The 144179-nt window shown below is 33.0% G+C and overlaps 6 protein-coding genes across 9 annotated transcripts in view; 5 read left to right on the plus strand and 1 right to left on the minus strand.

Moving 5' to 3' along the window:
• The first annotated feature begins 3143 nt into the window (after nt 1–3143).
• On the plus strand, nt 3144–72142 carry LOC139524597 (fibrocystin-L-like). Of its 4 annotated transcripts, none has more exons than XM_071319516.1 (62): nt 3144–3246; nt 9963–10037; nt 10442–10583; nt 11743–11845; nt 19327–19384; nt 19983–20076; nt 20751–20804; nt 22058–22174; nt 22540–22610; nt 23080–23190; nt 23420–23506; nt 23920–24191; nt 24629–24720; nt 25176–25335; nt 25813–25942; nt 26381–26527; nt 26990–27150; nt 27732–27965; nt 28420–28535; nt 28934–29088; nt 29616–29776; nt 30802–30892; nt 32380–32540; nt 33265–33496; nt 33859–34128; nt 34526–34650; nt 35026–35158; nt 35869–36076; nt 36302–36537; nt 36881–37060; nt 37559–37735; nt 38182–38483; nt 38920–40096; nt 40458–40607; nt 41366–41531; nt 42057–42216; nt 42807–42963; nt 44407–44486; nt 44851–44980; nt 45696–45852; nt 46170–46375; nt 47113–48343; nt 49159–49453; nt 50461–50632; nt 51988–52266; nt 53877–54140; nt 54703–54951; nt 55785–55958; nt 56462–56695; nt 57282–57660; nt 58346–58701; nt 59600–59753; nt 60073–60305; nt 61338–61598; nt 61950–62584; nt 62982–63209; nt 63776–64150; nt 64848–65238; nt 66179–66360; nt 67182–67308; nt 67601–67675; nt 70752–72142. In XM_071319516.1, exons 1-62 carry the CDS (start codon nt 3174–3176, stop codon nt 70955–70957), a joined length of 13611 nt encoding a protein of 4536 aa, XP_071175617.1. In that variant the 5' UTR covers nt 3144–3173; the 3' UTR covers nt 70958–72142. The 4 variants fall into 4 exon arrangements, with proteins under 4 accessions (XP_071175617.1, XP_071175618.1, XP_071175619.1 ...); XM_071319517.1 differs by lacking the exon at nt 67601–67675 and adding an exon at nt 68461–68484; XM_071319518.1 differs by lacking the exon at nt 67601–67675.
• Nucleotides 72143–75371: 3229 nt separating this feature from the next.
• LOC139522543 (complement C1q tumor necrosis factor-related protein 4-like) lies at nt 75372–83327 on the plus strand. The gene is made up of 5 exons (XM_071316015.1): nt 75372–75484; nt 76742–77158; nt 80060–80250; nt 80568–80811; nt 82766–83327. The coding sequence occupies exons 1-5, from the start codon at nt 75442–75444 to the stop codon at nt 83197–83199; spliced, it is 1329 nt and encodes a 442-aa protein (XP_071172116.1). The 5' UTR covers nt 75372–75441; the 3' UTR covers nt 83200–83327.
• A 4639-nt stretch (nt 83328–87966) lies between these two features.
• LOC139524599 (complement C1q tumor necrosis factor-related protein 4-like) lies at nt 87967–93133 on the minus strand. The gene is made up of 5 exons (XM_071319520.1): nt 93033–93133; nt 92193–92609; nt 91282–91472; nt 88842–89085; nt 87967–88476 (listed from the first exon to the last, which is right to left on the minus strand). The coding sequence occupies exons 1-5, from the start codon at nt 93070–93072 to the stop codon at nt 88043–88045; spliced, it is 1326 nt and encodes a 441-aa protein (XP_071175621.1). The 5' UTR covers nt 93073–93133; the 3' UTR covers nt 87967–88042.
• A 3764-nt stretch (nt 93134–96897) lies between these two features.
• On the plus strand, nt 96898–102926 carry LOC139524600 (complement C1q tumor necrosis factor-related protein 4-like). The gene is made up of 5 exons (XM_071319521.1): nt 96898–97042; nt 100115–100534; nt 100896–101086; nt 101890–102121; nt 102462–102926. Exons 1-5 carry the CDS (start codon nt 97003–97005, stop codon nt 102902–102904), a joined length of 1326 nt encoding a protein of 441 aa, XP_071175622.1. The 5' UTR covers nt 96898–97002; the 3' UTR covers nt 102905–102926.
• A 2825-nt stretch (nt 102927–105751) lies between these two features.
• On the plus strand, nt 105752–109507 carry LOC139524601 (complement C1q tumor necrosis factor-related protein 4-like). Its single transcript, XM_071319522.1, has 5 exons — nt 105752–105859; nt 107025–107438; nt 107693–107883; nt 108375–108606; nt 108928–109507. Exons 1-5 carry the CDS (start codon nt 105820–105822, stop codon nt 109362–109364), a joined length of 1314 nt encoding a protein of 437 aa, XP_071175623.1. The 5' UTR covers nt 105752–105819; the 3' UTR covers nt 109365–109507.
• A 33115-nt stretch (nt 109508–142622) lies between these two features.
• The window catches only part of LOC139524602 (complement C1q tumor necrosis factor-related protein 4-like), a 7465-nt gene continuing 5908 nt past the window's right edge, over nt 142623–144179 (plus strand). The window contains exons 1-2 of the mRNA XM_071319523.1: nt 142623–142754; nt 143385–143804. Of these exons, the coding sequence (XP_071175624.1) occupies nt 142706–142754; nt 143385–143804 (469 nt within the window). The 5' untranslated portion in view covers nt 142623–142705. The remainder of the gene's footprint in view (nt 142755–143384; nt 143805–144179) is intronic.

Consider the following 144179-nt stretch of genomic DNA (forward strand, 5'->3'; position numbering starts at 1 on the left):
GCCCATACAAATCTAAGTTAAATCTCTACTGTATGGTTTGTTTTAATATGTAGGTAAGATCTCCTGTGTATCGTATGCCCATACAAATCTACGTTAGATCTCTACTATATGGTTTGTCTTAATATATAGGTAAGATCTCCTGTGTATCGTATGCCCATACAAATCTACGTTAGATCTCTACTGTATGGTTTGTTTTAATATGTAGGTAAGATCTCCTGTGTATCGTATGCCCATACAAATCTACGTTAGATCTCTACTATATGGTTTGTCTTAATATATAGGTAAGATCTCCTGTGTATCGTATGCCCATACAAATCTACGTTAGATCTCTACAGTATGGTTTGTTTTAATATATAGGTAAGATCTCCTGTGTATCGTATGCCCATACGAATCTAAGTTAAATCTCTACTATATGGTTTGTTTTAATATATAGGTAAGATCTCCTGTGTATCGTATGCCCATACAAATCTAAGTTAAATCTCTACTGTATGGTTTGTCTTAATATATAGGTAAGATCTCCTGTGTATCGTATGCCCATACAAATCTAAGTTAAATCTCTACTGTATGGTTTGTCTTAATATATAGGTAAGATCTCCTGTGTATCGTATGCCCATACAAATCTACGTTAGATCTCTACAGTATGGTTTGTCTTAATATATAGGTAAGATCTCCTGTGTATCGTATGCCCATACAAATCTAAGTTAAATCTCTACTGTATGGTTTGTCTTAATATATAGGTAAGATCTCCTGTGTATCGTATGCCCATACAAATCTACGTTAGATCTCTACAGTATGGTTTGTCTTAATATATAGGTAAGATCTCCTGTGTATCGTATGCCCATACAAATCTAAGTTAAATCTCTACTGTATGGTTTGTCTTAATATATAGGTAAGATCTCCTGTGTATCGTATGCCCATACAAATCTACGTTAGATCTCTACTGTATGGTTTGTCTTAATATATAGGTAAGATCTCCTGTGTATCGTATGCCCATACAAATCTACGTTAAATCTCTACTGTATGGTTTGTCTTAATATATAGGTAAGATCTCCTGTGTATCGTATGCCCATACAAATCTACGTTAGATCTCTACTGTATGGTTTGTCTTAATATATAGGTAAGATCTCCTGTGTATCGTATGCCTTCAATCTACGTTAAATCTCTACTGTATGGTTTGTCTTAATATGTAGGTAAGATCTCCTGTGTATCGTATGCCTTAAATCTAAGTTAGATCTCTACTGTATGGATTGTCTTAATATGTAGGTAAGATCTCCAATGTATCGTATGCCCATACAAATCTACGTTAAATCTCTACTGTATGGTTTGTCTTAATATGTAGGTAAGATCTCCTGTGTATCGTATGCCTTCAATCTACGTTAGATCTCTACTGTATGGTTTGTCTTAATATGTAGGTAAGATCTCCTGTGTATCGTATGCCCATACAAATCTACGTTAGATAACCTCTATATCGGATGTCCTACAAATCTAGCTGGTATCTTCATCTGTTAGACTGTATCGTAAAACCCTTAAGATCAACGTGTGATCTCCTCTGTATCGTGTGCCCTAAAAATCTACGTGATATGTGTTCTGTATCGTATACCTTATAGATTTTAGTGAGATCCCCATTGTATGGTATGTTCAAAATCTACTTGAGATATTCGCTTTAGCGTATATGCCCTACAAATCTTCTTGAGATCTCATCTGTAATGTATGCTTTAAAAATCTACGTGAGATCTTCTCTATCTCGTCACGTATGTCCTACACATCTACGTAAGCTTCCATCTGTATCGTATGCCTAAAAGTCTTAGTCAGATCTCCACTGTATTGTAAATCCTATAAATCTACGTGAGTTCTCCTCTGTATGGTATGCCTAAAAATCTACGCGATATACCGGTATCCTTTATACGGCTTGCCCTACAAATATACTCGCATCTGTATCGTGTACCCCTAAGAATCTCCTTTGCACCGTATAGCCTTAAAAGTACGTGATATCTCATCTGCATCGTATACCCTAAACAATCGACATGAGATCATCTGTGTCGTATGCCTTTAAAATCTACGTGATATCTTTTCTGTCTTATGCCCTTCAAATCTACACGAGATCTCATCTGCATGTATCGCAACCCCTTCAAATCTACATGAGATCTCTTCGATATCGTATACACTTAACTGAACCATTTGTGCAAATTAATCAGACTAATTAACAAACGGCTGGACTCATAGAGGTATCATTGTTCAATAACGTTTATATCATATTATATAGATATATAATGTGTTTACATATATAAGCTATAATTTCTCTTTTGTTCTACTTGTAGATCATACATTTAATTCTGACTATGTCGTTATATTACTTATGTTTATTATATCTCTTTACTATGGATTTTGGTTTATGAGAATAAAGATATATAGTACATAAGGGTACCAGATGGCTTGTTCTTATTTACCATTATCAAATATTTATACTTTTTACAACTTGCATGCAATATGTTGCAAAGCAATAGCATAACAAATAATCATTGTTATAATGAATGATGTCGTTTTCTTTATAATACGTAATTCTACAATTTTGACATTAACTTCGAATTTAAATTCTGAGACTCCGATATTTCATTGAAATCTTGAAACAGGATTGTCTTTATTGTATCTCAAAAGAAACTAGTAATTGGATGTCTGACGTTCTAAATGGCGGCATGTATCAAGTTCTAAATGGCGACATTTAGCTCTAATGAGTTTCAATATTTTTTATGAAGATAAATGATAATTTTGATAAATGGACAAATGGGAAATCGAAACTTTGATTTTTTTCTGATAAATTTTATAATTGCATTTCAAAGAATTTAATATTATTTTACAATGATAACCTAATGAATATTTTCGGTCCAATGGGACTTATTAATAAATCTTAAGTAGTTTAGTCAGTACTTAGTCGATACACTAGCACTTACGTCGGTTATACTTTAATGAAAATGGTCATTTTAAACCAATTATTAAAATGTATACAAAAAAATAATATCGTATTAAATATATAAGTATACAGTACATGTACCCTTTGGTCAAGCAATGGTCCAAAAATCAATGTATAAGCCTTTTGAATAGAACTTACGTCAGTGGGTATAGACTATATAAGGGTGATTTAAATTAAAATTCGTCACATTTTACAAAATATCGTTATGAAGAAAAGTCTTGTAAAATTATTCGGTATTGTTTTATGGGCATGTAACTTGGTGGATTTTTCTAATGGAGGTAAGGCTATATATTTTATTTGATTGTATATAAAAACTTTAGTAAGCATAACATGCATGCATTAAAAATACAGTTTGCAAAATTAATGGTTTCACCGATACCACTCAATATGCGTCGTTTTCAAATTATTGTTTTTGAATAATTCAAAACTTGCGGAGAATGAAAGATTTTATGCATCTTAAATCAGGAATCGTATTTTTCAGTTTTCAAATATTATTAACTTTTTATTTTACGAATTTTGAAAACTATAAATAAAAGAAAGAAAAAAGTGATAACTCTGTTTATTATAAATCTAAAATAGTATACAAAGATGAAGTATATGATAAGAATTACCAAACAATAAACAGTCAAGTAATTTATAGCTCAAAAAAAGGTTTGCTAGAATACAGAAATTTCATTCGAGCTTTTTAAATTATTCTGTAGTTTATATTTCGATATCCGTATGTTAATAATTGTTAGGACGTCTTTAAACCGTAACATCATGTTAGATGAACAAGAACATATTGATGGAGAGTTTGTTAACTGTGCGTTTAGACCACTGAAGCTTCTGAATAAAAATAAACATGGCCTTGAAAATTTGTCTGTGTTTCAATTTCATTATAGAAACTATAATATAGCATTAAAAATCATACTTTGTCACTTTAAAATAAAAAAAAAAACCATTTGTTTTTGAAATAATAAGCGGATCTGTATTTCATTTTTTTAATTTCTTTTTTTCCTCCATAATTGGCTTTTTTTCAGAATTCGTCTTTCATATGCAGTCTTTCTTTATTCATAAATATACATTTGAATATAGGTGCTTGCTAATTCATCATAGAAAGTCTCTTTTTAAAGAAACTTTTTAAGGGCTGTCATGTTGGCCAGATTTTTTTGACGTTGCCTAATACGAAACGATGTTCGCGGTCTGGATAGTGTTTCAAATGGTGTTTGCTGTTATATTTTTTGGTTTGTACACGACACATGCATTCCTACATCAGAGATCGTTATTGAGTGTAGGACATAGCAAGGAAATGTGTCGGAGTTATTGAGTGTATGATATAGCACGGAGTTATTGAGTGTATGATATAGCAAGAAAATGTGTCGGAGTTATTGAGTGTATGATATAGCACGGAGTTATTGAGTGTATGATATAGCACGGAAATGTGTCGGAGTTATCGAGTGTATGATATAGCACGGAGTTATTGAGTGTATGATATAGCACGCAAATGTTTCGAAGAGACAACACCTGACCAAAGAGCAGAAAACAATCTAAGGCCACCAATGGGTCTTCAACGCACCGAGAAAATCCCGCTACCGGTGGCGCGCATCAGCTGATCCGCAAAAAATAATATCTACTAGTTCAGCACAATGTACGCCACATAATTTACACGACGATACATACAAAAGAATCAAAACGAGCAGAACACGCATAGAGGTTTTCTGGGACAGGCGGGCTTAAACATGTTTTATGAGATCTCAACGCTAATCTTTACTAATGAAATTAAGAATGAAAATAACACTAAAATTATAATTATTTTTGATGCAGCCTAAGCCTTTCTCTGGGTTGATCTCAAGGTTTTACCTTCTGAAATAAGACTCAAACCCACAATTTTAAAAGCTAAGCATATACATATATATGAATAATTTGATACGTGATGAGCTTATTACCAAACGGAACCTAAAGTAAATAGTCAAATCCATCTAGGTTAACTTTTCTGTTGGAAGCCGGCGCTTCAACAACTGCGAAATTAAAGCATTGAAAACTGAGGATATGCATTATAATAAGCTTGGATAAATTATTACATAAAACATGCTTTTGAGGTATCTTTGTATCTTATTTTTCATTTCTCTCTCACATTCTGTTAGAATTAAAAAAATATTTCGTAAAAGAATGAAAATATTCGTTAAAGACGTTGAGCGAAATACATGCTGACTGTTTATTCTAAACCAACGCATTAAATCTCAAAGAAATAATATCATTCGAGGTTCGTTTTATTCGCTTAAAAAGAAATACAGATTTAATCCGATTTGGTTAGTTGCAGAAGTCATTTTTAGAAGTCTTTGTAAAAGATGGGTAAACGCTCCAGAGCTAAGCCGTCTTTTAAAAAAAACCTTATGCCGACGGTGGAGTTAACCTTTAAATGACCTTGCAATATTAGTGATTATATAGTCTGTGATAACTATAATTTATAACTATTGTTTAAAATTAAATCTTTATGACAATATTATGTATATCTTGATACAAAGATGACTTAGAGTAGGTCTATACTGTCAATAGACCTGTAATATTTTGTCTTGCGATAACGGTACTCCATAGACATATCTAGATCAGCCAAGTTGATATGCACCTGACCCAGAACATGTTTAAATATGCATTCAATTGTTTTAGAATAAGTGTGATATTCTAAAACTCTCATTATATTTAGTTAATTGATTAGTATATGTCTATTGAACTAATTATTTAATGAACCTGTAAACAGGCCTGATACGAGTCTTTATATACCGACATACAAGTAGCGACTGTATATTATACTCTTAATGCACGAATACCTTTATACATGTTTGATCTTAAAGCCTGAAAAATATTTATGACATAAGATTTTGAAATGGTTTATGCTAAACTAAATTACATCCACAAATGACCAAATGTTTTCATTATTTACATTTCTGCTTGTCTCTTTGGTAGTATAACGTCTATCCGTCTGCTGTATTACAAACTCTTAAAAAGTACTTCTTTAACAGCTTATTAATAATTCACTATTAAAACTTTTATTAAAAGCAGTTAAATTGATTTTTTCAGTCTCACTCTGATTAAATCATTGTCGTGAAAATAAAACAACCAAATAGGTTTAGTACCGTATGGTGACATTGTTTGTTGTGTTCAACTTTGTGAAATGTTATTCTATATATTGTCTTTCCAGTTAAAATCACTTACATTTGATGTAGAAAGCGAAAAGTAATTTTAAACCACAACATGCCTACATGGCGTTATAAAATAGCATTGAAAGTGTATCAAATTTCTACAAAAATACACAAATGTTCAGTTTACTAATGGTTCTCTGCATTATTTTGAGCCGGTGAGTTCCTAATGTCCGTAATAAGGATAAGTACCGATTATCAGGTTATCTGCATGTTGATATCGTAAAATATCAGCTGCGAGACATAATATGAAGCTTTTTATCGAGTGAGAGTAGCTTCTATTAAACATAAAGTAAGGATCATGCACCTCAAGCACGGTCAGGAATACGCGAGCGTTTTTCATCATCTAAACATCCAAGGAACAAAACTGGTAATAAAAGTGTAATAACTATGCAGATTAATACATTGGTTAGCGGCTCAGGCCGATATGGGATTCTCGGGTTGATTATCATGCCGATTTAGGCAAAGGTAATCGATAATCGCTGATAAAGGCAGAGGAAATCGATAATCAGTGATAAAGGCTGAGGAATCGATATTCAGTGATATAGGCAGACGAAATCGATCATCGGTGATATAGGCAGAGGAAATCGATAATCAGTGATGTAGGCAAATGAAATCGATTATCACTGACATAGGCAGAGGAAATCTATAATCGGTGATAAAGGCAGAGGAAAACGATAATTCTTAACGGCGATATATGTTTTATGCGCGGGGAAAATGTCGGGATAAGTCAATAAGCTTTACTTCAATGATATTTAACGCGTTGTTCTGTTGGGAAATTTTTTATGTTAATGTTACATTTAATACGAAATGGCATTAATAATAAATATTTTTTCTTGGCTTCTTCGTGCTCGGGCGATCTGTTCGCAAGAGTCCACATCTCATATATACTCAACTTTTAATTTTTCACGCGGTGTTGAGGATAAAGATATAAACGCGATACGGTTTCAGTTGATATTTCAATAATTTATAAGTTTCCAACTTACATTGATTACATGACTTACTTTTCTGAAATAAAGCATTTAGATTAAACTTAAATCAATTGATCACATGAAACTTCAAATTAAAAATTTTATGACGAAACGGTAATAATCCATAAAACCAAAATATTAAAATGCAAGAATCTTTAATATAGCCCTAGTCCTAATATTTTTCATTAGTTTACATTTTACATAGTAAACAATGTTAAAGGTTGATAGAAGTTTAACTCTGTAAAGAACAAAGATGTGTTGTATACTATAAAATTTACAACGTAGGGGATCAATGTCTCTATATACCATGCAATACAAAATTGTTTATCTAGCCTTATCGATTTAACAGATTATAATTGTTAAAACATGGTAAAACACAATAAGACATGGGTATAAGTTAACTTTGTAAAATACCATTGTTTACCCTCGGAAACAAAATACCGACCGTGTCCTATCAAAATGGTTAGGTCAATAAATGTTCCTCTGAACATCAATGGATTGAATAAAAATAATCATGATGTCCTATTTGTTTAACCTAGCTTATTTTAATTGTATCATACTGAGAGCATGCCAATAGTATACCATTTGAAACATATTTCAAAATACAACATTTTTGTAAAGTGGGCCTTAACTAAAACTCTATGCTCCTAAATGCATTAACGTGCATTCAAAACATTTCAAAAAAAGATACTTGTTATATATTTATTTTACGTAATTGTGAGTTTTAAACTTCTGTCTTTTGTCCATTTCTATCTCAGTTTTACTTGTCGATTCACTTTCTCGTCATAAATATACATGTACTATTTGCCACTGGACATTCGGTTAACAAGCATTTCTTTTTCTTTTAAAAATTAAGATACAATCATGTTATTCAACTAAGTTTATTTTTATTACCATCGCCGTTAAATATCTAATGTTATACAATTACTGGTCAATTGGATTTTATTTCAATCTTGTTCTATGTCTGATAATCCAACGTCATATTACAAGAATAAACAATAGGTATTAGTATTAGACCGGAAAAAAAAACATGTTATCAATAAATCTATTTTGTTAAATGTAGGGATTTAAAATAACTATGATACAATCGGTTTTATATCATATTTTAATAATGTTACTTTTAATAACTGTCAGATAACGCAAGTAACATGAGTTAAATTTGAGAATTGAAATGGGGAATATATCAAAGAGACAACAACCCGACCAACTGAAGAGCATACAACAGCCGAATACATGAATAGTTTTGCATTCTGTTGCAATTATGTCTATTGTCAAAACGTTAGAAAGCAAATTGGTGAAACCAGGGAACTAACTTTCACTTAACTGTTGGTCTCTCATACCCGCCTGGGCCAAATAATTCATAACAATTATTTCTTTGTAACATTAATATTTCTCGTTTTGGTCATATTATCAACATTACGGTCCGATACGTATCAAAGTAGCTGATTTCAATTATTTTGTCTAAACATAGCTTATAAGCCATTTTTTTTCGCCTCATTGATGCAAGGTAGTTATCATTGACTGAATTTTTAATGAAAAAATTAATTGTACGTAAAAATAATCTCAGGGAATATAAATACTTGCTAATCTATAATTTAAGATATTCTTAAGTATTCGTGTACTTATCCAGAGTCTTACACTTTTAAAATAAATCATTCATACTATAAACTGTGGTTGATATTAGTAATAATTTTTTTCTGTTCTATAAACAAATTGAGGTATCAAAAACTCCTTTCAGATTCCTTTACCAACAAATTGAATTTTTTAAAATAATAATTTTCAATTATCTGGTGTGAAATTAAAAGTTATAAAGTCACTAAACTTGAACAGTGCAGATGGTATGTCAACAAGCCTTGAAGGGTTCAAATAATTGCATTTTCATCATGATCAATGCATCCTTTAACTCAGCCTATATATTATACCCTGAGCTAAATGATTCGTGAAAGGAGTTAAATGATTCGTGAAAGGAATCATCCTCTGGAACTGTGACAAAACTATTAAAATGACACAGATGTTTTATGAAAAATATTCTGACGATAAAAGAAACAGCGGTCACGAACTCACGTCAGTTTTACGTATTTATGTATCAACTATGTTTATATTGATCATTAGTTAGATATCTTAAATATTAACTCATATAAAGTATATGCGTATCTTTTTATTAGATAAATTATCAATATAAATATCAAATTTGTCCTTGGATATGTTTTTCCAACTAAAATATCTATTCAATATGTTTTGAGGGCCATTCATACATGTACTACCTTTTCCAAGGCTAGTCTCATAAAAGTTCTTTGATTCTAAATCTTTTTTTGTTTTGTTTTGTATTGTGTCTGTATGTAAATTTATTATTTATTGTGTTGTTTATTATCCTTTGTTCTAATTTCCTTATTATTTTCAGAAATAACGGATGCTTTGTCGCTCATTGTAATATCGAATACTTAGTATATATACATGCATCACTTCAGAGTACAAGCAGAAAGCAATGCTTTTAATACCCATGATCAAGAATTTTTGTTTTGTTAAAGAATTTCTCTTTTGTTGTACAAAGGGTGTATTTCCTTACCTTTTCATACTTAATCTTATATATCTGCTAAAGGACTATAATATTATAAAAATGGAAATATCGCAAATATAAGGTTTAGTTAGGAGTTATTCAGCATATGTTATAATGCTATAGCACCAAAACTTTAATGCATGTTGTTTATACGACATGTATCCTACATGTATGTCTTCTGTTTATATGCATTATTTCATACGGGAGTGATCATTTTCGGCAAATGAAAACTCAATATTTTAATCGCCTGCTTATACAGCAGTTATAAATACATCTTTTCTTTTTTCTAGCTACAACTATAACAGGGCTTTCGCCGAAATACGGAAGTAGAAATGGAGGCACCAGAATAACCATCTCAGGGGCAGGTATGTATATTTTTCCTTTAAGTTATATGGCGATAAATCTTTGATCGTCTTTATTAACGTTATTCAGCACTTATCTAACTTTGTGCGTTTACATATTGCATAGAAATGTGTCTATTGTTTTAGACATTTAGAATTTTGTTTGTTTGTCTCATTGATGAATACCCCACGTTTCTTTTGATCCAGTTGTATACCTGTATATATATATAAATTACTTTTAATTTTTATGTACAATGTAGATTAAACATGATTTAAATTATATTACAGTTAAATATGCCGATTGAAGAGAAATTAAATGGAAAAATATAGTATAAAAAAAGTTTCAGACATATAAATCAAATGCAATAGTTTATACTGTTCTGATGAGAAATGTGTTAATTGCATTGTTAATTTTTATTTTACTTCAGGGTTTGCAAATACCCAGTTTAACTTTGGAGCAGGAAATGAAAATTTAGGTAACAAAGTAAAGCTTGTCCAAGGGACACGTGAATATGAATGCGATATACATGTGGATGGTTGCACGCCATCTCAGGCTACATGCTACACAAGGTATTTACATATGTTGTTAGAAATGTTTGAATTAACAGTTCGTCCATAAAGCTAACTAAAATAGCTCCTTGAATGTTTAAGATACATTTCGATTATTTCTCGTAAATCAACGAATTCCGTATACGGAAAAGAGCCGCTTTGTTTCTGGACTGCATATACTCAAAAACGTTTTATCGGTATTTAACCCATAATGTTGTTTGGTTTCCCTTTGAAGTATACTTGTACTGTCTGCCAGATACATGTACCTTTTTTGACTTTTTACATATATTGCATATAGTATTACTTTTATTTTTCTGAAGTGGTCTATTCCATAACTTTTATTCGATTATTGCTAATCCAAGTATTTTAATTATAAAAATCTTTGGTTAATCCAGACAATATAACATATATAGGATTAATTATTTTTTCGTTTCATTCTAACTAATCCTTGTTATCCAAAGAGTTTAACTGTGTACTTTAATGTATCTATCTTATATTATAAATATGATCCGCAATGAGCGCCATAATTGGCTCAATAAATTCTTTTATGTCTTGAAACTTGTTTTCCACTAATAAATCCCTTAATCCACAAACATAAATCTGGTTACATCAAAAGATCATAAAAATGGTCTGAAAATTACCATTTCGGTATCACTCCAAATTACAACAATAACTGAAGTGTCTATAATATATAAGTTGTTGCTCAAAAGGTTTCAATTTTAATGTTATAAAAAAAATTGTGTAGGGTCAACGAAATTATTTGAAGTAAAGATCAAAATCAAGTTTTATTATGTTTTCCATTCACAATCTAATTTTAAAATATATGAGGGGGGATAGGACCTTAATCGGGACTCCGGGATCGGGTGTTTTTAAGCTCGGGATTTCGGGATTGACCCTTTCGGGATCCGGGAATTCTTTCTTCGAATTGCGGGACCTCGGGATTTCGTGTTTTTTAAGCCCGGGATTTCGGGATGTCGTGTTTTTAAGCCCGGGATTTCGGTATCAGGACCCCTCCGTCCCTCCCTCATATATAGAAATCTGTTTTCTTTGTATTCCATGACGAAATCAAAGTTTTATATTTTATCTAGATTGTATATGAAGTATAACGACATCATAGTTCTATATTTTAATTAGATTGTATCCATGCATTGAAATAAAGTATAATTACGTCTGCTTTTAGACCTATGCCAGACGGTGAATATACGGTCAAGGTCAGTGTAGACGGTGTAGATGTCCCTGATGCCAATCACTGTGCTGCAGATGACACAAAATGTATATTCCAGGTAAGTTTAATATTTTTTCTGTTCCGATAAATAAAGAATGACGACCAGAAAGTCAGGGACTCCAATTCCATCAAGAATAGTTGGCCTTAGAGAAGTTGGCTACTCTTATAACAAGGATATACGAAGATTACTATTCACTTATGGGCATACGATACAGTTACAGGGACGGTAATGACGTTGCTAACGTAAAATGTTATTTTCGCGACGTCAAACTCTGACATATCGGGAAAAGATGCATTTTACGACTGATTTTTATCATTCAAACTGATTTAATTTGAAAACGAGTGCATGGACCCCTATTTTTTAAAATAGTAATTTGTTTCATTTTGCAAGGAGATTATGTGACCCAAATTTTATAAAACTGTAAATAGCGCAATTTTTTTAAATTTTAGTAATCATGCAGTGCAACTTCCAAGCAAGGACCGAAGCTCATAAACTCGGCAATCATAAACGCAGGACTTCGGGAATGTCCGGAGAGCCGACAACCTTGCTTCGGAAGTTGCATGCAGTGCTCAAAAAATGACGTTTTTTCCTCTATTCATGAACATTTGATAAATATAGAGTTATTTCGGAATAAAAATTGCATAATTTTTAATGATACTTATAAAATACAGAAATTACCGATTATTTAACAAAAAACAATTTGTGTTTATCTTTTAGGGCAAAAACGTTACGTCGTTCTTTCGAAAAAGAAAATACGGACACAAATCTGAATTTTGAGCAAATATACAAAATTTCGACCTCATTTTACTCAAAAAGTAGCACATGAAAATATATTTTTTATGACATATTTGATTTAATCAGGTAAAAAATAGCCTATATGCAAATTTTTATCAACTTGTAAATACAGGTTCAAAACTGTATCGTATGCCCTTAAAAACCCATACCGTTTAGTCATCTAAAAAAAGGTCCCGGCAATAAAGATGTGAAAAACTTGATTCGAAATATGACAGGACACTTTTAGCACTATTGTGCTTTTTTCGTGGTGGTAAGTTTTATTTGTTTTGGAAGCGGAAGTGTTCTGAGAGGCTAAGGGTCCCGGTAATCAAATGAAAAAGTCCGCGATGAAAAAAAAACTAAAAACGGAATTTGTAACTTGTATTGCATAACTTCCTCCAATAAAGGAGCACCTCAATCAATGAGTATTCCACCACCAGTTCGAAAGTACATATATCTTAATCTTTAAAATATAAAAGTCACACAGGTAGATAACTATCATCATTAAAAGGAATATTTAAAATGTTTTGTATATACACATGTATCGGCATAAAAATATGAGCTAGTTCAACGTCATTAAATTTAAAATTTAAAATACTTCCTCGATATTTACAGTTTATTTACATGTATATATATATATATGATCAGCATAAATCGTTCTTCTGCATGTTTGCTGATTTTATTTAGGATAGTTAACCTTTATCTGTATACAGTGTAGTGTGGCCACGTACCCACGCTTACTGCTTCATAGGACTTTATTGGGCTGAGTTGTAGTATTATAGTTTCATTAAAGTGTGGCGAGATCCACGCTTATTCTCTGATAACGATATATATTTAGCATCTTCAGTAAAGTGTGGCGAGATCAACGCTTTAGAAGGCATTATAGGCTATGGTTGAGTTAACAAGTGTGGCGAAAACCACGCTCATTTTGTATTAATGTCGAGATTCCTTTATCGATGTGTCTGTATACAGTGTAGTGTGGCCACGTACTCACGCTTACTGCTTCATAGGACTTTATTGGGCTGAGTTGTAGTATTATAGTTTCATTAAAGTGTGGCGAGATCCACGCTTATTCTCTGATAACGATATATATTTAGCATCTTCAGTAAAGTGTGGCGAGATCCACGCTTTAGAAGGCATTATAGGCTATGGTTGAGTTAACAAGTGTGGCGAAAACCACGCTCATTTTGTATTAATGTCGAGATTCCTTTATCGATGTGTCCGTAGAGTGTGGCGTAACCCACGCTCACGGTGTCTTTTAAGCTAACTTGATGTTGGATCGATATCATTGAGAATTCTCGACCTGCTTGTGTGTAGTAGAAAGCATAGTCTCCTTGATTGAAATTCTATGTCCATTAGGATTGAATTGTCACAACTGGGTTCCAGTAATCCAATTGTGCTTGAATCAATTATCACTTGGATAAGGTCTACTTCGCTACCGTTGTGTTTGAATTGAATACTGAGCTTTTCATGTAGCAGTTGGATATTGCTTAAGATTGATTTTCTCTGGTTCGACAGTGCAGGACAGAGTAGTAAGAAATGTTCCAAGGTTTCATCTGATGTTTGACACAAAGGACACGTTGCCAATAGTCCTTTGTTTTTTGAATGCCTTGTTCTGTCAGCCATGAGTATATAACTTCCTGTTGCTATTCTTAATTTTACGGGTATTCTCATAGCTTCTTGCATGGAATTACTAGCAGATAGGTTTACTAATACATGTGTCTTTCCTGGTATATATTGACTATTTAAATACTTTAGTGAGGGGTACAGCTTACAATGACCCTCTATAAAATGTTTCCAATACTTTGATACTTCTTTATTTACCATGGTCTTCCATTTTAATTTTTGAATTTGACTGTCTAATAGATATAAGGCGGATGGTAAGTTGTATTTCGCTAGAATCGTTTTAACAATAATAAACCAGCTGTTACTATCATCTGTTTTCATAAGTAGTTGTCTATATGCAATTTGTTTTTCTAAACTATTTTGTGGTTGTCTAGATATATTTCCAAATAATGATAAAATCTTTTTATGTATTTGGCCCTCTATTGGTAGTTGTCCAGAAAGAATATATATGGCGGGCGTAGCTGTACTTGTTGGTAAAGAAAGTAATTGTTTAATGCATTTTTTGTGGAATATGTCAATAATATCCAAGTTTTTTCCTGTAGGAGTTACTAATTCCAGGCCGTACAGAAGTACAGGAATGACATAGATGTTAAATATATGTAGTAAGGATTGTATGTCCAGTCCATTCTTCCCATGCAAACCAGCTGGCATTAAACTGTACATGGCTCGTCTAGCTTTTTTCACGTTTTCATACAACGGATTAGGATCATCTGGTTTTGATGTGCGTAAGACCCCCATATGAGTTGTTTGGCTAACTATTGGCATTATTGAGTTACCTATACTCCATGGAAAGGAAGGTTCTTGTTGTTTTCTACGATTTGGATAGACTGGCAGAATAATTATTTTTCCGTATTTGACTCTTAAATTATACTATAATTTCCGCTTCCTGGATAAGTTGTTAGAAAGAAAAATACAAAAAATACCCCCGTCAATTTCATCTTCATAGATCGTCTTTGGTTATTACACGCATAATCACATTCGTATGCATTGTTATATAGGGCATGACAGTTGAGTTCAAAACCTTTAGGACCATCGCACAACTGAAGTTTTGTTGTACACATGAAGAGGACAACTTCATCGCCGAATTTGTTCTACTGATAGTGACTGAGTCTGAACATGGACCCTCTATACTAAAATAGTATAGACAGTCCCTTGTCTGAACTGTAACAACACTAAACACAATCACCTGTGTAACACAATTTTCAACCACTCTTTACTGTTCTAGCTTGCATCTTTCAAAACAGTTTACCAAAAACAACATATCTATTTTGATAGGACATACCAAGGAATTGTATATTTAAAAGGAATGGAAACGCGGCCGACTTCAAAGAAAATATTATGATGCATCTCTTGCTTTGACCGGGTGTTAATTACACCCCATCGCTCTAACTGGCTCATTACTTATCTGGTAGAAGTTATCGAACGTGGTCATTCTGACACTAGTTATCTAACTTGACAATGATATTTTTTTCTTCTTAGGCATGTTTCTGTAATAAAAAAATAATGACTAAAACATCATTCTAAGGGGCATTCTGTTTCAATTTGCTTGGCGTAAAATAAATCATATTATTGTTATTTTTGAAGATAATTCGAAATACACATTCTATTGTAGAGTAACGGTACTTACATTGTGTAGTACGAACAACGTGGTAAAGTAGCTAAGTCATAAAATAAATTAATCCAAGAAAAAAAATATAACAATACAACCACATGCAAAGTTAGTAATAAAAAACTTATTATTCAATTTTTTTTTTATCGTATTATTTCATGAAGGTATGTCATAATCAGATGATATCGGACATTTTACGAGTGTTAAAAAGTTTTCATGCAAAATAAAGAACATGTAACTAAATGACTGTTAAAGAAAGAAGTTAATAAATTATTATGAAGGAAGGGAAATTTTAACAACTGCAGTATATTATCTAGATAAAAGAACTCAGATTACAGGTGTTATAATAAACAACGGCATGCAGGATGTTCCAATTTGCAGGTATAATATATCATGTATCAATGATAAGCTAATATTGTCTCTGGTCTTACATACTTTTAAGATGTTAAAAATTAATAATGTCGAGCTCACCTGTTAATTAATGCTAAATTATGCAGAGATGCAATAAATTTTCTAATTAGAAACAGTTCAAACTTTCCCACATTCGCATTTTATTTATTTAAACACCAAAGGAATACTTTTGCGGCCTATAGACTACTGCTCTGGGAGAAAAAGGAAGGAACAGTTTTGCTGTTTCGTATGGTAATTTGCGGCAACGCTTTATAATGGCAAACTGCATTTTAAACAACGATTTAGTATCTAAAGCAGCATTTGACAAAAAAACTTGAAATGCATAACATCGTACATGGTATATTAAGGCACAATAAATCCCAATCGTGTGTCTTTTATATATATCTTGTCTGTTATTTCAAACAAAATGGCGTCAATGTGAAATATAAACATGGGATTTTGAAAAATCATAGCTAATTCGTTTTTATCACCATTTTCATAAAACGAACACTATGCGATAGAAAAAAGACTAAGCTTTTAAATTATATGTCAATGTCACATCTATTTCAAGTAGTTATTTAACTTATACCAAAATACAAAGTGTCGATGTATTTGTTGACGCACAACTTCAAATTTTCAACATGTTTCGAAATAAAATCATATATATTGTACCAATTACATTTAGCATTCGTAATTTAGATCAAACTGTAGAAAAATATTCCTTCTTTAAAATGATATCTCATTTTCTCACTTTTTTCTTTCTACTTTCCAATATAATAAAGAAATCGTAGTGCACTCCCAGATTGATAGACATATTTTGACAGAATATTGAAACTCAAAACTGAAATTTCGAAAAATCGTAGAAAATTCTTAAAAGTTACAAGAAACTTCAAAAAGAGCCTAAGCGATAGAATAAGGTTTCAGCTTCATAATGATATCAACTGTTTTGTTTTGCACTTCGCAGTTTTCAAGTTTTTAGAAAAAAATCAAAACACAGTATTTTTTGTTTAGTAATCCGGATGAAACTCCCTTAATTTTCAAGACCGAGGTCTATTCTAATGAGAATTTACTCAATACAATATTACAAACGTATGTTTGATGAGGCATTAAAATGATACCTAAGGCCTTACTTTTTGCTAGGAATAAAAGTTTATTCTTGATTTCGGGTTTCTCTCTCATTTATATCGTCTCAAGCAAGATGACCCCGTGAATTAAAAGACCGATTTATATGACAGGAAATGGAACTCCGTCATGATTTTTTATATTATTCATCATACTTCCGCCTGAGCCAGACATGGTTTATAACTCTGCGGGTGCGCTGTTGGTATCCCGATTGATCTCGAGCCGCGTTTCCATTCCTTTTAAATATACAATTCCTTGGACATACTTATACAATTTCAAATAGCAATGTATTTGTCACCAATATAGTGTGCACATGTATTGTATCTATTACATCTATTACAAGTAAAACAAAAATATCTAACAAATAATTTCAACTCGTGTTCTAGCCCCACACTTTTACCTGTTTATATTCTTTTAGAAATACACAACTACATTTTATATTCCAAGGCATAAAATTCTAGTTCCATGTTCATTGATCTGTGTACTATGACATGGGCCAGACATTTTCTTCCACAAGATTTTGGTAATTTAAAAAAAAAAATAATTGTAACGGGGTATTTTGTAGGCAAATACAACATTAACGATGTTCTAGGGATCTTTTCTTTATTACACAATGTTTAGACCCTACAACATATAATAACAAATAATTAGCTAGATTATTTTAATTTCAAACTGTCAAATTCATACCCACTGCATGAACAAAATCTCTAATCTCAAAAATATGACCCCTATATTTTTGAGTAATTACTAATCATCAAAAGTTTTCAGTATTGTTTACTTCATTTTGTTACCATTCTACAGAATCATTTTTACAAATTAACACCCATTATAAATATTTTTGAAATCTTCTATAAATAATTTAAGATGACATTATTTTCAGACAAAGAATTCCCTGTTTTGTCTGATCAAAATGTTGTAGCTTTCTTGAAGTTTGTCTGTGACAAATCAATTAAATCTGGTCATCCAATTGCACAGGCATTGTTATATACTACATTTTTCCTGGAACAGTTAGATAAAGGATTTATATCATTCTTCTCAAAAATTATGTCTAAAAGGTGACAATGGATTTTAAAAATGTGACCATCTAATCTATCTAAGACAGGTTTATTTGGCGATGCAGTCATCGGAGGATATTTTGGAATTAAAGGACATAGGATTGGTTTATGAATGGTGTTTTGTTAATTACTAGTAATGAATTATTTACACATATCCATGGGATGTTTTGACATAATTAACCTTTGTAAATAGTTTTGTCAAATATTGATGTATGTTTTGAGGTCTCAGTAGAACAATTATAATTACCTGTCCTGGTTTGAAACCAAATCAATAAATATACATGTTGAATCATTTTATGAACTTAATAATGCTGATATAATTTTATGGTTTTTGCAAATTTTGTGAAAACAAAGTACTTGTAAATTAAGGCTAACTTACATATATCTTATATTATAGAATACTATTATTAAATTTAATCTACGTATGAGGTGTAGCTGTAAGACTTGCCATGTGTATAAGTCAACATTCAGAAAAAAAACCTGATTTGGTTTATACAAAATCAGAAAGACAGAAACTGCAAGACATGCTAGCTATAGTGGAGAATGACTTGACTCCTCAGTTCTCTCCTAGTAGCTTGTTCACTTCATAGGATGTTGGCAATTCAAACAGGTGCTGGGTCAAACCAAAGACTTAAAAATTGGTATTTGCTGCTTCTCCCCTGAGCAGTGGCAGTTTGGAGAAGACATTACTAAGTTGTAAAACTTGTGTCTGATCCATTTGTCATTTTGAACAATAAAATATGTTTAAACTAGTAGCGTTAAAGTAAGAACAAAGAATAGTTGGCTTAGAGTCGGAATAATGTGTCCACTGTCCAGGTAGGGCAACATGTCTTCCCGCTGACTATTTCGCATGTCAGTCTATATAGCTAGTGCAACACAAAGAAGAAACATATTTATTTGGCAGAAATAAGTTATTTCAAAGTACACTTAAATGTATTGATTTTATATATGTTCTTTTTCAGGTAAGATGGGGAAACACACCCTACATTTCAAAAATAGAACCTGCCTCAGGGGTACCAGGTGAGTGAAATGTATATAAGTGATAAAGGGTTTCATCTGAAAATACTATTTCGAAATATTTTTTTGGACAATTAAAGTATATTTGTAAAAAAAAAAAACAATTTTTAAAGACAAATTTTTCTTTTCAAACATAGTTAGAATATTGAGTAAATATTGATAAAAGTAAGCCTGTCTAATAAACTGATAAAAACTTAAGAGCAGAGATTTAAACTTAGGAAATTAGTATTTCATGACATCATTGGCATAGTCTTTCTTTGTTTACAATTATGTAAGGTTCTGTCTAAAAAATATTTGTTTGTAGACACCTCCTTGTGTACAAAGGATGTTGACTTTATTCACATTGAGTAACACAATAGTATTTTGCATTCATACACCTTAAATTGGGTTCATTTCTATTTGAATAAATGTAATTTTCAGTTATTTTGTGTTATTCCAGATATTTTCTTACGTTACACAACATATATAATCCTACATAGCATTTCTAGTGGCAATGTTACATGTAAGAATGTAAATATACATACATGAGATGACATAGGACAATTGAAATGCAATTAAAATATACACCTGTTTCTTGATAATATTTTTTTTATTATTTCAGGAACAATGGTCACAGTTACTGGAAATATAATGACCACAAGATATGGTAGTAATACACTGACCAGTACAAATGGCAAAGAAAACAAAATTCTTAGGTAAAAATTTGAATCAAGAGAATACCCTTAGTATCAAACCGTTATCAAGGCATAGATTTTTATCTAGCCTCTTCCATCATTCCGTCAAGGATTCTATGTGCACTGGTATAGAATATCTGAACACACTCCAAATGTGTTTGTGTGTAAATTAAAGTATTTTTTTATTTACAACTAATGACTTCCTTCAGTCACCCTCTCTATGTATGAAAGTTGATAGATGCCAATCAGACTTAGGATGACCAATATATTGATTCATTTACTATTCAGCCTTTTCCATCCAAATCCTAACAATCCCAAATAATTTACTGATTATTTTAAGGAACTTTTTGAAGTTCATTTCAAACCATATTTATACCCTCTTTACTAACATGGTTTTGATGTATCATACTCGCCTATCTGTCTGTCAGTTGCTACTAGTTAGTTATTTGATAAACTTATAGCAGTTGTAGAAAGGTAAACGGAAATCTTACGGTCAAATATGTTAAAGGGGAGATAACTGAATTTCCTTTGTTAAAATATTCTTAAATTAAATTTTATGAGTTCTAGTTTAAATTTATTACAGGTGATAACAATAATGTCAAATGTTAAATATTGCTGTCCATTGACTGTATTCTATTAAATGGAATGACAAGATTATGGTAGTCATAATATTAATCTTATTTATATCTTTTCAGAGTGTACATCAATGGCCAAACTTGTGAACCCAAAGACACAGTTACAGATACATTGTAAGAAGAAAATAGAAAACTATATAATCTTTTGTTAGAAATTTTATGAAAAAAAACTTTTTTCTTAAAACTCTATTGAAAAAAAAGAAGCTGCAAATATGACTTATAAAGACACCTGTTCTTAGTCATGTTATTCTTTATTTATGTATTCTACCATTGCATTGAGTGTATTGCATCCCATATAGAGAACTCATTTTTTGGCAGATCATTGAAGAGAAAAGATAAACTTTGTCTACAAATTACAATTAAATCAAAAAAAGGGATAGACTCACATGCTTTAATATTTTCCCACTCTTTTCAGTTAAATATTAAATGTTTTATAAGCTCAGCAAGTGTTCCTTAAAACAAATGTTACTGTATAGTGGTAAAATTCTGTTTTTATATTGTTGTGACTTTAGCTTTGAACTTTAAATAAGAAAAAAGGATAAAAAAACAATCCAACAGCAGAGTTAACATATAACAAATATATATTTTTGGCTTTGCACTTTCATGAACAATGGTATTATTTAAGTAAATCTCTGTATCATAAAATATGTTGTTGTGTGTTTTACAGCTATGGCCTTGCCCTGGAGCCCTCTGATGGTGTTCATGGTTACATAAAATGTGTTGTTGTGTGTTTTCAGCTATGGCCTTGTCTTGGAGCCCTCTGATGGTGTTCATGGTTACATAAAATATGTTGTTGTGTGTTTTCAGCTATGGCCTTGTCTTGGAGCCCTCTGATGGTGTTCATGGTTACATAAAATGTGTTGTTGTATTTTTACAGCTATGGCCTTGCCCTGAAGCCCTCTGATGGTGTTCATGGTTACATAAAATGTGTTGTTGTGTGTTTTCAGCTATGGCCTTGCCCTGGAGCCCTCTGATGGTGTTCATGGTTACATAAAATGTGTTGTTGTGTGTTTTCAGCTATGGCCTTGTCTTGGAGCCCTCTGATGGTGTTCATGGTTACATAAAATATATTGTTGTGTGTTTTCAGCTATGGCCTTGTCTTGGAGCCCTCTGATGGTGTTCATGGTTACATAAAATGTGTTGTTGTATTTTTACAGCTATGGCCTTGTCTTGGAGCCCTCTGATGGTGTTCATGGTTACATAAAATATGTTGTTGTGTGTTTTCAGCTATGGCCTTGTCTTGGAGCCCTCTGATGGTGTTCATGGTTACATAAAATGTGTTGTTGTATTTTTACAGCTATGGCCTTGTCTTGGAGCCCTCTGATGGTGTTCATGGTTACATAAAATGTGTTGTTGTATTTTTACAGCTATGGCCTTGCCTTGGAGCCCTCTGATGGTGTTCATGGTTACATAAAATGTAAAATGGGTGGTTCTTATGTTGGCAACCAGAACATCACTATCATCATAGACTTTGAATATGGAAGGTAGGTAGATCAGTGGTAATGTGTAGGTAAGCTTCTTATTGTGTATTCTATATAATTCACAGGATACACATTTTCATGGATTTTTCGGGTAAGGTAAAGGTAGACCATGAAGTTTTAAATTGTTCAAGGACATACTTATATTTTTAGGATTGCAGAGTTTGGTAAAGCCAGGAAATCAAATATTCATCAAATTATTATTTTTTCCTCTAAAAAAAAATTGAATCTACAGTTTGTCTTTTTTTATAATAATTAATATAACTGGAAATAAATGAGAAAGTTATACAAATATACAAACTGGAGAAATTACTTGACAGTGAATTTTAATGAATAAAATCTTAAATCTTGAGTTTGATTTTTTAATACAGGTCTTATGCCATGCTACCAACAGTTTTACTACGCAGTGATGGAAAACTTGCAATGTTACAAACCTATGCAGGTATGTAGGATGTAAATAGATAGAGGAATTTTATTATGTAAGGGTTTTAAAATGACGTCACTTCTAGTTCTGTAAATGCATATCTTGATGCTTTTAAAATTTTAGCCAAAGAAAACTTTCATCAGAATTACCCATGAGTCTGAATTTGATCCCATTTCATATTTCATTTGAACGAAAATTCTTTGTATGTTACACATCTTCAAATTAGTTTACAACTTTGACAAATAATGCTCAATAATAACGTCAATGATAGTCTGAAATAAGAATGTTGAATTTTATGTGAAGTCAGTTTTGAATGTAGCTAAACAGAGTTATATTTTTGTTGTTTGTACTTCCAATATTTGTGTGACATCTGATAGAGAAAAAAGAGTAATCTTTAAAAATGTTCAAAACTAAATTTTTATATATGTCAAATTGGAAAAATATTAGGTTCATTGATGTTTTATCCAAGCTTACCTATTTATTTCAGAGGTGAATTCCGTATCTCCAGCAGAAGGAAGTGTCAATGGAGGAACAGTTTTAACAATAACAGGAAACAACTTTGACAATACTGATGCCCCTGTTGATGTTAAAGTTGGAGGTTTGTAGAAAACAAAAAACTTGAATAAAAATCAAAAACAATTTTATTCTTAACTCATATGGAAAATAAGATGTCTTATTGTCAAATGTATGAGGTTATTACTGAATAGAAAATAGTTAGTCTTTTACATGAATGTGTTAAGACAGTGAACTGTGTTTTATTATTTCCAAAAATTAAGTCCATTTAATGGGTAAGGAAATTTTCTACTGTCTAGTATATTTTGTTTTAGGTGAGACCTGTACAGTTACAAGCATGACAGACACAGAGATACAATGTAAAACACCAAATCAACCAGCTGTTCAGGATTCATATGCAGGTATGTTTATATACTGATTAAAATACTGTCAAAACTTTCTATATTATATAAGGAAATGTAGTATGATTGCCAATGAGACAACTATCAAACACAGTACATATGCATATTTATACTGTCCTAACACTTAGCCACAGGACCAGCAGCCCAGGCTTGTAAAATTTGTTTACGGCCTGTAAAAATCATCTCTACAGGCTAACAGAATCTAACTAAAATTTAAAAAAAATAAGCTCCCAGCCTGAAAATTAAAGTAATTATGGTGAAAACTGCATCTATAGTTTATAGGCCTTCAACAATCAGCAATATGCTTCATTAGGATTTATTTAAACACTTATCACAGGTTTTTTTATGACTTCTTTTGAGAAAGTGAAACATGCAGTGAGAAATATCATTATAATGTCTTTGAATTATTTTAGGTGGCCGTGGATTATTTGCAGAACAGTGGACACAAACCTCTGTTGATTTCGCAGACCGAGCAAACATTGCTGGTTTGTCTAGTTCAGCAGCAGATTACGTCTCCTCCGACATGGACAGCAGTTCATTTGTTAATGCTAACAAATCTGGTGCTAATGTATTGAGACTGACCGGTTATTTTGTCCCTAGTATTACAGCACCATACAGATTTCTTATTATGGCTGATGGTTATGCTTCACTGAATTTCAGTCCAACTGGACCACCAGCTGACCAGGTAATATATGTTTTATATATTCGTAATAACTGACCAGGTAATATTTATGTTTTATATATCCATAATTGCTACCATTTTATACCAGATTTGTTACTGTTAAAATGCTTGCATAGTCTGTGGTTTAATTCTGCATAACACGCCAGACAAGGGTGTGGCTTTTAGAGTACAAAAAGCAAGAACTTAAGAAAAAAATCAACCACACATAAATTAAAATTACTGGAGTTTCAATAGATATTTTCTAAAAGTTACAAACAATTTTTTTACCTGATAATTCTGGGGGAGTAGGGGTGCAGACAATTTACCAGTTGAACTATATATACAAGCCTGATTACTGTACACATAATATTGACTTTTTTTATCTGAACCTATCATAGTTTTGTTCACAATAATATTGTAGAAAAGCATGGTTTGTCAATTTTTATTATTTTTAATTTCAGACTGAAGTAGCCCGATGTGAGGCTGCTGCTGATAATTACTGGACACATAATGGACAAACCTCTCCTCAATATGACTTAGTTGCTGGAAACAAGTATGTTTGTTTAAAAAATCAAAGTGCAAACAATCAATTCTTAGGCCTAATTAAGTATCAATAACTTTTAAAAAGTTTGACAGTGCAAAATCTATAGTCTATCTCAGAGAAAGAGAGACCCGACAGAAACAATTCACATACTTGTAAAGATGTGCATCTATTTTATATTTTGATCATATTTATTTATAAAGTCTCTAAGTATATGTGTATTAACATTGAATCTCCCTACAATTACAAAGAACTGGCATATAACATGTGCACATATGCATTTCAAAGTTTCTTCTAGATACTGATAAAATGATTTATTCTTGAAGATTCTGCTTTTTTTAATCATTCAAGTAAAATATTAGTTTACAGTTGAACAGCAGATGTAAAATACGGCATTATTGAGTTCTGTGAAAAATTTTGTATAAAGTTTGAGCAAATGATTGACGTTTTTTATCCTTCTATTATAGATACTTCATGACAGTCCTGGCTGGTAATGCCAATGCTTTAGATAGTGTTAAAGTCTCTGCCAGATCTCCAATATCACCAGTCACTGCTAGTATGAGTGGATCAGCCTACCAAGAAATACAAAATATCATTCTCAACTCTACAAAAACTGATGAAGTACAGGTAAAATATCATTCTCAACCCCACTTAAACTGATGAAGTGCAGGTAATAAGATAAAGATGTGGGATTACTTTACAGATCAGTTAGACACCACTTTCCTTTAGTTAATACTCGTAAATTCTATTAATTATTGTATACATTGAACATTGAAAATTCTCAAAACTGGCTACCTGAAAACCTCCAGACAGTTTGTTAATAAAATTGAAATCACCAAGAGTTACTTCCCTTTAATATATGTATTTGAGTGTATGGGGAAAATGTATTTTACATTAACTGAAATATGTTTTCCTCTGTCAGCCTGTGAATTTTAGTTTTGTATATGTATCATAAAATACAGCTCAACTTCTATTTCATCTTTTTTTTGTTGTTGCAGGAATTCTAAATAAAAATACCATACATTAATGATATAGTTTATCAAAGTGCTATATGAAGGTTGTTTTAGAATTGTAAATAATCAGTATAAAATATTTAATTTGTAGGAGATAACAATTAGTGGCTATGATGCAACAGTATCTTCTACGTCCGAAGTTCAGAAAGTTTCCATAACAGATATCGCTGCGCAGAACTTGGATGCTAAATTTCGTTTAGGATTAAATGGAGTCTTTACAGGTAAAATCAATAATTAAAGAAAGGAAATAATTTGTGGGAGATTGAAATGAGATTTTGTTTTTATAGGTATTAATGTTCTTCATACTAGTTTCATACATTGATATCGTCCTGAACATGCATGAAATATTTGCCACTGGACGTTAAGCAACCAACAATCAATCAGTCATTCATTGATATTCTTAGAACACGCCCTCCTATTACATTCTATTACAACTGTATTCCAGTATGCAAATCAAAATTATGATCGCAATTGCAATACGAATGATTTCGTAATCACAAACAACAGGTTTTGATCTAATTTACCTTACAAGTATTTGCAGTACAGCATGCTTGTAATAAGGTGTGAAGAGGTCTTTTTCAGAATAGATATGAAAATGAGATTGTCAGCTAACTTTGTTTATAATTAAAGGTGTTGTACCATATACTTAATCTTTGTAGCTCCTCTGTCAGCTACATCAGATGCTACGACTGTCACAAAAGCCTTGAATGACTTAGCTTCTTTAGCACCTGATACTGTGACTGTCACTCAGAATTCTCCATCAGATACATCAGAAGAATTCACAATTACATTTGATTCAACAAGAGGTATGTTATAAAGATTGAAAAAAACAGTATTTCAAACTTAAAGTTCACAAAAAGATAATAATAATCTGATAATGAATTAAAAGGGCTCAATTATTATGAAGTATTTCGGAAGACTGTAACATTTTGTTTTACTTTTTCTTGTTTATACCACTAAAATAAACTGTTAATTATCAACACCTAATACTTAACCTTCAAGATTAAAATCCATGCAGATGAAAATCAATTCTTTCAATGAGTTTTCAATTAAACTTCAAATCAAAAGGCGTTGTAATGAACCAATGGCCTATTAAACCTCAGATTTTCAAGGAATAATAATACCAAATGATGTTTTATAAAACAGGTCTTCTCAGTCCATATTGGTTTATGTTTTTTGTAGCAACATCTCTTACTCACTCAGTCACTCTTTCCTCATTCATGATATTCTTCTGTGTCCACACTTTTTAAAGATTTTTTTTTCTATAGGAAATCTTCCTCAGTTGACCTCCATGGTAGAATCTATAGGCAGTGGTCTGAACATTCAAATTTCAACAACAACACAGGGAGTGTCAGGAAAGGGCAAGGCTCATCTAGAAATTGATGGAGTTTTCTCCCCTGCTATAGCTAATGATGCCACTGCAAGTGAGGTAAAATAAATTGCATCAGATTTGAACTTTTCAACTTCTGATTTTGAGTGTTTTTCTCTGCAGAATGATTTTTGAATAAAATGTCCTTATGGAATCAAAATATTTGAATTTATATATTTTATACATCTTCCACTTCACCCTCTTTATTTGAATACATTTTAAAATAATTTCTAACTGTTGAGCATAATATTTACTGCTTAAAGAGTAAACAACATATCAAAAAAAAAAGCACCACCCAAAAATTGTCACTAATTTCTCTTAATGCATGAAGAGTAACACTTTAGTTAGCTTGCTTGCTTTGTTTGTTTATTGTACAATTGTTATTGGGATAGTATCCCAATTTAAATATGATTATATACAGGTTTAACTTTGCCTGTCTTTTTATGTGTGCAGATGTCAATCTGAATTACAAACTACACAAGCTAGCCAACCAAAGTCTTACCCTACAGGCATTAGGAAATTAGCTCTAAAAGCAACAACAAACTATAAAAAGTAAATGTCTGCTACATAATTATTTAATACAGCCACTGTTACAAGTTAAATTTATTTATTTTGTTTCTGACATCTTTTTTTGACCTTAGGTTGAAACAGCTTTAAAAACCATGTTTGGAGTAAGATGTCCATCATCTATTGCTGCATTCCAAGATGGAGTGGCTGCTTACTTTCAAGACTTTGAAGGGAGTGTATCATCATCCATGGGGGAAGTTGTTAATGAAGTTGAACCTCTCTGTGGTAGATTTTCTATCAAAAACCCAAAATTTATCTACCAAACTGCTAGTACGAAACTAGGACCTAAAATTGGAACTTTCAGAGAAGTAAGTAGCTTTTTTAAATGAAAATGAGTGTAACTTATATTTGGTCTCCTACTGATATATAAATGTTGATAACACTTTGGAAAATATTATTCTTACGAATTTCTAAGAAAAGGCATAAACAAATATACCCGGCCAAATTAGACAATGTTGAATGTTTCAATCAAGTTTCAAAAAAAAAAATAAAAAAATAAAACAACCATGACCAAAATTAAGTAAAAAGGGAAAACAATTAAGAATCTAGACTTCGACTGTTTTCTGTTTTTTTGGTCAGGTGGTTGTCTCTTCGAAAAAAAGTTCATGTTTATCAATAGTTTGATTTTGGAAGAGATTTTTCTTTTCTTGTTACTAAAATTCTAAAAATTAAAAATTTTGGAAGAGATTTTTCTTTTCTTGTTACTAAAATTCTAAAAATTAAAATAGAAAAATAAAAAAAATTATTAAATTTTTATTTCAGTTATGTTTTGGTTACAAAGGCAGTATACAGCAGTTGAAATTTGTCCATACTTACAAAGGTGCAGAGAGGAGCCGCAATACTTACATTAATTTCGAAGGAAAAGCTTCAATGGACACGTAAGTCTTGTCAAAGATTCTTTTTATATTTAAATTGACAAATGCAAATCCATCAATTTTATCATAAAAAAACGAGCTACATTATTTGTTGTAACAATTAATTTGTACAAGCTAGTTACATTGTGTCACTCCAGAGGAAAATCCTAATTGATGCTATTCATGGTGGATTCATGGTATTTGAGATGGGTACTGAGGGGTATGGGGGAGGGAAATGATCTAGTTGCTGAGGTGAAAAAAAATGTCTTCTTATCTCATTGAGGAAAGGAAGGCTTAGTTTTGTCTAGACTTCTAAAAAAATGATTAGATAAATAATTAAAACAAATTTATGCATACAAAATTTTTTGCTTCATGTATAAACAGAAATGTGAACCTGCTTTCACTTTTTCCTTCTGTTTTAGATGGAATTATACTTGTATGGACATTGGGACTCCATTGATAGCCCGGGACAAAGATGAATCTCTTCACCGTGTAGATAAAATAGAAGTTATATCTGAGGAGGATGTTTATATTGATACTGTTGCTATCGTGTTAGAAAGCAGCTCTGATGTTGGAAGTAAGCAGAATAATAATGAACAAAATACAATAGCAAACAAAGGCAGAAGATACAAAATGTGTCATTCAAACATCAAAACGGCAAAAAAAAAATCAAATCATTCAAACATCAAAACGGCAAAAATAAAAAATAAATCATTCAAACATCAAAACGGCAAAAATAAAAAATAAATCTAAATTATAGGAAAGCTTGCTATGAAAATTATTTTAATTTTCAACAGATTTATTCAGAAGAAAAACACTATAAATCATGGTTTGCGAAATAATGCATATTTTTTGTAGACATTTTTAGGACATTATAAAAGATTACAAGTTTTTAGAATTTTGACATCATCTGTTACATGACCATAATTTACTTTTTTTCACTGAAAATATTTTAGCATTGAGCTCTGTTGTATAAGCCTAGTCCACACCAATTTTTATATTCAAAGACAATATATGGTTGCTCTGTACTTTTCTCATTACTTTCTACGAAATTAATTATATAAGTGTGATAAAAGTTTTCAAGGTGTTATTTTCTTATTTCAGGTGGTATGAATTACCAGAGATACAGAGCCGCCAAACCAGGAGGCTTTCCAATGAAGACTGTCAGTGTATCAAGTAGTGCAATGAATCAATATCAGGTTACCATGGAACCATTTGAATGTGGAAACAACTTTGATCTCTTTAAAATTGCTGAGACTCAAACTGTAAGTCTTTATGGTACACATAATTCTGAAATTCTAAAAGTTTATACTCATCTTTATTACAAAATTTCACCCATAGGGGGTCAAGCAATAACAATCAAAATACATACAAACAAGAATACAACAAACCTACAATTAATTTAATACACAAATGTGTTGTGAAAAAAGTATTATATAGTACTCCCGATTATTTATTTTACACCAGTGACCAAAAATGGTCAATGTATAATTCTTGAAAGTTTTATGCCCAACCTACGATAGTAGAGGGGCATTATGTTTTCTGGTCTGTGGCTCTGTCTGTCCGTCCGTCTGTGGTTCCGTTCGTCCGTCCAGGTTAAAGTTTTTGGTCAAGGTAGTTTTTGATGAAACTGAAGTCCAATCAACTCGAAACTTAGTACACTTGTTGCTTATGAGATGATCTTTCTAATTTTAAAGCCAAATTATACTTTTGACCCCAATTTCACGGTCCACTGAACATAGAAAATGAAAGTGGGAGTTTCAGGTTAAAGTTTTTGGTCAAGGTAGTTTTTGATGAAGCTGAAGTCCAATCAACTTGAAACTTAGTACACTTGTTGCTTATGATATAATCTTTCTAATTTTAATGCCAAATTAGATAATTACCCAATTTCACGGTCCATGGAACATGGAAAAGGATAGTGCGAGTGGGGCATCCGTGTACTTTGGACACATTCTTGTTAATTGATTATTTGATGACATTTCTTAATATCTACTGGCAATTTTATTTTTTCTGAGACAATGACAATGAGATAGTGACAAGTTCTCAACTCTGATACAATAATTATATGCTCTTAAATTAGAAATAAAAGTTTAATGCATATCAGGATAGAAAATAAAGATAAATTTCATCTAGAGGTAAGATTACTTAATTTTAAAAGACCATGTAAAGACGATTTTAGGAAAAGACATTTTGACCTTCACCTTGGTTTGCCATGTCTGTTTGAAATGAAAGTTAATCAGTATAAGAAAGGCTTTAAATTTATAATTGAAATATATTTTTTACATTTTAGGGAAAGTTATCTGTTGCTGTTACACAAACATCCAAAGCTAATCCACCAATTACTGGTACCTTTACTGTAGCCTACGAAGGATCTACCCTCAGTAGGTTTTTTCTTTACTCCTAAATATTTGTATGTAATTGTGAATTTTATATTCTATGCTGCTTGTTCTAAGGTACTACTCTCAGTAAGTTTTATTCTGAATTTCGAAGTATTAGTAGTTGTGAATTGTATGGCTGCTTATTGGTCTAAAGTTAATAAAAACATTGAATAAGTTTTATGACAAACTTACGTGCCATGTGAGATATTACCCTATTACTTAACATCTATCATTGGCATCATGACAAACTTACGTGCCATGTGAGATATTACCCTATTACTTAACATCTATCATTGGCATCATGACAAACTTACGTGCCATGTGAGATATTACCCTATTACTTAACATCTATCATTGGCATCATGACAAACTTACGTGCCATGTGAGATATTGCCCTATTACTTAACATCTATCATTAGCATCATGACAAACTTACGTGCCATGTGAGATATTACCCTATTACTTAACATCTATCATTAGCATCATGACAAACTTAAGTGCCATGTGAGATATTACCCTATTACTTAACATCTATCATTGGCATCATGACAAACTTACGTGCCATGTGAGATATTACCCTATTACTTAACATCTATCATTGGCATCATGACAAACTTACGTGCCATGTGAGATATTACCCTATTACTTAACATCTATCATTGGCATCATGACAAACTTACATGCCATGTGAGATATTGCCCTATTACTTAACATCTATCATTGGCATCATGACAAACTTACGTGCCATGTGAGATATTACCCTATTACTTAACATCTATCATTGGCATCATGACAAACTTACGTGCCATGTGAGATATTACCCTATTACTTTTAAAAAATCTATCATTGGCATCATGACAAACTTACGTGCCATGTGAGATATTACCCTATTACTTTTAAAAAATCTATCATTGGCATCATGACAAACTTACGTGCCATGTGAGATATTACCCTATTACTTAACATCTATCATTGGCATCATGACAAACTTACGTGCCATGTGAGATATTACCCTATTACTTAACATCTATCATTGGCTTCATGACAAACTTACATGCCATGTGAGATATTACCCTATTACTTAACATCTATCATTGGCTTCATGACAAACTTACGTGCCATGTGAGATATTACCCTATTACTTTTAAAAAATCTATCATTGGCATCATTTGTCTTTGTTATTGACTTATAATCGTCCTTAACATGCATGAAAAATTTGCCACTGGACGTCAATCAATCAATTTTATTAACATTTTGAAAAATTACTGAAAATTCTGAATTTTGAAATCAATAGAATGATTTCAACCAAACTTGAACTGATTGCACCTTAGGAATATAAAGTATGCTTTTTTTTTTTTTTATCCTTCCAAAACAAACATGGCCTCTACGGCTTACAATAGAACGTAAGGGTAAATGGATTGATTGATTATTATATTGGTTACCATAATAGAATCAAGTAAAATATATAATAACACTTTATGATTTTACAGGCATCCCAGTTGACTCTACAGAAGAACAATTGAAAGTCCTATTGGAATCTAAGTTTAAAGATACTATGGGACAGGTGGAAGTTGTGCATCAAGGAGACTGTTCTAACTTTGCTTGGACTATTACCTTTTTAACAAACAGGGGAGACCAGTCTGAGATAACAGTATGTATAACCATTTCAAATCAGTCTTGATAATGTATATTCTTGCTTGTAATCTTTTCATTGACTGTGATATGAATTTATATTCTTGTAATTTTGAAATCGAATTTACACAATAACCATGTTAACCGCTAAGACTGGTCAATTGGATTTTCTTCTAAAAGCATGAAAATTTAATTAAAAGAAGCACATGAAGGTATATTTTTCATAACATATTTGAATCCATCGGATAAAAAAAAAATTAAAAAAATGTTTTTTTGCACTTTGGTTGGGTAGTTGTTTGTCTCTTTGATAAATTCCTCCTCTTCATTCTCAATTTATGCATCATATATGATATATACTGATTTTTTGCCCTTCTATAAATAAATAGACCTTAGCTTATAGTTAAAGATAACAAAAGAATATACTATGATATTCACTGTCTATAATAAATATATAGGTATGTCATTATATAGTATTATGAATAAACTACTGTAAATTCACAAATTATTGCGACGTTTTTATTATTGTGAAAAATGTGACAGGGCAAAAATCGCAATAATTAAAAAAAATTATATGAATAAAACAGGATTTTTTTCAATATCTTAAAGATATAAAAATCATATTTTAGTCAAAAATGACAAAATCACAATAATAAATTCCAGCAATCATTTCTGAATTTAAAGTAGATGGAAGAAAATATAGATTACACTTTTGGACATTTTATATGGTTTAATCTGTTTTACAGATTAGTGACCAGAGCAGCTTGAATGGAGCTAGTCCAAGTGCTAAAACAGAGACAGTAAGAAATGGAGGTCATATGTTAGACACCATTGGAGGAGATTACCTTAGGACACCCCACGCTAAACCTCAGGTAGAGGTTGGAATAAACAATGTTCCCTCAAAATGTGCAGGAACTTGTGACTTTGAGTGGAAGTCTGACAGTACCCCTACATTTTCATGGGCATCCCCTGTTCAAGGTACATTCTTAATAAGTAATGTTGAAACATTGTTGAATGCACTCATTTGATTGGCTGTCATTGTGGAAATAATAATTTGACTTTTTTAGCTGTGAAGACATTTGTTTCATTTAAAACCCAATTTATTTCTTTAAAAAAATATAATAAAGGTATTTTATTTTTGACATTTATTTTATATAATATTTTGGAAAGTATTGTTTAGTAAAGTGTTTTTCTTGTTACTAATTATAAGGTACACAAGCTTTTGGAACAGAATTGACTATTGTCTATAGTAAAGTCTTATTTATTGTTTTTAAGGAACACAAGCTTTGGGAACAGAATTGACAATTGTCTATAGTTAAGTCTTATTAATTGTTTTTAAGGAACACAAGCTTTGGGAACAGAATTGACTATTGATGGTACTGGCTTTAGTTTAACTCAGGCCGACAACACAGTGACCATCGGTGGTGTAGAATGTACAGTTACAGCAGCAGCATCAACCTACTTGAAATGTAATGTTGGTAATGGACCAATGGGTCAGTTTCCTATACTCGTAAAAGTTGCAGGAAAGGGTCAAGCTTCAGGGTCAATACAGTTTACATACACAGCAGAAATTACTGGAGTTAGTGGACAAACATCAGGAAGTCTTGCAGGTATTATATTTGAATTATTGTCCATAATTTTGTACAAACAAATATGATTTTAAGAAATTGGATTAAATCTCAGGCAATATGGTTGTCAACGCTATTTTTATGCCATAAAGTGTTATCCTGGTCTGTAAATCTGTGCATCCGTACAGTCACTATCCTTATGTCCCAAAATAAGTTTCTGTTCTCTTACTTTAGTTTGCTTCAACCAAATGGTATGAAACTTATACAAATGCTTACAACTTTTATTTTTAGCTTATTGCCCCAAGACACAGACCAAGCTTGAAATTGGGTTGCCTCACTTATACCATTCTATAGTTATACAAATGAAAAAACTGTTGAATTACAAAATATTAGAATTATTAACTGAAGGGGTCTGACCGTAATGTTAAATGTTTTTCAGGAGGAACTATTGTAACTGTGACTGGGTCAGGTTTTGCACCAGACGTGGACGTACAGTTTGATGGAGTGTCAGCTGTGGTACAGAGCAGTGAACCTGGAAAAGTTGTATGTCTTACACCCAAGGGGGTAAGTTCATTAAAAATGTAGATAGGTCTTCTTTTGAAGATATAAGAAGATGTGGTATGGGAGCCAGTGAGACAACTCTGCATCCATGTCACAATTTTTGAAAAGTAAACAATTGAATGCCTTCAACATGGAATACTGCTCACATGGAAAAGCAAGCTTCATATCAATATTTGTTTGCTTAGATACTTTTGTTGCAAATCTAAATTTTAAAGAGAACCTTTTAGGAAATAGTAAAATATGATAAAGGTGTAAGAACAGTTTTAAATACAATTAATCAGCCTGCATATTTACAATAAAAATCTGTTATGGTCTATCGGTCAGATCCAGAAGATTGCCTATTTATTAATGTTATTGTAAATGTTATTCTCATTGTAGTCCTCAGCAGCTAGTGTTGCTGTAACTGGTGTACAATATGGGAACACACTGACTTCACCGACACAATTCACATATGATGCTTCCAAGACTGCAACAATTTCAGCAATTAGCTCAAATGAGGCATCTGTGTTTGGTAAGATTTTTGTTTGTTTGTTTGATAAAAAGACAGCAACCCAACAACAAAAATAACCAAGAAATATATAGAGGGCAACATACAGTCTTCAACAATAAACATTTGTCTACATATTATGTCAAGCTATAAATCATCTATAAATAGTGTGAATAAATTTAACAGAAAAATCCATCCCACTTTTTAGTCTCAATCAGTAAATTGATAAAACCTTCATATATAAAGAGAACACTTTAATCATGTACAGGAACAAAACAAATAATTATAAAATAACAATAACAAATTACAAATGATACTGATCCTTGAATACGACAACCAAGGAAAGGAAAATTACTAATAGGAAAGGAAAAGTCATTCCATTTATCATAAAATTTGGAATGCATATTACCCTGTAAAATTCTTATATTTAGGTCGAAATAGGGACGTTGAGTTTAAGATATGCATCAACTGAAAATGACTAAAACATTATGACTAATTCTCCAACTACTAATATCTGTTGATACTCTGCCCTTTTAATGAAACACATTGAAACACATCACATATTTTAAAGTTTGTATGATTTTGGTCTCTGAACAATTGTGCGAAATTAGAATGTGTTAGACTATACATTCTGATGCTTCATTGAAGCATTATTTCTTTTTAAGATTTGATGACAATACATATTGCACACCACAAATGTTTAATCTTTCATTTATAATTTATTTATAATTTAGGTGGCCAATCAATAACTATTAGTGGAAGTGGCTTTGGTGGAGCAGCCTCTAGTGCAGATGCTATTAAAATCAATGGAAAGGCCACTACAATTACTTCATACAGCGCTTCCAGTGTGATTGTCACTCTACCAGCCAATGCACCAGGAACATACAGTATTGATTTTAGTATTGGAGCTGATGGATATGCCGCAGTTGCAGCAAATGTTGTGTTAGTATTTTGAAAATACATCTTTAATATCAAACTGGTTTCACATTAACAAAAAACTAAAGTATAATTATAAAAAAGATCAGGGCACAACAAATTGAATTCAAGGACCAACATTAATGTTTGAAACTCCAAATATAAAAAAACTTATAGCAAAATAAGTAGATACAAATGGAAGTATACCTTCTAACAACGCAAGTAAACATGTATTGTTTATTTCTTTATTAGTGGAACAGTAACCTATCAGTTGACTGTGACAGATATCTACCCCACACAAGGTTCCCTGTATGGTGGAAGTCTTGTAACTGTGTTTGGAAAAGGATTCGGTACCAACGCCTCATTGGTTGATATTTCTTTCGGAGATTATAAATGTCAAATACAAGATATAGCCGATACTGAACTTACTTGTCTAACATCATCTACAGCTAAAACTCATGTGGTTACCAATCAAGGATCACATTCAAGTAAGTTATGTTCATGTTCTAGTAATGCCTTGTTTTTAAAAGTATTAAAGTCATAGAAAAGGTCTATGATATAGATATAATTTCTAAGATTCATCATATAGAAAAATTATTTTTTGCTTTAAAAAAATCTAGAAATTTGGCTAAACAACTTTTAATTACAGAAAAGTGTTAATTGTGATTATAATTATTACAGGGTAAATTGATAATGAATAAAGTATATATAAAAATACATAGAGAAAAAAATGGATTCAAAATATTCTTCTAGTAACCAATATTTTTCTCATAAAATTAAGGCTCCCAATTCGCTACAATTTACTGACTGTTTAATATTATTTACTTCCAGCTTATGGTGCTGGTTTTGCTTGGGATCCCCTGACCTTGACAGTAGAGGAAGGAGATACCATTAACTGGCAGTGGTCACTGAGTACTAATGGATACATGTTAGGTGTATACCAATCAGATAATATAACTGCCACAGCAGACAAAACTGGAGGATTCTCCTCTGGAGATGCTACAGCTTCAGGTAGGAAATTATTATTGGTTATAATGTTATTCTTCTTACTACTGTAAATTCAGAAATTGTTGCGTGCATTTATGATTGCTTTTTTGTCTTTTGGACTAAAATGCGATTTTGATTTTTGCAATACTCTGAAAATTCTTTTTGATTCATATAAAAGAATTCTAAAATGCATTTTTTGCAATAATAGAAATATTGCAATAATTTCTGAGTTTACAGTAGTAGATAATTTTCCAAACTTTTCATAAATATAACCTTTAAGTACCCAAATCTCATGGAAGTTTTGTCAGAAAGTTGTCTCAGAATTTTTGAAAAGAAGTATTAGCTATAAAACTGTTAACTATGATGTACACCTGGTTGGAAAAATTGTTTCTTTCCTAAATGCAATATATGATCATTATCTATTTATTTCTAAGATAAATATTGTTTACCTTCTACTTTTGGATTTATTCTACAGTTGTTCAGTCTATATGTTTTATATAATTTGTTGACATCTAATTACAGGATCTTACAAATACCATACGTACAGACCAACGTCCTTTACCTACTGGAGTGGTTTAGCTGATGGTATATCTATAAGTCTACATGGGCAGGTTGAAGTTACTGACAGGGTTGATTCTGTACAGAACCTAATGCTGAAAGGAAATGGATACGAGGCCACTTATGATACAACAAATAAAGGTATATTAGATTAAGTTGGAAAAAGATTTTCTGGATGAAGCATCTTCATTGTCTTTGTACGAGGTTACCAATGATTCTTTTAAGCCTCCTTACCTTTAAAGAAATATGAATATTTTTAAGGCTTGCACATCAACATTAAAAATCACAATCCAAATTTTAAATGCTATTTCTTTGGATAATCAATTATTTCATGGTCTTCTGTTCATTCATACTGATTGATTTGGGAGCTAGGGCAGAAATTTCCAAATAATCTTTAAAAAAAGTTTAATTCAAACTTTTTTTTTAAAATTAATACAGAGAAAATTGGTAAACAATTATTTGTATAATACATATTCATCTTATTTGCAGGTTTAAAAATTCTGCCCTCCCCAAATAGTTTGAAATTTAGCATTAAATTTGCCATCCTCTGTAATCAGAAGTATATTTAATGCATTCTCTTTTTAAAGGATCTACAACCCCATCAAACAATGGAGCCTGTCCTTGGGATACTACAGCTATATCTTCATGTAGTTCTTTGTCGGGAGATGCTGATAAGTTCAACTTCATGTACCAGTCCTGTATGACTGGTAAAGTGTCATCTATATCTAACAACCAGAGATCAGCAGCACACACCATTGATCTAGTCGGTACAGGCTTCAGTGCACAGTCCTGTCAAAACAAAATTAAATTGGGAGACTACCTCTGTGTTGTATCCTCAGCTTCAGATTCAAAGGCTACCTGTACAGTAGATCCACAAGGGAAAATGCAGGTAAGATAGACACAAAATTACAAGTATTTGTACAGTAGATCCACAAGGGAAAATGCAGGTAACATAAAGACAAAATTACAAGTTTGAAATAAAATTTCAATACATTGGCATGCAATATTAATAGAGGTATTTCATCTCGAATGAAATTAAAATTATATTTTTCATTTATTTTCCTCTTGTTTTTTTTTTTTTTTATCTATTTACTGTAGGAAGATTGCATAAAAGTTACAGCATGAATTTAAATTTGGATGCAATATGAATGTGATTTTATCCTTAAATTCATTTCACATGATTCTTTTGTTGTAGGTTTTGGCAAGTGCAAGTTTAGAATCTATGTTTTGAATTGAAAATAAACTATATTTATTTAAGTGAAATATATAAGATAGCTTCTTAGTGTTTTAACCATATCATGTGATGATTTGTTTTGTCATTTTAGATTGGAAATGTAGAACATTTTGACGTGTCATCATTCAATCGTGGACAATTTTTACTAGAGTTACCAACAGATGCTAAGAGATCATTCCTATTGCTGCCTCATGTATCTTCCATGTCACCAGAGTCTGGATCAGTGGAAGGTGGTCAAGTGGTTACAATATCTGGTGGAGGGTTTATTGCTGGAGAAACAACAGTCATGATTGGAACATATGACTGTCCCGTCATCTCTGTCGATTATTCTACGATAACCTGTACCCTACCAAGAGCAGGCAGAGAAGGATTCAAGAATGCCAAGGTCACAGTCACTGCAAGTGATGGACAAAAAGCAGATGCTGTCTGCTCTTCCACTAGCTCATCCTTATGTTCATACCAGTACAAATCTGACCAAACACCAACCGTCACTGGTGTCAGCCCAGATACTATCTCAGGATCAACAACATTGACAGTCAGCGGTACAAACTTTGGAACAGATACCTCTGCTATCAGTGTTACAATTGGTGGAGAGGTATGCAGTGTATCAGCAGCCACTGATACCAGTTTAACATGTACAGTACCATCAGCCCCAGTAGGGGACCAGTCAGTCAATGTCAATGTCGCTTCTTTAGGAAAAGCATCAACAACAGTTGTTGTAACAAGTTCTCCTATCCTGACATCCATTTCCCCATCTTCAGGCAGTACTGAAGGCAAAACAGTCGTCGTTGTTTCAGGAAATGGTTTCGTTGTAAATAAAACCGAAGTCATCATTGATGGAAACCAATGTGAAATTGTAGCTGTAATGTTAACTTCAATAGAATGTTTAACACCTGCTGGCACAGATGGCGCCAAAACTGTCACTGTGATATCCAATGGTGTGACTTATACACAAACATTGACCTTTACATATGGTTCGGCCATGACCCCATCTGTCACAAGCATCTCACCATCATCAGGACAATCTGGAGATACTGTCACGATCACAGGAACTAAATTCGACACTGTTACCGGAAATAATGTTGTCAAAGTAGGGGGAGCCACTTGTGCTGTATCTTCTGCAACCAGCACATCTGTTATGTGTACCTTGGGAGTTCAATCTCCAGGACAATATGATGTTATGGTCAATGTTAATCCAATGGGAAGAGCTGGTTCATCTGTTCAATTTACATATGCTATGTCAGTTTCATCAGTCAACCCTACAACAGGTAGAATATAGTTTACGATTACAATCTTTTTGGAGTCAAATCACTATAGTGTAATGCAAAATAATCTAATCAGAACATTATTCTGATGAATGTTGAGTTGTTAAAGCTTTAGCCAAATCAATATGATATTACAAAGCTTACAATTTTTAAGGATTTTTTTAATATAAAAATAAGAAGATGTGGTATGATCGCCAATGAGACAACTCTCCACAAGAGACCAAAATTAAGTTTAGTGAAATTAAATTACAGCTGGAAATTACTTATTGCTTAAAAATATTGTTTGTTTTCTTTGTTCTCATAATACAAATAAAAGAAAAAGAAAAAGTAGTGGCATTCTTATAACTAATTTATGTAATTTCAGGAAGTCTTGGTGGAGGACAAGTAATTACCATTGCTGGTTTAGGATTTGATCCTCAAACTTCTAAAGTACTTATCTGTGGCCAGGAATGTACTGTTGATAAAGCAGCTAGTACAAGTACCAATCTTGTGTGTTTAACTCCTGCTTCTACAGGTAAAGGAAAACAAAGTTTGTCTTCTACTCCCCAACAAGCTTCTATACAGGTAAATGAAGTCAAAGTTTGTCTTCTACTCCCCAACAAGCTTCTATACAGGTAAATGAAGACAAAGTTTGTCTTCTACTCCCCAACAAGCTTCTATACAGGTAAATGAAGACAAAGTTTGTCTTCTACTCCCCAACAAGTTTCTATACAGGTAAATGAAGACAAAGTTTGTCTTCTACTCCCCAACAAGCTTCTATACAGGTAAATGAAGACAAAGTTTGTCTTCTACTCCCCAACAAGTTTCTATACAGGTAAATGAAGACAAAGTTTGTCTTCTACTCCCCAACAAGCTTCTATACAGGTAAATGAAGACAAAGTTTGTCTTCTACTCCCCAATAAGTTTCTATACAGGTAAATGAAGAATAGAAGCAGAACCTCAATGAGTACCCAACTTTGAACAGTGATGTAACCAGTTATTTGACACAAGAGTTCACAAGGGATAGAAGCAGGATACCACGAGAATAAAAATGTTTATCTTGTTATCTGTATACCTGTATTAGTATAGTATAACTTAGAACAATGATGACAATAAGAAAAGTTAAACTTAAAATAACAGAAATTGTGAATTTTGGAAGTCACAATGTTTTAAATATTCACAGTAATATCTATGTGCTAAAGAAGATCAAGTTAAAGTATTATATGATCTATACTATTTAAGATAAATCCACTCCTGTGCAGCTACAGCAATAACATTGATTTTGTATTTCAGGAACTGTAACTGCAAGCTGTGCTGTAGAAGTCATGGATAATGGACAAGCAGCCACATCAACCTATCAGTATGATTCAGCAGCCTCACCATCCATTACTTCAGTGTCTCCATCTATTGGTGGAACATCAGGGGGAACAACTCTTACAATTGAAGGAACTGGCTTTGGGTAGGTAGAATAGGCTTGTTGAAATGAGACATATATGACTAACTATTTATAGAGCATGGTGGCTATCGGGGGTGGGGGGGGGTGGGGTGGGGGGGGGGGGGGGGGGGGGGGGGGGGGGGGACAACTATGACTTTTACCATTACATTAAGTTGATTTTGATTGGTTAACTTATCTATACCTCCTAATGTTGGAACAACATCAGGGGCCACCAAGTCTTACCAGAACAGAAGCTTTTGGTAGGTAATGTCAGGAGTTAATTTCACAAAAGTACTTAGGACTAAGATTTATCATAAGTCATAATACTGATTGTTCATGACTTATGATTGATCATAAATGAAAGTTTTTGTTAGAAGCCAATTCCAGTATTATAATGCAAAACTTCTTACAATATATTCACATCACAAGCCAAAGAACACTTTTTTCTCTCTAGGTCAGAACTTATTTTAGTAGTTTGGATAGGGTTATAAATATGAGAAAACTGGAATCTGATTGAAAATTTAAGTATGAATTGAAATTGAATTTCAGAAGTTCTACATCAGATGTAACAGTCAATATTGGTGGAGTTGCTTGTGTTGTACAAACTGTTGCAGATACAAAGGTTGTCTGTGTAACAGGGGCAAGAAATTCTGGATCTACTGATGCTCAAGTTGAACTACAGATCAATGGCGGAGGAAATGCAAGACAGGTATATTTATTTTATTAACATGCTCAAGTTTATGTTAGGGACAAGAAATTGCATGAAAGGTAATAGAAAAACAAAGGATAAGGGGTATCCATCCATAATACTAAATCAGTAAATACACAATATGACTCTGCCACAAAACATACAAAAAACAAAGAAACAGCACTTTTATTGCTGTTCTTAATCTCAAAATCACAGTGAACACTGAGCCAAAAAATAACTCCCAGCTCACTACCCCTAAATCTGTTTGTGTTTGTTCAGATGCTGCATTGAAAATAAGATCACGGTTTTAAAAGGTTTTCTACAAACTTGAAATATATCTGAAACTTTTTAGATATGACTCTTCAGTAATTTCCTGTCATGTATTCAAGTTTATACATTATTGTTATACCGTTATATGAAGTTAATCTTATCTCATGTTTATACATTATTGTTATACCGTTATATAAAGTTAATCTTATCTCATGAGTCATATTATCCAAAAATAGCAATATTTTCTATTTGACAAATACAAAGTTTAAGTTGACAAATTATAAACTCAAACACCAGTGATTTTTACATATCCATGAGTAACAGGTAAAATTATTTTATAGGTTGAAGCAGCCTTTAGCTATGTTTGGGCATGGTCATCTACAAACTCCTGGGGTGGAAAGACTCCTCCTGGAGAAGGAGAAATAGTTGTTATTCCAGCTGGAATGACAATTTTACTGGATCAAACCACACCTAAATTAAAGACACTATTGTTACAAGGTTAGTACTGGCAACTTTGATCTGTGACCTAAATTAAAGACACTATTGTTACAAGGTTAGTACTGGCAACTTTGATCTGTGACAAATGATCTTTTTACTGGATCAAACCACACCTAAATTAAAGACACTATTGTTACAAGGTTAGTACTAGGAACTTTGATCTGTGACAAATGATCTTTTTACTGGATCAAACCACACCTAAATTAAAGACACTATTGTTACAAGGTTAGTACTAGGAACTTTGATCTGTGACAAATGATCTTTTTACTGGATCAAACCACACCTAAATTAAAGACACTATTGTTACAAGGTTAGTACTTTAATCTGTGACAAATGATCTTTTTACTGGATCAAACCACACCTAAATTAAAGACACTATTGTTACAAGGTTAGTACTTTAATCTGTGACAAATGATCTTTTTACTGGATCAAACCACACCTAAATTAAAGACACTATTGTTACAAGGTTAGTACTTTAATCTGTGACAAATGATCTTTTTACTGGATCAAACCACACCTAAATTAAAGACACTATTGTTACAAGGTTAGTACTTTAATCTGTGACAAATGATCTTTTTACTGGATCAAACCACACCTAAATTAAAGACACTATTGTTACAAGGTTAGTACTGGCAACTTTGATCTGTGACAAATGATCTTTTTACTGGATCAAACCACACCTAAATTAAAGACACTATTGTTACAAGGTTAGTACTGGCAACTTTGATCTGTGACCAATGATCTTTTTACTGGATCAAACCACACCTAAATTAAAGACACTTTTGTTACAAGGTTAGTACTGGATCAAACCACACCTAAATTAAAGACGCTATTGTTACAAGGTTAGTACTGGGAACTTTGATCTGTGACAAATGATCTTTTTACTGGATCAAACCACACCTAAATTAAAGACACTATTGTTACAAGGTTAGTACTGGCAACTTTGATCTGTGACAAATGATCTTTTAACCAATTAATATTTTATCTAACAAGCAAAATATTTTATATGTTTGTTCTGATATTAAACATAGAAAAAGAAAAGAAATTTAAATATTTCAAGATTCTTTTCTCCTTCCATTAACTCTATGATTTTTAGAAATAGGAATTTTAACTTTTGAGAACTATAAATTGTGAGGTTCTTATTTGTATTTTTAAGAAAAGATATTTTTGGCTCTCTGTATGCTATAAATACAGACGAAAAAGTTATTTTTGAGGTAGGCATGATTTTTTTTTCATTATCTGCTTTATATAACAGACACAGTTTGTTTTAATAAAGAACTTTATGTTGTCAGATAAAAAAAAATATGCAAAATGTAAGCCAATCAAATCTGACTACCAAATCATTGGGTTTGTAATAAAGTTGATATTTTCAGCTAATGTACATATACTGTATATACACCATTACTATTATTTGTATAATAACATGCAATATTTAAATTACAGGAGGAAAATTGATATTTGATGAACAAGACATTGAATTGAATTCAGAATATATATTAATCACCAATGGTGGAGCTCTCCAGGTCAGTAAACATTTATACACTGGGAAATACAGTAATTTAGAACATATTGCATATATATATAAAAAGAAGATGTGGTATGATTGCCAATGAGAAAACTCTCCACAGAATGCCAGTGTTCATATCCTTTTTTCCTGTCAATGTAAAAGATGAAAGATTGGATATATCAAATTCTTTGATGAACTTGTAGATTGATGCAGTTGTCAAATGCCAAATGTCAAAAGAAGGAACAATTTTGGTTAATTTTGTCAATATGAAAAAAAACATTAACAAATGAACTTTTGGTCTTGAAGATATCTATCTTTCTATCTTATTTCTGATGGTGTTTTGCTATTTTAGATTAAAAAAATCACATTAAAACTTTCAGGTTGGAACAGAAGATAAACCCTTCCAGAGTAATGCTATAATTAGACTTCATGGAGCTTTTAGGAGTCAGGAACTTCCTATATATGGAAGCAAAGTTCTGGCAGTTAGAGAGGGAACACTGGATCTTCATGGTGAGTTCAAAATTTATATGGTGACTTAAACCAATAGTATTTTTTGTTTTGGATTTTTTTTTTTTTTCAACATTATATAATTTATAAAGTTATAATACACCATATCACTATTTGTCCACCATACTTTGACGTCACAAAGGAAAATCATTGTTATAGGACATCAATAGTTCATGTGTTAGAAATTCTCAGGTCAAGTGTCTGAATTCTTATGCAGCAAAAAGTAAAATGGAAATGGGGAATGTGTCAGAGACAACCCAACCAAAGAGCAAAAAACACTACAAAATGGTTCGCACATTTTTTAAGGCATTATTTTTTATTCTGAGTTTTTGTTTTTCTTCCCCCGGCTTTATAATAGTAAGCATATACTGATTAACCTCTGTCTGTCCATCTGTCAGTCAGTCCGTCTGTCAGTCAGTGGGTCAGTTCACCCAAAGAATATTTTTCTTTGCATCTTTCTCAGGAACTACATTCAAGGATTTCAGGGTTTATATGAGTCACTTTTACCGTGTGATGCGTTTTGATATTCATCACTCAACAAGTTCCTGTTTACATTATACTTTCATCGATACTTTAAGTGGCAGGGGTATCATTAGTGAGCAGTCACTCTCAAATTCACTTGTTTTTTCTTAGGTATTCCAACACCTGTTACTTGGACAGTTAGGGTGAGGGTATCATTTAGTGAGCAGATATCTCAGATTCACTTGTTTTCTTTCAGGTATACCAACACCAGTTACTTGGACACATCTTGCTCAGACAGCCAATGCTGGAGACACAACAATAACCATAATGGCAGCTGTTAACTGGCCCGTAGGAAGTCAAATTGTCTTACCAACAACTGGACACAGACATTCACAGAGTCAATCTGAAACAAAGTAAGATATAGTTATTTTATTTATTTACATATTTACACCAATGACATTACATGTTTAAATTCTTGCTAAAATAATTAACCAACGGCTATTTACACATTGAAATCACTGTTTAATTTAAAGTATAGTAAAAATTAAAAAGAATATTTTCATATTCAAATTCAAAACATTGGTTTTTTTTTTATGCATGAATATTTTAACAATGTTGATCACCATACAGTGACCTATAGTTGTGTCTACTTCATTAGGTCTTTGGTGGATAGTTACATAATTTCCATAATTGAAATAACTGAAAACCAATGTTTTTATTTCTATTATAGAACCATTACTGCTATTTCTGGACAAACCTTGACCTTAGATTCAGCCCTAGCCCACAAACATGTGGCCGAAAGTGAAACGTTTGGTAGTACTACTGTAGAACTACGTGGTGAAGTGGGTCTTCTGTCACATAATGTTAAATTTCAAGGGTCAAGTGATGTCCAGTTTGAGGTTGATATTGAAGCATGCCCAGATGGATTCAACACAGGTAAGATATAATTCTGATAATATGAGCAACATGACGGGTGCCACATGTGGAGCAGGATCTGCTTAAATATCCAGAGCACCTGAGATCACCCAAGATCTTTTTGGGGTTCCTGTTGCTTAGTCTTTAGTTTTCTATGTTATGTCTTGCATACTATTATATGTCTATTTGTCTTTTTCTTTTTTGGCCATGGCATTGTCAGGTTTTTTTCCCGATCTTTGAGTTTGGCTGTCCCTCTGGTATCTTTAGCCCCTCTTTTACAACATTTGATTCAGAAGTGTTAGAGAGGAAGTAAAAGCAACAGTTCATCTATACTAAAATAACAATATTCTGCCAAAAGGGAAATCCTTTGCTTCTACAGAAACCCCTGCATCTGCCCCTGATCTGAATAAATTAAAGAGTTTTTTATTTGTGGATGACAATTTTTTTGGGTGGTTTACTTATAACTGATTTGTACATGGAGTTATTAAAACAATATATATATAATATAAAATGAATTTATCATATTCAGAATCTTTGTAAAGGTATAATTGTAATTGTTTTGATTCTTGTAATGAAATAAGAGTCATGTTTAAGTTCATGTTTGACTGCTTCATTCCTCCATTTGCATTAAAATATAGAACATTATTCTCAACCCTTTTAACAACTAGTAAATTTGTGTATGTACTTTAAAGTTGAAATGGGTTTTGCATACAGTATATATCTCCTCTGTATATTTTTATACTTTTTTTTGTCTTTAGGTGAATTTGCAACACAGACCTGTTTCCAGGGGAGAATGGGAGATGAGCAAGGAACTGACCAGTTTGGTGGCCATATAATGATCAATCCAGCGGAAAAAAATAAAGATTTGGCTGTAGCTAGAATATCTCACATTGAAGTCTCCCATGCTGGTCAAGCTTTCAGACTTGGACGTTATCCAATTCACTTCCATCTTCTTGGCATAACAACAAAATCATACGTCAGCGGCTGTGGTATACATGACACGTTTAATCGTGCTGTAAATGTGCACGGCACACACGGTCTGGTCGTAGAGCGCACTGTGATTTATAACATCATGGGTGGAGCATTTTTCTTAGAAGATGGTGTTGAGACAGGTAACACATTCCAGTATAACCTTGCAGTGAAGGTCATTGCAAGTACAAGTCTTTTAAACGATGACATCACTCCCGCTGCCTACTGGGTAACCAATCCTAACAATACAGTTCAACACAATACTGCCGCTGGAGGAACACATTTTGGTTTCTGGTATAGAATGCATGACCACCCTGATGGACCTTCATTTGATCCCAACGTCTGTCCCAAACATGTGCCAATTGGTGTTTTCCAAAATAACACAGTTCATTCTCAAGGATGGTTTGGAATATGGATTTTCCATGATTATTTCCCAAGGGTGGATGGCTCATGCTCATCATCTTCAGCAATGACAGTGGCAGTCTTTAATACTCTTACTGTTTGGAACTGTGAAAAAGGTGCAGAGTTTGTTAATATTGGCGCTGCTCAGATGGTTGGTTTTGTATCAGTACATAACGAGAAAGCTGGTTATGAAGGCAAGACATTAGTTGAAACCCCCCAGTTTGATGAGACTAATGGTCATGCTATCAAAGATTCAGTCATTGTTGGTAGAAGCCAGTATCTTGATAAACAGCCTGATTGGTCAGGCACAGGTTGTACAGTTGGAGGAATTGTTCTGCCTTATGGAAATGGATTGATCGTTTCTGGTGTGTCATTTTATAATTTTGATCAAAATTCATGCCAAGCCTTTACCTATACTAAAATTGATGGAACATGTTCTTTGTACTGTGGAGGTTTTACATATCATTTCAAAAATATAGCATATGACGCTGCTTCCAGTAGTCACAGAGTACGATTTGATTGGCTACATGAAGGAGTGATGGTTGATTTGGACGGGACATTCTCTGGACAGGCAGCAGGCAGTTCTATTGTACCAACCATGACACATTTGCCATCAAGGTAAGGGGTGTGATAATTCAATGCCAGGAAATAGCTGGTCGAAAAAATATCTTGTAGTACCGTAAATTCGGAAATTATTGCATGCATTTTTATTGAGATATATTTAAAAATGGACAAAATTGCAAAATTGATTTTTCGCGATTATCTGCATACAGATGCGATTTCTTATATTTGCAATACTCACCCAGTTGCATTATTATCATTTTTAAAAACAGGCAATAATTTCTGAATTTACAGTTTAACAATAGATGATGGTTTCTTTGTACAGGACATATTTTAATTAGGACAATTCGTAACTCCTATGATAAAATTAAAACTTTTTATATATTCGCACAAATGAAGGTCATACCATTTATAACAAGTAGTCTTTGAATTATTTCGTCTTTTTAATATATATACATTGAAGAATTGGCACTTCCTTTACATTTTGGAAAAATAGTTCTTTTATTTGTTAGTTTTCTTTACCTGTAAAACACTCAGTTAAGTTCTGATGGAAAAAAAATATTCTCCAAAGTGTCAGTCTATTCTTATAGCAGTTATTGCCCTTTAACAATGAAATACATAATTAGTTGGTATTTATTCTTGATAACAATAATGAAGAGACAGTAACTACACAGCAAAGGCAATTAACAAGCAAATTGAGAAGTTCAAATCATTTAATTGATAGAAATTTGATATAGGGAAAACTGATAAGGGAAGGGCCATGACATTACTGTAGAAATTATAAAAAATGACTGAATAAGTTAAGTTAAGAGTTTTGTCTTTGCAAGAATGCATATTGGAAGAACTGAAGACAAGTGTAAATTCCATTTCAGTTGTTCATCTATATCCAATGGATTTACGATGGCTTTACCTGCCAGTAGTTGTCCCCCAGGAGTTAAATTCCATAGGATGTCTTTCAATGGTATTTCCCCAGCATCATTAGAGGGTAAAGATGTGATGATCACAAACCAGTATGGTACACAGAGAGGATACTATGTGGACAAGCGTATAACTCACAAAGATGGATGGGTCTTCCTTCTCATTGGAGGTGAAACTCATAAAGTTGCATTTGAAAATGCTGCCCATGTTACCAACATCAGTTATACAGGAGTTTTCTATGAATTTAATGTAAGTTAATTCTTATTTTTGTTTTCTAACTTTAATATTAGTTGTGGGTCTTTAAATTCATGACTTGAATAATTTCATCACAGCAGTAATATAGGGCCTTCTTTTATGGTACTTAAGAATGTACTTAGGTTAGGTTTACGATACAGGGTAAAATATTTTGCTCCATAACACAATTTTTATTTTCACATAAGACTTAAAAAGCTCATAAAAGTTCACTTTCCAAAATTTTTCACAGATTCTTTTCTTTAAAAATTAGACCCAAATAATACAAATATAAGGATAAAATCTGAATCATCTCTTTTCAGCCATTTAAAAAAAAAAACAATCTTAAAAAGGAGCTACATAACATATCAATATTTTTAGCTTATTTTGTTCCTTAAGTAATTATATAATGCTCTTCCGTCTTTTAGTATCAATTTTAAACCTTGATTTTTTTTTTTACCTAAGAACATCCTTATAAAAACCTATGTATATTTCTGGGTCAGACTCAAGGTTTAACGTCTACTGGATAATAGTGACGGGAGATAAATCATGTACTGGATAATAGTGACGGTAGATAAATCATGTACTGGATAATAGTGACGGGGGATAAATCTAGTACTGTGGATTCATTCATTTAGTTTCGTGGGTATCAATTTTCCTGGATTGAGGATAATGTGCATTTTCGTGGATATTTGATTTCATGTTTTGCAAATCTCTGCATACAAAGCCTACAGAAATTTTGTTTTTCATTGAACATTTGAATTCTTAATTCACCTGTACCAACGAAACCCATGAAAATTGATATCCAACGAATAATAATGAATCCACAGTATTTGGATTTAATTTGAATAACAATTATACTTGATTTAGTGAAGGCAAGCTGTATAAAGTTATATGCAAAAGTAATGTTGTGTAATGATAACATTAATATTGACAGGAAAATAAAAAAACATATAAAAACTAGATTTGATTTATACAGAATTTAGGAAGAAATTTTCATTGTTTAAATGGTGTTTTTTTTTCAGGATGCCAGTGATTATGTAGAAGTTTGTCACTTATTAGACCAAAAACCAGACAAATTTTATTGGCAAGGTTCTGCTGCTGGACAAAATATGTCAACATCAGCATTAGATTTAAGTAGGAATAAGCATGGAGATTGGTATTTTGACAATACAACCAACCATTTTTGCTTTATGGGTAAGTATTCATTTTAGATGTATGATGATAATATGTTGATGAGTATTTGATACTGTAAACCAACTTATTTTCATGGATTATTAGTTACATAGTGTGCTAGTGACCTAATAGGGTATATATGGGGTCAGTAAATTCCATATGGGGTGAGAGCGAAGCTCGAATCCCCATATGGAATTTACTGACCCCATATATACCGTATTACGTCACTAGCACACTATGTAACGAATTTATCTTACCGACTATCTTAACGTGTGAAATTAAGACTAGTGATTCTCAAAATGAGCAAGTCTTCAATACTGTTAGCACTAAGAAAATACTTCCATTGATCCTACAAAAACAGATGCCAACAATAACGACTTGTAAGGTTTAAAGGTGTTTTGTGAACTTATTTCAATCTTAATCATCAATTTCTTCGTCTGTTGAAACTTTTAAGATTTTTTCTCAGTACCGTTTTGTTTTTTATAAAGGGACATAACACCACTACTAACCGTGTATGAAATAAGACCCGCCCCCTTCTTACCTTATAAGGAATATAAAGGGACGTAACTCCACTACTAACCGTGTATGAGATAAGCCCCGCCTCCCTACTAACCTAATATCAAATATACACGGTTTGCACGCGGACGCTTTTAACCAATCGTATTCCTGGAAATGTATAGGAGGTAAGATAAACTTTATTTTCCGTTAAATTTCCTTTTCATCCCATTTCACGATGATTCAATTTCATGATCTTCAAATTTACTTGATATAGTTTAATAAGGAAAGATCCCAAGTTTTATATATCCTCGAAGATTTATATTTGTGTTATTTTTCTACTCGCATAAAATCGTGAAAATTAGTTGTTTTAGTAGTATGAAGATGAATAAAGCCCCTTCTTGCTCCTCTGGCTTATCAAATAGAGACTTATATTGGCAGATATTCAAGATTGACATTTGTTTTGTTCAAATTCACTATTTAATGATGTACTGAAAATTCAGAAATTATTGTGAGGTTTTTATTATTGGGATAAATGCGACAGAGTTGTAAACGCAATAATTTAAACTCGCATTTTGAAATATTTTATATGAACTAAACAGAATGTTTTTCAAAATCGTAAAAATTAAAATCAATTTGAGTATAATTTGACAAAATCGCAACAATAAATGCATGCAATAATTTCTGAATTTACAGTATATATCTATTGTATATCAACAGTCCTATTACTTATTTTGATTTAAGATTTCAGGCTTCCAACATTTTTTATTAAGTAAGATGTTCTCCAAGCCCATTATTTGGATGGTAAAATCCATTGATGTTACTATATTTGAATTTCTTTTTCAATTCATTTGCAATATTCTTACATTTTATTATTTTAGTTGCTGGAAAATTACAAAGAAAAAGATCATCACCAAGCCCATCGGTCAACTCAGTAGACAGACCAATGAATGTAGACTCATTCAAATGTTACTTTAAAGACTGTATTGCTCCACCAGATCCTGATACCATTCCACCGACATGTACAAGACCGTCAGATGCCCAAGTATGGTCCGACACCGCCATATGGGATGTGGATGCTGATGGATATGTCAGTAATGTTGGTAGCGGTACTCATGGACTACCAAAGGCTGGAGATATGAAATTGAAAATCAAAAAAGGTAAACCATACTAATGTAATTGACATAAATTTTTCTGGTTTATGTTTTCATATTCAAATTCCTATGGAGACATTAATTATGTAAATTTTTCAGTCCAGTATAAATCAGGAGATCTATACAGGGAGTAAGATTTTTTTTTCAAATTAAGACTGAAAATCATTTGGACCAAAAGTCTGGCTCAAAATGTTAGATCTTGAATTGCAGCCATTTCATAGTATCTATTAAACAGATATATGGATTAGTACCAAATTTCATAATTTACAGATACATTGGTTGGTGGTGATAGATCTATTCTCATTTTATAACCAAAGCTTCTATTTAACAGATACATATGGATTGTCTGTAACACAGCTATTCCTCAGTTTATAACCTAATTATTAGATACATGGGTTGTCGGTGATATTTTTATTCCTCAGTTTATAACTATAGTTTCTATCAAACAGATGATTTGGTTGGCAATGATCATCATCCAGTGGTCTTGCTAGCCCGAAATAGAAGGGCGCCGCGCCCTGGGTGCCCTCAGCCGCGCCCTGGGTGCCTTCATCAGCGCCCTTCTGCCCCGACGTCTTTTTCCAAATTTTTCTTGTGCCGTTTTGGTAAAATTTTGTTTCATCGATTTCTGATCTCCAAGTTAATTACTTATATGACACCTGTGTGATTGCCCCCAGGTTAATCATGTCATTACAATCAATTACAATGATAAAGACTTCAAAGGTGTTAATAACTAGGTAATTTAATTAGGACAATGTATCTTTTTGTCATTCTTTTGATGAATGTGTCAGCGAGTGTGTTTAGCTTGGGTCGGCATTTTCGATCTCCAAATCACAATGGAAGAGCGTATAAATGAAGACTTTCATGACTTTAGAATTGAATTTAAGTCATCAAAATAAAACTATGCCTTTACAGAAATGCCTTCCATCTCAACTTGTTAGCGACAAGCACAGTTTTTAATTAACCCAAACGTGGTGGAAATTGATTTTGGAGTTACTTCCCCTGTTTTAGCTTATTACAAATTTGTGCTCTAAAAATATTATCTAGTATAAAAAAAAGGAATAAATTACCAATTGAATATATAATAACATAATAATGTTACCTTTTAGATTTTAACTGTATTTGAACATATTAAAAAATATATATTGCAATTTCTACTTGATAATTATACTTTTAGCAATCCATGTTCTAAACATTGTTAAATTAGTAATGCTCTCAATTTTAGTTACAATGATGTTTTATATGCTATAATTCCTATATAGATAAAAAAAAAAAAAAAAAAACACATTTTCATTGATATTGGGTAGAGTGAAGTTAAACTGTAAAAGCATAATATGTTGATGAAGATGTACTATACCATTCATAACTACACAAACAATGAAATAAAGACTATAGTTGAAAAGCATCTTTATTTGAAAAAAAACAAAACATATACAGTAAAAAAAAAAAAAGAGATTCGTTAACTCGTGATACACACAGAAACGTAGACAAAAAAATGAGCAGTGCCTTTTCTTATCATAAAAAGTGCCCTGCCCTCCACTGGCACCCTGCCCCTTTTGATTTCTAGCTAGAGCACTGTCATCTATCCTCATTTTATAACCAAATTTTCTAATTAATAGATACATGGGTTGTTGGTGATACGGCTATTCCTCAATTGGATTCATTAGTGTTAGAAGGTGTGTTGGAATTGAGCCATGGACCAACTAAAGATAGAGAGTTTACCATTGATGTAATGTACCTGTACATACAAGGAGGTAGACTGATCATAGGATGTCAAGAGAGCTCTCCTTTTGAGGGATTAGCCACAATTATATTAAGGGGAGATCATTCCACACCAGTTTGGCCAAAGACAGAAGGACCAAATATTGGTTCTAAAGCCATGGGTGAGTTGTTGATTTTTTCATACCTTTTTTGTCAATTTGTGAAGAAAAAAAATCTATATTACAGTTACCATTATGTAGATATTGTTGTCTTTATTCAATGCAAGTATTGTTAATATACAAAATCTTTTTTATGTGGTTCAATATTTTTCTTTTCTGAATTTTATATGGTAAGAACATACAGAAAGTATATGATAATTATAGATTATCGTTTTCTCGCTTGAGCTGGGACGGCAAAAGCGAGAAAGGCAATCGCGTTGAGATGACCAATGATAATCTGTTTATTGCTATTTTACCTATGAAGACCTTGTCAATTTCATGTCAATTTCGTTAGCAACACCACATGCCTGCTTAGTTTCTAGCGTTAATTTTCCATCTCAAGCGAGTAGCATGATATGAAAAATTATCACAAAAAAAGATCGAAGGAAAAATGCACAAAATAGCGATAAATTCATTTACAGTGATTAAAGAATTTTTAAAAATTAATGGTATGGAAAAATGAAGTTGGTCTGCTAAACCTCAAAATAATTCAGTGTAATATTAGAATATTGTTTGTTAATTTCAGCTGTATTTGGAGGCCTGGATCTGCATGGTAAAGATGTGGGTAAAACCTGGACCAGACTTCAGCAAACTGCATCAGCTGGATCTAACCAAATAGTCCTTTCTGAGACAGTAACTTGGTCTGCTGGGGATGATATTGTTATTACAGCAACAGGCTATGAAGTCAATGAAGCAGAGAAACATACTATTCAGTCAATAGCTGGTGATCAGAAGACAATCACACTTACTTCTAATTTGGCATATAAACATATAGGTAAGTCTAAGAGTACTATACATTTTGATGTTTCAGCTTTTGATTCTACCATTTTATTGAAGACTTTCGTTTTGAATTTTGTATGGAGTTAGGTATTTTTTGGTTATTTTACTTTTTGTTAAGTATCAATGACCGCTTCATAGCTTTTATGATGAGAAATTAAAAAAAATGTTGTGCATGTAGAAGTTAATTTCTAAATGCTGTTGTAGATATTATTAAAACACCATATAGGGGGTCATATTTGCGTGTGTAAAATTTCTTCGATTATAATTGATTAAGGTATACAAAATATTTTGGCGGATTCAAAACTTTTTTCAATACCTTTGCATGTGCCGTTTTAAATTGGCAGAATTTATATCAGCAAAAATAACTAGCTATATGGTAATTGTCATTGAGTAGAATTGTATCTATAACATTAGTTACTGAAACTATAGTATTGTTTACACAGTAGATATCATAGAGATTTTTGTTAGGAGGAACAACTATATGTTGACATTATGAGCAGTTTTATTAGCACTTTAATTTTGGGAAAATAAATGACCACCTTGACATTTTAAAATACTTTGTATGGTAAATGGTAAATTGTGGTCTTAAGGGTTGTATGTAATAGAAGTTCTTTTTACTTTCCAAAGCACATCCTTACAGGTTTCAACGTTAGACACTGATTTAGATTAAGAAAAAAATCATTAGTTGTTTATTCTGGGTAATAATGACAAGTATATTAATTTCAGTGCTGAGATATAAGAAACCTTTTTGGAAACAGTCAAACCTTTTTAGAAACAGGAACATTTATCATATAAAAGTTAATTGCAACATGTTATTATATATTTCAGTTGCATCTGAAAGCTTTGCCAATGGACAAAGTTACAGCATAGGTGCAGAGGTTGGTTTGTTAACAGGTCGTAACATTAGAATAATTGGGGAAGACTACGCTGATATAGAAAAAGAATCATTTGGTGCACGTGTCATTGTTGGTGTTACTGCTGACGCTACAAGAACTTTCACAGGTAAATTATATTTGAATATTTATACCCCACTTTAAAAAAGTGATGGTATACTGTTTTATGTCTGTCCATCCCATGAATATTTTTCATCGCATCTTTCTGAGGTACTATGTCATAAGGATTACTGAAATTTTGTCTCAAGTTTTATATAAGTCAGCTTTACCCTGTGATGCGTTTTCAGATTCATCACTCAACAACTTCCTGTTTACCTTACATATTTTTACACTGTAAAATTATCCAGTTGCAACTCTAAAATATTCTACAAGAACTTGCACAGGTTAATCATATAAAATATTTAACCTTGAATTTAATTGTACAAGAACTTTATACTGAATATTACCGTGTCTCTACAACTGAAGACAGATAAATAATACCAAGTATTCACTTTGAATTTTTTTTATATACAGTTGGATTTTTTTGAGAATTCAGATATGCAATTACAGGATTTTTATTTTACCTGTTAAGCCTGGCTTTTATCATAAACATTTCCTTATTTTCTTCTCCAGGATATGCCAGAATATCAAATGTAGAATTTTATCGTGGAGGTCAAGAAGGTTTTACAGCACCTCATGATCCCCGACATGCCGTTTCTTTCATGGATATCGGCACTTTGAATGACATAAAACCATGCTATGTGAAGAAGTGTAGCTTCCATCATGTATATGGTACAGCTATTGGAGTGTATGGTGTACATGGTCTTGAGTTACAGGATAATGTCATCTATAGAACAGTTGGTCCAGGTGAGGAAAATTATTAGATTGTATTAAACTGTAATTTAGTGTATAAAATTGAGAATGGAAATGGGGAATGTGTCAAAGAAACAACAACCTGACCATAGAGCAGACAACAGACGAAGGCAACCTATGGGTCTACAATGCAGCAAGAACTCCTGCACCCAGAGGCGTCCTAAAACTGGCCCCTGAACAAATATGTATACTAGTTCAGTGATAATGGACGTCATACTAAACTCCGAAATTATACACAAGAAAATAAAATAAAAAATTATACAAGTCTAACAAAGGCCTGCAGTGGCGGATCCAGAGGGGGGTTCTAGGGGATGGAATAACACAATGACGAGAGCCACATCATATGTTTAAAGAGAAACACAAAAAGGCATATATACAAAGCACATTAGTAAAAATTAAAGACAAGACTACAAAATATTTTTGAAAGTATGGTCAAAACTAATCCTTTTATTTTCATCTAAATATCAAAGCCTTTTTTTCAAAAATATTTCACCAACTTAAAGAGCATAGAAAAATAATCAAAATTACGAATTAGAAGATGGCAATTTAATGATTTTTTTTTTATACTTGTTTCATTAAGGTATTGAAACTAGGTCATCAGACACGAGAATAAGACGTAATTTGATGGCGCTCAGTCTATTCAGAGGATCATACAATGGAAGATACGAGAGCTTCAACTTTGATTACAAAGGTATGATAGAAGCTATTGGTGCTTCTGAGCTTGTTATCCAAGGCAATGCCATATCATCATTTGAACGTGCGGGATTACATAGTTTAGGAGAAGACTGTTCATCTACAACTGAGCCATGGACAGACAACTCTATTCATACAGGGTTGATTGGTACCGCAGTGTTCCCTTCAGATATGGATGATCCTAATTTTGACACTGCACATAGTTGTGTGCAGCTGGTCAACTTCACTGTATGGAAATGTTGGGATTTTGGTCTATATCATAACAGGTAAATGTTTATGTAAAACAAAAAAGTTGTGGGAAGTTTTACGTTTATCAATTAATTAAAATCAAAGATATTGGCTGTTCATGTCAGCCATCATGATTTCATTCTTTGACTTCAATGGCTTTTTGGATTTGATAGCATAAGAGAACTTTGTAGAGTAAACCTTTATTTTATTTTTATAAATAATTTAACTACATCTCAGCCTCCCCTTCAAAATCTACTGGCTTTTTGAATTTGATAGCATAAGAGAACTTTGACTGTGTGGTATGGACTTGGCTCATTGTTGAAGGACGTACGGTGATCTGTAGTTGTTTATTTTTGTGTCCTTTGGTCTATTGTGGAGAGTTGTCTCATTGCCAATCATACCACATCTTCTTTATTATATTTGTAGAGTAACCCTTTATTTTATTTTCATAAATGATTAACTACATCTTAGCCTCCTTACAAAATCTTATTAAATTCTTGTTGTTTCATTAAGATTTCTTAAATGAAAACATCTCTCCACCAAATATTTGAGGAATCAAGCAATATTTGGTGTTCTGCTAAATATTTTTATACCTAAAACTTAAAATCAAGTGCAATAACAAACATAATTCTTTTTTGGCTTAATAAAACTTCTTTATCAATTTTGTTTATACATTACTATTTTGGAAGCTAAATATTGTGAAAGTGAACTTTTCGATTTCAGTATATTTGATGTAGTTGTGAAGAAGAACACAGTATTAGAGAATGGAGTGGGTATCTTCCCATTTGTTTATGGAGCAAGCGCTGTGGACCATATTTTTGTGGACAATTACATGAAGATTGAAAACAATTTGATAGTGGGGCAGACAGCTGCTTTTGACTGCGCCACAGATGTCATTGATTATAACGATGCTAATTACAAAATTTCGGGCAAATTTGGACGAGCTTGGAGAGTGAACGGAAAAGGAAAAGTTGGGCTCAGTACTCCCAACTTCAGTCAGGCAAGCAATGCTGCAATTATTAAACCATTTTATAATCAAATGGCATATCAGTCCCTTGGAGGAAGAATGGAAGTTATAGGTTAGTAAAACTTTTTGGAAAAGTTATATTTGAGACAAAAGACAACTGACATTAACTGTAATTTTTGGTGCATGACAACAAAATAAAGACTTTTTTAAGAAGATAAAAAAATCAAATGATTTTGAAGAATCAAGTTTTTCCGAAAATAAGGTTAATGATAACTATTTGAGACTGCTCAGGATAAGGATATTTTGATGAATGAAGCTAATGGTAGCCAAAAATGACTGTTTGGCGCCTGACAGTAAAGGGCAATACTACCCTCATATTTGATCTACTTTGACACTTTAAAAATCAAATGACATTATTTATTGAAATTGTTTACAACAGAATTTTCATTTGTTTTAAACTTAATTTTGTAATAGACTATTATCCTTTGATTCACACAGAAAGAGGATATATGGAAATCATGAAACAAGAATTTTCATTTGCTTAAAACTTTATTTGATCCAATATTTATAATTTATATTTTTTTTTATTATTTACTAATTTTAAGAATGACTAGTTGCATTTTGATAGTTTGTAGATACTACCTTTGTGAATTTTAAGAATGACTAGTCGCATTTTGATAGTTTGTAGATACTACTTTTGCGAATTTTAAGAATGACTAGTAGCATTTTGATATTTTGTAGATACTACCTTTGCAAATTTTCAGAATGACTAGTCGCATTTTGATAGTTTGTAGATACTACCTTTGCGAAATTTAAGAATGACTAGTCGCATTTTGATGTTTTGTAGATACTACCTTTGCAAAGATTAAGAATAACTAGTCGCAATTTGATATTTTGTACACAGATACCACCTTTGCGAATTTTAAGAATGACTAGTCACATTTTGATATTTTGTAGATACCACCTTTGCTAATTTTAAGAATGACTAGTCACATTTTGATATTTTGTAGATACTACCTTTGCTAATTTTAAGAGTACATGTGGACAGGATACAGCTGTAGCTTCTAACCCTATGATGGAGGATGCTATTCTGCCAATGCTTATGTCTAGATCTCATATGTACAATGTTGACAATAAACTCTACTTGATCAGACCAAATGTTCAGTAAGTGATAGACTCTTTTTAATGTTATTTAAGAAATAATTCATGGCAGCTGTAGATTTGTTTTCATTTCACCATAGGTTTGGTATTTGTATTGGATTATTTTACTTTATGTACTTGGAACTTTAAAATAAAAATGAACCAAATTGACTGCTTATTGCAATTTATTATTCATTATTGTTTATTTGTTTAAGGAATTTTTAAAATAAAAATTAAAACACTTTGCAACTTATTCTTAAAGTAAGGACCTATCAAGTTGTAATATTTATGTTATTCCATTTAGTGTTACATATGAATTATTGGAATAATTGTTTGTTTCTAGCAAAGCTAACCCTGCTGATTGTGTAGACATGAGTTGTGATGGACATAGGAAAGCCCTGATTAAAGATTCTGATGGTTCATTCCTTGGTGCTGCAGGAGATGCTCTTTCACAGGCAGAGTACCAGTGGGATGGTGATGCACGATATGGACTCGGAGACTATCGTATTCCTAAGCCTATGCTCACTTATCCCGATGGGACTAAAGCAGATGTAGATGTTCTTGCCAAATATAAGGGTATGATTTTGTTCATTCTCTTTGTTGAATATTTTCTCAAGTTGCTTATTTCAATATTTAACAATCAGACAACTAAGAAATTAAATAAACATGTAGATGCAAAAATTCTTCTGTGTATGGCTTTGAGTTTTTGTCTAATATTAGCTTATTGGGGAGAGTTTAAAAATTTAAGGTATAGTATTCAGTCTTTATTTTTTTATTTTTCTATTATTCTTGTTATAATTAATGATGATACATGTACATTTATGTTGTTTATTGTTGTTCTAGGTATAATTCGTGATGATACATGTACATTTATGTTGTTTATTGTTGTTCTAGGTATAATTCGTGATGATACATGTACATTTATGTTGTTAATTGTTGTTCTAGGTATAATTCGTGACGATACATGTACATTTATGTTGTTTATTGTTGTTCTAGGTATAATTCGTGATGATACATGTACATTTATGTTGTTTATTGTTGTTCTAGGTATAATTCGTGATGATACATGTACATTTATGTTGTTTATTGTTGTTCTAGGTATAATTCGTGACGATACATGTACATTTATGTTGTTTATTGTTGTTCTAGGTATAATTCGTGACGATACATGTACATTAATGTTGTTTATTGTTGTTCTAGGTATAATTCGTGATGATACATGTACATTTATGTTGTTTATTGTTGTTCTAGGTATAATTCGTGATGATACATGTACATTTATGTTGTTTATTGTTGTTCTAGGTATAATTCGTGATGATACATGTACATTTATGTTGTTTATTGTTGTTCTAGGTATAATTCGTGACGATACATGTACATTTATGTTGTTTATTGTTGTTCTAGGTATAATTCGTGACGATACATGTACATTTATGTTGTTTATTGTTGTTCTAGGTATAATTCGTGATGATACATGTACATTTATGTTGTTTATTGTTGTTCTAGGTATAATTCGTGATGATACATGTACATTTATGTTGTTTATTGTTGTTCTAGGTATAATTCGTGATGATACATGTACATTTATGTTGTTTATTGTTGTTCTAGGTATAATTCGTGACGATACATGTCAATATAAATCAGAATCACAGGCATACTTTTGCACTGGATACAACTATGAACAAATCGTAATAGAAAATATGGATGCAGACACAGAGAGCAGACGATTGTCACCTGTAGGAGTCCTTGGCTGGAATGATAATGGGGATGGCTTTATGGATCTGATTAATGGACCTCAGGATCACGGATGGTGTTCAGGTTATACCTGTCAGAAACGTCTGTCTACCTTTACTTCTGTCATGGCAACAGGTATTATTTTATACATTGACTTTTGTTGATTGTATACTTAAATGAAGTGACAAGTAGAGAAATACTACTGTGGATTCATTGTTATTAGTTGGTTATCAATTTTTCATGGATTTTGTGGGTACAAGAAAAACCACAAATTTAAATGTTCAAGGAATTGCAAATTTGCTGTATGATTGAATGCAGACTTTTGGAATAACTACAGTGTATAGTTTACAAGTACTTATTAATGCCTTTATTTCACAGGTCGTAACTACAGTGTATAGTTTACAAGTACTTATTAATGCCTTTATTTCACAGGTCGTAACTACACTGTATAGTTTACAAGTACTTATTAATGCCTTTATTTCACAGGTCGTAACTACAGTGTATATTTTACCAGTACATCACCACAACATCTGAGATACAGAATGTTAAACTCAGACAATACAAAGGCTGTAGGCATAGCAACATATTACAATGTTCCAAATCGTTTGGATATTTATTGTGATGGTGCATATGTCTTACCATCCAATGGATACAAAGATAGTGAAGACAGAGTGTTACTCAATGCTCCAACAACTTGGGATCAGTTTATTCCCAACCCAGCATCAGATGCCTGTGGAACAAACTATCTAGACTATGATTGGAAACACCAACACATTATCTTGAGGGGAGCTGGTGTAGTAGATATAAAGATTAATCCCGTCATTGTTCTAGGATTCAACGTGCCATCTATGACTGTTGATCAATTTTTCGGAGATGATCTTGTAAACAATTTGGCTCTATTTTTGAAGGTTCCAGCAAGTAAAATCCGTGTAATGAATGTACAGACAGGGGCAGATAAGCGACGTCGTAGGAGGAGATCAACAGGACCAAATACAGTGTATACTGTAGAAATCGGCAATCAGCCATGCTCCGATATAAACTGTACTACATCTACAACTGTTAGTACACTGACATTCAGTGACTTACAACAGTTGGCTGTCACAATTATCAATAGCTATCAGGTATATATACATAGATGTATGTGTGAGGCTAGATATTATAGTATTGTCCTTTGCTTAGGATACACAATGTGTATATAAACAGAAGATGTGGTATGATTACCAGTTAAACAACTCTCCACAAGAGACCAAATGACACAGAAATTAACAATTATGTCAATTAACATTAAATGTTTTAATAGTCTTAGACCTAACAAAATGCCAGTTAATGATCTTATAAAGAACTGAATACATTTTCTGGTTAATTAAATTATCAATTAAAGTGGGAAAAATAAAATATAGAAAATACCAAAGAGAAAATAGTTTGAAACAATTGAAAAAGTTCTTTTTATTGCATAAACTTTTTCTCATGCCAGCAGCTTTTGATATTGTTATAACACATTATTGCCTTCTGTTTTAGTCTGGTAACTTGTCTGACATTCTTAACATAACAATAAATGGAGTATCAGTGGCAGAGGCCATGCCACCCGTAACAGATCCTACATGGGCCGATGTTGTCACCGCCGGAGATGATTATGTGTCTGTCCTCAAAATACCACACACTTTACATATGAAGGAGCATGCCCAACCTGCATCGGAAGGAAATCCATTCAGTGTACAACCTAAACTTCATATGTTGGATATTATTGTAAGTCTATTTTAATGTGATAGATATACTGTTAAAACTTGTCTAGGAAATGTGCAGAAGGTACTATCATGGACACATTCCAATGTTCAAACTTATAAAAAAAAAGTGCCCCAAAAAATGTTATAGAAAAGGAAAAGTATTGATAATAGACATAGTAAAAAGTGCCTTTTATTATGTTGATTTAATAAAACATCTATGGCATATTTTTCACAATCATTACAACATAAAATGCAAGGTCATATTAACTCTATGTGGTCATATTAACTGTATGTGGTCATATTACGCTACTTTCTGACTGTAAAAAGACCATAGACTATCAGATTAGGCCATACACTCACAACATCTTACTATTGATGTAATGCCTTGAATACTCTACTGAAAGACATTATACATAATTTATATATATACTATAGACTAGTCTTTCAATTATTCAAACATCTTTAACAGTGATTAAATTATTTTCTTATACTTTAAAGACATTTTCTAATTGGTCAATGAAATCTTTGGTAAATTTACTTGTCAATGGTGTACATTATTGTAACAAATCATATAATTCATGTTTACAGGGAGATCAGATTACCCTTTTGGGAGCCTCAATAGCCCCATGGCAAGTGAGTGTATCATTGAAAGCAGGAAGTGGCAGCAACCCAAGTGCAGTACTGTCGGGAACGACAAATATTTCATTCGTCAGTGGCTGGGCTAATTTCACTGATTTGATGCTATCCCATGAGGGAAGTGGCTACGTTTTGGAATTTACTCTCTCTTACCCAACCGAGGTTATATTCTCTGTAGAATCTTCTCCATTGACTGTAACACAGAGAGGACTAAAGGCTGGAGTAGTTTTCAAGTCGGGAAATATCTTTGCCAATGATCTGACCACTGTCACCCTGGACATTAAAGATAGCACAACTAATATTGTTGTATCAGATATTGATTGGAAGGTAAATATTTCTCTTCTTTTATATGTTGTTCTTGTGTCTTCTTATGGTAAATCTTTTTTAATCTTTCTATTCTTGTATATAAAGGGTTAATTTTAATTGATAATTATTTAATCTTTCTATACTTATGTATTAAATAAAGAATTGTCAATATATACATGAAAATCATGAAAAATGAATTATAAAAAAGTTTGCTTTACTTATAAGGAAGTATACATAGATGTGTTGCTAGGTCACTCCTAAATTGTGTCAACTATATGAATGGGGTGGAATTTCAAGAAGGGAATACAGTGTAACCTGATTAATCGACCACCTGAGTATTCCAACATCTTGCTTTAACCAACACATTTTCATGGTCCCAAAATTTGCCTATCCTTGTAGAAAAAACCTGAGTATTCGGACACCCTGCTTGATTCAAAATTTTTTCTTGTCCCCCAGTGTGTTGGTTTACACAGTTTGCACTGTACATTTAAAATGAGTCATAAGTTTTCATCTTCTGATATAATTTTCTAAATGCTATATTTGCCTAATTCATATGAATTTTCACAGATGTCACAGATTGTATGTTTGATAACCGAGTAATGTGTGGATGGGTAAGATTTTGCTATGAAAAATGTATGGTCACAACTTGATCAAATCTTTGATACATCCCACCCCCTTGTGAATACCACAGGAAACTATACATCTATTTGTATTGTAGGGTCATTTGTGGCAGGTAACAGCTTCAATGTCTGCACCAACATCTTTTGGATATGGAGGTGCTCTGGCAGGAACAACCGTTGGATCATTTGACCCTGCTACTGGCCAAGTATCACTCAATGATCTCCGATTTGATCAACCTGGAATGGCCGTCATCAAATTTACCGTAGAATCTAACCCAGCAGGATATTCATTTGAAGTGGAAGAGTTTGTAGAAGTTATACCGTCAGAGTATAATGATGTTGTGGAAGATACCAGTAAAGAAATGAAAATAAAAGTCAATGAGGACTTCTCAACATATGGAACTCAATCTTTTGGAGCATCTGTCGTAAACGAATTCTTGACATCAAAGAGTTCCTACATTAGGGCTAAAGATATGGTTCTGTCAGAAGGTTAGTAGTCAATTTAAATCTAAGACACTTGGACAATTAACAATTGGAATTTGACAACATCAGAGTATCCCCCGGACAATGCAAAGAACCTATTGAGTATTATAAAATATCTTTATACTATTAGTACTTAATGCAAGCAGTTTTCAGTGACACATTGGAGTTGACTTTTGATTGGAGAATGAGGTACCAGATTTTATAATGTTCTTCATTTTGAAATATTTCATTCTGCTAATATCAAAAGTTAGTTTGACTACTTAAACCAAGACAATCAGAAACTTATTGAACATCAATTTGTTTAAACAAGCATTATATTACAAGAATTCATTTTTAGCTCACCTGGCCCAAAGGGCCAAGTGAGCTTTTCTCATCACTTGGCGTCCGTCGTCCGTCCGCGTTGTCCATTGGCGTCGTCCGTCCGCGTCGTCCGTCCGCGTCGTCCTTTGGCGTCGTCCGTTGTCGTCGTCTTGGTTAACTTTTACAAAAATCTTCTCCTCTGAAACTACTCGGCCAAATTTAACCAAACTTGGCCACAATCATCATTGGAGTATCTAGTTTAAAAATGTGTCCAGTGACCCGACAAACGAACCAAGATGGCCGCAATGGCTAAAAATAGAACATAGGGGTAAAATGTAGATTTTGGCTTATAACTCTGAAACCAAAGCATTTAGAGCAAATCTGACAATGGGGAAAAATTATTTATCAAGTGAAGATTAATAAAATAACCCCTGCACTATAATTTCCATGTTTACGGTAAGCCACCTAGGGTAACTGTTGTTGATATATATGATATAGTTATATGAAAGTTTGATGATGAACACTGCACATTAATTTCCCTGTTTACAGTTTGTAATTTGAGGGGACTGTTATTACAGTTTGATATGATGTATTTTTTTTTCATAATTAAATACATAGATATACAAGTGTAACACTTTGTTTTTAGGTAGTGTTGTTATTACTGTTACTGTGACTGGAAATACTACAACCGTACAGTCTATTATTGATGATGCTTGCACTGCAATCTCCTCTGGAAATACCTTCACCTACAATGGTCAGACATTCACCCTGTCTACATACTTGACCATTGATAATGTACAATACTATGGAGTCAACTGTGGAGAAACCGTAAGTCTTAAGTAGAAGATAAAAGTTTTTGCTACTGGCCCAATGACCTATAATTCAATCAAGATCTACTTAGCAATGTTAGATGTTGTTATGAAAATTACATGTTAAATCAGCTTCATCTGAATGGCTTTTGTTATATTATAAACAGATGATTCACCTGATTTATTCAAATTCAATTTTTTTAAATGCTCTTGATGTAATAAAATAGAAATAACTACTTGCAGAAAATTTGGTTGCGGTTTAGCAAGATTTAAAGCTGATACATTTTCAAAGTAGCAGTGCACAGTTCAATATGAATAGAAATGTTTCATGTGTGGGTAAACCACAGTTCTCAATAAAGAGATAACGTTTAATCCCGCTGCAAATGTTTGCACCTGTCCTAAGTCAGGAATCTGATGTACAGTAGTTGTCGTTTGTTTATGTAATATATACGTGTTTCTCGTTTTTCGTTTTGTTTATATAGATTAGACCGTTGGTTTTCCCGTTTGAATGGTTTTACACTAGTAATTTTGGGGCCCTTTATAGCTTGTTGTTCGGTGTGAGCTAAGGCTCCGTGTTGAAGGCCGTACTTTAACCTATAATGGTTTACTTTTTAAATTGTTATTTGTATGGAGAGTTGTCTCATTGGCACTCACACCACATCTTCCTATATCTATATACAGCAAATGAAGTTTTACTTTTCAAGTGTTTCAGGTTCTTGCATTCAGCATGAATGGCTTGAAATTAGATTTAATTTAAACCAACCATAAATTGACAGTATTTTGTGTTTGGAATAAACAACATAAATTAAAATTTTGTAATATTTTTGTTTTGTTTTATAGGATGACGATAGTGATGCCAAACTTGGACTTATCATTGGAATTGTAGTGTGTGTTGTTATCATTATGGGACTCGTAGCAGGATTTATATACTGGAGATTAGTGGTCTATCCAAAGACCAAAACACACAGTAAGTTTCAAAACAAAGGAAACCAAACACCATTTTCAGGGGGAAAAAATAGTTTTCCCCTTTTTTCCATAAATTTTTCTCAAAATTTATATGCCAAAAGAGATTTGAAAAAAAACCCTGATATTATAAGAATGAATATGATAAAATGGCGTTGACATATTGTTGATTTGTTTAGAATATTACATTTACTCCTTTATTAGAAACAATTCATTATGTTTTGAAGTGGTGTCAAGAAGGTAATAATCAATTAGTCAATAAAGCACTCTGACCTTGACATTATGTTATGTTACAGAACACCACCACTCCAACATTGTGTACATAACTAAAGGAGGCATGAGACAATACCATGTTAAACCCTATTGTCGAGGTATTAACCATTGTTTTGTGGTCGTTTATATACCATGGTGGTTCAGAACACAGACCTTTGGGTCACATGACAATTATTTTTTTGTTTTTAGCTTTGTTTATTCTTGTACAACACCGGTCAATGGTATGCACATGTTATGTTTGAGTTGTTTATGGCATATGCGGTATATTTGCACATGGTTGTTACATTTGATATCGAAAGTGTGCAATTCCAGCATTTGTAGCATCTGGTGGTATTCTTGATTACACAGTATTCTATACACTTTGCTGCTATGAGAGAGAGCTCTGTTTAAGAATAATATGTATTGGTAAATTAATCCTGGTTAATTTTTAATATTACCATATTTTCATAAGAAATATATTCCTATACTTATGATTGACGTCCTTCCTACGTCCATATCACCCTGCTCAGTTGCTTAGTTATTCTCATATCATGGCTTTGAGACAGACATTATCAGCGACGTCAGAATGTGAGAGGAAATTATCAAGCTTGCTTTCTTCAAGCTGAAACTGTCTTCGGGAGGGGAAAAAGACCAGTCATAGAACAATAAACAGAAAATTGGATTTTCTACGTAAAGATATAGTAAAATATCAGCCACTCTACACAGTGTTCAGCTTTGTGGCTCTTGGCTGATATTTTACGATATCAATGTGTAGAAATCCCGATAATTTATAAGTATATAAAAACCTGAGATATGTATTCTCTGATCAAAGAGGTATAAATAACATATGATTTGATTTCCGTATTGATTTTAATGTTTGTCATTAAATCATTCGTTTTCATAGGACGACAGTCTTTTGCTTTAGGAGGTTTGTTATTTTGTGAATTCCTATTTATTAACAATCCTTGCAGTTGTGGTTTGGTTTTTATTAATGATATGTTTTTCATATTATTCTCATCAAACAGAAACTGACTTTATTCACTGAATTCTACATAGAATAAACTTAACCTCTACATCATTTGGTCTATGGTTGTGTGTATTATCATTGGCAATCATACCACATCTTCTTATTTTTATATTTATAACTGTCTAAAAACTACACTTTGGGAACTAAAATTTTCTCATTTTGAAAATGTAAAGTTAATAATAATCCAGTGTTTTTTTTGTAAATTATCTAAACCTATCAAGATGCCCAACAATTAGTTTCACAATAATTTATTTAGAAATTCCTATAAATTTTAATGGACCTTTTCCAAAAAGAGATATATTAAGGACTTTTTTTTTAAACTTTAAAAAAAGATGATAAAAAAATAGTCAGCTTCCACAAAATGTAACCTTTGTAACAAAAAACAATTAAATAGAATAGTTTACAACTACAGTTTTTGCATGGTTGAAACAGTAAAAAGTTTTAATACAAAATAAAAATTATCCCACAATTTTCTACAATGGTAGTTGTCTCCCTTGAACATTGAATATCATGTAGACAAAATGTTTTTGGGTTGAGATTCCAGAAAGACCAATTTAAGTCAGTTCACTAATTGACGGACTTGATGAAATGATCATTTGCTTCAAAGAATTTAAATGTGGCAAGAGAAAAAAGTGATAATTAACAGAAATTTGTGCTTTTTAAAACAGCTTTTTAAAATAAATCTATCATTTCTTCTGAAAACATATTTACTACATATGATAGATCAACTTTTCCGAAGAGTAGGAACTATTAAATGGATATTGTTTCCTGAACCACATATGTTTTATGATTTAATCTGTATCTGAGTAAAATGGTAACCTTTTAGATAATATGGCACTGATATAAGAACAAAAAAGGTTTCACTTATATGTTTTATGATAATGAGTTGCTGCTTGAAAATAATTTTGTTATAATAAATTAACCTATATTTTTATCTCTGACAGACGGTCAGGTTTTAGAGCTGAAGACCTGAGACATCCCAAACGAGAAATTTGTAATTAGATTTTGAATTCATTTTCAAATACAAGCTAGTCTATGTCAGTCATTTGGACTGCATTTGACTTTTTTTTGGTAAAAAAAGCTATCAGTGAAAACCTTTTTGGATTTGACCAAATATTTAGGATAATGAATAAAGTCTATCAATAAAAGACTAATGGAAACAATTTTTGTTCCCAGACACTTATTTTTTATTACAAAAATACCTGCATGACCACAATTATACCCATGCCATAATGGTTCACTGTATTCAAATCACTGTCTGCTTGTCCATCAATCTATCCTATACAATGTACATCACACTATTAAAACTCAACTTTCTGGAAAATGGTATCAAATTTTATGTGAATGACTCATTTTGAGATTCATCACTCATCAATTTTCTGTTACCTTGTTTTTATATCTATTGATCCTAAATATATCAGAGTATCCTGAAATTTCAAATTGTTTCATGCAGCAATCATGCTTCATGTAAGCATGTAATATTGTGTGGTGCTTTTTCACAACTATTGTTCATCAAATTCGTGTTAACCAAATACTTAAAGCATTGGTATCATTTGTAAACAAGAGCTCACAATTCATCATGTGTGATTAATATATCTGCGGTTATTTACCTTGGATCATGGCTTACTTACTAACACTTGTTAAACAAAAACAAAGTTGAAAGTTGACTAAATAGACACCTATAGGAAAGTAAAGTTTTATACATTTTATTCAGAAAAAGGTTGTTTTATTTGTTAAATGGAAAATTAAAACACATGCTTGTTTTTTTGCAAAAGTATTTGAATATTTATAATTCATTTTGACAGGGTATAAAAATGATTTTGATGTGAATTTATAGAGCAACATTTTTTAGAAATATTTAGTGCTATTGCCCAACTTATTGTTTATTGATTGTGGGAATTTTATTTTGCTTTAGAGCTTAATTTTTGTAATGTTTTATAAACCCAAATGAAAATAAATTTTCAATGGTTTGTTCAAATGCAATGTGAAGCGAAATGTAGCAATATCTTGTTTCAGATCCTAATTGAGTTTTTTGTTTTTGATAAATAGATGGTCTACATCCAAAAGTACATGTACTTTATTGATCAATGTAATAGCTAATCTATGTTTAATTAATCAATTAAGTTTCTAGTTTTAGTAATACTGTACTTATCAATTTGTTTTTATAGGACTGAAGGATCCCCAATATCTAGGACAAGGAGGAAACCCTGAAGACATTTTGTGGCGTGAAAACACATTCACCAGCCTAAGAGAGAAGTCATGGCTGCCACCAGAGTTCCAACCACCAAAATCTACCGTATTTAATGAATATCCAACCAAAACAACCTTCTTTGATGAGAAGAAGAAGACTGAAGCTTTTACAGGACATGCATAAAACAATCACTCAAGACTTGGACAAAGAAGTTTTTATTTTTTATATTGTTTTTGTTTCTTATCATTGTTTTCTTGTTGTTTAGAAATACATTTACATATATATCAACCTAAATAATAAAATAGCACTTATTTTTTTTATCATTAACACAAGTGTGAAAGAAAATAAATGAATGAAAAGTATTTAAAAAAAGTATTTCTTTATTTCTATCAGATTAAATAAGAGAAAACAATAAAAAAAAAATATATAAAGAATTAATTGAGTGAATCATATGTTTTCCACATAATTTAAAATCCAAATCTCTAAACTTTACAAATCATGAGATTGAAGCAGATTTTATTAAATGGATTATATATTTCCCAGTTAAATGAGTATAATTTAAAGAAAATGCCCGTCCGATGTATTTTACTTAAGTATTATTTATGAATAATAAATTTTGTGAAGAAATAATATATGTAGATGATATATATAGTTACTGGGTAGATAAAAATGCAAATATCTTGATTAGTACAGATATTTGTATTATTGTTTTTTTTTTTAAGCCAATACCATTCCATTAAATATTTTTCCATGCTTAGTTATCTTACAAGTATCTTGATAAGACCCCTGTATATTTGTTTTGTTTTGTTTTGTTAAATAATGGGACACATGATGACAGAATTTGTAAGATTACTTGGTCAGTTTACCTTTTTGAAGATTCAATAAATTTGTTATATATTAATGCATTACATTTTAGAATTAGAAGAAATAAATTAGGTTCGTAAATCTCTAAATGTAGAACATTTTTTTTTAATTTCATTTCAATCTATGATAAGACAGATAAGAATTTTGCTTTTATATTAATGCATTACATCTTATATTTTGAAGAAATAAATTAGGTTCGTAAATTTCTAAACGTAGAACATTTTTTTATTTCGTTTCTATGATAAGACAGATAAAATAAGAATTTTAGTCTTCATTCTTAAAGTTGAATTTTAAAATTTTTAATGGAATGGTACCAAACTGTAGTTTAGAAGTTCTTTATATGATGATCTGTGATAATAGACCAGGAAGATTTATACCAGAATAGGGCATTGTTATGATAGAGGTATTGGTCCATTCAATGGTCTTATTTTAAATCTGTGATTTTGCACTTTTCTGTTATCTTTATACATTTTTACTGAAATTTGAATAAAAAATCTTGCTGAATTTTTATTTATTGTATCAATTGATATAAGAAGATATAGTATGAGTGCCAATGAGACAACTCTCCATCCAAGTCACAATTTGTAATAGTAAACAATTATAGGTCAAAGTATGGCCTTCAACATGAAGCCTTGGCTCACACCAAGCAGCAAGCTATAAAGATCCCCAAAATGACCAGTATAAAACCATTCAAACAGGAAAAAACGAGAAACTAGAAACACTTATGAACCACATCGACAAACAACAACTACTGAACATCAGGATCCTGAAACAATTCTGTAAAATCACAACATAGAAAGACACAGTATAAATATCAATTAAAATGGCTCAACTCAATCAAAAAACATATTAAAAAAAGCAAGTTGACATACAATGAAAGAATAAATTTGATCTATGACACAAATTACAAATTAAATACAAAATTAATAAAACAAGGGGGTTAGATGTAAAACGATATAAGAAAGAACTACAACATGCACAAAATGCCACCAAATAAAATAATGTACACAGGTAAATAAAAATTATTTTCTTGTACAGTGTACATGGAGTACTGTCATATTTTCAAGTTCGTATGTGATATCATGATAACATATCAATGGATTCTAATGAGAACAAGTTGTTCACCAGTCCTATCCAATATGCTATTATACACCTGTTCTTTTAGATGGTGATACATATAGTAACAGTGGGGTCCATTTACTTATTAGTCTGTTGTTTAGTCCATCTGTCTGTGTGTTCATCTGTCAGCTCTCTTTTTTCCCTCCTTTTGTGATTCTTACTACAATGAGGTAGTTTTGCACCTATTTCATTCTTTGGCATAAAACTAATATCACTTCTAAACACTACAGAACACAGTATTAGATTCTCCTACACTCAAATACGAAGTTAATTAAACTTTTTCAGAATGTCCACCATATAATTCCATTATGCATCTCTTATTTTGTTTTTGATACAAATTATTTTTTGATGATTTATCATACCAAATCATGAACTTCACAAGAGAGAAGTTTTTTTTTTTGGGGGGGGGGGGGGGGGGGGTAATTATGAGCTTTGCTCGTAGTACCTCTAATTAATATGATTCAAAGTTCTAACAGAAGCTGGTGATAAATCCGAAAATCTTTCTATAAATGATAAAATGCTGAAAAAAAAAATCTCAGCTTTCTTATTTGTGTTCGGTATAAATATACGAAGCCAGGGGTATGATTGCCAATGAGACAATAATCTACAAAAGGACATAGATGTAAGCAACTGGTCATCGTATGACCTTCAACAATTCACAAATCCCTAACTTTATAGCCCGCATTTGTAGACTAAATTTTTAATATGAATAGGGATGTTAATGTGTATTAGTTTGGAATTAGATATGTCAAACTTGCCATGATCCCCGAAACTTTACAGAAAGATCATACACATGACTGAGTCCTGCACCTTGACTTTTGGATCAATTTTCCCTATTTTTGAGAACTTTGGAACGTGGTTATTTTGTAGTTCTATGAAGATACTTCATGGTGTTAACAGGGCTAAAAGGGGACAGGTTTAAAGTAAGATTGTACGTTATGCCCCATTTATGGGCATTATGTTTTCTGGTATGTGCGTCCATTCGTTCGTCAGTCTGTCCCGCTTTAGGTTAAAGTTTTTGGTCGAGGTAGTTTTTTATGCCCCACCTACGATAGTAGAGGGGCATTATGTTTTCTGGTCTGTGCGTCCGTTCGTCCGTTCGTTCGTCCGTCCGTCCGTCCGTCCGTCCGTTCGTCCGTCCGTCTGTCCCGCTTCAGGTTAAAGTTTTTGGTCGAGGTAGTTTTTGATGAAGTTGAAGTCCAATCGACTTCAAACTTGGTACACATGTTCCCTATGATATGATCTTTCTAATTTTAATGCCAAATTAGAGATTTTACCCCAATTTCACGGTCCACTGAACAAAGAAAATGATAGTGCGAGTGGGGCATTCGTGTACTGAGGACACATTCTTGTTTTTATGAAGTTGAAGTCCAATCAACTTGAAACTTAGTACACAAGTTCTCTATGATATGATCCTTCTCATTTTAATGCCAAATTAGAGTTTTTACCCCATTTTCACGGTCCACTGAACATAGAAAATGATAGTGCGGATGGGACGTCAGTGTACTATGGACACATTCCTGTTTAGATATACATCAACTCTTTTATATCACATGTATATGGCATATATGTATATGTGTAGTCTGCAAGTGTAACTGACATCATTATAACTATTCTTCTACAGATACTACGAAATGTGCTCACTACGATTTAATTCCAGAAAACAGTTGTCTTCATATGAGCATAGCTCATGTTTTGAAATAGAAGCGCAGTCTAAAACGTCAACAGAAAGCTCATTCATAATTTTCAACCAACTGTAGAAGATTTTTTTCTATGATTATTATGCTGACTCGTCCCTTTTGGCATTCTGATTAAAAAAAAGGACATCCGATAAGACAAAATATAATTTGAATTAGACTATATAACAAAACTTAGATATCGATTAAATGATTAAAAATTGTTTGCGTTCCACCATCTTGTTGTCACAATATTTTTTTAAAACAATGAAAAGCTGCAGAAGCTTCTAGACGAAATGATATTTACAGAATATTTGAAGATTAGAACTTTCTCTTTGATTAGTAGATTATCAGAGAAATGAACCCATTCCAGTTTTGTGTATTATTTTGTGCATATTACTTTTTGGATTGAATATATAAATATAAAAGAGAAAATACAACATTAGTATACCGGTGTTCAAAAGTCATAAATCGATAGAGAAAAAACAAATCCGGGTTACAAACCAAAACCAAGGGGAAAAAATCAAATATAAGGAGGAGAGGAACACAAAGAAACATCAGAACACAACAGTGCAACAAAAAGAAACGCCAACACACATAGAAACGAAGTGTTTGACAACAACTGTCATATTCTTGACTTGGTACAGGACATTTTAAAAAGAATGGTTGGTTGAACCTGGTGTAATGGCATGCCAAACCTCCCATATGCATCCGTTTAATCTGTTAATGGTTTATTTTTCAATCCGACTATCATTCTTCCTTGTCTAGCCTTTGTTTATTTTATGCTTAAACGTGTTTTGGTAGAAAACGGTTTTATCAAGCTTTCAGATTAGTTTCAGGTCTTTATTATATCTTTTGGGCCTTGGCACTGGTTGTAGTTTTACCTTGAGGGAATTTGCACAGATAAGATATATATTTAGAGAGACATTATGTCATATTTCTCATTCAGTCATTGTTTTAGAGATATCGAAATCTTTATTTTGCAAGTATTTGTGTTGAACCCAATATATGATGTTGCTGGTTATATGTATAGCTGTTTGTATTGCAGTCGGTAAGATATATCATAGTCCTTAGATTTCTAAAAATACTGAGACATATTAAAACAAAATGACCTAAAATGCAATTGACAAATTATCTTGCAAATTCTTCATACAAATTAAAAATAAGTCGATTTTTGATGACCATTCAGGGCTTTCATGCTATAAATCAGCTGTGTCGGATAGATAAAGGCAACAGTAGTATACCGCTGTTTGAAATTTCTTAAATCGATTGAGTAAAAATGAATCCGGGTTACAAACTAAAACTGAGGGAAACACATCAAATATAAGAAGAGAACAACAACACAACAGAGAACATAAATGCAGCACACACAGAAACTATAATATAACAATGGCAATTTTCATGGCTTGGTACAGGAAATTTTAAGAAAAAAATGGTTGGTTAAACCTGGTTTTGTGGCTAGCCAAACCTCGCACTTTTATGGCAATGTTAAATATAACACTAAAATGACGCCATTACATGACAGGAATGCAGTTCAAATAAATGCAAGAACATTTGGGACAGAAAATCACGCAAATAAACAATACAATATAGTACAATTCGACAACGAAACAACAGAAACACGAAGTAAACAATCACAAACGACAATGCAACACACACAGAAACACAATTACATGATAGGACTATATTACAAATAAATGGGAGAACACACAGGACAGAGAAGCACACAAATAAACGATACAATAGAGCAGTACGACAAGCTTAAAGTTATTAACGATACCAGTCGTATAATTCAATACGTCAGACGCGTGAAATGGACTTGATGCAAATGCACGAAAATATGTACATGTACAAGACCATGATTGATTTCAGAACATTCAAATACGAAATAAAAAATAAAAAATTTCGGACGGGTATGTTTTGCAGGCTTCTTATTGCAACCCACTTTTCAAGCAGTTATAGACTGTTTGTTTATATTCTCTCAACCCGAAATAGGTTAACAGATGCATAGATATCCATTTGCATAAGGTCAATTTCTATCCGACTCAGCTCAAATGATGAAATTATTCCTGGTTTTACCGTGATCCAGTTAATGCTTGAGCTTTTATTTATATACAGTAATCTGTAAATGTGTGAAGATTTTCAAATTTTCGACGCGCGTTTGCAAAAGACCCAATACTAAATTTATACTGAAAACACTGATATTTCTTTTCTATTCTGTTATAAACAATGAAATTGAACAAGTATATAAGAACACTTGATAACTTTTTTTTACAGCATTTATCTTGATACTATTGCTTCTTTACAGTTGATTCTGCTAATGATGCTGTTGCATTCACAAAAGGCCTTGTTTCACATGCACACTTGACAAAAGGCGAAATTATAAAATTTGACAAAAGTATTACAAATATCAATGCCGATTTCACTGGTGACGGAAAGTTTCTAGTACAAACTCCGGGTATTTATTCTTTTCATTTCCACGCCCTTAGCAGGAAAAACGAGGAAATATGGTTGGACCTCTATAAAAACAAAGACTATATTGTATCCATTTATGCTTATACCATAAATGATTGGGCGGATGCAAGCAACACAGTTGTCTTAGAGCTTCAAAAAGGTGATCTTATTTTTGTAAAGGCCGTTGATAATTACGAAAACTGGATTTATGGTGCTGCTGATGACATTTATACAACATTCAGTGGCGAACTGGTGATTCCTGAAACGACAGGTAAAAAACTCATTTTAACGACTATAACAGTTATTAGAATAATTAATTTAGAACTGTTGGTATTTAAGGTTTTTGATACGAATAAACACGAAAGACAATCGCAAAGTGGGAGTCATGGGAGACGAGGCAACACCGTCACTATATATAAAATATAAAGACAAAAGAACAAACGAGAGCTCAAATTATATCACAAAAAAACCTGAACTATTAGCGATAAAATCCCTCCTTAAACAGGGGGAGGGGTAAACTCAGGACTAGGAAAAGTTCAACTGTCCCACTAGCTCTTCTAGTGATCCCTGTAATAAAGCTTGTGATATGTGGAAATTTACAACTTGTATTCTATGATTGCGATGAGAGAGACTAAAAAATCATCTACAAATACCACTCCAGTGATATAATTTTGTTCTTAAGAGGCATCTTTTGTCTATGAATGACTCATTTATGACACTCGAATGAAAATAGTTTACAGGTCAAAATCAAGTAAGAAGCCGTAGAAGATTTTGGACTAAACAATTCCAATATCGGTTGTCATCGGAAATAGACTATAACGATCGATCATGATACCGATTGAAATATTCAAGATGATTATCCAACAATAGTATAAATAAACACTGTTTGAATAGCTTGTATATAAGTAGTAATCGTCAGTCAAGTTTTAAACAAAATCATATAGTGAAAGGAAAATGTCTAGACGGTGATATAGAGGGAGGTGGAGCATTTTTCCGATTTGTCCTGAAAGTATTAACTTATATATGTTACAGGGAATTTGTGAAATCAGGGATTTTGTAAAATCACTGAAATTTCAGGGAAGTTGTAAAAGCACTGAACTAATTAGTGATTTTATAAAATCCATGATTTTGACTAGTGATTTTACAAAATCCCTGAAATAATTTAGATCTTTTTTACAGATTCACTGATTAAATTCAGGGAATTTGTAAAATAAATTTATACATTTTTATTAAGAATTTCTGTGAAAAAGCCTACAACAGTAACACTCAATAAGTTTGAGGTTAATCTAGCCTTTATTTTAATATTAAGTGAACTGTGTTCATGCACTATACAACTGACATACTGCCAAATACGGCTAAAATATCTATGTCTGGGATAAACAAAAATACTTAGTATTTCTAAAATTCATACTTTTGTAAACAAGAAATTTATAAAAATGACCATATAATTGATATTCTTGTCAACACCGAAGTGCTGACTACTGGGCTGGTGATACCCTCAGGGACGAAACGTCAACCGGCAGTTGCATCGACCCAGTGGTGTAAATAGTTATCAAAGGTACCAGGTTTATAATTTAATCCGCCAGACGCGCGTTTCTTCAACATAATGTCGACGTCACACATTGGCGTATAGACCGACATGCACCAGGCGTACAGAGAAAATTGAATAAGTCCGTTTACGTTAGGTGCATGCAAGAGAAACGCAATAAAATCGTTAGACGCGCGTTGCATAAGTTTGAAATACGTCTTGGTGAACGCTATAACTCAAGGGAATTTTTATGCAGCATCTTGCTGTAGCGTATGTCAACCGTATGCCTGTTCGCTACACGCACGTTCTATATTAGTTACAAATAAACTCATCATATATACCAGTATTGAAATTTTATATTTACGCCAGACGCGCGTTTTCGTCAACAAAAGACTCATCAGTGACGCTCGAATCCAAAAAAAAAGTTAAAAAGGCCAAATACGAAGTACGAAGTTGAAGAGCATTGAGAACCAAAATTCCTAAAGTTTTGCCAAATACAGCTAATGTAATTTTTTCCTGAGGTAGAAAAGCGTTAGTATTTCTAACTTTCAAAAACAGTTAATATAAATATGAACATTTCAATGATATATCAACATATCGACTCAAGTCAACACAGAAGTGCTACTGGGCTGGTGATACCCTCCGGGAATTATAACTCCAACAGCAGTGGTATCGACTCAGTGATTGTAAATAAACTCATCATTGATACTAGAATTGCAAAACGCTACAGATACGTTTGAGACACGTTTAGGGCAGTTATATACGCCTCAAGAACATTCGACATTTACTTGTATTTTTACTTTGACGTATGCAGAGCATGCTTGTTACATACGCCTGTGTAATACCACCATTGATTTTCCCTTATTAGTCTTTGTTAATTTGCACTTTTTTTTTAAATTGTGCAGAATTTATCTTTGTTTTAAATAAAGAAATACTTGGCATGAGTAAAGTGTTATCCAGTCCAGTACTATAGATAAAAATCATGAATGTGTTACTATAATGAAATGTAGGATTACTTAACTACCACTGTCAAATTTAAGGGAATATTTTTTTCGACCTATTTTCGTATGCAACCGGGTTTGGTACTATGATTTGGTAGTATTACAACAAAGACGTTTAACGAAAATTGCTCTGACATTTATAGTGGCATATGTGCGTGAATTTACAAGACCAAGTGTATTCAAAAGTAGATCAAACAACCCATAATTACACGTCCCAAACACGCCGATATCATGGATAATCGTCACGCGTCTCAAAAACGCTCAAGGGACGTTTTTCCTTCCTAGCGTGCATTTAAATTGCGTTAGACAAACGCCAGACTTATGCCAATATACGTAACTTCAACGCCCGATAAACGCTTCTGTGTGCCTCTCGTACGCCCTAAACACGTTTTGCACACGATACAGATATGCTTGACAAGTTGACTGCGTCAAAAATAAATAGCGTACACGGTTTTTGGACACGCCCGTCGTATGTCGGTGCTTTAAACTGATGTGTGACGCCGGTATTTTACCGAGTCTGGAAAGTGAACTATTTTCTATTCGTTTGATGTGTTTCAGCTTTTGATATTTTCCATTTCTTAAGGGTTCATTGCAGTTTGGAATTTTTATTCTACACTTTATAGATATGTTTCCTCTTTTTCAGTTGATTCTTCAGTCAAAGCTGCATTTTGCGTTTCTTTAACCCACAATATGACATTAAACGGTGACCATGTTGTTTATGATAAAATAATTACTAATGTCGGGAAAGGCTATGATGCCAATACGGGAGTGTTTACAGTATCAGTACCAGGGCTTTATATGATTCACTACCACGCGCTTGCTCAACTTGGAAAGGTTGGTTATTAACGAATACTCTATTGTATCGTTCTTGAAAATTAAGGATTCAAAATTACATGTCTGTGAACTTGTATTGTATTCGGGTTATTATCTAACAAATAAAATTTTGTCTGTGAGAAATCTAGGTATCTCTATACTCGCTATGATTTAACGTTATGTTCAAGACAAAATCAATCGCAATCAGTCAACGCACACAAACCTAAAAATAGGCATATTTAGGAACAATATGACATACATATATCCGTAGGTTAATTATTGTAATTTGAATGAGACATTGATCATGCTAATTCAACGAATTTTATTATTTTTAAAAGAGGATGTGGTTGGACTTGTATCAAAATGACAAGTACATAAATACTGCTTTTGGAGAGGCACCTAGTACCTATGCTGATCATGGTAACAGTGCAATTTTAGAACTGCATGTTGGAGATAAAGTTTGGGTGAGTGGAAGACCCGTTGATACAGTCATCTTATATGGAGATGCATCGGATGAACAACTGTATGCAACTTTTACAGCTTTTCTTCTTTCGCCTGCTCAGCATGGGATATTTACAACAGGTAAATAACCAAGATTTTCTCCAAATATTAAAAACCAAAAAAAATTAACATGAAAATAGGCGATTGGGGAATTTTAGATTCCAAGAGTTAGTTTATGTGTTCAATTACAATATGTAGTTCAATAATTACTTCAACCATTTTTGACATTCTTCCACACTAATAAACTTATAATAGATACCAGGATTGAAACTTTTTATTTGCTTATGACGAGCGTTTTGTCTATAAAAGACTCATCAGTGATAAAAAAGTTAAAAAGGCCAAATAAAGATCGAAGTTGAGGAACATTGAGGTTCAAAATTCCTTCAAGTTTTGCCAAATACAAAGATACCATTTCCTTGAAATATCTGATATAAAAAACTTGTTTCAAGAGTGTATGGCTGCTCCCCTGTTCGTCGTATTTCCCACATCGCTTACTTAAATGTAATCAGTTAAAGCTCTCTATTTTACATTCATGTATTTAGTTTTGATGTTGTATTTGTTATACTAATCGGATCTTGTTAAAGCTATTATCGTTTGAATTTGTAATTCTAACATTTTATGTTCTATTGGTGCGTGAGGGTAAGATAATTAACCACCCAGTTCATTTATAAGATTTTAGTTTGGAGCCACTAAACTTGCACGATGTATTTGGTTAACAGATTGATTTAGAAAAAATAACGACATAGCTAGATAATACTATTAATCATTTAATTACTAACACAAATTTATATTAATAGTATTGTAATTTTCATTATTATTAAATACATCGAATATCCTTATTACATACCTAATCTTGAACTATTTCCTATTTTTTGGAACTTGTTAGTGTGACGTCACTTTTCTGCGTCGATCTAGTCGGCCGATGACATACAATGCGTGGTTCGGCTGTGCTGTTTTTATGTGTTGATCTAGGTTGTTTTACGATTTCATTTTTATTTGTAGTTAGTCATCACTCCGGTGGTCATTTTTATAAATTTCCTGTTTGCAAAAGTATAAATTTTCTAATCTAAGGATTTTCTTATCCCAGGCAGTTAACTTTAGCCGTATTTGGCACAACTTTTTGGAGTTTTGGATCATCAATACTCTTCATCTTTGTTTGGCTTTCTTTACTATTTTGACCTGAACGTAACTGATGAGTCCTATGAATATAAGACACGCGCCTGGCGTATTGAATAATAAGCCAAGCTTTTTACTAGTTATTAGCATGTCGTAATGTTCTATTGCATTGTTTATTTGTGTACTTCTCAGTCCTGCATGTTTTTCCATTTATTTGATTGTAGTCCTATCATGTAATGTTGTCATTTTAGACCTGTCATGTAATGTTGTCATTTTACTACCTGTCATGTAATGGTGTCATTTTAGACCTGTTATGTAATGTTTTCATTTCAGTCCTGTCATGCAATGTTGTCATTTTAGACCTGTCATGTAATGTTGTCATTTTAGACCTGTCATGTAATGTTGTCATTTTAGTCCTGTCATGTAATGTTGTCATTTTAGTCCTGTCATGTAATGTTGTCATTTTAGACCTGTCATGTAATGTTGTCATTTTAGTCCTGTCATGTAATGTTGTCATTTAGTCCTGTTATGTAATGTTGTCATTTTAGTATTACATTTAACATTGCCATAAAAGCGGAAGGTTTTGATAGCTACAAATCAGGTTCAACCCACCACTTTTTCTTAAAATGTCCTGTACCAAGTCAGGAAATGGCACTTGTTATCTTATAGTTCGGTTCTGTGTGTGTTGCATTGTAATTTTTTTTTGTTGCACATTAGTGCTTCTGTTGGTTCATTGTTTTCCTCTTATGATTGATGTGTTTTCCTTAGTTTTAGTTTGTAACCCGGATTTGTTTTTTTCTCAACCAATTTATGACTTTCGAACAACGGTATAATAATGTTGTCTTTATTTCATGTGTTTAGAATGAATACTTTTTCCATATGACAATGTACTTAAAATTAAATTCTATTTTGTTTTCAGTAGGCAACGATAGAAAAGTTCCGGCTTTCTCCGTTGGATTAACTCACGATATAGATAACACCCAAACTGGATTGACTACACACAACGTGATGTTTGACAGAGTTTGGACAAACCAGGGCGGAGTTTTTAATATGGCAACCGGAGAATTTAGAGCTATAGTTCATGGCGTCTACGTTTTTCATTACCATGCTATATCTGCAACAAATACGGAGGTACTAATAGACCTTTATCATAAAGATCAATACATTGACTCACTGTATGGTCATCATACTAATGGATGGGCAGGCGGCAGTAATTCGGCAACACTCCGACTTTCAGTTGACGACACTGTATATTTACATATGTCTACGAATTCCACAACTGAAATGCCTGGAAGTCCAAATGCGATTTATACCACATTTTCAGGATACCTCTTGTCACCAACTACAAATTGAAGCAGTATATTTTCGTTTGACTGCGTGAGTGCAAGAAAAATTGATAAAGGATTGCTTCTTCTAAGTTTGTTATAAATTTCATTATAACTTAATATCAGAATTATGTCAGAAAGCATTTCTATTAAATGAGAACGGAGTTAAGATGTCGTAAATTTGTCGAAATTTAGGAAACCTATTCTATTGTTGGTAAACGAAGGCAGCAGTCGTTTATCGTTGTTGAAATCTCGTAAATCGTTTAAGAATAGTAACATTTAGTCTTAGATGCATGTTATTTTTTTTTATATTTGTTGTTGTTGGCATTGAACAAGCCGTCAGTGACTGCGAGTACTCGCAGATCTGTACTTAGTGTTTCTTTGTTCAACTTGTTGGAATCCATCTGATGAGTTTAGTCTTTTTCAACTGATTTTTATAGTTCGTTCTTGTGTTGTACTATTACACCACTGTCCCAGTTTAGGGGATGGTTGGGATCCCGGTAACATGTTTAACCCCGCCGCATTCTCTATGTATGTGCCTGTATAAAGTCAGGAGCCTGCAATTCAGTGGTTGTCGTTTGTTGCTGTGTTACATATTTGTTTTTCCTTGATTTTTTGTTCATTAATTAGGCCGTTCGTTTTGTCGTTTGAACTGCTTTAAATTTGTGATTTCTTGGCCTTTTATATTTGACTATGCCATATGGGATTTGCTCATTATTGAAGGCCGTATGGTCACCTATAGTTGTTAATTTCTGTGTCATTTTCGTCTCTTCTGGAGAGTTGTCTCATTGGTAATCATACCACATCTTCTTTTTTATAAGTACCAAGTCACGTACACAAGTTTTTGTTATATGTACTTCTATTTACATTTATCTGATAAGTTAAGCCGTTTTCATTTGATTTTTATAGTCCAGTCGTATGTCGTACTATTACACCATTGTCTCACGTTAGGGGAGGATTGGGATCACGCTAACATGTTTAACCCCACCGCCACATTCTGTATGTTTGTGCCTGTCCGAAGTCAGGAGCACATAATGCTGTGGGTGTTGTTTGTTGCTGTGTTTCATATTTGTTTTTCCCTGATTTTTTGTTCATTAATTAGGCCGTTAGTTTTTCTTGTTTGAATTGTTTTGAATTTGTGATTTCGTGACCTTTTATATCTGACTTTGCGATATGAGTTTTGCTCATTGTTAAATTTTTGACAACAGGGATGTGCTAATATCACACAAACTGCTCTTGTCGACTTTTTTTTATTGAGGAAAACTTTCGAACTGGTAATTTGCACAATTATTTTGTATTTCTATGTTTGACTGACTTAAACAGTTTTATTTTACTATTTACGGAAGTATGTTTTGGTTTTGGATTCAAACATCTACATATTCGTTGGAAAAGTGCCCTAATTGTACACACGTTGCTTTACTAGTGATTTGCAATTCTTGTTTAGATTTAAATGAGATGAATTAAGCTATCTATATTATGAAACAGTAATCCTAGATGTTTAAATAAGGATAACTGACCTTCATTAGTCTCAATAAATATATTTCATACTTCTTCGAGCCATACAAGGATGTTCTGGTTGGACTGCGATATTTTTACGGTTACCACTAAATACCTAGAGACACATTTTTTGTCTAACCAAGCTATTGTGATACTAAGGCCGCAAGATTTTTTATCTAACTTGATTTATACATGTTTGGTTTTTTTTTTCGCTGTAGGCGTAAAATTCAATATGGTCCCTTATTCCCTTATAAAAAGAGGAACAATAGAAATACCAATTAAGTGACAAAGTTAAGATTGTTATTTCCTACGGTGATTGTTGAAAATGTACTGCTCGAGCTGTTGTCCATTCGTTTGATGTGTTTAAGCTTTTGATTTTTCCATTTGATTAGTGACTTTTCGTTTTAAAAACATATTGTGAACTAAACAGACACAATAAATAACATAGTCAAAATATGGGTACAACAGTCATCATCGTGTTACAATTTTAAAAGAAACAATTTCGCGTGTCTGACTTCAATAAATGTATACGTCACATATTTTTGTCGTTCAATGTTTATACAAACAATTTAAAAATTTCACATGGTCAATACAGGGTTAAAAAATCAAAAGTATGTAAGATTTAATTTCAGAAATAGACCGAGATTTGAAATATTCCAAAAGTTCTATAGAATTTATAAGAATCCACAAATGGTTCATTTCACTACGTAATTGTCCTCGGAGTTCAGTTGTTTTGTGATTTTACTTTGTTCTACAATCAATGTATAACCAATTTAGTATGTGTTGGTGTCTGAAGATTGTAATAATTTCACCAAATACCCTGTAGCGAAAACCAGACTGAACCCTAGCTCTACGAGTGGCATAAACAACTTGATCCTGATTTAGAGTAAGTTCTTGCAATTTGATTGGCTGATATTGTCCTAATTAATTTCAGTATATGTTTTTTATTACGTCAATAGGAATTATCTCCCTTATTTATTACGCCAATTTGGGACTGTCTCCCTTATACAATTGACCTAATAAAAAAGAAAAAAAAATTAAGTTGCTTTAATTATAGTCGTAATATTTTAAATTTTTCACAGATTTAGATTAAATATCTAAAATATCATGAATGTATTTGATTTATATTGTCCTTATATTGAATTTGAATATGATAATATGAAATATAACAAAATCAGGATAAATTCGCTACACAGTGTTCAATTGTCCTAATACGGAATTCGCCTCACCCGATATGAATTATATTGACCCGATAAATTCTCGTATTAGGACAATTGTTCACTGTGTAACTAATATTGCATCTGGGGTAAAACTCTGTAAATCATATCAGAATGACGTAAATCAGTTTTCATTACAATACCAAGAGGACAATTAAACAATCGTAGTTCCTATCCCTCCGGAGCACCCACAGTTTTTGGTGGGGTTCGTGTTGCTCAGTCTTTAGTTTTCTATGTTGCGTCTTCTATACTATTATTTGTCTGTTTATTTTCAATCTATGAGTTTGACTTTCCCTCTGGTATCTTTCGTCCCTCTCATATAAAGACAGCTTTTTGAAAGATTTTTATAAATTAATTATTTATAAAAACGGAATTTAAACATAAGACATAAATGGCAGTTCCATGTCATTGTTATTGAGATATCTTTAATCGAAAATATCACGAAAATGATTTCTAGATTGTTCATACATTAAACGTATTTTCTTTCAAAACTATGAAAAAATAATAAGGGTTTTTATAAAAATTTTCAAAATGACTCTTTAAACTATATACTATAAAAAGATGAAAATAAAATTAGGGGTTTTGGCATGATATTTATATGGCACTACATGGATAGCACTGGAGGATTCCGAATTTCTGACGAAAGACAAAACAATAGTAGCTAACATCCTATCAAAAAAGGAAAATAAATCAATGTAACGAACCTAAACTGAGGAAATAGAATAGACTTACAAAGAGCAGTTTTTTTTTACTTATACCACAAAATCAACCAATCAAAATGCTGGATTTCATGTTTCGAGCATGATTTTTGCGCTCCGAGCACTGAGCAAAGTTTTATGACTCTAAGGCCTGATGTGTCGACAAGGTGAGCGGATCCTACAATGTACATCTCACCGCTCATGAGAATCCACACTCAGTCAAATTGGCATAGTCAGGCATAGCCTGTTGTTCAGTGGTTGACGTTTGTTGTTGTTGCTTACAAGTGATTCTCGTTTTTTAAATATATTAGACCGTTGGTTTTCTGTTTAAATTGTTTAAAAATAGCAATTTTGGGGCTTTTTACAGCTTGCTGTTCGGTGTGATCCAAAGTCTCCGGGTTGAAGGCCGATTTATGACCTGCAATTGTTTACTTTTCATACATTGTGACTGGGGGAATAATTGATGTTGTTCGTGATGCACAGGATGTTTATTACTTTTTAAATACGAGAGGGGTGATAAGGATTAACTGTGGACAAGGTAGTTATTTTAATGTTGTTGAATGCAGGCGGTAAACCCAGATTTGTTTGACCCGATTATTCAATAGAAAGGATTAAATGCTGGTTATATTTCCAAAAGGTTTGAACAATGTTTGTAGTTCAGTATAAATCAATTGCGTGATTTTATATGTAAACCTTGACCAACGATGTTTAAAGAAACGCTTCATGGTTTCATATATCAATATTCATATGTCTTATTCAATGTAAGAAACAGTAGTTTACTTTTCTACATTAAAAAATGTCTGTACCAAGTCAGGAATATGACAATTGTTATTCTTTCGTTTGGTTTGTTTTATCATTTGAATTTGCCATTTGATTAGGGACTTATCATTTTTAATTTTCATTGGAGTTTAGTATTTTTGTAAATTTACCTTTTACTCATTCTCACTATTCCGTTCGTATTCTATTTGTTACCTTTCTAACTTCTTAGTCGATTTACGAGTTTTCAACATCGGTAAACGACTGCTGCCTTCGTATACCAACAATAGAATTCGTTTCCTGGAAATGATTTGACTTCTTAAAAAGTAATATCACAAAAATTCTGAACTCTGAGCAAAATTCAAAAACACATCAAACGAATGGATAACAACTGTTATTTTCCTGACTTGGTATAGGCATTTTCTTATGTAGAAAATGGTGAATTGAACCTTGTTTAATAGCTAGCTAAACCTCTCACTTGAATGAGTAAACGACTGCTGCCTACGTTTACCAACAATGGAATAAGTTTCCTGGAAAATAATTTGACTTCATAACTTCATTCTTAATAGATAATAATGCTTTCTAATACGATTCAGATATTTGGTTATTTTGAGATCCAAAACAAACTAAAAAAGATAATCCTTTATCAATCTTACAAAGTGAAACGAAGATATTAAGCTTTCCTTTTTAAGAATATACTGCTTCAGTTTGTAATTGGTGACAAGAGGTATCCCGAAAATGTGGTATAAATTTCATTCGGATCTCCGGACATTGCCGTTGTAGTGTTAACAGCCATATCTAAATGTACAGTGTCGTCGACTGATAGTTCGAGGGTAGCCGAGTTGCTGCCGCCTGCCCATCCATTAGTATGATGACCATACAGTGAGTCAATGTATTGATCTTTATGATAAAGGTCTATTAATACCTCCTTATTTTTACCAGAGAGAGCATGGTAATGAAAAACGTAGACGCCATGAATTTTAGCTGTAAATACTCCTGTTGCCATATTAAAAACTCCGCCCTGGTTTGTCCATACTCTGTCAAATATCACGTTATTTGTCGCTAATCCAGTTTGGGTGCTATCTACATCTCGGGTAAGTCCAACGGAGAAAGCCGGAACTTGTCTATTGGTGCCCACTGGTATATAAATGAAATTAATTTTCTAATTATTACATTTTCAGATGGGAATATAAAATATTTCAAAACACATAAGCACACTTCAATGTACATTGGACAGCGTTGAATGGTAAAATTGAAAAAAAAAACCATTTGTACAAAATACACAGAAAGAGGTACAGCCAAACTCTTCTGAATTACATTTTTATGCACTAATCATTTCTTGTGTGTCAAAGCATGAAAAATATGACAAACTTAATTATTCAACATCATATTGTAATAATTGACATTAAACCAACACTTGACATTTATAATTTGGCAAGTGCATATTTTCTGATTGATATAAATGATAAAAGTGTATCTAGGAGTAAACATTTGCTATTTACCTGATGCAGGTGCACCATGTAGAGCAGGCGAAATTAGAAAAGCCGAAAAGGTCGCATACAATTGTTCATCCGATGCATCTCCATATATTATGACTGTATTTCCGGGTTTTCCATTCACTGAAACTTTATCTCCAGCGTGCAGATCTAAAATTGCACTGTTACCATGATCTGCATACGTACTGGGTGCCGCTCCAAAAGCAGAATTTATGTACTTATCATTATGATACAAGTCCAACCATATTGTCTGTCAAAATGTGTAATAAAAAATAACTGAACTTCAGTGACATTATCAACTTCAAACTACAGATTTTGTATATGTTTTATTTCTCTTTAATATGTATATGCTTGTGTTTGGGTGTATTTACAGTGAGTTGACTGTTAGTGTTGCTCTCCACCAATTGCAACTCATTCAAAATTTTGACCAAATTGCAATTTGTTTTATTAAACCAAATTGTTCAACTGGTCAGAAAATTGAACAAATTGTTCAGTCAAAATGTGAAAGTGCAAGGTGATAAAATAAAATATACTTACAATCCTATAAGACTTTAACTCCACTTTAATGATGTTGTGACATAAATTAGTTTATCAGTTTGTATAGTTATATTATATTCATTTCCATGCTGAAGGGGAACTGTTTATTTTGAATTGCTATTAAATTGTCCAAACTAAGCTTTCATATAGTTTTTCTTTCTAAAAGTTTCCTATATTTATAAGACTCAGATATCATTTTAAATAAAACATCATATATTCAGTAAAATATGTGTGAAATAACAATATGCTATTGATAAATTTTCAGGGGAGATAACCTAAAATATTATTCTTTTGAATAAAGACTTTTTGAAAGAAAAGATATTATCTCCCCCATGGAAACTTCCTACAAACATATATTGCAATTTTACACATATTTTACTGAATTTGAAATGTTTTAATTCACATAAAGTCTGATTCTTATAAATATAGAATACTTTTTTGAATTGCTATTAAATTGTCCAAACTAAGCTTTCATACAGTTTTTCTTTCTAAAAGTATTCTGTATTTATAAGAATCAGACATTATGTGAATTAAAAAATTTCATATTCAGTAAAATATGTGTAAAATTGCAATATATGTTTGTAGGAAGTTTCCATGGGGGAGATAATAACTTTTCTTTCAAAAAGTCTTTATTCAAAAGAATAATATTTTAGGTTATCTCCCCTGAAAATTTATCAATAGCATATTGTTATTTCACACATATTTTACTGAATATATGATGTTTTATTTAAAATGATATCTGATTCTTATAAATATAGAATACTTTTAGAAAGAAAAACTATATGAAAGCTTAGTTTGGACAATTTAATAGCAATTCAAAATAAACAGTTCCCCTTCAGCATGGAAATGAATATAATATAACTATACAAACTGATAAACAAATTTTGTCACAACATCATTAAAGTGGAGTTAAAATCTTATGGGATTGTAAGTATGTTATAATTTATCACCTTGCACTTTCATGACTTGGTTGTGGTTTTCTACAGCAGTTGGTTCAATTTTCTGACCAGTTGAACAATTTGATTTATAAAAACAAATTGCAATTTGGTCAAAATTTTGAATGAGTTGCAATTGGTGGAGAGCAACACTAACAGTCAACTGACTGTAATAGTTTATCATTATTATTAGTTTTCCTTTTTTTAATTCCTCGTTTATTTGATTGTTTTATGTACGTTTGATTTAAAATGTCTTTCTTGCCTCACAATATACAATAAGAAATCAACTGATCTTTTAAAACAAGATCAAAAACGGTCACGCGGTTGTATAAAAAATAATTATCATTTCAAGATTTCATTATAGCAAGTTAGCATAAGATCGTATAACGAGAGAATTTTAGTTGTTAACATTACAAATTCATTTACTGGACTTTTTTCAGGTTTTCGTTCCTTCAAGCAAAGATGTTCTAATTTAGGAATTTTTAACTTTTCGCTGCTTTTCAATTTGTATTTGATTTGGCTTTCCAACTGTTTTATTTTCGATAGCCACTGATGATTTTGATGTAGATACAACTAGGAAATTAGAAGACGTATATTTTATAAGTTTCTACAGCAACAATGTACTCAGTTAACATCTTTAGATTATTTACCCGGAAGTGATCTGCGTAACTGACATATTCTTTGTTCGATGTGATTCTGGACACATTGTAGCTTAAGCTGTTCAATTTTTATTCTACAAACTGGAAATAATTTGTTTATTTATAATTTCTAAGATGTAGTTTATGTCAGTGTTTTATAACTAAGTGATTATCAGGCATTTCAAATAAGAGAAACCTAGATTTTTTTTTCGGAAAGCCAAAATTTTATTTTTGAGATTAAAATCCATAAGTTTTCCAATTTATACACATGAAATTTTAAAATCCTACCTTTTAAGAACGATACAAAAGACTTTTCGTAATATTAAGCAAACAAACCTCTCCAAGTTCCGCAAGCGCATGGTAATTAATCATATAAAGTCCTGGTACTGATGCTGTAAACACTCCCGTATTTGCATCATAGCCATTTCCGACATTGGTAAATATTTTATCATAGATAACACGGTCACCATTTAACGTCATATTGTGTGTTAAAGAAACGCAAAACGCTACTTTGTCTGACGAAGCAGCTGCAAAAAAAGAAAATATAGTTAGAGACTTACATTGAATTTGTTATCCTAAAAGTTTATCTGTATCAATTAGTAATGAAAAAAACAAAATCCACATCTCAGTATCTAGTTCATGCCGTTTAAAATATATAGATAGCAAAATCATATTTCGGCAAAAAGTATTCAAAAAGACTTATATCGTTTTTAGTTAGGAATAAATTAAAAGCTTGTTTAATTCTTTCGTCCGGCAACAGTAAATATGTTATTTTTGGTTATCGGTGATTTTCAAACCCCGTAAATCGATTAAGAAGACAAAACAAAGCCAACAACAACTGAGAGAAACGGATTAATTATAAAAGGAGCGAAACCAGTAAGTCTCGAGAATGAAACCGTATGCATGGTATCTTTGAGGTGACTTTTTAATTTCTCTCATCGCTTATCGAATACAAGCTGTAATACGATTTTTTCATATCACAAGCATTATGACAAGGGTCAATAATGGAACCAGTGGGACTATTGAAGTTTCCGTAGCCCTGAGTTTAACGCCGGTTTATTTTCGCTTAATGTCATTTTTTTGTGAGTTTGTGGTATCATTTGTGCTCTTGTATTTTTTGGTCCTTCTATCTTGGTAACGATTTTGTTTCATCTTCATTCTGATTATCTCTATTTATTGTTATCAAAAACACATAAAAAACAGTTTTAAGATAATAATTCCATTCATTTATACATTTGTTTCTTTACCTGTCGTTTCAGGAACCACCAGTTCGCCACTGAATGTTGTATAAACTTCATCAGCAGCACCATAAATCCAGTTATTGTAATCATCAACGGCCTTCACAAAAATAAGATCCCCCTTTTGTAGTTCTAGGATAACTGTGTTACCTCCATCTGACCAGTCATTAAAGGTATACGCATATATTGATACGATATATTCTTTGTTTTTATAGAGGTCCATCCATATTTCCTCGTCATTCCTGCTAAGGGCGTGGAAATGGAAAGAATAAATACCCGGAGTTTGTACTTGAAACTTTCCGTCACTGGTGAAGACGGCGTTGATCACTGTAATAGTTCTGTCAAATGGTATGATTTCGCCTTTTGTCAAGTGTGAATGTGAGGCAAGACCTTTTGTGAATGCAACAGCATCATTAGCAGAATCTACTGTAATAGAAGCAATAGTATCAAAGTAAACGCTGGTATTTTGAAAGTATTCGTTTTACTTATTTAAACTTTGTAAAAAGGTATTTTCCTAAATTTCACTGTTTATATCAGAAAACTAACATTTGTTATCAATATTTAATAACGTTGGGTCTCTTTGAAAACACGCATAAAAAAATCACACAACTGCACACTATTACCGTATAAAAATAAAAGATATGGCAGTTGATGGAATTTGATAAAACCGGTAGTTATTTCAATCATTAAGAGCTTTTAATCCCGCAAAACGTGTCTAAAGGTTAATCAAAAATCGTCTTCCTTGCACTTCGTATATATTTCCAAGTTTAACTGCCGGTGGAATTTTAAGAATTTTTGTTTTATTTTCTAGCCAAACTCTTTCATCTTTTAAGGACTATGAAATCTTACCCGTTGCAATACAAACAGCTAAACAAATAACAAACAACATCTTGATCAATAAGTTGTAGCACAAATGCTTGCAATGAGAAATATGACCTTATGTCTTTCTAAATATATCCTATCTTATCTGTGAAAATTGATTTAAGGTCAAACTACAACCAGTGCTAAGGCCCAAAAGATGTGAAACTAGTATGAAAGTGTAAGAATGCCGTTCTGTACAACAACACGTCCAAGCATATAACATGCAAAGTCTAGACCAGGTGGAAAGATAGGAGAATTTGTAAATTAAGCAAAAAAAGATGAAACGGGGATTTTGTATTTTACCCCCTGTTTCTTTCTAATATACCTTTAAAAAAATAACGAGTCTGTCCTTCATGTTCGGTTAAACTAAAGAAAACTTATACATTTTTCTGTTTGAAAGGTTTGTGATTTCATATTTCAGAAAAGAAATGAAATATGAAGTATTGCGTTTATTTTTAATTTAATTTAAACATATTTATTTATATTGGATTGGGAAACTAGTTATGAAACATATATTAATCCTTTTCCAATTTGCAGGTGCGAGTGCTGCCGTATAACGGCATTAGCCTTTGAAATCTACAAGGGTGTCTTTAACGTGCAAGAGATATGACTCTCTTTTAACACGGGTCAGCCATTTATCGTCCACTTCCGACGGACTATCATCGTTTCCTCAAGACCATACTCGCAAATTGCGTTTATATCGTCGAAATCCAACAAAAAATACTAAACATAACTGGATCGTCAAGATGTTGGATGTCACATCTTTCTAAGACCCCCTCATCAGTTGGGAAGCTTAAACCACCCATTTTGTAGTCAAGTTTTGCTATCAACCAACCCATTTATTTCTAGATTTAAGTCGTAATATGAGACAGGCTAAATTGTATCAGTTGTATCCTTAGTTCCAAGTTAAATTGGACAAATGCGTTTAAAAATAGTCACGAAACTAATAAATTATTTAGTGAGAGAACATTGTCTAAGTAGCGAACATTAAAGTTGTTTGTAAATGCAATTGTCTTGTCTTTCTTCCTAAGAATTTTATGTATGAATTCAGCTTCCTATGAACAGAGAAAAAAGTGCACAGTTAGTTCCCATTGAAATGCCGATACTTTGTTGAAAAACACGTACTCCAAACGTAAAAAATATGTTGTCAATCAAGAAATGAAGTTAGTTTCAGAGACTCTTTCTTAATTACAGTTATTAGTTTTCAAAGTACGAGATATTCTCCCTATGACAAGTCATTATAGCGTTCTTCAGCGGTAACTAGTAATCACCAATCAAAAGCAAGTTCTAAAAAAGTATTTACAAAAGTATCGAACTCTAAAAGGTAAATTCAACAGGGTAGTTAATAAAACAGGCCAAATGCTTCACATCTTTCTTTACAGTTCACACCACCAGTTTAGAAAACTTTGAAATAATCTCTACAGAAGTACCCAAAGATCTTTGCAACATAAATCATCCTGAATATGACAATTTCTGTACAGAAACGACTAATCTGGTATAAACATGTATCAGGGCTAAATATGAATATGTTTGCATGATATGATGTTATGAGCATGTTTTCTGCTGCAGTTCAAGGTAATTTGTGAAGCAGTGATAAGACATCAAATCTTGAACATGTATATAAGATTACGTTCGAAGTTATTTCAAAATACCAGAACTGAAATAGTCATGTACATTTTTAAAATGTTACTTCGAGAGATTATCATTTTGCTGTTGGGGCATAATATAAAAATAGGGAGATTATTAAAGAGATAGTAATCTTCCATAATCTTAATAACGTGGATGCTAACAATTACAAAACATGAGCCAAACACATATCGTCTAGTCAGGCAAAGATGACCTGATAGATTTTAATATTCGTTTAGACTCCTATATTGTACATGTTACATTTGAAGTAAGCCGACATGACAATAATAAAAGTTTGACTTATAATACAGACAAATAGACTGCTAAAATTATGATTCCAGATGTTTTATTATATTATTATGTATCAGCCAAGAAGCTACTTATGTTGTTAAAAAAATCTTAAAGAAAAACATCGATTTATTTAATTTTAGATGTTGATGGAGGTTTTTGGTTGATAATAGATACAGTTGTGGACTATGTTAAAAAATGGATAAAGAGCGAGCTAGATTAACCAAAACAGGACACATTCTCCTCAAACCAAACAAACCCACTACACAATATTGTTTTATATGCAAAAATAACTATTTATATTGTATATCTAAAGAACACGAAAGAATAAAGAGCAACACTGAGATATATGCCCCTACATCATTCACGAAAGAGGAGATTCAAGAAAAATTACAAATCCGTCCATCATTCCTTTGTATCTATGATGAGTTTATTTGAAATAAGAAAAATAAAGGACGATAAAAATATCTCGTCTCGTCTTTATATGTACAATAGCCTAACTTCATAAAAGGCCTTATAAATAACGAAATGGTGCCGGCATGTCAAGATGCTCCAATTGTTTTTTGAAAGTTGATATCATCATTCATTCAATAGAAAAAGATTGGCTTCAGATCTATTGGGATAACCAGGAGTGTCAATCAGATAAGCATTTAAAACAAAGAACTAGCCCAAAATCTTCTATCATAATTTTTGCAATTTGTAGTAGTATCAAAACACTTTATGTGTCTACGCTTTAAACTGCTAGTCCCGATTTTTATCTTGAAAAGTTCTTTACTTTCATTTGCAGATATTAAAAAAAAAAAATGCCATGTGACTCAATAACCCGCATTTCACTGCAGTGCTCGCATCTTTTACATCCTAATGATTTTGAGATCAACTATACCACCGAAACTAAAAGTTCTGCTTCATATCTAAAATGTCCCCCGATATTGACACAGATGGATGACTTCAAACAAGAATATATGACAAAAGTGATGATTAAAACTTTCAAATAGTCAACTTTCCATTTTAACCAGTAGCCTACTCTTTGGGGCATCGTATGGCCTTTACATATATAAATTAACACAGTGCACTCGTGCATGTTCATACTTCATTGGCAAGGATGTAACCTTAACACAAAAGAAATATGAGAAAGAACGACTGAATTCGACACTATATATAAAGTTTTACTGTGATCATCACGAAATGTTTGACCGATAGCATATATCTGTGTCTCCACTCACTGCCAACAAGATTACACAGTCTTTAACTTTAAATACAAGAATAGTCGTCTGATCTGTTATTTTACCGATTGTGTCCTATTCCAGATTGTGAAATTTTGGGTAAGTGCATGCCGGCTGATGCATGCATAGCAGGATAGGCTTACTAGTACTACTGCTTTAGGAGTTGATGTGATTCCCTTTTCGTTTGTAACATTGGTTTCTATTAAAAGTTGATTGGTTAGATTTGAACATTGGTAAACTACTGTTGCCTTAATTTGTATTTTTACTGCCATTTACAGTTTACAGTATTATTATTTAGTGTAGACAGTCTTCAAATTACAAACAGCTATACAAATATATTGGGGCCACAGCATTGCCTAAATGCATTGTATTTGGAAAGAATGCGTACAATTCAGTGTCTACAATATATTATCAGAAGTATGACTTTTCGAACTACATTAAATCAGCGCTAACAATCTGGATTACGAGATTTGTTTCTGTGTGAAAAGCCCCGCTGCCTTGTCAGTATGGTTTAAAGGATAGAGAATATAATGGTGAGTGATCACCATTGAGAAAGTAGACACACAATTGGATAGATAGGAATTTTTCAGTTTTGGTTTTGGTTCAATATCGGAAATTTTAGAGACAGTCTTTCTAACTAACACCCAACTTATAGAATATCATTTCGTTCCATATAGTATGCAGCTAGTAAGACATGATCAATCAGTTTTAGACTTATCCACAGTTATTTGTAGGTTTTAGTCCGTGACCGTATTATAATCCCTGTGTAAGGTCTGGATGATAAGGAACAAATAGAGCCATTTTCGTGGAAGATATTCATAATGATGTTTGCTTTATGTTTTGCTGCTATCATAGCAGTAGGTAAGTAATTTTTCTTGCCAAAAAACCATATACTGTAAACCAACTAATTTTCGCGAGCAATATTTTCGCAACTTTCGCAAGTAAAAAAAACCAAACATATAGATCGTCACGAATATGTTAGAATTGAACTTTTCCTTATTCATCTTCATCAAGTAAATTTCTGAATAGTGAAATTAAATCGCGGTGAAATGGGATAGAATGGGCTAATCGCGAAATAAAGTATCAGCGAAAATAAGTTGGTTTACAGAAATAGTTGTATAATATATACGATAAATGAGAAGCGACATATGAAATCAAGTATTTTATATGCAACATGGCATATTCATTGAAAGTATGTTTTATTCATTTTTTTTTTCTGTATTTCACATATAATTTGTATTTCAAAAACTCATACAAGTGTATCAATACGCTGCATTGACATTTTATTGTAAGACTTCACTACAACGTCAACATATCAACATATCGCCATACAACTGAATCTGGGAATTTAGAAATTTCCATCTTTTTTGGTCATTTATCCGGAGCAGCTTGTTTTGCAAATGGTCAATGTAATACTCAAGGTCATTTGAAATATGCTCTAAGACTGACTCAGTGACCTGATAGTTCCTTATGATATGGTAATTTTAGACAAAATCTGTGAATATCACATGAACTAAGTTTGCAACTGAGTGTTCAGCTAATTAGACGATGTGTTTTACATGTGCAGCCGTTCAACTTTTTGGTTTTCTAGTATTTGTACACACACGTTCCCAATTAGTCTTTGTCGATTTTTTCTTATTCATTATATTTCTTAAGATGCCGAACGTGTATGTTTCTGCTTTATGATCATCATCATAGTTTGGTATAATATAGTCTTTCATATCAATATGATCCGTGGAAGAACAATAGCCGCACAATGCAATAATATCTAAATTGGCAGTACATTAAGCTGTCTATATGGATCAATTCATCAATTGTGCATATATCTTATATAATATTTGAATATTTACCTAATATACAAAATAAATTTGGAATATGCATTGAAGATTTATTCACTTTCATATATACAAATTAAAATGTTTGTGTTTATGTATTCGTGTGGAGTGGCATACGATACAACATCTGCGAATATGTGCAAAATAGTGTTCACCATGATATTGTTACTCTCACAAAGCAGGTCACTTACGCACAATAGAAAAGGTAAAGTATGCGTTTCGTCCTCGGAAGCTCCTTCTATAAATCCTTAATTACAGCGATTTCAATATTAATGATCAACAATCAAGGCTGTCAAGTGATGTATTGAAATGAAAAGCGGCCTTGTGAAAAACGAACGGTAACACTCTACTTTCTCAGACGAATCAGTCATTCTTATCGACAGCTGTTAAAGAAGCCTAATCCAGTTTTCATGGACAAGTTAATAAGGCCAACATTTCAGAACTCCTGTCTTATCGTTGTGTGCTATTAATACAAAGGTATCAGATTAAGCGTCGGTTATTGGCACATCAGTTCCAATCTTAAGTAAAATGCTGCCTTTGCGAGAAAATGAAATAATTCAGGTATCAACTGATTAATGCTATATATATACACACATCGTGTATTAGTAGAAGCATTTATTCTTCTGGTTGATTGTCGAACTTTGATTTCGTTTGTACATTTACAACAATGCTTAACATGTGAAAATTCCCTTACCAAAAACATACCTCCCTGATATAGAAATTTTATATAACGATCTAGATAGACAAAAATAGAGGTTTGAGCGCATATAAAACTGGTTCATGCCACTGTCATACAAGTGAGAGGTTTAGCTAGCTATAAAACCGGGTTAAATTCATAATTTTCTACATAAGAAAATGCCTGTACCAAGTCAGGAATATGACAGTTGTTATCCATTCGTTTGAAGAGTTTGAGCTTTTGATTTTACCATTTAACTAAGGATTTTTTGTTTTGAATTTTCCTCGGAGTTCGGTATTTTTGTTATTTTACTTTTTTAAATGTGCATATCATAGAAAACCCCAAAATCGTTAATAATATTCTTCACAATTTTGCAGTAGCATTTCTTTTAACCCTACCACAATGTGTGCCTATTAAAAGTCATGCTATCTGGACCATGCGTTGTTCATTGTTGTTTTGTCTTTGCATGTATGAACAAGGCCAATGATCCGTGTAGAAGACCGTACTTTGACCTATATTGGTTTACTTTTACAAATTGTGACTTGGATGTAGATTTGTCTCGTTGGCACTCACACCACATCTTCTTATATCTATGTATATCTGTTTTTGATTAAGTCTTTTTTAAGAAGTGGGTTGTGAGTGGTTGGTGTTGTCTGTTGCACTAATTGATATTTTCTAACGATTCCTGTTATTCCATTTTATATATTATCCATAGTTAATTCAATATAAGGGGGAAACGAAACTTAATCCCTACCCCAAAACAAAAATATTTGCGTATTGTTATATACACACTAACTGATTGGTGACATAATGGAGATTTTCAAGAAGATGTGCTACATGACATTATCATGTCAATATAAAAATATGTATGCTTAATGCAACAATATGATATTTCGAATCTTCAAAAGATAATATGTCTTAGTAAGGTATTGAGACATTTCTCGTCAAAGATTACATTCAATAAAACAATGTTTTTTAAACATCCAAGTATTGCCTTTATAGAAGAAGTATATGATAAGACATTTTTATTAGAATGCTTAAAATTGTAACATACTATTGCGTGAAGATGGAGAGTCATTCAGACATTAAAGACCAGCTGTCAATTTAAAATCATTGTAGAATATGTATATTTGTAGTCTCTTTTAAATCAACTTCTTAAGGACATATTCTTTTAATTCAAATAGTAAAACGTGGATTTATTATTATACTTTGTAGCAAATATTGTACGTCTTAGTATCTTTTAAGCGATATTATAACAGATAGGATATGTTGAATTTTTTCATAACAGTTTTTAAATACACTTCGTTTTGTGGTTCCTTTTTTTGGAAATTTGAACAGTCCATTTCGAACTTCTTTTATTCTTAACATGCGGTAATACAAAAACTCATATCTTTCATTAACTCCAACTATATTTGCTTTCAGTTCAGAGTGGTGAAAGCGATGTCGTGGCATTTACCAAAGGTTTAGTTGCCCATGCTCATCTAACACAAGGTGACATAGTAACCTATAACAAGGACATTACAAACATCAATGCCGTGTTTACAAGCGATGGGAAATTTCAAGTCCAAGTACCAGGCATTTATTCCTTCCATTTTTACTCCTTGAGTAGAAGCGATTCCGAGATTTGGTTGGAGTTTCGTAAGAATGAGGACTACGTTGCTTCTATTTATGCCTACACAGCTAGTGATTGGGCTGATGCTGGTAACACCATAGTAATGGAATTACAGGCTGGTGACACAATATTCGTCAAAGCTGTTGAGGATTACGACAACTCCTTATATGGGGCAGCTGGTGAAATCTACACTACTTTCACAGGAGAACTTATGTTTTCTGAAGCATCTGGTCAGTAAAACGACATTTGATAAATAATGTTAAGTAATTTATATTGTTTTGGGGAGGAATAATATTATTATTTCCTCTTTGTGTTAATTTTTCGTCGTGTATCGATCCTCCTCTTTGTTTTACCTATTATAAATAGCTTTGCTCTTTCACTTGAATTTTTATCAGTTTATCCTCTGTTATAATACAAATGCATATCTATATTTTAACGGGCTGTTTTAACGCAGAGAAGAAACAAAGTGATCATCCGTCAAGAAACTTTGGTTTTGGTGAACGCCATTCGTGCGTTTAGGGGCATCGTCACTTCTGTTTTCCTGTTGAGTGAGTGGTTAATAACATCATACATATGAATCTTCTTTTTCAGGTGTTGCAAATCCTATTGCATTTTCCGCCGGACTCACGAAAAACATCTCATTACCAAGTGGAACCAATGTCATGTATGATAAAATTATAACAAATGCTGGCAATGGTTTTGATATAACCACCGGAGATTTTGTGGTCCCACAAGATGGAACCTATATGATTCATTATAACTCTTTGTCAGAATTAGGAATGGTATGTTTGAGTTTATTTTTATACAATTCAGATGATAATAAAATCTGTGCGTCAAGACGAAGACAGGAAATCTTTTTTTTTATCTTGTTTTATTCAGAATGGATGAAGTAACATCTTAAGTAGATGAACTCATCTTAGATTCTAGGATTGGCATTAATATTTACGACAAAGTCCAAGTAGTTAATTTCTAAAAAATAAAAAAGACAGCGAAAAACAAATAAAATTGTAAACGAAACCATGGGTCAATCAATTGCTGACATTACTCATACAAGACGAAACTATATCAGTTACTGGTAACTTTAGTTACACTCTACTGACATTATTCACGCAAGCCTTAGATAAACCAATATCAGTTACTCTAAGGTACAATCTTACGGAATTAGTAGGGTAGATATACAAAATCGTTTATCACTTTTATTTATATATTGTCTTTTTTCTTTTTTTCTTTTATGCACAACAGATTATTCAACTCTTGCAAATATTCGACGATCAAAGTGTTGATCAAATTGAATACTTATCCTTTTTGAAAGTTTTGGTCAAACAGCTCAACATTTACAGCAGTTCAAAATAACAAACGAGATTTACCCTTGATCATGTTATCATCATTTTTTTTAACTGCCTATTTATTCCACAACAATGAATTGCTACGCATAATACACTTGTGGTGTTATAAAAAAGACAATGTTTCTCTCTATTTTAAAGAAAACCATTTTTGTTTTGTTTATTTGTATTGAAGGGTTCTTTAATCACAGCTTATAGTTTATTTATTTGTTAAGTTATATTTTTGTCAAACGTTATTTCAGGAAATGTGGTTGGAACTATATCTTAATGATCAATATATCAACTCTGCATATGGACAAGCTCCTCATACATGGGCAGATGCAGGAAACAGTGCCATATTGGACATGAAATCAGGGGATCGATTAAGGGTGAGAGGGAGAAAAGGAGAAAACATTGTCCTGTATGGACAGCCAGATGAGATTTACTGCATCTTTTCTGGTGTCATGTTGACAGCAAAGAACGCGCCAGCAGCAGGTAAATATTTTATTTCGATCTTTTTATTTTATTTTTTAACTAAAATTGATAATGGAAATGAGGAATATGTCAAAGAAAAAACAACCCAACCAAAGAGCAGCTAACAGCCGAAGGCCACCAACACAGCGAAAAAATCCAGCACCTATAAATTAGCCTCAGCTGTCTCCTAAATAAAAATGTGTACTAGTCCAGTGAAAATTGAAGTCATACCAAAAGATATAAATTAATTAAATTAAGCAAGATAACATGCAATTTTGTTAAGCAATAATGACATTTTAAATATTTACACTACGCAATATAAATATAATATGAAGATTAATTGTATGTACATCTTATTCAGGTGCAAATGCCGGGCAAATACAAGCGTTTGCTGCAGGTCTAACAAAAAATCAAAACAATGGCGTAACAACTACTAAAGTCACGTGGGATAAAGTATTCACAGACCATGGTGACAATTTCAATCAAACAAATGGTGTCTTTACCGCTAAAGTTTCTGGTGTTTATGTTTTCAACTACCATGGTATGGGACAACAAGATGAGGAGGTTTGGCTGGAACTATACCATAATTATATCTACGTTAATTCCCTTTACGGACACGCAACTCATGGTTGGGCTGGTGGCAGTAATTCGGCTGCACTTTATTTGGCACAAGGGGATACTGTCTATGTGGATATGAAAGACCATTCAACGAAAATGTTTGGGGATGCTGATCAAATTTATTGTACATTTTCTGGATATCTTCTAGCACCCATGGTTAAGGGAAGTCCAGTAGTTGGAAGATAAATAAATTATATTGACAATTTTGTGGATGTCTTTTAATGATGCATATGAAATCAAGAAAGAAACCAAAATTTCTTTACCGTGTTCAACATTGGTTTGCATTTCTGGATTGTGCATTATTTTTCTCACGTTATATAACTTTACCGATAAATAGTATTTAAAAAAAACTTTGATTTATTTAATTCACAATATACCACAACTTCATGTGTCTATTCTATGAGATACTTTCGACGTATCGATATCATAACATAGCATAACATAATATAACAAATCATATAATGAAATAACATAATATAACTCAATAAATCACAACACAGCACCAAATAATGTAACATAAAATGACATTAAATAACATAATAACATAACATAGCATAAAAAAAAACTTAACTTGAACGCAAACGATTAGCGATGAAATGGAACTTTAACAAATATAATCTCCTTTCAAATCAGTGAGTGATATTAGGCACATCGTAATTAATTTCATATCCTACTTCCCACTCCACACTCATTCAGGGGCCAAAACCGATATTGAGGTTATTTGCGTGATACTTACTGTAAACTTACTAAGGAAGAAATCTGAAACACTTGTATGTTTATTTGGATTTTTTCATTTATGTTGTACGCTCACCATCACGATTGGACATCTTTCGATGAATATCCGTCAATTAACTTTGGTTTTGGTGAACGCCATTCGTGCGTTTAGGGGCATCGTCACTTCTGTTTTCATGTTGAGTGAGTGGTTAATAACATCATACATATGAATTATTCGGCAAATAAAATCTGATAATTGACAATTATAGTTCGCTGTCATTAGAGAATTGTGATTAAGCACCTACGGAACAAATATTATTTCTAGTTTATCTCGCAAATGCTGTCCACTTAGAAGCTTGAAGAAAACTAATAATGCAGGGATTCAGACGATCTCTTCTGTTGCATTAAATTTACGGTCATTCAATAGTTTCCTCAAGGGTGAAGTCATTTATTTTCACTCAGGCATCTGCATGACGTAAGGGTCCCTACAAGCAAGTCCAATTTCTTAATTATTTACATACATCTAAACAGCTAGTAAAATCGCACATCTGTGGCTCTGTGAAAGTACCGAGACTATTAAGCTTGTGAATAATATGATTGATTGATTGATTGATTGTTGTTTAACGCCACTTTTGGGAAGGACAAGTACTACCTTTTAAAAAACACAATCGTCATGACTCTTTTCCTCGAATATGACCTGCCGAAAAATATTTGTCACCGAATCTGTACTTACTCGATGGGTGCAAAATGTAAAACAGAATCTTATTACCCTCCCGGAGAACATGAGATCACCCCAGTTTAAAGTAGGGTTTTGGTTTCTCAGTCTGCAAGGTGTTTTGTTGTGTTTTGTGTTCTGTTTGTCTATTCGTAATTTTTGTTTTGTCTTTTTTTTTTGCTATTGTTTTAGTAGTCTGTTTTTGACCTGTGAGTTTCAGTATCTCTTGTGTATACTTATTTATGCTCATTTATGACCAATACACACTACAGACATAAGGAATTATGTTCTAGAACTATCAATTTGATCTTATTTTTGTTATATTACACGTTAGTTTTTATGAGATGTCAAGCTTTACTCTAAGCATATTTTGTAAGCGTTTTATACTTAAAAATAGTTATCAAAGGTACCAGGATTATAATTTAATACGCCAGACGCGCGTTTCGTCTACATAAGACTCACCAGTGACGCTCAGATCAAAATAGTTATAAAGCCAAACAAGTACAAAGTTGAAGAGCATTGAGGACCCAAAGTCCAAACGTGAGCGATCACCAACTTTACTATAAGATTAAAAAAAGAGACATACAATTATTAAAATTACATACTTATGTTATTTCTATTATATTAAGGGAATCCTAGTTTTCCTGTACACTGTTGGAATATTGCCATGGAGAAGACATGAACGACATAGGGGTGTCACACACAATTTAGGAATGCTTAGCGATTTTCGTCTGCAATCTAAGTTACAGAATATTATGAAACAAAAATGAAATGGTGATACATAAGAAAGAAAATGTAATATATAGTTTCATCCTTAGATAATATCAATAGCATTGTTAACATTTTTTCAAAAAATACAATGAACTTGACTTTTAGCGGTTTTAACTTGTTCTCAAAATTTGCACGCTTTACTCCCGATAACTGTAAACCCATTTTATTTTAAACATTAAGTGAGAGCTATATCTTCATACATCAGATTTTTTTTCTCCAAATTCTATATCATTTTCTCAATATATTTTGTTTCCAGCAATATCATCTATATACTGTCACGAAATATAAGTTTCTTGACAATATTAGTGTTTCATGGTTAAAGTATTCTGGAATGTAATTTTCCCCGGAATAAATACTACAATATAATATTCCTAACAGAATGAATGGTATAGAACATTTGTTCCAACAAAAACAAATGTTATGACCTTGTTCATAACAAATTTTCTAGTGAAACATTTATTAGGTAGAACACATATACATGTACGTTGACAGAATGACATTCAACGTAAATCTTGGTCTGAAGACTTTCTTTGGATACGTTTAAATAATCTGTTTAAAGGTATTTGGAAGTTACTTATCAAAGGAGGCATCAGCATTAATTACGACATCAACGCTTTTAACTTTGAATATGCATAACGGTACCTTTTGTGAATGTTACACAAAACACAAGCTTAAAAAGAACACCAAGAATTGATCAAAATTACACAATTAAAATAACGATGAGTCCTGACAACTTATTACTTAGTGAAAGTAATTATGTTTAGTACTGAATATGTCAGTACATGTAGGCTTGAACTCTTTGACTGATAAGCTACATGTACCGTTCGTTATCATGTTGACCTAATAATATAATGTTCCTTATATTCTAAATTTCGTCATTTCGTAATACCAACCATTGACTATGCTGCTGTGGTTTTGTTTTGTTGCTACTTTGGCCGGAGGTAAGATATATAAACTTGGATAACGGACATTATGTGTTTGACATATATACATTACCTTTAATTATTAAGTAAATATAAAATGAAAAGTTAAGGTATTACCTTTTTCAACTGATTGCTATAGTTCGTTCTTGTGTTGTATTGTTATACCACTGTCCCAGGTTAGGGGAGAGTTGGGATCCCGCTAACATGCTTAACCCCGCCACATTATTTACGTATGTACCGGTTCCAAGTCAGGAGCCTGTAATTTAGTGGCTGTCGTTTTTTTATGTGTAACATATTTGTTTTTCGTTCATTTTGTTTTATATAAATAGGACCGTTAGTTTTCAGTATATTAAACAGCCAGAATTTTTTTGATACGATATTATTTATTATAGTTTAGTTTAAACTGTTTATTTTCTGTTGTCCATAATTCCAAATCTATAGAGTTCAACAAAAACAATTGAGTCCTTAATCTTTCGTGGGTGAGTACGGCAATCAATGTTCTATAAACATTATAAAGTGATACCCGTTTTAATAACCTCATCGAGCCAAACGGTTATCGGGGAAAAGAAATTTTGTTACTATTGAATATCGTCACAAATCGTATGGTTATTCTCATTATTAAGTATATTTGCGACTGAACGTTAAGCAATCAAAAATCAATGTGATAAAATATTTAGTTTTCACATCTGTTTAATAGTTCATAGTTTTGCTTTACATACGATAAATGTGCCTTGTGTATTTAGAACTTGATCAAGTTTTATAAGATTTAGTCACATCTGTCATCTTAACACTTTATTTTTTCTAAAGAGTGTTAAGCATAGAGCCAGTTGAAGGTTACTGGTCTGGTTAGATAAGATGTCATAGCTTACAGTATAGTTGTACTATACATTATCGATTAAAACCAATTGTTAATTGAGAAAATCCTCTTAAATGTCAGATGTCCATAACTAATAAAGTAGTGAACGAATTTAACAGAAGCAATCAAATCACTGCCAGACAATTCTCCATCAAAAATATAGAAACATGTTTGTTAACGTTTCTATGCAGTAATTCACCAATCACTTTGCTCATATATATATTTTTTTATATATTTATATATAACGTGTTATGCATTTTCACAGAATATATTTCTTATCTATGTTTTTTCTGCATTATACAACATACTTTGCATTTTCTGTTTTAGTTTCTGGTCAAAGTGTTGTAGCATTTTCAAAGGGATTAGTTGCCCATGCGCACTTGACGAAGGGTGAGATAGTCACCTACAATAAAGACATAACCAACATTAATGCCATTTTCACCAGTGACGGGAAGTTCCAAGTGCAAATACCAGGAATTTACTCCTTCCATTTCTATTCCCTTAGTAGGAGTGATGCAGAAATTTGGCTTGAATTTTACAAAAACGAAGACTATCTAGTGTCCATCTATGCCTACACAGCTAGCGATTGGGCTGATGCCGGTAACACAGTGATCTTAGAACTGCAGGCGGGAGATACAATTTACGTGAAAGCAGCAGACGACTACGACAACTCATTGTATGGCGCTGCTGGGGAAATTTATACTACTTTCACTGGAGAACTTTTGTTCTCTGAAGCTTCTGGTCAGTTGAGTGTTTTCGAGAATATTTCATTTCATTTTAGAAAACACCTTTAAATAATTGAATCATACGAAATAGGGAAAACTTATTATGAGAAAGTAAAGAAATTAAAAATGAAAATTATTAAAAAAAATTTATATAGAATGAAGATTGCGCATATTTTTTTTTTTTAAACATGCCGATAATTCAATTTATATTTTTACTTTTGTAACGCCAGTTTGTCACAGTTGCTTGAAGTTTTAGTGACTGTTTTGCAGGTAGTGTCAATCCTGTTGCCTTTTCTGCTGGACTTACCCATAACATGTCTCTGCCTAATGGTGGACCAGTACTGTTTGATAAAGTCTTAACCAATGCAGGAAATGGTTATGATGCGAGCTCCGGAGACTTTGTAGCTCCTGCTGATGGAACATACATGATTCATTATAACTCACTTTCAGAATTAGGTCGTGTAAGTTACAACGATTTCACCTTGAAAACCAATTAGAAAACATATTAAAATACTAAGGGAGCATATTTGTAAAACACGATGGTTCTAAATAGTTTGATAGTAAGCTGTTATTGTCCGATGGTATGACAACTAACATACGTTGGAATTAAATCCACTTTTTGAAACAGTTATACAGGTGTAAAGTTGATCAACGTGGTTTCTTTGAAAATAAAATAACAATATGCTTCCCTGCTGTAAAACTCTTTCATACCGAGTACAACCTTAGAGAAGGAACCAAAGAAGCACATGACGTAATCCTCATTGTTTTGTGGGGTTCGCGTTTCATTTGTCTGTTTTTTTCTATGAAATAATTTGACGATTGATCTTTTGTTGTTGAATTCTGTTCCTTGTAGTATGTCTGTTTTAAATGTAGTTATTGCTTGCACATTTGTTTCTTATTTCTATCTTGATTATAACCACGTATATTTTCAAATAAGATTAATATATTTCAGGAAATGTTTTTGGATCTTTATCTCAATGACCAGTATATCAACTCTGCCTACGGAGAGGCAGATCATACATGGGCTGATGCAGGAAACAGTGCCATATTAGATCTCAAACAAGGAGACAGGTTAAGAATCCGTAGCCGTGCAGGGGAAAATGTGGTAGTATATGGGGCTCCAGATGAGATTTACTGCACATTTTCGGGCGTGATGTTATCTTCACAGAATACAGAAACCTCAGGTAAATAGTTATACAAATGTTTAGGTTTTCCTTAAGGAAAGATATACAAACCTATCAATGAGGTAATAAGTTTATTAAATATTTACTACACAAAGTTATAACTAAGCAACCGACAGTGATTAGTTTATGTTGTAGGTAAAACAACCATTTAAGGTTTCAAAAATATTGTACTCAATAAAATCAGTGTTTTGGGGTTTCAGGTGTTAATCAAGGTGCATATTTTGTTCTGTATATTTTGTAATCAATAAGTTCAAAGTTCTAAAATAAAATAAAACAATTCATTACAAAAAATTGAATGTAATGTTTTTTTCCTTCTTATAGGTCCAAATGCAAATGAAATTCAAGCTTTTTCTGCAGTACTGACCCAGAATCAAAACAATGGCGGATCAACATCAAAAGTTGTCTGGGACAAAGTTTACTCCAACAAAGGTGGCAATTTTAATGCAACAACAGGTATTTTCACCGCCAAAGTTGCTGGAGTGTATGTCTTTAATTACCATGGACTAGCTCAACAGGACGAAGAAGTCTGGTTGGAACTCTATCACAACTACATTTATGTTAATTCCTTATATGGTCATGCTCCTCATGGCTGGGCTGGTGGAAGCAACAGTGCGGCATTGAAACTAGCAGTAGGAGACACTGTCTATATCGATATGAAATCACACAACACAAATATTTATGGTAGAGCGGATGAAATATATGCTTCCTTTTCTGGATACCTGCTGGCTCCTATGGGAGGAACATCGATTGTCGGATAACTAGTTTTAAATATCTGCTATAGATTCTCTCTTCCTTTAGTGGTAACATTTATAGGCGAGTAGTAGGTTATTAAAGAAAACGATGTATTATCTGTTGTATTTTTTTTTATATTAAAATATATTACAAGTATTTTAAATCTTAATTGATCTTAGAATGATTATTTTTTCCTTGACTTAAATTCTTTTTTCCATTTTTTATTCAACAATATATTGCACCCTATTAAAAAAGAAGGATGGAAGATACCAGAGGGACAGTCAAACTCATAAATCGAAAATAAACTGGCGACGCCTGGCTAAAATGACTTATTATTTCTTATTAACAATTTACTTCACTAGTCCAGCAATCTAGTGAAGGGTGGCTTTCTAATTTTATAAGTAATCCAGGGTTACTCTCTGGTTGATTTTATGAACAACGAGACGTGTGTATACAGTTATAACCTTTAATGCAGTAAATGCATGTTTTATGAACCCTATAGAAGGATATCACCCATAGTCGATATAATAATAATACTTTATTCCGAAAGCAATACAGCTTATAGGATACATATACACATTTTAACACCAATATAAGAATTTTACAAGAGATATATAATATATATAAATATAAGGTGTGCATGAAAGAACATATAATACATAATGCATAATACACAATACAAAATACGAAATACGAGCGGAGAATGATATAATACTTAAATAAAGTGAGAACAAAAATATTATTTATTGCAATTAAATTCTAAGTTTTTCTGCAGATTTTAGAAATATACCTAAGTTATTCAATTCTTTTATATTTCTGACAGATAACAACTGCATAAGTTTGTATGTAGAAGGATTTCTCCAATAATACTTTTTTATATACTTTTCTCGAATTTGACTATATTTTTTACATTCAAGTATAAAATGGTATTCATCTTCAATAGAGCTAGTATTACAATTTGTACATAGTCTATTATTTTTTATCAACATTATAATATCTACCTGTTTCTATACTTAATATATGAGCTGATATACGATATTTACAAATGTATGGTTTGTATATATAATTTACAGGTCTATCTAAGTAAAATTGCAATGTGTGTGTACTATACATATATCTATACAAATGACATTTATATGAATTCTCAAAAAACATAGTTACTTCACTAATGAATGCACCAAGCATTCTTTCTTTTAATTGCGATAGAAAAATATCTTTACAAACTACACTTTGGTTTAACCAAACATAATTAAATCCATATCTTAACAAAATATCTCTAATTTTACAACACCAGTTTTGTTTATCGTTCTTTTTAATAAAAACTTCTGTCATACATCTCATCATAGCAATTCTTTAATATACAATTTTCTGTACTCAAAATTTTTAACCAATAGTTGACCATTCTATACTGCCTTTCAATGTACATTGGCAGTCTACCTAATTCACAATAAATCATATTAGTTACAGCACTCATTTTGACTTTAAGAATACGTTTTAAAAAATATAAATGAACTTTTTCGATATTTGGTGCCATATGAAATCCCCATATTTCCGAGCAATAATTCAGTATACTTGCTACATAAGTATCAAATAATGACAATAAAGTTTCAGGATTATAATAATCATCATGTATTTTATTGAATATACTAAACTCAGCCTTTTTACCCTGTTCTGATAGTTTCTTTTGAGTATTTGCAAAGTTACCAGTATAATAAAATAAAATTCCCAAATACATGAACTCGTTACATATATCAATAGCCTTTCCATTTATATACCATTGCTCTTCTGGTCTAATTTTCCCTTTGTTTCTAAAAACTACAAGTTTGGTTTTTGACAAATTTATGTACAAATCATACTTATTTGAATAAACATTTACAGCATCGATCATCTTTTGTAGATCAGTTATACTTTCACTAAATAAAACCATATCGTCAGCGTACATTAAAGTACAGATTTAACATTTTAAGTTCATATGATTTACAATTTTGTGTAACAAGTTCTATCTCCATACAGTAGTATGAGTACAACAGAGGAGATAAGGATTCCCCTTGCATTAGACCAACAGTACATTAAAAAAATTCAGAAAATTTTCCATCATCATGTTTTTATTTCGCTATACATACATTTAAAAGTCTACCAGTTACTCCACATCTGACTAATCGTTGCCATAATTTGTAATGTGTGACACTATCAAAGCTCTAGTGTAATCTACAAAGCCAACATTATAAACGTTTACCTTTACTCAAAGAATTCGTGATAAGGGAATAAAGGGCAAAGACGGCATCGACTGTTCCAAATCCAGGACGGAAAGCAAATTGTGCATCTGTCAACACATTATTCTTTTCACTCCATTGTAGTAACCTTGTATTCAGCAGCGAGGTGAAGAATTTCCCAACATGCGATACTAAAGATATTCCACGGTAGTTCAGCGTTAGGGTCATTTACGTCTCCTTTTTTAAAAACAGGTACGATAATACTGTTAAACCATATTTCAGGGAAATTTCCGGAATTAAGAATATTATTAAAAAGTTTGCACAATATTGGAATAAGTACAGTTTTTCCAGCAATAAGATATTCGTTCATGATGTTGTCGAACCCAGTAGATTTATCATATTTCAATTTCCTCAAGCATTTTTCTAATTCGGTATCTGTAAATGGAATGTCTAGTTCCTCGTGTATGTTTGGTAACGTTTCTGTATTCGTTGCCTTGTCCGTTTCTGTGTTATTTGACATTAAGTTTTTAAAATGTTTCTGAAATTGTTCCAAAGTTATTTTATGTCCGTTTTCGGTCTTTTGGTCTTTTTTATCTTCGCAAATTTTTCAACATATTACCTTGTTGGTTTTTGTAATGTCTTTTAAGTTAAGTCTCCGTACATTTATATTTCTGTTTAGCTAAGTTTAGTCTTATTCTGTTGCCGTTAGAATGGTTTGCATTAAAAATATTCAAAGCTAATTTGTATTGTCTATAAAGATTCTTGCAATCTTCTGAAATCCACGGTTTATCTATTTTAACAAACGATTTTCGACTTTTATTATCATTACTATCTATACAATGTTCACAATAATCTGTAAATTCAACTTCTGTTTTGGTGTATTGTTCACAAATTTCTGTAACCAGGTTATTCAAATCGCCAACACATTTGTCAATATCGTTCTCATGTTCCGTTAAATTTAACATTAAATCACCAATCTTTTGAACATTTGTCAGCATGTCATTTACAAGACTGTCTTTAAACCCTTCATTCCATTTCACTTTGTTGTAAACAGATTTTACACAAGTACATTGATCATTAATCTTTCTATCAACATTTAAATATAATTCAACACTTAATGGAGCATGACATGAAAACATATTAAAATCTTTAACAGTTAATGTCTTGATTAAAGTAAAAATACTGTCTTGTGATATCAACATATAATCAATTAAACTACAACCGTTTTTATTTTGAAAAGTATATTTACTACTATCAGTACCAAATCTGCCATTACATATTCGTAAACCTGTAGATTTACATATATCAAGTATACGACGCCCAAAACCATTTGGGGCTTTTAAGTCTTCGGACAATCTATCTGTAATTTTATCATCAGAAACATAACTTATAAAGTCAATAGTGTCAAGTAAATGTTTATCTAGCGTGTCTTCTACAATAAAATCCGGTTCTATACCAACTCTTCCATTCAAATCACCTATGACAGACACAGTTCCTAAAGTTGCAAATAATTATGTCACCCGATCGACAATGTCGGGTGACATATTGCTTTTCCTCTGTTTCTTTTTCCCTATTATTATGGCACCCTCAACGGAGTTGGGGTGACATATTGTTATGGCACCCTCAACGGAGTTGGGGTGACATATTGTTATTCTACGTTTCTTTTTTTTCTTATTATGGCACCCTCAACGGAGTTGGGGTGACATATTGTTATTCTACGTTTCTTTTTTTCTTATTATTTTTTTTCTTCCACTTTTTTTTGTCCAGCTTATATCTTGGAATTTTATGAACCAATGGTAATGGAACTTAACCATAATGTTGACCAGCATGTGCAGATTTGCAATCGGGATATGGCATTTTCAAGATGGCCGCAGTTACCATGGAAACGGAACAAATGTGAAAAAATACAGTTTTTCGTTTTGGTGAACTGTTTGGATATGCTTTAAGTCAGAATCATTATATTTTAATACAATGTAGGTGCCCACTATATACAGGTGTTGGATGATTTTGGCACTCATTGGAACTACTATGTTGCCATGGAAACTACTCCAAAAAATTCAAAAATCTCAAAATGTTCCAAACTTGATGAAACTTCACAGTAACGATGAGCAACATTGGAAGATGTGGAATTTGGCGTTGGAATTTCCAAAATCGCTGTTGTTACCATGAAAACAATGCAAAAAGGTCAAAACTGTGAATTTTCACAGAACATTCTAGAACATCAATGTTTAATTTATTCTAGAGACATTAAATGGTATATGATTGTATATGATTATGGAGGGAAAAAATTGCAGCGGGGGTTTGACCTTGGAATTTTCAAAATGGCCGCCGTTACCATGGAAACAGCAAAAATACAAAAAAATTCAAAATGCTTCAAATTTATTGAAACTTGTAACAAATGTTGCTCAGCTAATGTAGACTTGACTTTTGAGTTTGGAATTTCCAAAATGGCCGCCGTTACCATGGCTACCGCTCACCTGGCAATAGGGGAAGGGTGCCATCCGCTATTGCTTGCAATCGCAAATCTAGTTATTTTTATTATTCTTCCACACATTTTGTCCATCGTGTTTCTAAGAATTGAGTGATCCAATATTGTTGGAACTATAACATAATGAGGACCCCCATTTGAAGTTGTGCACCTTGCTATGGAATGGTAAAAGATGGCCGCCGTTTCCATGGAAACAGCACAAATGCGAAAAAAATCAAAGTGTTCCAAACTGGAAGAAACTCCACAGGAATGGTAACTGGCATGTGCTGATTTCCAGTTTGACTTTGGAATTTTCAAAATGGCTGCCGTTACCATGGAAACAGCTAAAATATCAAAAATTCTAACTCTTTCGTTATAACATCCAACTGGATGAAACTTTACGAAAATGTTCTCCAGTATGCCAAGATGTCCAGACAATATTTGGATAGTTCAAAATGGCCGCCGTTGTCATGGAAACTGGGGCCAAAGTTTGCATTGACCCTATGGAAAAATGCATAAAATCAGCATTTTTTCAGAGAGTAGTGCACCAAAGTAAATGAAACTGTATTGATATATAACATGACATGTGGCAAAGAAATGTACGCTTTTAGAATTTTGGAATTATCTACTGTAACCATGGTTGCAGCACAAATGTTCAAAATTTCCAAAAAAATCAAAATGCTGCAAACTGGATGAAACTTTACAGGAATAGTAACTGACATGTGCGGAGTTGCATTTTGAAGTTGGAATTTCCAAAATGGCTGCCGTAACCATGGAAACAGCAAAATTGTCCAAAATTTCAAAATGCTCTAAACCTAAAGAAATTTTACAAAAATGATGACTTGCATGTGTAGATGCACTCTTTGACTTTGAAATTTTCAAAATGGCTGCCGCTCGCCTGGCAATGGGGGGACGAGGGTGCCATCCGTTATTGCTAGCAATTACAAATCTAGTTATTCTACGTTTCTTTTTTTTCTTATTATGGCACCCTCAACGGAGTTGGGGTGACGTATTGTTATTCTACGTTTCTTTTTTTCTTATTATTTTTATTTTTCTTCCACGCTTTTTGTCCAGTCCATATCTTGGCACTGTATGCTCCAATGGTGATGGAACTATACCATAATGTTACCCAGCATACGAAGTTTTGCGAACTGGGTATGGCACCGTCAAGATGGCTGCCGTTACCATGGAAACGAAACAAATGTGAAAAAATCCAGTTTTTTGTTTTGGTGAACTATTTGAATACTATTTAACTCAGAATCATTATATTTTAATACAATGTAGGTGCCCACTATATACAGGTGTTGTATGATTTTGGCACTCATTGGAACTACTATGTTGCCATGGAAACAACTCCAAAAAATTCAAAAATCTCAAAATGTTCCAAACTTAATGAAACTTCACAGTAACGATGAGCAACATTGGAAGATGTGGAATTTGGCGTTGGAATTTCCAAAATCGCTCTTGTTACCATGGAAACAATGCAAAAAGGTCAAAACTTTGAATTTTCACAGAACATTCTAGAACATCAATGTTTAATTTATTCTAGAGACATTAAATGGTATATGATTGTGGAGGGAAAAAATTGCAGCGGGGGTTTGACTTTGGAATATTCAAAATGGCCGCGGTTACCATGGAAACAGCAAAAATACAAAAAACTTCAAAATGCTTCAAATTTATTGAAACTTATAACAAATGTTGCTCAGCTAATGTAGACTTGACTTTTGAGTTTGGAATTTCCAAAATGGCCGCCGTTACCATGGCTACCGCTCACCTGGCAATAGGGGAAGGGTGCCATCCGCTATTGCTTGCAATGGCAAATCTAGTTATGGCACCCTCAACGGAGTTGGGGTGACGTATTGTTATTGTACGTTTCTTTTTTTCCTTATTTTTATTATTCTTCTTCAACACTTTTTGTCCACACAGTTTCTCGGAATTGTATGGACCAATGTTGATGGAACTATACCATAATGTGGACCAGCATATGAAGTTGTGCACCTGACTTTGGAATGGTCAAGATGGCTGCCGTTTCCATGGAAACTGCAAAAATCCGAAAATATTCAAAGTGTTCCAAACTGGAAGAAACTCCACAGGAATGGTAACTGGCATGAGATGATTTGCAGTTTGACTTTGGAATTTCCAAAATGGCTGCCGTTACCATGGAAACAGCTCAAATATGAAAAATTCTAACTCTTTCATTATAACATTGAGCTGGATGAAACTTTATGAAAATGTGACCCAGTATGCCAAGATGTCAAAACAATATTTGGATAGTTCAAAATGGCTGCCGTTGTCATGGAAACTAGGGCCAAGTTTTGCATTGACCCTATGGAAAAATGCATAAAATCAGCATTTTCTCAGAGAATAGTGCAGCAAAGTAAATGAAACTGTATTGATATATAACATGACATGTGGCAATGAGATGTCTGCTTTTAGAATTTTGGAATTATCTACTGTAACCATGGTTGCAGCACAAATGTTCAAAATTTCCAAAAAAAATAAAACGCTGCAAACTGGATGAAACTTTACAGAAATAGTGGCTGACATGTGTGGAGTAGCATTTTGAAGTTGGAAATTCCAAAATGGCCGCCGTAACCATGGAAACAGCAAAATTGTCCAAAATTTCAAAATGCTCCAAACTTAATGAAATTTTACAAAAATGATGACTTGCATGTGTAGATGCACTCTTTGACTTTGGAATTTTCAAAATGGCTGCCGCTCGCCTGGCAATGGGGGGACAAGGGTGCCATCCGTTATTGCTAGCAATTACAAATCTAGTTATTTTTATTATTCTTCCACACATTTTGTCCATCGTGTTTCTAAGAATTGAGTGATCCAATATTGTTGGAACTATAACATAATGAGGACCCCCATTTGAAGTTGTGCACCTTGCTATGGAATGGTAAAAGATGGCCGCCGTTTCCATGGAAACAGCACAAATGCGAAAAAAATCAAAGTGTTCCAAACTGGAAGAAACTCCACAGGAATGGTAACTGGCATGTGCTGATTTCCAGTTTGACTTTGGAATTTTCAAAATGGCTGCCGTTACCATGGAAACAGCTAAAATATCAAAAATTCTAACTCTTTCGTTATAACATCCAACTGGATGAAACTTTACGAAAATGTTCTCCAGTATGCCAAGATGTCCAGACAATATTTGGATAGTTCAAAATGGCCGCCGTTGTCATGGAAACTGGGGCCAAAGTTTGCATTGACCCTATGGAAAAATGCATAAAATCAGCATTTTTTCAGAGAGTAGTGCACCAAAGTAAATGAAACTGTATTGATATATAACATGACATGTGGCAAAGAAATGTACGCTTTTAGAATTTTGGAATTATCTACTGTAACCATGGTTGCAGCACAAATGTTCAAAATTTCCAAAAAAATCAAAATGCTGCAAACTGGATGAAACTTTACAGGAATAGTAACTGACATGTGCGGAGTTGCATTTTGAAGTTGGAATTTCCAAAATGGCTGCCGTAACCATGGAAACAGCAAAATTGTCCAAAATTTCAAAATGCTCTAAACCTAAAGAAATTTTACAAAAATGATGACTTGCATGTGTAGATGCACTCTTTGACTTTGAAATTTTCAAAATGGCTGCCGCTCGCCTGGCAATGGGGGGACGAGGGTGCCATCCGTTATTGCTAGCAATTACAAATCTAGTTATGGCACCCTCAACGGAGTTGGGGTGACGTATTGTTATTCTACGTTTCTTTTTTTCTTATTATTTTTATTTTTCTTCCACGCTTTTTGTCCAGTCCATATCTTGGCACTGTATGATCCAATGGTGATGGAACTATACCATAATGTTAACCACCAGATGAAGATTTGCTTTTTGGGGGTGGCACTTTCAAGATGGCTGCCGTTACCATGGAAACGGAACAAATGTGAAAAAATCCCGTTTTTTGTTTTGGTGAACTATTTGGATACTATATAACTCAGAATCATTATATTTTGATATAATGTAGGTGCCCACTAGATACAGGTGTTGGATGATTTTGGCACTCATTGGAACTACTATGTTGCCATGGAAACTACTCCAAAAAATTCAAAAATCTCAAAATGTTCCAAACTTAATGAACTTTCACAGTAACGATGAGCAACATTGGAAGATGTGGAATTTGGCGTTGGAATTTCCAAAATCGCTGTTGTTACCATGGAAACAATGCAAAAGGTCAAAACTTTGAATTTTCACAGAACATTCTAGAACATCAATGTTTAATTTATTCTAGAGACATTAAATGGTATATGATTGTGGAGGGAAAAAATTGCAGCGGGGGTTTGACTTTGGAATATTCAAAATGGACGCCGTTACCATGGAAACAGCAGAAAATGCAAAAAACTTCAAAATGCTTCAAATTTATTGAAACTTATAACAAATGTTGCTCAGCTAATGTAGACTTGACTTTTGAGTTTGGAATTTCCAAGATGGCTGCTGTTGCCATGGAAACTGATAAAATGTGAAAAAAATTGCAAATTCTAAATCTTTCATTAGAAGACCTAGCTGGATGAAACTTTCTGGTAATGTTCCTTGGTATATAGATATAGGAAGATGTGGTGTGAGTGCCAATGCTTAGATGTTGTTACAATATTAGAGAATTCCAAAATGGCCGCCATTGTCATGGAAACAGGGCGAAAGTTTAACATTGGCCCTATGGGAAAACACATTGAAGCTGCATTTTCTAAAGTTTAACATTGGCCCTATGGGAAAACACATTGAAGCTGCATTTTCTGCAAGAATATAAAATCAAACCTTCTACAACTTAATGGATATGTAACATGGCATGTCCTAAACAGGCACCTGTCTTTGGAATTTTGGAAATGGTACCCGTTACCATGGAAATAGCAAAAAAAATTCAACAATTTCAAAATAATAAAAAAATAATGAAAAGTAGCAAAAAGATTAATGGAACTATACCATAATGTTACCCAGCATATGCAAATTTGAGAACAGGGTATGGCATCATCAAGATGGCTGCTGTTGCCATGGAAACTGATGAAATGTGAAAAATATTGCATATTCTAAATCTCTCATTTTAAAACCTAGCTGGATGAAACTTTATGGTTATGTTCCTTGGTATGTCTAGATGTTGTTACAATATTAGGAAATTCTAAAATGGCCGCCATTGTCATGGAAACAGGACGAAAATTTAACATTGGCCCTATGGGAAAATACATTGAAGCTGCATTTCCTGCAGGAATTTTTGATCAAACCTTCTACAACTTAATGGATATGTAACATGACATGTCCTAAAGTGGCACCTGTGTTTGGAATTTTACAAAATGGTACCCGTTACCATGGAAATAGCAAAAAATTCAAAAATTTCAAAATGCTCAAAAAGTAATGAAAAGTTACAAAAAGATTAATAGACATCTGTAAATGCCGTCTTTGACTTTTTATTTTTCAAAATGGCTGCTGCTCACCTGCTAATGTGGAAAGGGTGCCATTCGCTATTGCTTGCAATGATTTTGTTAATTTTTTGTACCTGTGTATCTGTATTTAACTTATAAATGGACTTAGTTTTTCTTCCAGTCAACATACACACAGTCTGCAGTTAAAGTTTTTAAACATGTATTAGATTCATAAACTATTCTGGATTTTTACCAAACTTGGACAGAAGCTTCTTATATAAGTACACAGCCACGTTCGGTCAGAATGGGGATTTCAGTAATGTGCATTGACTGTTTAAACTTTTAAAAATGGCTGCAGTTTAGTGGCAATATGAACAGGGTGCCATCCGCTATTGCTTGCAATGGCAAATCTAGTTTTTATTATTCTTATTCCACACTTTTTTGTCCAGCTTAGTTCTCGGAATATAATGGACCAATTTTGATGGAACTATACCATAATGTTCACCACCATGTGTAGTTGTGCACCTTACTTTGGAATTAAAAAAAATGGCTGCCATTGCCATGGAAACAGCAAAAATGTGAAAATGTAATGGAACATTCCAGAACATTAGGGTTAAATTAATTCTACAGCCATTAAATGTTATATGATGGTATAATATTATGGGAAGCACAATATGAAGCAGCAGTATGACTTTGGAATTTTCAAATGTTGCCATGGAAACTGTTCAAAAGTAGCAAAATTTGAAAATTCTTCAAAAATGTATGAAACGTTACAGAAATGTTAACTTGTAAATCCAGATGCGGCATTTAACATTGGAATTTCCAAAATGGCTGCCATTACCATGGTTGCTGTTTTGTGCAATTGGCGGACCAGGGTGACATCCGCTATTGCTTGCAATGGCAATTCTAGTTATTAAGTCACCAAAACGGAGTTTTGGGGACTTATTGTTTTTGTATCGTTTCTTATTATTATGGCACCCTCAACGGAGTTGGGGTGACATCTTGTTATTGTTCGTTTCTTTTTTTTATGGCACCCTCAACGGAGTTGGGGTGACGTATTGTTATTCTACGTTTCTTTTTTTCTTATTATTATTATGGCACCCTCAACGGAGTTGGGGTGACGTATTGTTATTCTACGTTTCTTTTTTTCTTATTATTATTTTTCTTCCACACATTTTTGTCCAGGCGATTTCTCGAAATCCAAAGGACCAAAGTTGATGGAACTTTACTATATTAAGGACACCCATGTGCAGAGTTGCAGGAAACATGGAATGGTTCAAGATGGCTACCGTTACCATGGAAACAGAACAAATGTGAAAAATTCCAGTTTTTGGTTTTGGTGAACTGTTTGGATATGCTTTAACTCAGAATCATTATATTTTAAGACAATGTAGGTGCCCACTATATACAGGTGTTGGATGATTTTGGCATTCATTGGAACTACTATGTTGCCATGGAAACTACTCCAAAAATTTCAAAAATCTCAAAATGCTCCAAACTTCATAAAACTTCACAGTAACGATGAGCAACATTGGAAGATGTGGAATTTGGCGTTGGAATTTCCAAAATATCTGTTGTTACCATGAAAACAATGCAAAAAGGTCAAAACTTTGAATTTTCACAGAACATTCCAGAACATCAATGTTAAATTTATGGGAGAGACATTAAATGGTATATGATGGTATATATGATTATGGAGGGAAAAAATTGCAGAGGGGGTTTGACTTTGGAATATTCAAAATGGCCGCCGTTACCATGGGAACAGCAAAATTATTAAAAACTTCAAAATGCTTTAAATTTAATAAAACTTATAACAAATTTTGCCTAGCTTATGTAGACTTAACTTTTAAATTTTCAAAATGGCCGCCGTTGCCATGGAAACAGAAATTTTGTTCTGAATGGCTGCCGCTGGCCTGGCAATGGGGAAAGGGTGCCATCCGCTATTGCTTGCAATGGCAAATCTAGTTTTTCTTATTCTTCTTCCACACATTTTGTCCGTCGTGTTTCTCGGAATCCTATGGACCAATGTTGATGGAACTTTACTATAATGAGGACCCCCATGTAAAGTTGTGCACCTTGGTATGGAATGGTAAAAGATGGCCGCCGTTTCCATGGAAACAGCAAAAATGCGAAAATAATTAAAGTGTTCCAAACTGGAAGAAACTCCACAGGAATGGTAACTGACATGTGCTGATTTCCAATTTGACTTTAGAATTTTCAAAATGGCTGCCGTTACCATGGAAACAGCTAAAATATCAAAAATTCTAACTCTTTCGTTATAACACTCAGCTGGATGAAACTTTATAAAAATGTTACCCGGTACGCTTAGATGTCAAAACAATATTTTGATAATCCAAAATGGCCGCCGTTGTCATGGAAACTGGGGCCAAGTTTTGCATTGACCCTATGGAAAGTTGCATAAAAACTGCATTTTCTCAGAGAGTATTGGAACAAAGTAAATGAAACTGCATTGATATATAACATGACATGTGGCAATAAGATGTCTGCTTTTAGAATTTTGGAGTTATCTACTGTAACCATGGTTGCAGGACAAATGTTAAAAATTTCCAAAAAATATCAAAATGCTGCAAACTGCATGAAACTTTACAGGAATAGTGACTGACATGTGCGGAGTTACATTTTGAAGTTGGAATTTCCAAAATGGCTGCCGTAACCATGGAAACAGCAAAATTGTCCAAAATTTCAAAATGCTCCAAACTTAATGAAATTTTACAAAAATGATGACTTGCATGTGTAGATGCACTTTTTGACTTTGAAATTTTCAAAATGGCTGCCGCTCGCCTGGCACTGGGGGGACGAGGGTGCCATCCGTTATTGCTAGCAATTACAAATCTAGTTATGTCACCCGATCGACAATGTCGGGTGACATATTGCTATTCCTCTGTTTCTTTTTCACTATTATTATTATTATTATGGCACCCTCAACGGAGTTGGGGTGACATATTGTTATTCTACGTTTCTTTTTTTATGTCACCCTGACGGAGGTCGGGTGACATATTGTTATTGTACGATTCTTTTTTTCTTATTATTCTTATTCCGCACTTTTTGTCCAGCTTAGTTCTCGAATCTGAATGGACCAATGTTGATGGAACTATAACATAATGTTAATCACCATGTGTAGTTTTGCACCTTACTTTGGAATTAAAAAAATGGCTGCCATTGCCATGGAAACAGCAAAAATGTGAAAAATAGAAATGTGTTCCAATGTATATGAAACTTCTATGATATAAAGAGACTCATGCACACTTCAACATGGTACATTTTTTTTTCAACTGGGGGGTCTCTAGATATAATTTGAGGGGGGTGAATTTTTCATGGAACATTCCAGAACATAAGTGTTAAAAGAGTTCTACAGACATCAAATGTCATATAATTGTATATTATTATGGGAAGAAGAATATACAGCAGTAGTTTGACTTTGGAATTTTTAAAATGGCGGCCGTTACCATGGAAACAGCACAATTGTTGAAAATTGAAAAACGTACATAACGCTATGAAAACCGTCAAAAAGATCTTTTGCAATGCATATATCTACATTCACTGATGAAAAAAAATCAAAATGGCTGCTGTTTAGTGGCAATTGGGGAACCAGGGTGACATCCGCTATTGCTTGCAATGGCAATTCTAGTTCTTATTATTTTTATTCTTCCACACATTTTGTCCACGCTATTTCTCGGAATTGAATGGACCAATGTTGATGGAATTATACCACAATGTGGAACACCATGTGAAGTTGTGCAGCAGGCTTTGGCATGTGCAAGATGGCCGCCGTTACCATGGAAACAGAACAAATGTAAAATTTTTTTTTTTGGTTTTTGGTGAATAATTTGAATATTCCTGAACTGAAAATCATCAAATTTTTATATATTGTTGGTGTCCACTATATACAGGTTTGAGATGATTTTGGGAATCTTTGGAACTACTATATTGCCATGGAAACTAAATATGTTTAGCATTAAACCCTATGGGGAAAATCTTAAAGTAGTATTTAAACTCTTAATATGGTATATCCAACCATTAAAACTTTAATGGTATGTTCCTTATCATGTGCCAATGCGGTAGGTGTCTCTGGAATTTTGGAAATGGTCAACGTTACCATGGAAACAGCAGAAATGTCCAAAAATTTCAAATTGGTCCAAACTTTCTAAAAATTGACAGACATGTTAAGTGGCACATCAAGAGTTATCATTCGACTTTGGAATTTCCAAAATGGCCGCCGTTTCCATGGAAACAACACAAAAATCAAAATCAAAATGCTCCAAAATTGATGAAATTCTACAACAACGTTGATAGACATCTGTAAATGCGCTCTTTAATCTTTGAAATTTCAAAATGGATGCCGCTCGCCTGGCAATGGGGGACGAGGGTGCCATCCGTTTTTGCTAGCAATTACAAATCTAGTTATGGCACCCTCAACGGAGTTGGGGTGACATATTGTTATTCTACGTTTCTTTTTTTTCTTATTATGTCACCCTGACGGAGGTCGGGTGACATATTGTTATTGTACGATTCTTTTTTTTATTCATAATCTTTCTTATTATTCCACACTTTTTTGTCCAGACTATTTCTCAGAATTGCATGAACCAATGATGATGGAACTTAACCATAATGATAACCACCATGTGTAGATGTGCAATCGGGGGTCGGCATTTCCAAGATGGCTGCCGTTGTCATGGAAACAGAAAGAATGTGAAAAATCGGAAAGTCTCTCAAATTGAATGAAACTTTGTATAAATGATCTTTGGCATGTGAGGATCTGCCATCCATCTTTGGAATTTTCAAAATGGCCGCTGTTGCCATGGAAACAGTACAAGTGTTAAAATTTTCAAAATGCTTCAAACTTCCTAAAAAATCGCAAAGTGATGTATTGTGAAGTAAATATGTTAATCTAATGTTATAAAAAAAATCTAAATGGTTGCCACTTAGTGGTAATTGGCGGCCCAGGGTGACATCCGCTATTGCTTGCAATGGCAATTCTAGTTATGGCACCCTCAACGGAGTTGGGGTGACGTATTGTTATTCTACGTTTCTTTTTTTCTTATTATTTTTATTTTTCTTCCACGCTTTTTGTCCAGTCCATATCTTGGCACTGTATGCTCCAATGGTGATGGAACTATACCATAATGTTACCCAGCATACGAAGTTTTGCGAACTGGGTATGGCACCGTCAAGATGGCTGCCGTTACCATGGAAACGAAACAAATGTGAAAAAATCCAGTTTTTTGTTTTGGTGAACTATTTGAATACTATTTAACTCAGAATCATTATATTTTAATACAATGTAGGTGCCCACTATATACAGGTGTTGTATGATTTTGGCACTCATTGGAACTACTATGTTGCCATGGAAACAACTCCAAAAAATTCAAAAATCTCAAAATGTTCCAAACTTAATGAAACTTCACAGTAACGATGAGCAACATTGGAAGATGTGGAATTTGGCGTTGGAATTTCCAAAATCGCTCTTGTTACCATGGAAACAATGCAAAAAGGTCAAAACTTTGAATTTTCACAGAACATTCTAGAACATCAATGTTTAATTTATTCTAGAGACATTAAATGGTATATGATTGTGGAGGGAAAAAATTGCAGCGGGGGTTTGACTTTGGAATATTCAAAATGGCCGCGGTTACCATGGAAACAGCAAAAATACAAAAAACTTCAAAATGCTTCAAATTTATTGAAACTTATAACAAATGTTGCTCAGCTAATGTAGACTTGACTTTTGAGTTTGGAATTTCCAAAATGGCCGCCGTTACCATGGCTACCGCTCACCTGGCAATAGGGGAAGGGTGCCATCCGCTATTGCTTGCAATGGCAAATCTAGTTATTTTTATTATTCTTCCACACATTTTGTCCATCGTGTTTCTAAGAATTGAGTGATCCAATATTGTTGGAACTATAACATAATGAGGACCCCCATTTGAAGTTGTGCACCTTGCTATGGAATGGTAAAAGATGGCCGCCGTTTCCATGGAAACAGCACAAATGCGAAAAAAATCAAAGTGTTCCAAACTGGAAGAAACTCCACAGGAATGGTAACTGGCATGTGCTGATTTCCAGTTTGACTTTGGAATTTTCAAAATGGCTGCCGTTACCATGGAAACAGCTAAAATATCAAAAATTCTAACTCTTTCGTTATAACATCCAACTGGATGAAACTTTACGAAAATGTTCTCCAGTATGCCAAGATGTCCAGACAATATTTGGATAGTTCAAAATGGCCGCCGTTGTCATGGAAACTGGGGCCAAAGTTTGCATTGACCCTATGGAAAAATGCATAAAATCAGCATTTTTTCAGAGAGTAGTGCACCAAAGTAAATGAAACTGTATTGATATATAACATGACATGTGGCAAAGAAATGTACGCTTTTAGAATTTTGGAATTATCTACTGTAACCATGGTTGCAGCACAAATGTTCAAAATTTCCAAAAAAATCAAAATGCTGCAAACTGGATGAAACTTTACAGGAATAGTAACTGACATGTGCGGAGTTGCATTTTGAAGTTGGAATTTCCAAAATGGCTGCCGTAACCATGGAAACAGCAAAATTGTCCAAAATTTCAAAATGCTCTAAACCTAAAGAAATTTTACAAAAATGATGACTTGCATGTGTAGATGCACTCTTTGACTTTGAAATTTTCAAAATGGCTGCCGCTCGCCTGGCAATGGGGGGACGAGGGTGCCATCCGTTATTGCTAGCAATTACAAATCTAGTTATGGCACCCTCAACGGAGTTGGGGTGACGTATTGTTATTCTACGTTTCTTTTTTTCTTATTATTTTTATTTTTCTTCCACGCTTTTTGTCCAGTCCATATCTTGGCACTGTATGATCCAATGGTGATGGAACTATACCATAATGTTAACCACCAGATGAAGATTTGCTTTTTGGGGGTGGCACTTTCAAGATGGCTGCCGTTACCATGGAAACGGAACAAATGTGAAAAAATCCCGTTTTTTGTTTTGGTGAACTATTTGGATACTATATAACTCAGAATCATTATATTTTGATATAATGTAGGTGCCCACTAGATACAGGTGTTGGATGATTTTGGCACTCATTGGAACTACTATGTTGCCATGGAAACTACTCCAAAAAATTCAAAAATCTCAAAATGTTCCAAACTTAATGAACTTTCACAGTAACGATGAGCAACATTGGAAGATGTGGAATTTGGCGTTGGAATTTCCAAAATCGCTGTTGTTACCATGGAAACAATGCAAAAGGTCAAAACTTTGAATTTTCACAGAACATTCTAGAACATCAATGTTTAATTTATTCTAGAGACATTAAATGGTATATGATTGTGGAGGGAAAAAATTGCAGCGGGGGTTTGACTTTGGAATATTCAAAATGGACGCCGTTACCATGGAAACAGCAGAAAATGCAAAAAACTTCAAAATGCTTCAAATTTATTGAAACTTATAACAAATGTTGCTCAGCTAATGTAGACTTGACTTTTGAGTTTGGAATTTCCAAGATGGCTGCTGTTGCCATGGAAACTGATAAAATGTGAAAAAAATTGCAAATTCTAAATCTTTCATTAGAAGACCTAGCTGGATGAAACTTTCTGGTAATGTTCCTTGGTATATAGATATAGGAAGATGTGGTGTGAGTGCCAATGCTTAGATGTTGTTACAATATTAGAGAATTCCAAAATGGCCGCCATTGTCATGGAAACAGGGCGAAAGTTTAACATTGGCCCTATGGGAAAACACATTGAAGCTGCATTTTCTAAAGTTTAACATTGGCCCTATGGGAAAACACATTGAAGCTGCATTTTCTGCAAGAATATAAAACCAAACCTTCTACAACTTAATGGATATGTAACATGGCATGTCCTAAACAGGCACCTGTCTTTGGAATTTTGGAAATGGTACCCGTTACCATGGAAATAGCAAAAAAAATTCAACAATTTCAAAATAATAAAAAAATAATGAAAAGTAGCAAAAAGATTAATGGAACTATACCATAATGTTACCCAGCATATGCAAATTTGAGAACAGGGTATGGCATCATCAAGATGGCTGCTGTTGCCATGGAAACTGATGAAATGTGAAAAATATTGCATATTCTAAATCTCTCATTTTAAAACCTAGCTGGATGAAACTTTATGGTTATGTTCCTTGGTATGTCTAGATGTTGTTACAATATTAGGAAATTCTAAAATGGCCGCCATTGTCATGGAAACAGGACGAAAATTTAACATTGGCCCTATGGGAAAATACATTGAAGCTGCATTTCCTGCAGGAATTTTTGATCAAACCTTCTACAACTTAATGGATATGTAACATGACATGTCCTAAAGTGGCACCTGTGTTTGGAATTTTACAAAATGGTACCCGTTACCATGGAAATAGCAAAAAATTCAAAAATTTCAAAATGCTCAAAAAGTAATGAAAAGTTACAAAAAGATTAATAGACATCTGTAAATGCCGTCTTTGACTTTTTATTTTTCAAAATGGCTGCTGCTCACCTGCTAATGTGGAAAGGGTGCCATTCGCTATTGCTTGCAATGATTTTGTTAATTTTTTGTACCTGTGTATCTGTATTTAACTTATAAATGGACTTAGTTTTTCTTCCAGTCAACATACACACAGTCTGCAGTTAAAGTTTTTAAACATGTATTAGATTCATAAACTATTCTGGATTTTTACCAAACTTGGACAGAAGCTTCTTATATAAGTACACAGCCACGTTCGGTCAGAATGGGGATTTCAGTAATGTGCATTGACTGTTTAAACTTTTAAAAATGGCTGCAGTTTAGTGGCAATATGAACAGGGTGCCATCCGCTATTGCTTGCAATGGCAAATCTAGTTTTTATTATTCTTATTCCACACTTTTTTGTCCAGCTTAGTTCTCGGAATATAATGGACCAATTTTGATGGAACTATACCATAATGTTCACCACCATGTGTAGTTGTGCACCTTACTTTGGAATTAAAAAAAATGGCTGCCATTGCCATGGAAACAGCAAAAATGTGAAAATGTAATGGAACATTCCAGAACATTAGGGTTAAATTAATTCTACAGCCATTAAATGTTATATGATGGTATAATATTATGGGAAGCACAATATGAAGCAGCAGTATGACTTTGGAATTTTCAAATGTTGCCATGGAAACTGTTCAAAAGTAGCAAAATTTGAAAATTCTTCAAAAATGTATGAAACGTTACAGAAATGTTAACTTGTAAATCCAGATGCGGCATTTAACATTGGAATTTCCAAAATGGCTGCCATTACCATGGTTGCTGTTTTGTGCAATTGGCGGACCAGGGTGACATCCGCTATTGCTTGCAATGGCAATTCTAGTTATTAAGTCACCAAAACGGAGTTTTGGGGACTTATTGTTTTTGTATCGTTTCTTATTATTATGGCACCCTCAACGGAGTTGGGGTGACATCTTGTTATTGTTCGTTTCTTTTTTTTATGGCACCCTCAACGGAGTTGGGGTGACGTATTGTTATTCTACGTTTCTTTTTTTCTTATTATTATTATGGCACCCTCAACGGAGTTGGGGTGACGTATTGTTATTCTACGTTTCTTTTTTTCTTATTATTATTTTTCTTCCACACATTTTTGTCCAGGCGATTTCTCGAAATCCAAAGGACCAAAGTTGATGGAACTTTACTATATTAAGGACACCCATGTGCAGAGTTGCAGGAAACATGGAATGGTTCAAGATGGCTACCGTTACCATGGAAACAGAACAAATGTGAAAAATTCCAGTTTTTGGTTTTGGTGAACTGTTTGGATATGCTTTAACTCAGAATCATTATATTTTAAGACAATGTAGGTGCCCACTATATACAGGTGTTGGATGATTTTGGCATTCATTGGAACTACTATGTTGCCATGGAAACTACTCCAAAAATTTCAAAAATCTCAAAATGCTCCAAACTTCATAAAACTTCACAGTAACGATGAGCAACATTGGAAGATGTGGAATTTGGCGTTGGAATTTCCAAAATATCTGTTGTTACCATGAAAACAATGCAAAAAGGTCAAAACTTTGAATTTTCACAGAACATTCCAGAACATCAATGTTAAATTTATGGGAGAGACATTAAATGGTATATGATGGTATATATGATTATGGAGGGAAAAAATTGCAGAGGGGGTTTGACTTTGGAATATTCAAAATGGCCGCCGTTACCATGGGAACAGCAAAATTATTAAAAACTTCAAAATGCTTTAAATTTAATAAAACTTATAACAAATTTTGCCTAGCTTATGTAGACTTAACTTTTAAATTTTCAAAATGGCCGCCGTTGCCATGGAAACAGAAATTTTGTTCTGAATGGCTGCCGCTGGCCTGGCAATGGGGAAAGGGTGCCATCCGCTATTGCTTGCAATGGCAAATCTAGTTATTATTATTTTTCTTCCACCTAGTTTTGTCCGGCAGTTTTCTCAGAGCCAAAGGAACCAATCTGAATGATGGTGCACTATAACAAGGAACCCTGACTTTCCAGTTGCAGTGCAACTTTGGAACTAAAAAATGGCTGCCATCACCATGGAAACCGAAAAATAATGGAAAATTACAGTTTTTGGTTTTGATGAATTATTTGGAAATGCTTTAACTTAGAATCATTATCTTTTGATACAATGTAGGTGCCGGGCATATACTGCTTTGGGATGATTTTGGCAATCATTGGAACTGCTATGTTGCCATGGATACTACACCAAAAATTTCCAAAATATGGAAATGCTCCAAATTTTATGAAACTTCACAGTAACGATGAGCAACATAGGTAGAGGTGGAATTTGGCGTTGGAATTTCGAAAATGTCTGCTGTTACCATGGAAACAATGCAAAACAGGTCAAAATGGTCCAAAAACCTTAAAGTGGCATTTACTTTCTTAAAATGGTAGGTCAAATTGATCGAAACTTTGATGGTATGGTCCCTCCCATGTACCAATGTGGTATATGCCATTAAATTTTGGGAATGGTCTCTGTTGCCATAGGAACCATCACAAATGTCAAAATTTTCAAAAATTTCAAAATGCTTCAAAATTGATCAAGCTTCATATGATTATAGACTGTCAAGTCTGCTTGAGACTTTTGAAGTTGGAATTTCCAAAATGGCTACCGTTGCCATGGAAACTGGAAAAATGTCAAAAATTCTCAAATTGCTTTGAACTTAATGAAACTTCATATTATTGTTACCTGACAAGTAAAGATGAGACTTTTGACTTTGAAATTTTCAAAATGGCTGCCGTTGCCATGGAAACAGCAGAAATGTGAATTTTAAAAAATGCTTTGAATGTACTGAAAATTTACAGAAAAAATCGATTGCCATGCATAAATGTGCATTCACTGTTAAACAATTTTTAAATGGCTGCCGCTTAGTGGCAATTGGGGGAAGGGTGACATCCGCTATTGCTTGCAATGGCAATTCTAGTTATGGCACCCTCAACGGAGTTGGGGTGACATATTGTTATTCTACGTTTCTTTTTTTTCTTATTATTTTTCTTCTTGCAACAAATTTTGTCCAGGTGATTTCTCGAAATCCAATGGACCAATGTTGATGGAACTCTACTATAGTAAGGACCCCCAAATGCAGAGTTGCAGTAAGCATGGAATGGTTCAAGATGGCTACCGTTTCCATGGAAACAGAACAAATGTGAAAAAATCCAGTTTTTTCTTTTGGTGAACTGTTTGGATATGCTTTCACTCAGAAACATTATATTTTGATACAATGTAGGTGCCGGCCATATACAGGTGTTGGATGATTTTGGCACTCATTGGAACTACTATGTTGCCATGGAAACTACACCAAAAATTTCAAAAATATCAAAATGCTCCAAACTTCTTGAAACTTCACAGTAACGATGAGCAACATTGGAAGATGTGGAATTTGGCGTTGGAATATCCAAAATATCTGTTGTTACCATGGAAACAATGCAATTAGGTCAAAACTTTGAAATTTCACAGAACATTCCAGAACATCAATGTTAAATTTATTCTAGAGACATCAAACTTTATGAAAATGTTCTCCAGTATGCCAAGATGTCAAGACAATATTTTGGTAGTTCAAAATGGCCGCCGTTGTCATGGAAACTAGGGCCAAGTTTTGCATTGACCCTATGGAAAAATGCATAAAATCTGCATTTTCTCAGAGAGTAGTGCACCAAAGTTAATGAAACTGTATTGATATATAACATGACATGTGGCAATGAGATGTCTGCTTTTAGAACTTTGGAATTATCTACTGTAACCATCATGACCATGGTTGCAGCACAAATGTTCAAAATTTCCAAAAAAAATATGTGCTGCAAACTGGATGAAACTTTACAGGAATAGTGACTGTCATGTGCGGAGTTGCATTTTGAAGTTGGAATTTCCAAAATAGCCGCCGTAACCATGGAAACAGCAAAATTGTCCAAAATTTCAAAATGCTCCAAACTTAATGAAATTTTGCAAAAATGATAACCTGCAGGTGTAGACGCACTCCTTGACTTTGGAATTTCCAAAATGGCTGTCGCTCGCCTGGCAATGGGGGTACGAGGGTGCCATCCGTTATTGCTAGCAATTACAAATCTAGTTATGTCACCCGATCGACAATGTCGGGTGACATATTGCTTTTCCTCCGTTTCTTTGTTATTATTATTCTTATTCTTCCAATGATTTTTGTCCGGCAGATTTTTTGAAGGCAATGGAACCAATCTTAGTGATAGTCAACTATAATGAGGAACACAAAATTTCGGGTTGCAGTAGGTCATAGGACCATTAAAAATGGTTGCCGTTACCATGGAAACGGAACAAATGTGAAAAATTCCACTTTTTGGTTTTTGGGAATTATTTGGAGATGCTTTAACTTAGAATCATTATATTTTGATACAATGTAGGTGCCGGGCATATACTTGTTTTGGATGATTTTTGGCATTCATTGGAACTACTATGTTGCCATGGATACTACACCAAAAATTTCAAAAATATCAAAATGCTCCAAATTTAATGAAACTTCACAGTAATGATGAGCAACATTGGAAGATGTGCAATTTGGCGTTGGAATTTCGAAAATGTCTTGTGTTACCATGGAAACAAGGCAAAAATGGTCAAAACGCTTTAAAAAACCTTAAAAAGTGGCATTTACTTCCTTAAAATGGTAGGTCAAATCCATTGAAACTCTGCTGGTATGTTCCCTCCCATGTACCAATGTGGTATCTGCCATTAGAAATTTGGAATGGTATCTGTTACCATAGAAACCAGACAAAATGTCAAAAATTTCAAAAATTTCAAAATGCTCCAAACTTGATGAAACTTAATAAATTTGTTGACTGTCTAGTCTGCATGAGACTTTTGAAGTTGGAATTTCCAAAATGGCCACCGTTGCCATTGAAACTGCAGAAATGTCAAATATTTTCAAAATGCTCCAAACTTAATGAAACTTAATATTATTGTTAACTGGCATGTATAGATGAGACTTTTGACTTCGGAATTTTCAAAATGGCTGCCGTTGCCATGGAAACAGAAGAAATGTTAAACTTTTGACAATACTCAAAATGTCCTGAAAATTTACAGAAAGATATATCGCAATACGTTGATCTGCATTTACTGTTAAAATGTTTTCAAATTGCTGCCGCTTAGTGGCAATAGGGGAAGGGTGACATCCGCTATTGCTTGCAATGGCAATTCTAGTTATTATTATTTTTCTTCCACCTAATTTTGTCCGCTCGCTTTCTCAGAGCCAAAGGAACCAATCTGAATGATGGTGCACTATAACAAGGAACCCTGACTTTCCTGTTGCTTTTCAATATTGGCACTAAAAAAATGGCTGCCATCACCATGGAAACGGAAAAATGGTGAAAAAAAATAATTTTGGAGTTAGGTGAATTGTTTGAGAATGCTTAACCTAAAAATCTTTAGATTTTAATACAATGTAGGTGCCCACTATATACTGCTTTGGGATGATTTTGGCAATCATTGGAACTGCTATGTTGCCATGGATACTACACCAAAAATTTCCAAATAATGAAAATGCTCCAAATTTTTTGAAATTCTAGCATAACGATGAGCAACTTTGGTAGATGTGGAATTTGGCTTTGGAATTTCCAAAATGTCTGCCGTTTCCATGGAAACAATGCAAAAAGGTCAAAATGCTCCAAAAACTTCAGGGTTTGGTGAATAACTTTGGTATGCTTGAACTTAAAATCATCAAATTTTTATACAATATAGTTGTCCACTATATACAGGTTTTGAATGATTATGACAATCATTGGAACTACTCTGTTACCATGGATACAGGATCAAATATTTCAAAATGCTTCAAAATGCTCCAAAATTGATGAAACTTAATATTATTCTTGACTGCCAAGTCTGGATGAGACTTTTGACTTTGGAATTCCAAAATGGCCACCGTTGCCATGGAAACTGCAAAAAAGTCAAAAAAATTCAAAATGCTTTAAACTTAATAAAACTTGATATTATTGTTAACTGACAAGTAATGAAGAGGCTTTTGACTTTGAAATTTTCAAAATGGCTGCCGTTGCCATGGAAACAGCAGAAATGGTAAATTTTTTAAATGCTGTGAATGTACTGAAAATTTACAGAAAGATGTATTGCCATGCATATATGTGCATTCACTGTTAAACGATTCTGAAATAGCTGCAACTTAGTGGCAATTGGGGGAAGGGTGACATCCGCTATTGCTTGCAATGGCAATTCTAGTTCAATTTGTTCTTGTAAAACATCAAATACATCTATATTATACTTTTTATAATACACATTTCGATCAGGTGGCATGTAAATAACACACATGTATAAATTTTTATTGTTTGGCATAATTCGTTTGTCAAATTTTAACCAGATCATACTATCAACTTCATATTTAGTTACATCAATAATACCCTAGTCCCACTAGGCCACGATCGCACTACGATTTGTGAAAAAAATGCAAATTTTGATGATCGTGGTACGATCGTGTAGGTCGCAGTAAGGTCGTACCACGGTCGTGGTGAGGTCTTCAAGATCGTGAAGAGCGTGGCCAACTTTGAACATGTTCAAAACAATCGTGGTGCGGTCGTGGCGAAATAAGGTCGTAGTGAGAGCGCACTAAGATCGTAGTAAGATCGCTGTACAATCGTAGCGAGAGCGTAACGAAAGCGTGATTCTATTCGGAGAGATTGCGCTTCGATCTCACAGCGACGTTATCACGACCTTACTACGACCATCACGTTCTCACCGCGACCCAACTACGACTTTACCACGCTGTACACGACCATAGTACGATTCTAGCACGCCCTTGCCGTCCTCATCACGCTCTTCTCACGACCTTACTACGTTCACACTACGTCGTACGACCATCATTTTTATTGTCATTTTCACATAAAATTATAAAAAAATATCCCTAGATTTTGTTTGTCTGAATGTATTTATTTATTTGCTCTAACGGCTCAACCATGCTTCTCGTTTTTATATAGAGTAGACCGTTGGTTTTTCTCGTTTAAATGGTTTAACATTAGTATTTTTTGGGCCCTTTATAGCGTGCTGTTCGGTGTGAGCCAAGGCTCCGTATTGAAGGCCGTACCTTGGCCTATAATGCCGGGTTTACTTTTATAGATTTTTACTTTGATGGAGAGTTGTCTCATTGGCACTCATACCACATCTTCCTATATATATTGACACATCGGTGTCATCTCTGCTATCGTTCACTAAAATATCGTCATTTGAGCTTTATGGACCAGCAATAGGTTGTAATTTAGGTTTGATTGGTCGTTCCGACATCTCTTGATGACAAGTATTATACTACTTATGTGTATAGTATCAGTTTAATTGAAGTCTGGAGCTGGCATGTCAGTTAACTGCTAGTATAGTCTGTTGTTATTTATGTATTATTGTCATTTTGTTTATTTTCTTTAGTCACATCTTCTAACATCAGACTCGGACTTATCTTGAACTGAATTTTAATGTGCGTATTGTTCTGCGTCTACTTTTCTTCATTGGCTAGAGGTATAAGGGGAGGGTTGAGATCTCACAAACATGTTTAACCCCACTATTTTTGCGCCTGTCCCAAGTCAGGAGCCTCTGGACTTTGTTAGTCTTTTACTATTTTTAATTTTAGTTTCTTGTGTACTATTTGGAGTTTAGTATGGCGTTCATACTTTGCTCCCTCTGCCTCTACATCAACCCCTACCACCACGCCCACGTGTTCTAATAATTTTGGTGTCATGACTGTATTGTTTCCGAGAAATCTCCGTTTTAATCAGAAATAGAAGGAATGGAACTATATTAATATGAAACACGATATTGACGGTATTGCTGAGAACGTAGTATAATCGTGGTAAGAACGTGCTATAATCGCAGTAAGATCGTGTTGCAATCGGATAATTCGTGGTATGGTCGTAGTGAGAACGTGAAGAGCGTAGAAAGATCTTTATAAGCGTAGTGAGGTCGCAGAATAAGCGCGGTGAGAACGTGGTTTAATCGTAGAGGGATCGTTGTTGAAGCGTAATTAGGACGTAGTAGCATCGTGAAAGCAACGAAAATTAACTTTTTCATGCCGCTCATACTGCGACCTCACCACGATCTAAATTTATTTTAGATCGCGGTGAGCGTGGTGCGATCGTGGTCTAGTGGGACTGGGGCTTAAATTGACATAGCTATTTTTTATAGAACAATACTACTCCACCACCACCACATTTTGATCTAGCCAAATATTTCTTTTCATGGCCATCTAATTCAAACTCATCCGGACATTTGACCCAACATTCACTTAGACATAAAACGTCGTATTTAGATGCAATTTGAACAAATTCCTTATCACGTAGCTTTCGCACTAGGCCTTTTGAAATATTCCAAGCACATATATTAATAGCACTTTGTTGGGTTTCAGATATTTTATTTACACTCTCCGCTGACTCCTAATATAACCTTCCCATATTTCTCCGTTCACATAAAGTTTATCATCTACAATATACGCTGTTTTATTCCGTTTTCTTTCTGTCAGCATTATCGGAACCAATTTTTTCCGCCGTTCAACAATTTCACGGGGGTACTGCGGAGTAATTCCGAACTTTGTGTCTTTTAAACGACCTGATGCATTTTTAACTTTTGCTCTATCCGACAGCCTACTAAGTGTTTTCTTCAGCGCAGCTTGCTCGTCGTGTACATCTGATAGAAATTGGGCGTTTTGTTCAAGATGATTTAACCGTTGCTAACAACTGCTTAATTCTGTATCAACAGATTTAAACCTATTATCAATTAACTCCAATCGTTCTTCTATTTTATCAAGCCTTTGTCATTTTGAGATCTATGCACGTTACCTTTTGACAGAGTTCTCTAAATGTATTTTCGATTCCCGGTGACATGGGATAAGTCATAAATGGGGGAACGGATGACGGGAGTAAACAGTTGAATAATTTTGTTAATATGTCATTCCAGGTGTGCTTGTTAAAGGTGTGTATTGAAAGGAATTATTCATATCTTTTACAACGTTATAGGTGTCATTTGATTTCTGCTCACCAGTGTTTACATGTACCTTGTCTTTCTGTTTCTTTCCCGTAGACTGTTTTACACACTGTCGTTTATCTGCAAAACTGTTTTGATCTGACGACGAGGAATCAAAAGTATATTGCTTATTTTGATTTTGATTGTTTCTTCTTCTTCGTCGTGTCATAACTTTAACTCATGTTATAATCCAAAAACATTAAATATTTCGCTACTAAATTTTTCACAGCCATTCATTCCGGCGCATGCTCAATAGATAAGAGAGGGACGAAAGATACCAGAAGGTCAGTCAAACTCATAGATCGAAAACAAAATGACAACGCTATGGCCATTGACAAAAAAGAAAAAAAGACGAACAGACAAATATATACTACTTTGTTTTTTAAAACATACCATACAATCTATGTCTATTTTGTTTAATTCTACTAACTTTTACCTTAACGTTGAATATAGGCTACCTCTCTAGTCTCTCTTTAGTAATACAGTTCATTTTATTTTTATTTCAGTTAAAAAATCTCTTAATATTTTAACTCTGATTAAAATGGGTCTTTTATTTCTTTTTTGTCCAACAGTTCGTTGAGTTTGCACCGTGTCAATAGTAAACACCTATTGACTGGGTGTGAGGGTAATAGTAAGTTTTTTGTCCCTGAGATACCAACTAATGCTCGAGGCAAAGCCGAGAGCAATAGTTGGTATGCGAAGGGACAACAAACTTGCCATTACCTGCACAACCAGTCATTAGGTGTTTTATTATACTGAACAATACAGTCATTAAGTGTTTTAATATATCAAATTAACTAATTTTCTAAAAGTGTACATATACCATCTGAAAGAAAAGAAAAAAATGTCACATATTTTGACATGCACAAGATGAACTATATGGGTTTTTTTTTTATAGTTCTTCTTGTAATTGTAAATATTTCATTAATTACAATCAAGACTAAAAATACTTGTGTTAAATTTTCCGTGCATATGATAAATTTAAGCTAAAATACACCAAACGCAAATTCACTTTTAGAATACGACGACCGAACCCATATTATGAATAAGGTTCTATATTTTAGATCTTTAAAAAATGAGTGCGAAGATTTTCTTCTATAATCTTAAACAATATAAAAACAAACAACAATGTAACGAAAACAGAACAATAACATAATGACGGGATGAATATGTGCAGTGCAACGTTTTATAAATCGTCTGCCTACACCTACTTTTGTCTAGTTTACTGAAGGTGTCAAATCGTCTGCCCACACCTATTTTTGTCTAGTTTACTGAAGGTGTCAAATCGTCTGCCCACACCTATTTTTGTCTAGTTTACTGAAGGTGTCAAACCGTCTGCCCACACCTATTTTTGTCTAGTTTACTGAAGGTGTCAAATCGTCTGCCCACACCTACTTTTGTCTAGTTTACTGAAGGTGTCAAATCGTCTGCCCACACCTATTTTTGTCTAGTTTACTGAAGGTGTCAAATCGTCTGCCCACACCTACTTTTGTCTAGTTTACTGAAGGTGTCAAATCGTCTGCCCACACCTACTTTTGTCGACTTAACCGAAGACAAATGTAATCGAGATAGTCAAAGGTCGAATGTATTTGATTTATTCTGCATTAGGTGAACGATATCAAAATGAAAATAACGCTTTATGACCAAGATGCGTACGCAGGGTTGATCTAGATTGACTTTCATTGGGAACCCTATAAGTTAGAATTCGATGGTTTCTCAATCATTGAGGGGTTTTATTACACACACAAAAAATGTTTTAAAACGAAAAGCAAAATAAATCTAAGTTCAAGAAACGATTTAAATCAAAACTTGATAATAAAACTTTGAGGAGCTTAATGAACAATAGAGAGCTAAAACAACTTCTGAAAATGTTGTGGCGAAGTAGTCGGAACCATAGGTACTTACTAGTTTCTTAATTTATCAACGAAAATATCTAGAAATGTTTATGTCGTGAATTTATCTTTAAAACCTGATGATTTTCTATATTGATGGGTAATGTTTTCCTTAAATAGTGACCTTATACGAACTAGACGTAATCTTGTTTTGCAATATAGATAAGGAACAGTATGTTATTAATAAGATAAAAAAAAGTCGAAACGGAAACTCCTTTATCATATGGCAAAATCAAACGCTCAAACACATAAAACGAATAAAAAAACAACTGTCATACAAGTTATTTTCATATTCCTGACTTCAGTACAGTCATGTCCTTATGTAGAAAATGGTGGTTAAACCTGGTTGTATAGTTAGGTTACCTTCTCATATTTACGACAGTCGCATAGAATTTCATTGTATTTACAAGATTGTGTGAAAAAAACAAACTGACAAAACAGCTAGAAATGTCAAAAATTGGGGTATAGTTGAAAACATTGTGTTATTATTTCTAATTGAACAAATAGCTATTTCTACACAGAAAAACAAAATGGGAAAAGATTATATAGACAAAGTCTATAAGCAAGTAAAGACAGAAATATAAAGATGACCATTACACAATAACGCAACGCGCGTCTGGCATATTAAATTATAATCCTGATACCTTTGATAACTATTTACGCAATAACACAATGTCGGCTCGTATAAATACCGAGCAACGCTAATTTAATATTACTAGAAATAGACCAAACAGTTAAGGTTTAAAATCTACAAAGACAAATAGAAAGAAGGGTATAACACGTAGTTATATGATAACTACTGTCCAGAATCTATACTCAAGGCCATCAGGATTTATTTTTGAAGTTGATGCGGGAATATTTATTAACAAGAACTTGGTATAAACCGATGAATTTTTTCTCGTTTGTCATAAATTCTTTAACTGCGATGACCACTTATTTCAAATTCGAGAACGAGTATAAAAATGAGACGAAAAAGGTTGTGTCTTTTGTTCCTTTAATTTCTAGTTCTGGAGGATATGTAGGGGGAACCTATTAAGTAAAGGTTTTGTTTTTGACAAGTGTCTGAAAGAACTTCAACTCGAATACAAATAAAGATGAAGTCGGCAAGTAGAGAAGCACAGTTCGCTCCCATATGAATGTCGTAATGTTGTTGAAAAATGTCTACCTCCAGATTATACAAATATGTTGTCAATAAGAAATAACAGCATACTGATCACTTGTTCCTCTGTTTTAGTTTTTTGTTCACTATTACCAAAATATGCCTTATGGTAATAAATTTGAAGCATATACAACCATTTTTTTTTTATTGAATAGCATTGTGGATTATTACTGTTAGACGTAATATTGTCAGTTTAACATGGGAAATTGTTGTATACTGTTTGTCTTTTTTATTTTTATAGCCATAGCGTTGTCAGTTTATGAGTTTGACTGTCCCTTTGGTATCTTTCGTCCCTCTTTCGAGACGATTTATATTAGCGTTATTTTTCTACTCGCAAAAATTAGTTGGTTTACAGTACTTAGGATTTTCTACCAGAAAAATAGATCACTCAAGGTGTATTTTGCTAATTCTTTCCTCAAAGCTCTTCATACTTTTTTTTTTTATTCTTGAGTCATCAATGAGTCTTTTGTAGACGGTAGCCGCGTCTAGCGAACACATTTCTTCAAGCCTAGTATACTGTGTATGCTTTTATTTTCGTGGGTACAAATACAAGCCTATTGATTGATTGATTGATTGTTGGTTGCTTAACTCCAGTGGCAAATATTTCATGCATATTCAGGACGAGAACAAGTTCACAATAAATACAATAGGTAGGTCTTGATATAATACAGGCCATCTGGGATGATGGTCGGGGAAATTTGGACTGCCACTGGAAAATGAGGGTATATTGGATAAGGACAGAAATTTTGCCTTGCAACAGGCCACCTACGGACCCCTCAAAGAGTTGTTGCAAGGGTTCTTAACGTGCAAAGAGCGTGGCACTCTCTTTACACGAGGCATCGGATTTAACGTCCCCAATCTGACCGGACGTGACTGCGAACTTGATACATCCCACACAGCCAAACGGACGCCCCACTTCGGCAAGCGTTTTACTGTCGGTCGGAAGAAGACCAAGTGACCATATTTCTATTCCCCAGTCACCCTTGGGGGAACAAGCCTATTGAAAATTTGGTGTTTGTTGAACATTTAATTAAGTGGTTCACCTGTTTTTGTTATGTAATTTTATATCTAATTAGTTATCAAAGGTATCAGGATTATAATTTAGTACGCCAGACGCGCGTTTCGTCTAAATAATAATCATCAGTGACGCTCAGATCAAAATAGTTAGGCCAAACAAGTACAAAGTTGAAAAAGTATTCGATACTTTGAAGGCAAATGCAAATATAACTAATCTATTTGATGAAAAATACAATATTTGGCCTGGCGCTCTTACTGAAATGTTTTTCAAATAATTTTTTTTATTCAACAATATATTGCTTGCTGTTAACAATTTAATTCAAAAACTAAAATTAAAAAATATATTTAAAAAAAGCTTTCAAGTTTTTCAAAGACATTTTCTTCCGGACGAATTTAAGAAATATACCAGGTTATCTTCTCCAAGTTCAATTTAACCTTAACCTTTAATCTATTTGTATAATTTATCTATATGGTAGCACGTTCTACATAACATGACGGCCTTTACATGGTATGTAAGTACACAAAAGGAACAGTTCATTGAAATAAGGTATGAAGGGTATGGTATGTATGCATCATCTGCTTTGCTAATCCACTATCAGTCAAACTGTCACAGTCAAGAATAGGACACTGCGAAATTGCAGATCCGTTGACGATACTGGATAATAAAGATATGATAGTAAAACATGTCGGTGTCGAGTCGAGCAACCGACTATCGTACCAGTCAATCAATTCGTGATGATGACCTTAAAACTAATGCAGTGTCGATATCAGCCTTTCTATGTCATAACTGTGTTGCAACATTATTTGTGTAACGAGCACACTAAGAGTATTTGCAGTTCCTGACAGCTAGAACAAAGCAAATAACAACTAATAAAAAAATAATGCATCTAAGACTAAAATATCAATCAGTACACGCCCTATAGATTTACTGTAGTATAGTACTAAGACGTCATTAACGGTCAGAGAAACAGGATCGTGTGCGATGCCAAAAAAATAGGTATTAGATTGATGGACAGTGAAAGTGCAAATGTGTAAAACAATAATCTTTCCTATGGCTACTTTCAATAGTCAATTCGTAACAACCCACTTATAATTCAATAAATAAGACGGTTCTTCCCCTATGATTGCAACTTTAAATTGATAAAAATTTCAATCTAAAATTTCGGATCTTTTAATTTTATCCCTTACATTTATATTTCAAGCTGGAATCATATTTGAGTTCTTTTCATGATCTTAATTTAATGTTAATGAGCAAGTGTGTTATATTATTTGTTTCACGTTTTTGTCATAGGAAAATTTCATTGATATCTATCCTTGATATGAACTATAATGTGGTGTTGGGGCTTTTACAATAGACATACAGATCACAGTAAAAACAAATGATAAGAGCTCTACAAGGAGCATGGTATCTGATAATGGGAAAGTTTAAGACTCATTTAAATTTGATTTCGAGAACCGAGAGGTATTTGTCCAAGTAGCAAATACAAGGATGTCAGTTTTTATCTTTTGTGTGGGTGTTACTAACATATTGACGGATACGCCACATTTTTTAGTCGTATAAATAGGGCAGTAGAGTACATACACATCTAATGGGTCATTTTATTTTTTATAAAAGGTTTGTTTTCTTATTTTGGTGGTTAAAATTCTTGTACACAATGCAAAATTTTTGAAGCGACTCACATTTGTATATAGTGTACTTATGCATATCTATTAGCTTTGATCTAGTTCTAGGTTATCATGTTGACCTCTTGGAAGTGACTTTAGAACATGTTTCTTAGTGTACTAGAATGTTCAATATGCTTTTATGGATTTTTTGTGCAGCTACTTTCGGAGTAGGTAAGCCAGACTATAAGATTGATTTATCTATATAAAAAGTAAAATAACGAAGAAACCGATCTCGAAAGAAAGTTCTAATCGTAAAGTCCGTTATCAAATGGAAAATCCAAAAGCTCACAAAACACATCTAACGAATGGAAAACAACGTATGTTCATATTTTAACACTGACATAGATAAGATAAGTTAACCGAATTTAACTGTTCTATTTAGTCATTTTCAATTTATTTTGTAGAAAAATATCGGCTTTCTCATACTTTTGGTTACGAACGAGACAATTGCAAAAAAAGAAAATTATGAAAAAGGGAAATCTGAACTTCATTTGTGGATTATAATCTGACAACGCCATGTAATGAATGAAAGACAACGAAAAGACAAACAAAATTTTACAAAACATTCTACATGAAAAAACTTAACACTATACCAATACACATATTTGTTTAGGGGCCAGCTGAAGAACGCATGCGGATGCGGGAGTTTTTCGCTGCATTGAAAACTCATTGGTGGCCTCCTGCTGTTGTCTGCTCTATGGTCGGGTTGTTGTCTCTTTGCCACATTCTCCATTTTTATTCTCAATATTACTTATTGTATGGCAAGTCATTTAAACTTTCAATCAATATCATTTGTTTCAGCTTACGGCCAAGACGTTTCGGTATTCACAAAAGGTTTTGACAACGATGGACATATAACGAAAGGTTCAATAGTTACCTATCCAAAACACATTACCAATTTCAATGCTAAGTTTACAAGTGATGGTAAGTTCCATGTTCAAGTCCCGGGAATATATGTATTCCATTTCTACGCTTTAAGTTATACTTCGTCTGATTCAAATCTGATGAAGTTATACCGGAATGGTATGTACCTTGTCTCTATTTACGATGACGAGCAAAAGCATAATTCTGATGCAGCTGGGAACACAGTAATACTACAGTTGGAAAGAGGAGATACTGTATACGTCCAGGCCTTAGATAGCTTTAGCTTCAATGTGTATGGTAGAGTTGCAGAAATTTACGTCACATTTACTGGAGGACTTATATTTTCTGGAAGATCAAGTGAGTTTAATTGATTTTGATATTTTAAAGTTAGAGTTAAAATGTGAATGTTTAAGGCAATATCTGCTTCTCCGATCATTCATAATGCAAAAGTAAACATAAATCTGGCCATTATTTTTTACAATCATTTGTCTTTGCCATGAAATTAATCTTTACGAATCAACAGTTTTAAAAACAAATATATAACCTGTATGTTATCCTCAATAATCATATTGCAACATAAAACAACTAAATTCATTTTTATTTTACAACAGAGTAAAAAAGATGATGGTAAATCTATGAATACTTTGTATTTTCTTCTTTCAGCTATAGCCTACTTGTTTTGTTTTTAGTATTATTAAAAATCCTTTTCAAAAGAAAAGATATAAGAAAATA

This window comes from Mytilus edulis, chromosome 5 (assembly GCF_963676685.1).
Source record: "Mytilus edulis chromosome 5, xbMytEdul2.2, whole genome shotgun sequence".
Lineage (NCBI taxonomy): Eukaryota > Metazoa > Mollusca > Bivalvia > Mytilida > Mytilidae > Mytilus > Mytilus edulis.

What these genes read in the sequence shown, in the direction of transcription:
- LOC139524601 (XM_071319522.1), top strand. Translation starts at nt 105,820, where the DNA reads ATGCTGCTGTGGTTTTGTTTTGTTGCTACTTTGGCCGGAG. An exon ending in CACTTTCAGAATTAGGTCGT is followed by an intron (nt 107,884 to 108,374) that starts GTAAGTTACAAC and finishes AATATATTTCAG; the next exon opens with GAAATGTTTTTGGATCTTTA. An exon ending in ACAGAATACAGAAACCTCAG is followed by an intron (nt 108,607 to 108,927) that starts GTAAATAGTTAT and finishes TCCTTCTTATAG; the next exon opens with GTCCAAATGCAAATGAAATT.
- LOC139524600 (XM_071319521.1), top strand. Translation starts at nt 97,003, where the DNA reads ATGATGTTTGCTTTATGTTTTGCTGCTATCATAGCAGTAG. An exon ending in TGCTGCTATCATAGCAGTAG is followed by an intron (nt 97,043 to 100,114) that starts GTAAGTAATTTT and finishes ATTTGCTTTCAG; the next exon opens with TTCAGAGTGGTGAAAGCGAT. An exon ending in AAAGAACGCGCCAGCAGCAG is followed by an intron (nt 102,122 to 102,461) that starts GTAAATATTTTA and finishes CATCTTATTCAG; the next exon opens with GTGCAAATGCCGGGCAAATA.
- LOC139524597 (XM_071319516.1), top strand. Translation starts at nt 3,174, where the DNA reads ATGAAGAAAAGTCTTGTAAAATTATTCGGTATTGTTTTATGGGCATGT. An exon ending in GGGAACACTGGATCTTCATG is followed by an intron (nt 44,981 to 45,695) that starts GTGAGTTCAAAA and finishes GTTTTCTTTCAG; the next exon opens with GTATACCAACACCAGTTACT. An exon ending in GAAATTGAAAATCAAAAAAG is followed by an intron (nt 52,267 to 53,876) that starts GTAAACCATACT and finishes TCTAATTAATAG; the next exon opens with ATACATGGGTTGTTGGTGAT.
- LOC139524599 (XM_071319520.1), bottom strand. Translation starts at nt 93,072, where the DNA reads ATGTTGTTTGTTATTTGTTTAGCTGTTTGTATTGCAACGG. An exon ending in GGTGGTTCCTGAAACGACAG is followed by an intron (nt 91,473 to 92,192) that starts GTAAAGAAACAA and finishes CTTTTTTTGCAG; the next exon opens with CTGCTTCGTCAGACAAAGTA. An exon ending in ACATGGTGCACCTGCATCAG is followed by an intron (nt 88,477 to 88,841) that starts GTAAATAGCAAA and finishes TTTATATACCAG; the next exon opens with TGGGCACCAATAGACAAGTT.
- LOC139522543 (XM_071316015.1), top strand. Translation starts at nt 75,442, where the DNA reads ATGATGTTGCTGGTTATATGTATAGCTGTTTGTATTGCAGTCG. An exon ending in AGCTGTTTGTATTGCAGTCG is followed by an intron (nt 75,485 to 76,741) that starts GTAAGATATATC and finishes GCTTCTTTACAG; the next exon opens with TTGATTCTGCTAATGATGCT. An exon ending in CGCTTGCTCAACTTGGAAAG is followed by an intron (nt 80,251 to 80,567) that starts GTTGGTTATTAA and finishes TATTTTTAAAAG; the next exon opens with AGGATGTGGTTGGACTTGTA.